General features: G+C 40.4%; 7 protein-coding genes across 8 annotated transcripts; 2 read left to right on the top strand and 5 right to left on the bottom strand.

The window, feature by feature from the left end:
* Positions 1 to 10,669: 10,669 nt before the first annotated feature.
* Positions 10,670 to 48,585, bottom strand: LOC121180906 (thrombospondin type-1 domain-containing protein 4-like). The gene is made up of 18 exons (XM_041036601.1): positions 48,394 to 48,585; positions 47,598 to 47,652; positions 47,273 to 47,342; positions 45,706 to 46,022; positions 43,879 to 44,308; positions 43,042 to 43,144; positions 41,474 to 41,610; positions 19,482 to 19,686; positions 17,282 to 17,457; positions 16,989 to 17,085; positions 16,513 to 16,710; positions 16,103 to 16,232; positions 15,495 to 15,699; positions 14,970 to 15,143; positions 14,024 to 14,197; positions 13,669 to 13,848; positions 12,589 to 12,733; positions 10,670 to 12,360 (listed from the first exon to the last, which is right to left on the bottom strand). The coding sequence occupies exons 2-18, from the start codon at positions 47,624 to 47,626 to the stop codon at positions 12,218 to 12,220; spliced, it is 2,913 nt and encodes a 970-aa protein (XP_040892535.1). The 5' UTR covers positions 47,627 to 47,652; positions 48,394 to 48,585; the 3' UTR covers positions 10,670 to 12,217.
* Positions 48,586 to 53,834: 5,249 nt separating this feature from the next.
* On the bottom strand, positions 53,835 to 88,537 carry LOC121182110 (leucine-rich repeat-containing protein 49). The gene is made up of 19 exons (XM_041038447.1): positions 88,511 to 88,537; positions 88,231 to 88,314; positions 87,984 to 88,049; positions 87,814 to 87,883; positions 87,407 to 87,646; positions 87,164 to 87,266; positions 86,518 to 86,721; positions 85,607 to 85,673; positions 81,369 to 81,512; positions 76,924 to 76,985; positions 74,217 to 74,364; positions 71,826 to 71,909; positions 68,111 to 68,286; positions 67,136 to 67,231; positions 61,090 to 61,324; positions 60,582 to 60,767; positions 59,562 to 59,671; positions 56,112 to 56,265; positions 53,835 to 54,660 (listed from the first exon to the last, which is right to left on the bottom strand). The coding sequence occupies exons 1-19, from the start codon at positions 88,535 to 88,537 to the stop codon at positions 54,445 to 54,447; spliced, it is 2,472 nt and encodes an 823-aa protein (XP_040894381.1). The 3' UTR covers positions 53,835 to 54,444.
* Positions 88,538 to 94,675: 6,138 nt separating this feature from the next.
* Positions 94,676 to 100,458, top strand: larp6a (La ribonucleoprotein 6, translational regulator a). The gene is made up of 3 exons (XM_041032300.1): positions 94,676 to 95,469; positions 97,305 to 97,503; positions 98,445 to 100,458. The coding sequence occupies exons 1-3, from the start codon at positions 94,691 to 94,693 to the stop codon at positions 99,528 to 99,530; spliced, it is 2,064 nt and encodes a 687-aa protein (XP_040888234.1). The 5' UTR covers positions 94,676 to 94,690; the 3' UTR covers positions 99,531 to 100,458.
* Positions 100,459 to 104,174: 3,716 nt separating this feature from the next.
* tm2d3 (TM2 domain containing 3) lies at positions 104,175 to 107,857 on the bottom strand. The gene is made up of 6 exons (XM_041032407.1): positions 107,729 to 107,857; positions 107,017 to 107,121; positions 106,340 to 106,500; positions 105,934 to 106,108; positions 105,498 to 105,573; positions 104,175 to 105,374 (listed from the first exon to the last, which is right to left on the bottom strand). The coding sequence occupies exons 1-6, from the start codon at positions 107,832 to 107,834 to the stop codon at positions 105,209 to 105,211; spliced, it is 789 nt and encodes a 262-aa protein (XP_040888341.1). The 5' UTR covers positions 107,835 to 107,857; the 3' UTR covers positions 104,175 to 105,208.
* Positions 107,858 to 108,816: 959 nt separating this feature from the next.
* On the bottom strand, positions 108,817 to 120,790 carry tars3 (threonyl-tRNA synthetase 3). The gene is made up of 19 exons (XM_041036185.1): positions 119,251 to 120,790; positions 118,837 to 118,923; positions 118,514 to 118,701; positions 118,211 to 118,334; positions 117,984 to 118,108; positions 117,494 to 117,611; positions 117,128 to 117,192; positions 116,942 to 117,020; positions 116,707 to 116,853; positions 114,591 to 114,689; positions 112,710 to 112,876; positions 112,423 to 112,585; positions 112,124 to 112,261; positions 111,574 to 111,651; positions 111,379 to 111,479; positions 110,658 to 110,762; positions 110,322 to 110,394; positions 110,082 to 110,196; positions 108,817 to 109,160 (listed from the first exon to the last, which is right to left on the bottom strand). The coding sequence occupies exons 1-19, from the start codon at positions 119,569 to 119,571 to the stop codon at positions 109,012 to 109,014; spliced, it is 2,442 nt and encodes an 813-aa protein (XP_040892119.1). The 5' UTR covers positions 119,572 to 120,790; the 3' UTR covers positions 108,817 to 109,011.
* ulk3 (unc-51 like kinase 3) lies at positions 120,168 to 133,991 on the top strand. Of its 2 annotated transcripts, XM_041036198.1 has the most exons (17): positions 120,168 to 120,259; positions 120,770 to 120,899; positions 121,103 to 121,243; positions 121,524 to 121,644; positions 122,061 to 122,156; positions 122,359 to 122,502; positions 123,171 to 123,253; positions 124,537 to 124,692; positions 124,917 to 125,022; positions 125,165 to 125,205; positions 125,395 to 125,497; positions 125,768 to 125,832; positions 126,240 to 126,318; positions 128,085 to 128,125; positions 130,920 to 130,967; positions 131,209 to 131,272; positions 132,808 to 133,991. In XM_041036198.1, exons 2-17 carry the CDS (start codon positions 120,795 to 120,797, stop codon positions 132,822 to 132,824), a joined length of 1,410 nt encoding a protein of 469 aa, XP_040892132.1. In that variant the 5' UTR covers positions 120,168 to 120,259; positions 120,770 to 120,794; the 3' UTR covers positions 132,825 to 133,991. The 2 variants fall into 2 exon arrangements, with proteins under 2 accessions (XP_040892132.1, XP_040892141.1); XM_041036207.1 differs by lacking the exon at positions 120,168 to 120,259 and having other exon boundaries at positions 120,759 to 120,899.
* Positions 133,992 to 139,137: 5,146 nt separating this feature from the next.
* On the bottom strand, positions 139,138 to 141,026 carry LOC121181507 (growth arrest-specific protein 1). The gene has a single exon (XM_041037424.1). It carries the CDS (start codon positions 140,338 to 140,340, stop codon positions 139,588 to 139,590), a length of 753 nt encoding a protein of 250 aa, XP_040893358.1. The 5' UTR covers positions 140,341 to 141,026; the 3' UTR covers positions 139,138 to 139,587.
* Positions 141,027 to 144,179: the final 3,153 nt, after the last annotated feature.

Raw genomic sequence — 144,179 nt, 5'->3', positions numbered from 1 at the left:
TACTATACTATGACGTTTTTTATGACATTTTGAGGTCAAAAAAATTTTTGACTTTTTTTGGCCGAAAAAAACGCCTTACTATACTATGACGTTTTTGATGACATTTTGAGGTCAAAAAAATTTTTTTGGCCGAAAAAAACGCCATACTATACTATGACGTCTTTTATGACTTTTTGAGGTCAAAAATTTTTTTTGACTTTTTTTGGCCGAAAAAAACGCCTTACTGTACTATGACGTTTTTTAGGACAGTTTGAGGTCAAAAAAAATTTTGACTATTTTTGTCCGATTTTGACGCCTTACTATACTATGACGTTTTTTATGACATTTTGAGGTCAAAAAAATTTTTGACTTTTTTTGGCCGATTTTGACGCCTTACTATACTATGACGTTTTTTATGACATTTTGAGATCAAAACAATTTTTGACTTTTTTTGGCCGAAAAACACGCCATACTATACTATGACGTTTTTTATGACATTTTGAGGTCAAAAAAATTTTGACTTTTTTTGGCCGATTTTGACGCCTTACTATACTATGACGTTTTTTTATGACTTTTTGAGGTCAAAAAAATTTTTGACTTTTTTTGGCCGAAAAAAACGCTATACTATACTATGACGTTTTTTATGACATTTTGAGGTAAAGAAAAATTTAGAGTCTTTTTGTTCGATTTTGACGCCTTACTATACTATGACGTTTTTTATGACAGTTTGAGATCACAAATTTATTTGACTTTTTTTGGCCGAAAAAAACGCCTTACTATACTATGACATTTTTTATGACATTTTGAGGTCAAAAAATTTTTTGACTTTTTTTGGCCGAAAAAAACGCCATACTATACTATGACGTTTTTTATGACATTTTGAGGTCAAAATTTTTTTATACGTTTTTTGGCCGAAAAAAACGCCTTACTATACTATGACGTTTTTTATGACATTTTGAGGTCAAAAAAAATTTTGACTTTTTTTGGCCGAAAAAAACGCCTTACTATACTATGACGTTTTTTATGACATTTTGAGGTCAAAAAAAAGTTTGACTTTTTTTGGCCGAAAAAAACGCCTTACTATACTATGACGTTTTTTATGACTTTTTGAGGTCAAAATTTTTTTTGACTTTTTCTGGCCGAAAAAAACGCCTGACGTTTTTTGTGACATTTTGAGGTCAAAATTTTTTTATACTTTTTTTGGCCGAAAAAAACGCCATACTATACTATGACATTTTTTATGACTTTTTGAGGTCAAAAAAAATTTTGACTCTTTTTGTCCGATTTTGACGCCTTACTATACTATGACGTTTTTTTATGACATTTTGAGATCAAAAAAATTTTTGACTTTTTTTGGCCGAAAAAAACGCCATACTATACTATGACGTTTTTTATGACATTTTGAGGTCAAAATTTTTTTATACTTTTTTTGGCCGAAAAAAACGCCATACTATACTATGACGTTTTTTATGACTTTTTGAGGTCAAAATTTTTTTATACTTTTTTTGGCCGAAAAAAACGCCTTACTATACTATGACGTTTTTTATGACTTTTTGAGGTCAAAATTTTTTTTGACTTTTTTTGGCCGAAAAAAACGCCTTACTATACTAGGACGTTTTTTATGACATTTTGAGGTAAAAAAAAATCTGGACTTTTTTATTACATTTTGACGCCTTACTATACTATGACGTTTTTTATGACATTTTGAGGTCAAAAAAAATGTTGACTTTTTTTGGCCGAAAAAAACGCCTTACTATACTATGACGTTTTTTATGACATTTTGAGGTCAAAAAAAATTTTGCCTTTTTTTGGCCGAAAAAAACGCCTTACTATACTATGACGTTTTTTATGACATTTTGAGGTCAAAAAAAATTTTGCCTTTTTTTGGCCGAAAAAAACGCCTTACTATACTATGACGTTTTTTATGACACTTTGAGGTCAAAAAAAATTTGGACTTTTTTTGGCCGAAAAAAACGCCTTACTATACTATGACGTTTTTTATGACATTTTGAGGTAAAAAAAATTTGGACTTTTTTTGGCCGATTTTGAGGCCTTACTATACTATGACGTTTTTTATGACATTTTGAGGTCAAAAAAAATTTTGACTTTTTTTGGCCGAAAAAAACGCCTTACTATACTATGACGTTTTTTATGACATTTTGAGGTCAAAAAAAATTTTGACTTTTTTTGGCCGAAAAAAACGCCTTACTATACTATGACGTTTTTTATGACATTTTGAGGTCAAAATTTTTTTTGACTTTTTTTGGCCGAAAAAAAACGCCTTACTATACTATGACGTTTTTTATGACTTTTTGAGGTCAAAATTTTTTTTGACTTTTTTTGCCCGAAAAAAACGCCTTACTATACTATGACGTTTTTTATGACTTTTTGAGGTCAAAATTTTTTTTGACTTTTTTTGGCCGAAAAAAACGCCTTACTATACTATGACGTTTTTTATGACATTTTGAGGTCAAAAAAATGTTTGACTTTTTTTGGCCGATTTTGACGCCCTATTATACTATGACGTTTTTTATGACTTTTTGAGGTCAAAAAAAATTTTGACTTTTTTTGGCCGATTTTGACGCCTTACTATACAATCACGTTTTTTATGACATTTTGAGGTCAAAAAAAATTTTGACTTTTTTTGGCCGATTTTGACGCCCTATTATACTATGACGTTTTTTATGACATTTTGAGGTCAAAAAAAATTTTGACTTTTTCTGGCCGAAAAAAACGCCTTACTATACTATGACGTTTTTTATGAATTTTTGAGGTAAAAATTTTTTTTTGACTTTTTTTGGCCGAATAAAACGCCATACTATACTATGACGTTTTTTATGACATTTTGAGGTCAAAAAAAATATTGACTTATTTTGCCCGATTTTGACGCCTTACTATACTATGACGTTTTTTATGACATTTTGAGGTCAAAAAAATTTTTGACTTTTTTTGGCCGAAAAAAACGCCTTACTATACTATGACGTTTTTTATGACATTTTGAGGTCAAAAAAAATTTTGACTTTTTTTGGCCGAAAAAAACGCCTTACTATACTATGACGTTTTTTATGACATTTTGAGGTCAAAAAAAAGTTTGACTTTTTTTGGCCGAAAAAAACGCCTTACTATACTATGACGTTTTTTATGACTTTTTGAGGTCAAAATTTTTTTTGACTTTTTTTGCCCGAAAAAAACGTCTTACTATTCTATGACGTTTTTTATGACTTTTTGAGGTCAAAAAAATTTTTGACTTTTTTTGGCCGAAAAAACGCCTTACTATACTATGACGTTTTTTATGACATTTTGAGGTCAAAAAAAATTTTGCCTTTTTTTGGCCGAAAAAAACGCCATACTATACTATGACGTTTTTTATGACATTTTGAGGTAAAAAAAAATTTTGACTTTTTTTGGCCGATTTTGACGCCTTACTATACTATGACGTTTTTTATGACATTTTGAGGTCAAAAAAATTTTTGACTTTTTTTGGCTGAAAAAAACGCCTAACTATACTATGACGTTTTTTATGACATTTTGAGGTCAAAAAAATTTTTGACTTTTTTTGGCCGATTTTGATGCCTTACTATACTATGACGTTTTTTATGACATTTTGAGGTCAAAAAAAATTTTGACTTTTTTTGGCCGAAAAAAACGCCTTACTATACTATGACGTTTTTTATGACTTTTTGAGGTCAAAATTTTTTTTGACTTTTTTTGGCCGAAAAATACGCCTTACTATACTATGACGTTTTTTATGACTTTTTGAGGTCAAAAAAATTTTTGACTTTTTTTGGCCGAAAAAACGCCTTACTATACTATGACGTTTTTTATGACATTTTGAGGTCAAAAAAATTTTTGACTTTTTTTGGCCAAAAAAAACGCCATACTATACTATGACGTTTTTTATGACTTTTTGAGGTCAAAAAAAATTTTGACTCTTTTTGTCCGATTTTGACGCCTTACTATACTATGACGTTTTTTTATGACATTTTGAGATCAAAAAAATTTTTGACTTTTTTTGGCCGAAAAAAACGCCATACTATACTATGACGTTTTTTATGACATTTTGAGGTCAAAATTTTTTTATACTTTTTTTGGCCGAAAAAAACGCCATACTATACTATGACGTTTTTTATGACTTTTTGAGGTCAAAATTTTTTTATACTTTTTTTGGCCGAAAAAAACGCCTTACTATACTATGACGTTTTTTATGACTTTTTGAGGTCAAAAAAATTTTTGACTTTTTTTGGCCAAAAAAAACGCCATACTATACTATGACGTTTTTTATGACTTTTTGAGGTCAAAATTTTTTTTGACTTTTTTTGGCCGAAAAAAACGCCTTACTATACTAGGACGTTTTTTATGACATTTTGAGGTAAAAAAAAATCTGGACTTTTTTATTACATTTTGACGCCTTACTATACTAGGACGTTTTTTATGACATTTTGAGGTAAAAAAAAATGTTGACTTTTTTTGGCCGAAAAAAACGCCTTACTATACTATGACGTTTTTTATGACATTTTGAGGTCAAAAAAAATTTTGCCTTTTTTTGGCCGAAAAAAACGCCTTACTATACTATGACTTTTTTATGACATTTTGAGGTCAAAAAAAATTTTGCCTTTTTTTGGCCGAAAAAAACGCCTTACTATACTATGACGTTTTTTATGACACTTTGAGGTAAAAAAAAATTTGGACTTTTTTTGGCCGAAAAAAACGCCTTACTATACTATGACGTTTTTTATGACATTTTGAGGTCAAAAAAATTTTGACTTTTTTTGGCCGATTTTGATGCCTTACTATACTATGACGTTTTTTATGACATTTTGAGGTCAAAAAAAATTTTGACTTTTTTTGGCCGAAAAAAACGCCTTACTATATACTATGACGTTTTTTATGACATTTTGAGGTCAAAAAAAATTTTGACTTTTTTTGGCCGAAAAAAACGCCTTACTATACTATGACGTTTTTTATGACATTTTGAGGTCAAAAAAAAGTTTGACTTTTTTTGGCCGAAAAAAACGCCTTACTATACTATGACGTTTTTTATGACTTTTTGAGGTCAAAATTTTTTTTGACTTTTTTTGCCCGAAAAAAACGCCTTACTATACTATGACGTTTTTTATGACTTTTTGAGGTCAAAAAAATTTTTGACTTTTTTTGGCCGAAAAAACGCCTTACTATACTACGACGTTTTTTATGACATTTTGAGGTCAAAAAGTTTTTTGACTTTTTTTGGCCGATTTTGACGCCCTATTATACTATGATGTTTTTTATGACATTTTGAGGTCAAAAAAAATTTTGACTTTTTTTGGCCGAAAAAAACGCCTTACTATACTATGACGTTTTTTATGACATTTTGAGGTCAAAAAAAATTTTGACTTTTTTTGGCCAAAAAAAACGCCTTACTATACTATGACGTTTTTTATGACATTTTGAGGTCCAAAAAATTTTTGACTTTTTTTGGCCGATTTTGACGCCCTATTATACTATGACGTTTTTTATGACATTTTGAGGTCAAAAAAAATTTTGCCTTTTTTTGGCCTAAAAAAACGCCTTACTATACTATGACGTTTTTTATGACATTTTGATGTCAAAAAAAATTTTGACTTTTTTTGGCCGAAAAAACGCCTTACTATACTATGACGTTTTTTATGACATTTTGAGGTCAAAAAAAATTTGGACTTTTTTTGGCCGAAAAAAACGCCTTACTATACTATGACGTTTTTTATGACATTTTGAGGTCAAAAAAATGTTTGACTTTTTTTGGCCGATTTTGATGCCTTACTATACTATGACGTTTTTTATGACATTTTGAGGTCAAAAAAAATTTTGACTTTTTTTGGCCGATTTTGATGCCTTACTATACTATGACGTTTTTATGACATTTTGAGGTCAAAAAAAATTTTGCCTTTTTTTGGCCGAAAAAAACGCCTTACTATACTATGACGTTTTTTATGACATTTTGAGGTCAAAAAAATTTTTGCCTTTTTTTGGCCTAAAAAAACGCCTTACTATACTATGACGTTTTTTATGACATTTTGATGTCAAAAAAAATTTTGACTTTTTTTAGCCGAAAAAAACGCCTTACTATACTATGACGTATTTTATGACATTTTGAGGTCAAAAAAATTTTTGACTTTTTTTGGCCGAAAAAAACGCCTTACTATACTATGACGTTTTTTATGACTTTTTGAGGTAAAAATTTTTTTTGACTTTTTTTGGCCGAAAAAAACGCCTTACTATACTAGGACGTTTTTTATGACATTTTGAGGTAAAAAAAAATCTGGACTTTTTTATGACATTTTGACGCCTTACTATACTATGACGTTTTTTATGACATTTTGAGGTCAAAAAATTTTTTGACTTTTTTTGGCCTAAAAAAACGCCTTACTATACTATGACGTTTTTTATGACATTTTGAGGTCAAAAAAAATTTTGACTTTTTTTAGCCGAAAAAAACGCCTTACTATACTATGACGTATTTTATGACATTTTGAGGTCAAAAAAATTTTTGACTTTTTTTGGCCGAAAAAAACGCCTTACTATACTATGACGTTTTTTATGACTTTTTGAGGTCAAAAAAAATTTGGACTTTTTTTGGCCGAAAAGAACGCCTTACTATACTATGACGTTTTTTATGACATTTTGAGGTCAAAAAATTTTTTGACTTTTTTTGGCCGATTTTGATGCCTTACTATACTATGACGTTTTTTATGACATTTTGAGGTCAAAAAAAATTTTGACTTTTTTTGGCTGAAAAAAACGCCTTACTATACTATGACGTTTTTTATGACATTTTGAGGTCAAAAAAAATTTTGACTTTTTTTGGCTGAAAAAAACGCCTTACTATACTATGACGTTTTTTATGACATTTTGAGGTCAAGAAAAATTTTGACTTTTTTTGGCCGAAAAAAACGCCTTACTATACTATGACGTTTTTTATGACATTTTGAGATAAAAAAAAATTGTTGACTTTTTTTGGCCGAAAAAAACGCCTTACTATACTATGACGTTTTTTATGACATTTTGAGGTCAAAAAATTTTTTGACTTTTTTTAGCCGAAAAAAACGCCTTACTATACTATGACGTATTTTATGACATTTTGAGGTCAAAAAAATTTTTGACTTTTTTTGGCCGAAAAAAACGCCTTACTATACTATGACGTTTTTTATGACTTTTTGAGGTCAAAAAAAATTTGGACTTTTTTTGGCCGAAAAGAACGCCTTACTATACTATGACGTTTTTTATGACATTTTGAGGTCAAAAAATTTTTTGACTTTTTTTGGCCGATTTTGATGCCTTACTATACTATGACGTTTTTTATGACATTTTGAGGTCAAAAAAAATTTTGACTTTTTTTGGCTGAAAAAAACGCCTTACTATACTATGACGTTTTTTATGACATTTTGAGGTCAAAAAAAATTTTGACTTTTTTTGGCTGAAAAAAACGCCTTACTATACTATGACGTTTTTTATGACATTTTGAGGTCAAGAAAAATTTTGACTTTTTTTGGCCGAAAAAAACGCCTTACTATACTATGACGTTTTTTATGACATTTTGAGATAAAAAAAAATTGTTGACTTTTTTTGGCCGAAAAAAACGCCTTACTATACTATGACGTTTTTTATGACATTTTGAGGTCAAAAAATTTTTTGACTTTTTTTGGCCAAAAAAAACGCCATATTATACTATGACGTTTTTTATGACTTTTTGAGGTCAAAATTTTTTTTGACTTTTTTTGGCCGAAAAAAACGCCTTACTATACTAGGACGTTTTTTATGACATTTTGAGGTCAAAAAAAATTTGGACTTTTTTTGGCCGAAAAAAACGCCTTACTATACTATGACGTTTTTTATGACATTTTGAGGTCAAAAAAAATTTGGACTTTTTTTGGCCGAAAAAAACGCCTTACTATACTATGACGTTTTTTATGACATTTTGAGGTCAAAAAAAATTTTGACTTTTTTTGGCCGAAAAAAACGCCTTACTATACTATGACGTTTTTTATGACATTTTGAGGTCAAAAAAATTTTTGACTTTTTTTGGCCGAAAAAAAACGCCTTACTATACTATGACGTTTTTTATGACTTTTTGAGGTCAAAAAAATTTTTGACTTTTTTTGGCCGATTTTGACGCCCTATTATACTATGATGTTTTTTATGACATTTTGAGGTCAAAAAAAATTTTGACTTTTTTTGGCCGATTTTGACGCCTTACTATACTATGACGTTTTTTATGACATTTTGAGGTCAAAAAAATTTTTGACTTTTTTTGGCCGATTTTGACGCCTTACTATACTATGACGTTTTTTATGACTTTTTGAGGTAAAAAATTTTTTTTGACTTTTTTTGGCCGAAAAAAACGCCTTACTATACTATGACGTTTTTTATGACATTTTGAGGTCCAAAAAATTTTTGACTTTTTTTGGCCGATTTTGACGCCCTATTATACTATGACGTTTTTTATGACATTTTGAGGTCAAAAAAAATTTTGACTTTTTCTGGCCGAAAAAAACGCCTTACTATACTATGACGTTTTTTATGACTTTTTGAGGTCAAAAGATTTTTTGACTTTTTTTGGCCGATTTTGACGCCTTACTATACTATGACGTTTTTTATGACTTTTTGAGGTCAAAAAAATTTTTTTGACTTTTTTTGGCCGAAAAAAACGCCTTACTATACTATGACGTTTTTTATGACATTTTGAGGTCAAAAAATTTTTTGACTTTTTTTGGCCGATTTTGACGCCTTATTATACTATGACGATTTTTATGACATTTTGAGGTAAAAAAAAATGTTGACTTTTTTTGGCCGATTTTGACGTCTTACTATACTATGATGTTTTTTATGACATTTTGAGATCAAAAAAATTTTTGACTTTTTTTGGCCGAAAAAAACGCCTTACTATACTATGACGTTTTTTATGACAGTTTGAGGTCAAAAAATTTTTTGACTTTTTTTGGCCAAAAAAAACGCCTTACTATACTATGACGTTTTTTTATGACTTTTTGAGGTCAAAATTTTTTTTGACTTTTTTTGGCCGAAAAAAACGCCTTACTATACTATGACGTTTTTTAGGACAGTTTGAGGTCAAAAAATTTTTTGACTTTTTTTGGCCGAAAAAAAAAAACGCCTTACTATACTATGACGTTTTTTTATGACTTTTTGAGGTCAAAAAAATTTTTGACTTTTTTTGGCCGAAAAAAAACGCCTTACTATACTATGACGTTTTTTATGACATTTTGAGGTCAAAAAATTTTTTGCCTTTTTTTGGCCGAAAAAAACGCCTTACTATACTATGACGTTTTTTATGACATTTTGAGATCAAAAATTTTTTTGACTTTTTTTGGCCGAAAAAAACGCCTTACTATACTATGACGTTTTTTATGACATTTTGAGGTCAAAAAATTTTTTTGAGGTCTTTTATAAGACCTCAAAATATGACAACCAAACTACTGTACTTTCTGAGCTGAAAACACTGCATATCCAGTTCAACAAAGGAGAAAACTTTAAACTCAGTTACTCACACTGCAGGGGATGCCTATTTTGTGGATCTCAGTTTTACTTTCACAGTCATTAATCATAATTTTGTTTGCCAATAAGCAAGGTTCTGTGAATGGACTAGGATGTCAGAAAATAGTTGTTTGATGAAAGGGACAGTGGAGAGAAAATTATGCTTTTTCTTCCCAAACCAGCTCCATGGGGTTTAAGTCTGGAGACTGTGCTGGTCTTCACCACGTGAAGCCACCGTCTAGTTCGTCTAGTTTTCTTCTAATGTTGTGGGTCATTTTCTTGCTGCAGGGGGAAACCCTGACAAACTAATCCTTCTTTCTTTGTTACTTGCCTTTTATTACTATTCTGATGGAAATATAAAGTCCTGGTGTCTATATCTTATCTAAAGATCCTCTGTGCTTTCAGCATCTCACTTCTTGTTTAGGTCTTCCTCTGCAGCAGGCTGGGTAAGACTGGAGCTGGAGGTCCTGCACCACACAACAGGATTTCATGTGATGCCTACAAACTGGTGAAATCCTCAAATTTCAGTTCGACAGATTATCTGCAAGGACTCTCGAACTGGTGTGTTTAAGATTCTCATCTAACTAAACAAGAAACTTAAACTGAACAAGGGAATAACTGAATAAAATAAGGAAAAAGGTTTCCAGGCATGTAGTCTAATACTTTCTCAAATGTTGAAACTTCGATGTGGGCTTTGCTTGATTGCAGTTGATTTCACTAAATGCTAGCCTACATGTCTTGTGTCTCACAGGTTTCACCAGAAGGGTGTAACATGCTCAGAGGTTCATGATTTTGAGCTGTTGCACCCATTGAGAAACATCACAGTCAGATTTGCAATGTTCTTACTTTGCCACCATCAGGTGGTAATGTTAGGAACAGCACTGTGGTACACAAGTGCAAGCCACTAAAGCAACATGTTGAAGGTGCTATTCTCACTTCAAATACAATCGTTTTGTTGTAGTACCACCTTTGTCCTCCAGATGGATGACTTAAATCAAATACGTCACTTCTGCATCTTCTGGGGTGTAAAACTGAAAGCACTTTGGAATCACAAGGAAAATCTGCTGTAAAGTGTACAAATAATTAGTAAATTTCTTTATTTCAAAAAATCTCAAGAACACTACATGAGAATCAACTGCTGAACACTGCTGAAATCTAAAATAAGGCAAATACAGACGTTTTAGTTGTTGCAGTCATGTTGAATACTGAAAGCTTCTGGTATTTTAGTCCCACTCTTGATTGTTTTTAGGAAAATCAAGAGTCATGCCATCATGCTAGTACATTCAGAATGGTAGTTTCCCTTAGAGACTGAATTAATTGCATACTTGAGTCAAGAACTTAAACATTGATACATATACAGTACTTATGGATCAGAGGTAAGTTTATAGTGCTTGGATGGAACTGATAACAGCTATAATACAACAAAAGTAGAACATTTGAGAGGCACTGTTTGTAAGGTTTGTATAGAACTCAAGAACAGGCGATTTGGCAGAAAAGGATTGTTCATAAACAAGAATTTACTATTAATGTAAACCTCCCATTTTCTGTACTGGGTCAACAGTTGTAAAATACCTCCATCATTTATCTTTGTATGTATCTGTATATGTATACACACACACAGTTTTCACCTCTCCAAAATTACATTAGGGTTTTTGACCATCTGCTTCTACCATCCAATGGGCTGTGGAATGTCTACATTCAGTTCAGAGGCTGTGATTGGTGGACAGAGCCAACGAAGGTTTTATCCCCGCAGCTAAAAAGGGGCCACCGGTGGCTGATAAACCAGTGTCCTCCCTGGGGAACCATGTAAATAAATAAAGAGGGCTTTTCTATCTCTTCAGTTGCTGGGAGAACTGTCTGAGAACCCCTAAAAAAGATCTTTATCATTCACTTTGTCATACATACATATATACAAACATATTACAAAGGCTGCATTTACACCTCATGGCTGTGCAGGAAGAAAAAAGTGATCTGTGGATTGCTTAGGCAATCAGAAAGCCCACAAGGCCATGAAGAATTTAAATTCTGGTATTTTCCTTGTAAATTCATTCTGTGTGAAGTATACACCATCAGCACCACAGGAAGTTTGATGCACAGTATTTGTTTCTTAGGAAAAAGGTGTTAATCTGTCTCTGTCTTCAGTTTAATGAGGTTACATATCTTTGGTCAACAAAGTTGCCGTTAAATAGTTGATTATAGGTGAGACAGGACCAACTTCATATGACATCATGCCATAAATCTGAGCATTGCAGAGTAAAGAGCCGTATTAGAGCATATACAGTCAATACATAGTCCACGTTAAACAGTTTACAGGTGCGCTGCTCTTTATAGGTAATCCGCTTCAAGAGCCATTTTTGAAAAAAGACAGCTGCAAACTGCTTTCCATGAAACAAAAAAGAATTATTAGATAGTTGTGGTTAAAATCCATAAAGTGTTTTGTAGGTTCCTCATGTTGAAACTGATCTCTCTCACCCCACCAGGGCTCTGTTTATCCAGTGATTGGATTTCTGTCCTCCACTATTCTTAGGTATGCCTTTCTCCCAACAGCTGTCTCCAAATGAGCCAGCAGAAATGTTCCTTCTTTAGTTTCCATCCTTGGCAAACAAAACAAATGTCCATTTTAGGCAAGGGTCCAGCCAGTCTTCACCCCTGGCTGGCATAGGACCAGAGTGCCTGTAGCGGGTACTGAGTCTAGCCCGACACGGAGCTGAGGGACCCCTGGCAGAAAGTGCTAGCTGCGGCCCCGATTAACCGACTGTCTGTGGGCCACTCGTGAGCACGAAGCGCAGCACGTCGTCTTGTAGTAATCGTACACACAGAGGCGAGCCTGGACCACCACGTTACAGTTGAAGTACTTGTCCCTACAGTTCTCATCTATAACAAAAACAAGTCTTAAATTCATGTTCTCAATTTCAAGCATACGCTCTATGATGCTTATTAAAACAAGAGAACACAAGAGCCTGGGTGAAGTGTTGCAGGAGGTTCCCAGGTGTCAAATTTCTGTTCATAATGACCTTTGTGTTCCTAATAATGCTAAAATCAGTAGGAAAACATCCATCTAGGTCAGCAATATTCCAGACAACATGTTAGGAGATAACTGACCTATGTGGGGTATGCAGGGCTCTGGGTTGCAGACTTCCCTCTCTGCTGGTTTCAGCAGCTCATCACAGTCCTCGCTGGACAGCATGTCATCAGACAGGCAGCGCACCTCCCGCAATCGGAAACCTCCCTCACATGTTTTTGAACACTGGAAGGACAAGAGTAAGTGACAGCAGCCAGTTCCATGTTAATAAAACTCCACCTTAAAGTTGGTTCACTTATGACACTGCTGCTATTTTGCAAACATTATTACTGTTGATAACCAACCCTTTAAAGGCCATGAAACCTACTCAGTCAGCTTCTTCCTGAGTGATGGGATCCTACTTAAGTAAAGTTTTTTTTCTGCCAGAGTTAGAAAAGTTTCAGTTATTTCACATGACAGACTTAATTTTTTTTTTGTGTTCTTTTCACTGGTTTTTCACTGGTTTGATGTGGGTGGGGCTGACTTGTAAAAAGGGGATGTCAGGTACTTAAAGGCATCAATCAGGTTGTAGAAACATTTGAATCAACATCTAATGATAGGTGGTGTGTTGCTTGGTCACTGTCAATCAAATCTGGTCAGGGAGATATAGAGAAATACTTATGATTTAAAACTAATCATTGGGCAGGTTTAAATTCTATCATTCTTACATGGTAATAGAAGTACAAAGCAAAATGAAGGATCAATATTTATCATTTCCTGAGTGTGATAAAGATGAAAACAACTTTAATGGTGTAGTACACAACAAATACAACCACAGCCCAAAATGACATCATCAAGGGGACCTCGAAAATGAGCAAAGTGCTCTTTGCTACATGCTGTTCTGACTAATTAAAGGCCAAATTTATTAATGAGCTTACGAGTAATGATTCTGTGCATACCATATTTATTCAAAACCACTTCCTGTGTCTGTAAGATCAGCAAACACACCATTCAAGAAAACATCTACTAACTACGAAAGTTGACTAATATCTTCAACAGGACCGACGTAAATTATCAGCCTTGTTGGCCAATAATCATCTATTAAGAGCTGTGGGGAGTAAGGAGCCTTGTTTAAGGGCGTCTCAATATTAAGAGGAGAGAGGGTTTCATGTCTTACTCACAGCACTCCAGTCAGTGTGGTACCACTTTGCTCCACAGGCCTTAAGGTTGCAGCTCTGCTGGCCGAGGGGCCGCTCCAGGGAGGAGCACTCGTACGGTGGCATGACAGTGAATCCTTCATCTGACTTCATCAGACACACCACTGACCTCTGCTGGCTGCCTGGGCCACACTCCGCAGAGCACTGGGTCACATACAACAATAGCATAACCATATGGTTTTAATTAAACATTGCAAAGAGACAGGAACAGGAACAAAATCCTGTCATGTCAATTTAAAGTCACTGTAATATCCCATATATTTAGCTACTCCAGACAACTCCCCCTTAAGCCCACCCTGACCTCTTATCATCCTCATACCTGGCTCCAGGGACCTGTGAACCACTCTATACGATTCTCACATGGGCCGTTGTTGCAGACCTGGGAATCCGCGGGCCGTTCGCTGCCACACCCCTCCAGAGGAAGGCTACTGATCTGGTTGGTCAGACAGAGGACTCCCCTGGTCCGTACACCCATCCCACATTCAGCAGAGCACTGTGGAGTGAACACTCATTTTACTGTTCATGTCACCAATCAGCAACTGAGCTTTTATTTATATGTACAAAATACTATAATAATGGGCCATAACCAGATTTAAATAGAATGAATGTAAAGAAGCTGAACATGTATGAAGTTGGTATGAGTTTAACTTACAGCGCAAATACTTTGAGGGCAAAATATAAGAATCACTTTTCAAAGATTGACATTTGCCCACTAAACAATCCATATATCGACTGGCTTTATGGTTCATTTGCTTCAAATCTGAAGAGGATTTTTGGTGAAATCAGAGTCCTTCATCTCCCTTTTTGAGTCCCAATCTTAAATAATTCCTATTCCTCTTCCTATTACTATTGGAATTAAAAGTCTCTTCATAAGAGCTATGAGAAGATTTTTAATTCCATGACAAGGGCATCAGAGTGATTATCACAGGTCTGATTCTTGAACATCTACAACTTGCTTAAGGCAATTTAGTCAGTGAAGGGTACGCTACTATTACTGTCTTTGTAAGACACTGTAGATGGGAATAACAATCAAAAAGGAGTGTCAGCAGCAGAAAAGGAGAATCATTTGTTACCATTATCAGACTGGACAAATGAAGCTTTGTCCGAGCTTTTCCAGCTGTCAAAATCTTTACTAAAAGACCTTTATAGCATCTGGCTGTCAAGAACAGCCGCTTAACTCATGAAGACAGAGCTATACAATGACTACCACTGTTATTAGAACTAAATGAAAGTTACTATGTCTCCTGTTGACTTCTAACACCTACCCTGTTGCCCCACTCAGAGTAAAACCAGCTCTTGGCACAGGCTCCCATGTCACAGTTCTCTACATCAACAGGCCGCAGATTCATGTTGCACTCCTCATCAGGAACAAAGTCACCCACGTTGCTGACACAGCGTACCTCTCGTGACCTCTGACCCAGCCCACATGGCACAGAGCACTATGGAGACACAGGCCACATGGTTAATACTGTACTGTGGAGGAAAGCACTGCTACAAAGACTGAACTGCTCCTTTAAGTTTTTTTCAGGAGTGTGATCTTTGGCTTCGTTTAGTGCACCAGTGTATGTCTACAAGTACTAGACTATATTTGTATTTTCCTTCATTAATTTTAAATACATGCTGATACAGTGTCAAAGTAAAGAGAGACAAAAAGATTCACCACAAAAAAGGATATATGCACTTCAATATACACTTCTGACTGTTTGTTAAAGCTGTTTGCTGTATGCTAACTGCAGAAACAATTCAGACAGGTGTTGTTAGGCACATTGTGACTGACAGCTGTCACTCACAGCGGTCCACTCGGAGCGGATCTGCCACTCGCTGCAGATCTTCAGCTGGCAGGTACTGGCCGTTTCGGGCCGCTCCAGGTGTCGGCAGCGGCTCGTGTGGACATTGAGGGTGCGGTTGGCGTAAACCTGGCGACACAGGACCTGCCGGTGCTGCATGCCCAGGCCGCAGGTCTTGCTGCATTCAGACCACTCTCCAATATCCCAGCTGCTCAGGAGGAAATCACAAGAGTTTGGTGTGAGGTCTGCTGTATTATTTTTATTGATCATATTGTGATTTGTTCATTTGGAGATGTGCTCTGACTCTATGAGCATGACATATTGAGAGGCTGTCAAAGATTTGGTTCCATCTGTAAAGCTTTTATTGGCACATTAAAAAAAAAACAAGCATTTTTAATACACTATTCTTCACCACCGCTCAGTGATGGCTTAGACGTCTGGATACCAATTTACCAAATTTATCAAACTTTGGGTTCAGTTTTCAAAAACATCTAATCATTACTGCATAACAGCAGTGTGTATACTATTAGGTCAACTTGAGAAAGTCTTTTAAATTTAGCAGTATGCAGAAATGTGCACAAGTATGACATCAGAACAGTGCGGTCTCTCACAATGCTGGACAGGGCTGCAGGTTGCAGGCCTCTTCCTGCGGACTCGGCCTGCTGCTGCTGTCACAGAGAGCATCCGAAACCTGGATGTGGTTCATCCGGTGGACACAATGAAAGACGGAATATCTGAATCCTAAAAAGTACACAAAGCAGATATTTAATTTAATCTCTGAATCCTACATCTGAAATATCACCAAATATTCTGTAACAGGAGTTGGCTTTCTCTGTTTGTTTTACTACAGTTTATTTAGTACTGCTCTATGTAACTACAAGTAACGACATTTATTTTTGGAAATGCCAGACTTGGCTTCATATTATTCAAGATTAGGGAATTCTCATTGAAATTGTCTCTCTGGATGCCTGCAACTAAAAAACTAAAACATAAATACATAACGCAAACTGTGTTTTCCTACCTTTACCACAGGAGGCGCTGCACTCTGTAGCACCAGACAGTTTCCAGTTGTACTCTCTCTCACGTCTGGGTGGCTGTACGGCGGGTACCTGGTTGTCGGGGAGACGAGAAGGGTACCTCCCTCCACCTGCTGGATTGAAGTTTTCCTGGTGAGTGTTGCTGTGATGTTCGTATCCACCCTGGCCATTCACAGTGTTCCCTAAAACACAGACACATGAATTTAGATGTAGTCACTGTTGTGACTGGATGGATGGATAAAGTAAAAATGAGACATATGAGGATGAATAAATGCTTGATTGGTTGGGTAATTGCATGAACAGATATGCGTAGAGCTGCAGCTGATGCTCATCTGTTTTATCATTAATTCATTTCATGATGTTTTTTTTTTATTCATCACTTTGTCTTTAAAATGTATTGCGCAATCAGACAAAGCTATGGTAACAAACAGTTAGGAGGTAGAAAGCTGGTCTCATTTACCTTCTGGTCTGTGGTTTGGTTGCTGAGGACCAACTGGTTTCTCAGAGGGGAGAATGTACTCATAATGAACACCAGGGTTTGGCTGCTGGAAGATCATCTAAGGGAAAGTAGATGAGACTCAGTCAAAAATCCTAAAATAATACTCTTTACCTTCAAATATTTGCCCTTCCAAAATGTGATATCTTCTCTGAAAGTCTTTTTTTTTCCTGGCCAAAGGTGTGTGTTTCAGTATGAATGAAAGAGGAGATTTACTAAAATAAGTATCTTGAGGTCCAAACTGGTTTGTTACTCACATAAACCTCCAGGATCTCATTGGTGGGCCCTTCAGCGAGGAAGGACTCCCCAGCTGTGCTACTGATTTCGTTGGGTCGGCGGTAGGTGAACATGGTCCCCCCTCCTTCGTACTTCCCTGGTCGGTCAATAGCCCAGTTTCCATTAATGATGGATCGCCCCGATCGGCTTCGGAGAGCTGGAAGAGACACACAGAACAACCACACAATCACCACTGACAGCCCAGAGCTCAAACGAAAAGGAAAATACTGCCACAGCCTCTTCCACATAATTATTGTTTAATGTAAAACCATTTAGACATAATGAGAAGTGTAGTAAAAGAAAAAAAAAAAAGGTCTGACACCGACTTTCTCCACCCAAAAAAGTAATTATAGCTAACTCAATAAATGCTCTCACGTGCACTTTCAAAGCAGCGTCTTTTATAAACGTGACAATCTGTTTGTGCTGGCAAATCTTTCATGCAAATCCTGAAACAGAATCTCCCAAAATGTTTTCCACTGATTTCATGGATTAAGTACAAGAGGACATTAGAAAAGCATTAGAAGTGTAACAGTAGACAGGCTTGTAAAAGCGTGTTTGGACAACTAAAAGCACTATTAGAGATGCACAGTGTAGAACAGAGGCCTATTGAGGGAAAATCATGGACTTGGTGAGGATACAGAAGGTGGCTCCTGCTAGATTCCTGCCCTTGTCTCATACTGTAATCTTGTTTGCATTTTGCATTTTAAAACCTACCAATTAATTTCGGAAAAAATGTTGCAACCTGGAATTTTGTTCCCTGATCGCCAGTCCAAAAACAGCATTTTAAAATGATGCCTGTTTATTTTATCCCCAAAGATGTTACAGTCTTTCACTGTGTCTTACACCATGAGAGTGAATGGAGCCTTTGTCCATGCATGTTGTTTTTTTTTTTTTTTTTTTTTTTTTGCTTACTACAGAAGTGTCGTCCAAAACCATGCTAAGCGCACAATATGTGTGTGTGTGTAAATGTGTGAGGCAGAGTGACTGAATGTTGCAGAGGCTGCATATAAACTTAGGGAAAGAAAGCAGAGTGTGCTTGGCATCCAAATAGTTGGGATTTGAAAGGTAGCCACTGAATCCATCCTCCCAATTTTTTTCTCTTTTTTTTTTTTTTTTTTTAAACAGAGGGGTAAAATTCCTCACCTTAATTAAAAAGAATGGTGAGGCTTGAGGGGTAAGATCCTCTAATGAAAGCATGTTTACGCACTTTCCTCAAGGGAAGTGGCCATGGGGGGAAAATCAAGCCCGTTCCCCGCTTCCTCCAAACCTACTGCTGAGCTAGGGCTTGGTTCTCATTAAACAATGTCTAACATTCCAATAGTCACTTGTGAAAATAACTCACTACTGTGTCCCACTGTTGCACCTCTATAAAGACACCAATTATCTGCGTAGTGTTTCACTCAGAGGCTCCACTGAAAGGCCACTGAAAGGATTTCTCCATGCAGCAGTCAAATAAAATAAAAAATCTTTCACTTGTCATTTACTTATTTCTTTCATGGCTCTTCATGAACTAATTTTTTCATTGGAGTCATATATTTAATCTGTAATTACATATTACATGTACGTTACATACGCATATAGTGGATGAAGGTTTCCATTTCCTCTACATGTGTTTTGAACTGGAATGGGAAGCAGAGCTCTGCAACTGTAAACCTGGCCCTGACAGAACACATATACTGTAATGTACTAATAATGTACTGATACATGCACTGATATTTGGTGTCTAGAATCAGACTTCATCATTCCCCAGAAGAAAACATGAAGCTCAGCACACACGATGATGACTCTCTCCGTAAGGGAGCATGGACTCGGAGCCTGCAGGTGGATGCTGAGCTGAAGGTGGGTCTTTCTGGTGAGCGATGTAGCAGCAGGCATGGTAGCAAAAGAGCGAGCAGAGCACTGACATGTTCAGTACACCCACATAATGAAAAGAGTGCACTGGATATGTGTTGCAGTGAGAAAAGTACGCTGTGTAAATGTAGCAAAAGTTATTGGTCTGGTTTTGGTCTGTTGCTGTGTTTGTTCTTGCAGGTTTCAGTTCTAGTCAAAGGGTAAAGCTGTTTTTTGTTCTGTTCATAGATTACTGTAGTAACGTTCACCCAGATGTGAAAAAGTAGCTAGAATAAAAAGCAAACCAGTTTTGAGCAAGAAGAATCAACATGAGGAGTGTTTTTTTCCCACCTAGATAGTTCCGGCTCTTCACCATCTCTGTGACGTTGATCTTGGTGGCTCCCTCTGGGATCTCCACTATCTTGTGATAGCCAATCTTGGACAAACTGTGTTTGAAGACTCCAGAGACCAGCCTGCAGGTTGTGTTGTCACCTCCACATACGCCGCACTTGTCCATCACCTTTCCTGATCCGAGATACTCATCGCAGCCTAGACCCTGTGACACAGAGAAGAAAAGGGTTTAAAATGAGGGAGCGTGGAGTGACGAGCATTGCAGAATGAAACAGAGGTAGCTGAAGTACCCAGGTATGTACTTCAACAGTTCAATAAAGTAGTTCTTTACTGGATGTCTGCAAGTACATGAACTGTCCTTGGTCAAATAAAAGAGCTAATCGGGTATAAAAGATTATAATTACAAAGCTAAGATACATTGAACCTGCTAAATAAACTCTATAAACTCACATCATTAACTACAGTAAGATAACTAATTAGGGATCTTGTTACTAAAAGGCATCATCTTGGTGTGAATGTCTGAATTTTCTTCTGAAATCTCTAGGGTGTGAGTTTTCTGTGTTCCCTTGGTGGTAATACATTACAGGAAACCTGGGCACAGTAAAAATAGAACAGTTAACATCAGCAGTCCATAAATTCACTCAAACCAGCAGTAAAAGTAACTCGCCGTGCAAACAGGTGGTGAAGCTGCCAAAACTGGTCCCGGTGAGCTACCACACACTCAAACACACTGGACTATGGCTCTCGAAGTACCAGGGTCTGTCCCAAACAGACCACAATCACCACTAAGGACACCAGCAGAGTGGACATCATGTAGGGGAAAGATATAATAAGACAAAGCCTTTCTATGATTGGACAGCAGCCAACCTCCAGGCCTTCTAAACAGTTTGCAGCCCTCCTGGGTTCCATGTGGATCCCCTGATTGCAGTTGACATATTATTCTTGCTCTGTCATGTAACAAAAACATATTTCCCTCACAGCTACTGCATGCACGGGGTCCTAACACTCATAAAAAAATGTTAAAAATGGCACCTATCTCAACAACGCAGACCAATGTGTGGCTTGCAAGACAAAATGACTTGTACATAACAATAATAAATTTACAGCCAGTGTCTAATAAAAAAAAAAAAAACTGTGGTCATCTCCACGAGTTTAGCTGTACTAGACCAGCTGTAAATCAGCTGCAGACCAGCAGAAAATCAGGCAAACAGCGAGAAGAGGATAAGGAGGTGGACAAAGGTATGGGGGATAAAAAGAGGTATAAAGGGGAGATGGAAGGAGAAATGGTAGCCAAGGCTGGACTAAGGCAATTGGGGTGAACTCAAGAGGAGAGCCTGGTTCTCTCCTGCCCGTTGCAGCTCACTCTGTTCTGGGCCAAAACACCACCTGGGCCAAAACAAACATGAAGTGCCTCCTTCCACACAGGAAATAAGTGATGAGAGAAAAGAACAGCAAACTAAGAGAGCTGAGAAAAATAAAATAAAACTGCCACTGTGGTCAGCACTTCTGTGGTCAGTGTGGAATTATGCTGCAGTGCAGCATGGGGCTGAATAAACCCAGGATAAAAATCACTAAACACAACACAATAACATCCAGGGAAGCACTGCTGGGTTTCATGATCTCACTTTACAGATCAGCGAATATCAAGCAGCTCAAAATGCTACAGCCCAGTGATAAAGGAATGCATAATGCATGGTAAAACACAATGGAGGACATTTTAACTAGCTACAATAAGTCCACCGTGGAAAACAAATAAAAACGCAGTCAAGGAGGGCTGTCAGTGACACGGCTACCAAAGAATAGCTCCTTTTTCACCATAAATGCCTTCAAACTAAAACAACATGATCATAGCAGCTACGCAGCATTTGCCTGAAAAAGGGAAAAATGTTCCTCTCATAAAACAGAGGCTGACATGGTTAGGAGGTTATCTGGATGGGAATACGTCTGAATCAAAACACATTCATCAAGGAGTGGAGAAGTAGTAGTGCAATTTACAGGCCCAAAATCTGAATTGTCAATTTAATATCATAGGGGTTTGAGGATTTTATAACATACAAGGTTTTCTGATATGGGAAGAGACAAAATGTTTTACCCCTCCAGCACAGGAGGCATTAGAAAGCTAAGGGACTCCTTGATATCTAGAGATCCAGACAGCTGCATCATCAAAATCACTGAACTGTCAAGACAAACTTCTCAGCTTTGTGGTAGCATGGGGCACAAAACACTAACGTCCTAATCTGTCCCTGCATAATTCCTCAGATTGTCACATCTGCCCTCCAGGCTGTCTCTGACAAATGTGACCTTAACTGTGAACCCATCAACATGAGGTGTCGCTGGTGTCAGGACAGATGAGTGAGACCACGGTTTGGCGAGAGCCTCGCTAGCTCTTCACAGCAGAAACAGAAATCTCAGTGTGGCTGATGAATGAGGAGGCGGCTTTGGAGTCTTGGTGTAGTTTCTCTACTCTGAGACCACATCAAGGCTTTTTTCACCTTCTCTCTGTGGGTGGCTTGTGCCATCTGTTGAGGGAAATTGCCCTGTTTCCAGTTGAACTTTAACAGGATTTTTAAAATGTCGCTAAAACCCACCTTCATCTGGAAATGGTTACATGCGTCAGGACGGTGGAGTCAACTCCCAGTCAACTCTCCATCACTGAAAACAACATCATCTTAAAGTAAATCCTGATGGTATTTTCCCACAAGATGCAACTGGGTTAAACTCATCATACTGCAGAGTTTTTGTAACAAACTGAACTCACACACAGTTTTTGCCAAAGGCACTTGTCACTGGAGATTTCTTCTACTCCCAGAAAACACAACGAGACATTTAGAATTAGACACAGACATCCTCAGAGGTAAGTTTTAGTCTCTTTCTTATTGAAATACAAGCTTACCACCACCTACCTACAGAAACATGATGGCAGCACTATCCCTCCTTTTGCAGCTTTAATGTTTGAATACTGAAAATAAACTTGGGCAGAGACCCTAAACCTTGGAGTCTGAACCAAGTGTTGAGTCACACTGCTCAGCGTCAAGGTTAGTAGCTGCCAAGTGAACTGTGAACTGTAAACAGTGGAGCTAAATGTTAATTATAACACACAAAATGAGTGTTATAATTAAACTTAAAAAACTTAGGGATGGGGCTTACACTTGCCTTTTGCTTAACCTCTTAAACCCTGGGTTAATATGATGAATATTAGCAAACAGTAGCCTATTTAGACATCCAGTAGGCATTAGTACAACATGAGTTGTCATTTGAAGTCTTGTTTCAGACACATGTAAACTCAATGCTCACTCTCAGTACTCACCTATAGACTCAGGTGACTCAGCGAACTAGTTAGTGCACCTTTAATGGGGGTAAACTGACAAGCATCAACAAATGTGTTGGTGGTATTTATGGGCAACATGCAATTTAAGCCTTTAAGTTCTTAAAAAAATCACAAACAGCTGTGAATACATGTGGTAACTTACACCTCAAACATGTTTTAGCTACTAGATTCTTATATAGGCCACATACTTATTCTGGTTTTCATGCTGTAGCCCAGATATAAGTGATGATCTGCACAGGTCCCTTGATCTGTCAGTTACAGTGTAACTGTAGAAATTATTCCCAGTTTGCTGTTTCAGTTGTGTTTCTCAACACATGTGTGGAGGCGTCTCTTCTTTCTCTGAAATAAAGATTTAGAGGCAGTGAATAAATGTCTAAACCCATATCAGAGAGTGTGGGAGAGAAAGTGGCAGATATCAGCCATTTGTATCAATCCCCATGGTAAACATGCACAATGTCAAGACACACAGTCGCACAGGCACTAAATCTCTCCTTGACAGCTCTGGCATAATGTTACAGTTGCCTTGCAATAATAGTGCTTTTATCCATGTGGGAGGCCTGGTTTGTGGCTCCACAGTAGGAATGCAAATATGAATAAAAAGTTAATGCTCAGAATGATATCATGCTTAAATTAAGAGCAGCGTTCGATGTAATATGCAGGCTTTTACCTCCTCTCTACTGTAGTAAATTAAGTTTGAGATGTGGTGAACACAGGCTTCACTTGCGTGCTGGACCTTCTCAAAGAAGAAGAGTGCTTGAATGTGTTTCTGTACCTTAAATGAACCCTGTTACTTTTGCAGCGGTTCAGCCTTTTGTGAGGTTTTGTTACACAATGCTGTATGTGTCTTTGCCGGGTGAAGTGGGATATCATCAGCCGCCACAGCTCTTTGTCACACAGGCCTTGGAGCCTCAGTCAAGATACTTGAAGCAGTTTATTCTGTCACCGAGATAAAACTTTTATTTAGAAATTATATGTCCTTCCTAATAAACAAGTTTTTTTTTCCCTGCTCAAATTACTTGGCAGTGATCTGATGTCTTTCTGAAACAAGGCTGCTGCACAGACCGTCTGTTAGACCTGAGTTATGGATATAAAATGGGTCTAAAAATTACAAAGAATGTGAGAAGGTTTGGAAAGTGAAGGCACCAGTTTCTGAGTCCAGCATGTGTATGCTGTCAGTCAGTCTTTAAGGGGCTGAGACAGAATAATCTGCAGCTTACAGACACATCAAGCTCAAGGCTGACAGCTTGACTAACACCAGCAGATGCTTATGGCTGGACCACCGAGCTACATCCAAATGTGGGCAGCTGTTTTGGGCCATACAAACAAACTACACCCACTAGAACAGAAGCTGATACATGACCCCATGATATTTTGATTTTTGAGTTCAATATGTATCTCTCTGTCAACCTTTTCATCTGTCTCGGAAATGTATCCGAAATGTCTACGTGATGAATTTAATTCATCTTTAGGGTCCATCATAACTCAAACTGGTCTGGTTATACAGTAAATATGTAAAACACACATTTCAGACATTAGTATCTTAAAGCCTCAACATATTAAAACACTAAATGATTTTTTGGTTTAATAGTTATCGTCCCAAAACAATAACTGACAATAAATAAGGTGTCTTATATCCAAATCACATTGTAAATCATCAGAAGTAAGGCAGAATCTAATCATACAATGTCATGTTTTTCCATAGGAGCTTTGACAGATAGAGTTCAATGCAAATATAAAGTTATGTGACCGCTGCCCTCTTTCTCATATCCACAGCAACATGACCAGTCCCACAGTACTGTAGGTTAGGGAACTAATGTTGGTACCAAGGCCAGACTCCATATCGAAAAATATTAACATCAACAAGATGTAAGCGGTGAGTGTAAAGCACTGAAGCATCACCTGGGTATTTACCTAGTGCAGTTTGTGTCACAGCAGCTTTTCATAGCGGTTTTAGTTAAAAGTGACCCAGGCCTGACAGTTTTACCCAGAACAACTAACGTGGCTACATGCTGCTGGTCCAAATGCTGCAAAAGAACAACGAAACGAGGAGTTTAATAAAAGGATGTTTTCTTAGTCTGGAGATGGTGCAGTGGTTAAGCCCCCCTTTCCCCCCACCCACAAGTCTGAATCCACATGAATCCACACTGGCTAAGACTCAAATCCCACCAGAACCTTCTAACCTGAGTCTTGGTGGTTTCCCGCTCAGCTTTCATACTGACCACAAAAAGCAAAACAAAAAAACAATACTGCGAGACACAGACTGCTGTCTCCTTCAAAGCATGTTTTCACTAACTTAAAATGTACCATAGCAATTACACTGCTGTAAACAAAATGAACAAATAAGTTCCATTACAATACTGAAGGTTTTTATCTCATTCATGTCACCAAAAGCTGTTCTTCCTGCCAGCTCCTCACAGTAAAACTCTGGGAATAAAAGCACTGATCTGCACTCCTGCTGTAAAAATGCATCCCAGGATGGAAGCAGTGCAGTGTGTTAAAACATATTAATGAGCGTCGGGTTAAAAGGGGCTGTGTGGTGAACGCTTCTGGGATTTCTACAGCTCTTCACGCGTCGAAAGTTTGTAATGTTCTTTGGCAAACGGCCAATGAAGTTATCATGACTAGGTCAGCTGTGACACACCAGCTCATCTGGAAAAGCAATGTAGCTCTAACTTGGCTTCCAGGTTGAGAATACAGAGGCAACATCATCCCACAGACAAAGAATTTATAGTGGAAGTGACCTCAAGACACGATGCTGCGTCTGGAAATGGCATTACTGGGATCTTACATCTCAGAGACAGATAAATAAATAAATAATCAATTGAGATTATGATTAAATAAGGATTCAAAACTAGGTTTAGATTAAGATCAAACATGGTATGATAATAGATCCCCTGTCTTTCATATGACATGCACATTGTGGTTACCATGGATACCAGCATCTGCCTCCCACATGCTGGGATGCCGTGTGTCTTTAACTGGTTTTAATGAGCAGGGGCAGGCGACATTGCTTTTACTTCAGTCAGCACTTCAAAGACATCTGCATCTATGGAAGCAACTGCCAGCGCGTTCACATCTGACATTCTCACTAATAAACTGACTGAACCACCGACTAACCCTGATTTACTGTCTTTACTGTCTAAAATAAATACTGTACATACAAAATGTTAAGAAATGACACTGGATGTGGTTCAGGGCACATCTGTTATTTGTACTGATATTATGAAGATTATGCCAATATAAAAGGAATAAATGTATCATAAGAAAAAATATCTAGATTTCTTAGCTTTAATGGGACAATATACACATAAAGGCAGTGACCATTCACTAAACTCCTACCCTGAACAGAAATTGTCCCGGGACAGACCTGGGACATGCAGCTTCTGGTCTTTTACCACATCATATACCAAGTGCATATTTAAGACTCCCTCTACAAGATTCTCCTTTTAAAAAAAAATCTGAAATCCTTCAAAAGTCAACCAGAGACTGCATTTTCTGCCAACTCATCATTGTCATTTCAGCTGGGAAGAACAGTGGTTGCTGGTTACAAAGGAGAGACCTGCATTAGTCTACCTCTGTCTGAAATCAAGCACCAACTGAGCAGAACAGTTAATTACAGTTAATTAAGTACTAAATTTGTAGTATATGCTATTATATTCATTTTTTTCTACATAATTTCACCACTGAAATATGATAATAACTAATGTTGTCTGTGATGCTTTCATCAAAGACTGTAAATATGTCACTACATTTCAAACTTGATTCAGAATTTTGGCTAAAAGAAAAAAAAAACATATCAAGTTTACCATCATAACATGACACCGTGTTCAGTGGACATTTTAACAACAGAATGATGCAGGTACAGCTTGTTAGAAGAATCAAACTCTGACTCTGGACCGATTATGCATGAACATAACATGTCACATGGAAAATGTGACTTTGCAGAAGTTGCAGATTCATTCAATTTCTTCCTTTCCCTCAGATTTCACTTCTGGCTCTGGTATAATGGGAACACTAACTAGAAGACTAACTGTGGTTCACAACCACAAATAGAAACACAAGTTCTGGTGTTTTGGACAGTAATCACTCAGCTTTCCACTCTCCACAACATAGCATTTCTTTAAATCAAAAGCAACATGTGTCAAACCAAAATGGGAACTCAGACAAGCTGGGATTATTTACTGCATCTAGAAAGAGATGAGCTGAGGACAAAACAAGTGGCAGCTGTGGTTATGACAAATTTAAAAATTGTGTTATATTGTTGTTTGTGCCTTTTTTATTTCCTTCAAATGTATTTTAGTATTGTGCAAATAATTTTGCAGGACTAGAAGTCACAGACTTGAAATCAGGTTGTCATATCAACGGGATATTCTGCAAACTGCAAGAATGAGACTTTGTAGGCAAGTGCCGAAGACAGATGTAGGCATGAGTGGCAAGACCTTTGATCCCAACAGTAAAAAGAGGCCTCATCCATACCACAAACTGCCCTCACAGCTCGGGGCGAAGGGCACAGCGTCTTCGTTAAAGGCTCCCATGCTTGTAAAACACTCAGAAATAGCACTGAGCATCGTGAATCTACAGCCATAAAAACGCATAAGGTTTCACCTGACATCAGTGCTCTGATTTGGATGAACTCTTTTAGGAACAGAATGACAGAACAGTCTCTGCTGGGGATCAACACCAAGAGATATGGACTGATGTAATTATAAAAAGAGGAATTTCAACATTTCATGTACTTAACATAAGCAGCAGATTATCAAAGTGAATAATTACACTGTTAGTTTGTCAGGACTTGCACTGACTATGGTTCTGACAAAAACACATGCCAGTGATACACATGTAGGTATAAAACAAATTGCTGCTTTAACCCCAGTCTTCTGTTTGAGGTCCTGGAGATCACAGGTTGCTTTTTCAGCTTGATGCTTCATGAGTGCTTTTAATTTTATAAGAATACACTACAGCAAATTACGCATTACTTCTGCTTGGGGTGTCAGAGTCTCCAGCTGTAAAACATGACAAAATACTGTTTATTTTTCTATGTCCTACATCTGCAAATATTGTTGACTGAACTTTTTAAGCAGCACTGCCCCTCCTAAATCTCAAGTATGTTTTATCATAGTTTTAAAATAGTTTGTTTAAAAGAGGTCTAACAGTAAGTAGCATTGACCTGAATGTAATTCTATCAAGTATTCATGATGACCTCTGTAAATGGTAAACAAACTACAGTTATTCAGATTAGATTTCACTTATTTTGTGCTTTTTTTTACCTTAGCACTTCAAAATTTTGCTTCTCATCCAACCATTCACACACACACTCACACACTGATGGCAACAGAGCTGCCATGCAAGGCGCTGGCCAGCAAATTGGGAGCAACTTCAGGGTCAGTGTCTTGTCCAAGGGCACTTTGACATGTGGACAGGAGAAGGCAGGGATCAACACGCCAAACCAGAGATTAGTGGACAGCCCGCTCTAACACCTGAGCCACATATCCCTGACAGTTGACTTCTGTCAAAGATGCAACCACTCTCATTTAGTCTGCTTTTTTCTAACATCCAAAATATCACAAGAGAAACTCAACCCACATTTTGTACATTGACAGATTCCAACATTTACATAAAACTGATAGCCATGTAGTTTAAAGCCATATAAAACTGTCACAGACTTCCTCATCAAGGTCTTGGCACTTCACAAGTTTGTATTAAAAACCTCAGGCACCTCACACCGGCCTCATTAATCATCAGCAAACAGGTGAGCTAAAACTAACCGAGCTGAGCCACAGGCAGTGACAGGCTAATTCAGGCTTGCAGTCTATCCCTAATAGAGTTCCAAGTACATCTTTATAGTCCCAGGACAGGCCTGACTCACCGAGTCTTCCACTAGGAGGGAAATCTAATCCCACAAGCAGCCCGTGAATGTGCTGTGGAAAAATAAACAGCTCAGAGAGCAAGCAGAGCCACAGTGAAAACAGCCATACTGTAAATACTTCCACTCAGTAGATGGCCCACAGGATTATGGAGCTGCACTGACAGTTCAGTGACACTGTCCAGTGCTGCTTAAAGGCACTAGAAACTGGTTAGAAATGAGTACCAGGCTTATTAGCATCCACATTGGATTTAGACATCTTAATCAGAGCCAGGTTAATCATCACATCCAATAAAGCACAGGAAATCTCCTGGTGACAAGCAGCAGCATGTCAAGCATGTCCCAAAACCTCACTGCAAAGACAGAATCCAAAACAAATTTACACTGAGCGATGCATCGTGCAATGCAACTCTTACAGCCAGAATTTTAGCATCTATGGGAATCCCCTCTCTCTCCCAGGTTCCTCCAGGGGCCAGCAGAGGTGAAGCGGGTCCTACCTGTGACCGTGGCTTCCCCTGCACACGCATGTGGAGGCAGACGAGAAGCAGAAGAGCCAGTCCTGACAGCATTCTCTCATGTGGCCACAGAAATGTTCAAGTCCAGTGGCTGCTCCTGTCAGCCTCTTCCTCGCCACGCTTTGAGAATGCCAAAAAAACCCTCTCACTACAGAGCTGATCTCTACGAGCTCCCCTTGTAAATTGAGCTGGGGGAGGTGCAGCTGGGGGAGGTAGGGGGAACTGGAGCTTTTTTAGAGGAGGGAGAGTGAGAGGTAAAAAATGAATAGGAGGGAGAGAGAGACGGGAGGGAAAGGAGGCAGAGAGGAGAGTGTGGCAGCTACTGCTGACAGTAAATTGGAAGTCGGAGAGGAAGTTTTGGGGAATATTTTCAATGCGACAGAAAAAGAAGGCAAGGAAGGAAATTCTTGCGGGGCTGAAATGATTGTGTAAGCAAAACCACTATGGTCAAAACTGTGTGCAAATAAGTGGCAGGTGGGCATGCCATCTTTAAGGGATGCCAACAAATAGGAATTACATAATTGCACACCGAAGCAGGCAATCGCCTTCATGCTCATTCCTAATACTACAACCACACAAACCAGAAAAATGGGGAAATGGTGAGGTTCCAAGGTCACATAGTATCACATGAAAAACATATTTCTGTTTTTTTCTGCTCACTCTTAAGATACAGCAGCAACAACACAAAAACAATAAGATCCCTTTGCCCTCAAATACTTAATTATAAGCCACGTTGCAACGCTGGAAGCACAACTGCTGCAGCCAAAAACACCCGACTCATCATATGGTTTTCCTATTGCCCAACCATTGTTTCCACGACATTAAACCCTAATTCACCAGGACATACTGAAGTAAGGAGTACACTCTTCATCCTCGTATCTGACAGTTGGTTTTCTCATAAAATTATATAGACAGACCAAGTGCATCGGGGACGTTGTGGCTGGACCTGTGTCTGCACAAAGAGACTCCTGCAAGCTGCAGAAGTGAAGCGAATGAGATAATTGAAAACTTTTCTGTTTTGTTTTCTGCTGCACAGCCTACTATGTACACTGAAAGGCTGTGTCTCAGATGGGCTGAGCACCAGGGCACACATGGTGGGAGCACGAGGAGCGGAGAGGGAGGGAGACAAACGAATGAATGGACAAGATGACGTGATACAAAAATAATAAGAAGAAACAAAAACTGCTGAAAATCGTCATGGTGAGATTTTGACTTCTTGCAACTAATGAAGATCTTCCTTGACATTTACAAACTTTTTATGCCAAGTTTATATGTTGCAAATAAGCTTTCAGACCAGTAGAGAGCAAAAGGCCATCATATTTATGCAGCGCTCACAGAGAGGAGCATCCACTAGTGCCACACAAAACAGTAACATTAATACAGATGGGTCTACTGTTTTCCCCAGCATAATCACAAATTTATCCTGTTTGAAACTGACAACAATCGCACAAAATAATAGACCTGCTTTTTTGTCAAAGTACCACAAGGTTTATTTTCTTCTACCTATTTTATACAGAAAAGTTTAACTCACATTTTTGTAAGATTTTATAATCCTAGTACACTTGACATTTTTCATAATATTACAAATACAGCCATGGCTCATCTACATAAGTTTTGTGTTGTGTTTTGTGTTCGGTGATATCATAGAATCAGAGTTAATTAGCCATTAGCTGCAGATGAGTTGTTGTCATTTAAGTTCTAATTAAAATTGCAGCATTTGTGATTTGGAAATTACACTCTTTAAAATTAGAAATTGTTAAGTCATAAATGTTAGAGAATGACAGTTACAGGTAGGGAATAGGAAGATGTCAAAAAATACAGCATACCAATACAGTCCTTTAAGAAGATGCAGAGATGAATGATGGACAAATAGACAGAAACATGTAGCCTACTGTATAGTGAATCATTGGACCACAGGATTCCCTTGACTTTGACACAACTGCAAAGGTGCAATGTTTTAAAAAGCAGCTCACTGTAAAATTGACAGCTACTATGAAGCTTGGGGCTTCTGATTAATATGTGCTCACTCATGTCACAACCTGCCACCTTTTCCAATACTTTGCAACAGCAAGCAGAGACATTGAGTGCAAGGAAGAGTAGCAAGAAATAAATATCTCTACACATGCAGCTGGACTGGCTTATACTGGAACAGCATCAGCTGAGACGCACGCACACACACACATATACAGAAACACCATGAAGTCTCACATACAGTATACCCAGTAAGCAGCTAAGTGACAACAATGACTCCAGTAAACACAGCACAGCTGCAGACATGTAGGCGGGGAATGGCCCTTTTCAGCAACCCATCCGTCATGCTGAACCTTCAGACATGGTCTCCTGCTCTCCTGATCTGCCTCTGATCTGGTCAGATCTCATTATGGAGGCATAGCGCCCAGAGGTCGGGCAGGGCCAGACTGACTCTCCAGTACACCCCGGGGTCTTTGTTTCCTTCAACATGTGGGTCAGCCCTGAAGCAACCTTGGCTCCAGGCGCCTGATCCTTACAGTCTCCAACCTACACACGCCAGAGTCATGCTCTACAGCAGGTGGGCTCAACAGTGCTGTACACTGTCAGGGTCCGGCAGACACACACTCGTACAATAGCTGTATTCAGCTCCTTTTCTTAATTCTCTGTCATGTATCCAGCCTTTCTTGGAGTTTGGTGAACATTTAAATCCAAAGCTCATTAGCAGAACTATGACTGCAAACATTTTAGCAGGTGTGGCCTCAGCGGGAAACACTCTACCTGGCAGCTGTAAAGCCTCTGTCATTAATCTACCTTACATCATGCTCCATACATTCTCACACTGAGGGATGAGAAAAGAAAATGTAGGAAACAATACTTTCACACCGCGGAAGCCATATTCAAAGGCTCTAACAAATATCAAATTCAACATCTCCACTCATTTTTATCCACTTCCCCGAAACAGTCTAATCCGTTTACTTGATCAGTAGAAGCTGAGAAAAGGCAGAAAGTAGGAAGAGGAAACACATGATTTTTGTGCATCTGGGATATATATTAGTCAGCAAGGCCAGGCATGTAGGTCCCATGATTGCTCCCTTTGAGCAATGTATTTGACTGAAGAAGGCAGGAGTGGAGGGAGGAGAGTTGATGAATAAAGCAGGTTGAGGGGGGATTTGGGCTGGGAGGGGCAAGGTGTGTCTGAGGGAGGCTGCTGTTTCTATTTGTTTCATTCAAAAAACACAGCTGACAGAGTCTGCAGATATAAAGAAGTTCTCTGTACATGGTAGGCCTCCTACCAGGTGCCATCCTGAGCCAGCAGCACAGGTCCAGCATGTGGGGTTTCATTTCAACAAAACACTAGCAGCTGATGATGGTGACATTCTCATGTCTGTCTGTGGTGTTTAGATCAACATTATGGCCATCAATGGTACATAGTCTCTCTTATTGTAGCTTCACACATGTACTGTCAAACGCAACTTTAGCAGTTTAGCCTAAGTGGCAGCTTGCTCTATTCCAACTATGTATGGGTAATACATAGTTGGAATGCAAGATGTTCTGGTTATGATCCAAGAAATTGTGTTTGTGTTTGCTCCGAAAGCTTGTACAAAAATAGGTGCAACTGCTCCCCAAGTATCGTTTTAGAGTTAGTTTAGTTTTTCCCATAATTTCCTAGGAATACCTGAGACCCGCCACTTGTTCAACAGGTACTCTGGTTAGTATTGCACTTCCATAAACTTGGGGAACTTGCCAGAGAGAGATTAAGAAAACGTGGCACAAATTGAAGCAGCAGAGGCACAGTCGTCTTTACTTTTAGATCCCAGAAAGGATTAAGCTCAAAAAAGCTTGATCCTACACTTCCCATAGACCTGCCCAGTAAATACCGACACCATTCAAATGCCACACCCCATGTTTGTAACGAAAGCTTTCTGTTTTAAATTTGTAGAATTTTTTTTAAAAAGGTATCATAATCACATCATCTGAATTATTTTATCAGACTTTTAAAATCTCCATCCAGAGCCACAGAGGAGATACAGTTGTTTTCACAGGTTGTGAACCACATACACTGAAGAAGTTTGACTTCCAGTGATGTATTTATTATGTTGCTCACAGTGTGAAGGCACACATAGACTATGACTTGTGTCCCTTAGACCTCATACAGCTGATAATAGATCCTACAAGCCTGGAGAGGACATGATTCCAAAATATATGCTGTTGTCTTTGACAGTGTCAATGTCTTAAAATATGTTTTCAGCCTATTAGGCCTGAACAGAGACAACTTTATTTTTTCTTTGAGCGAGACTTGATTGCAGACACAGACTGTGGCCAGTAAAGGCTCCAAGCCCCATTAGTTACTCAACAGACTTGACCTCAACAAGAGCCTTTTGTGAAGCACAACACTGTGACTGAGTTACAAGACAAGGAACAAATAAACAAGATAAGTTCTGTGTTAACTCATTTGTTTCTGTGTTTAATGTCTTTATAGACCTGCTGGACGCCTTTTGTTAATGAAGCTGTTAGATACCATCAGATAAGAGTCTGATTTACAATGGGGTTTGACCCTGAGCAGCAGAAAACCAACAGCACACGGTGCTGTTCGAGCACACATGCTAACACGTCCTGATATAGAAATGCATATTTATAAATAGGAATTTATAATTAAGTGTGCACACCAACACAGATATGTTATCGCATACATATTCTCAAACACCCATAAATGCAACATCCACCCACACATCCACTCACTCACACCTTCATTTTTTATCTTATTCTCAAATGAATGACCCTAAATTCCTGGCGCCCAGCGAACGCTGACCACACATTGAGAGCTCCAGATCTCTGACATTCCAAACAAACCGATGAGACATAAAAAGTGCTCAACTGTCTCTTCAATTGACAGCCACCCAGGTAGAAGCCAATCACTGTCAACGGCCGTCTGTCTGAGGAAGATCTGTGTAACTGCTGAGAGCTAAAAATACAACCTTGTATCTGTATAGTACACCCTCGTAAATCTGTCTCGAAAGACCGGACGCTGGGACTCGCTGCTCTCCACCCTCGAAACACACCCCACTGCAGAGCTCAGTCTGCTGTTTGTCCCTCAGCCACTATCATCAGTCCATCTTATCAGCCATGTCTCCATTTATCTATCACCAGTCCACCTGCTTCGTCTCGCACAAAAGCACACATAATGAACACATCATGATGATCATGGGTCAGTTAATGATATCATGACTCAGCACAATATGAGTGAAATGCATGTGATCATGGCATGGCAGGACTAAAGTGTGCCACACTGTGACAATGCAAATTGCATCATAGAATATCAGTTCAGTGGATATCATAGAACAAAATACCAACAATTACAAATATATATTTAAAGTAATCTTCCACACCACAGTAAACTTAGCAGATTTCCCATTTTTTTGCTTCCTTACACTTTGGTGTAGACCTCCTTCATCTGTGTATACTACTCTAGTGAAGGTATTTTTGGTGTTCATCTGAATCAAGACCAAGAGGAAAAGTGCATGGATCTGATTGTGCAAATACTTTCTTTATTTCTGCTGACATCAATATTTGAGGGTACTGGCCCAGTTGTTGTTGTGCTGAGCTGCCAGAATATGATCAGGAAATGGAAGTTCAGCACAGAACTGAGCACCAGCTTGTCTTCTGCTCTTCCTGTGGACCTATATTTCTGTGTGGTACCATACCAACATAATCCAGACAATGTGTCAAAAAAGCTGCCCACATACAAAACATTTATTTATACTCCTTTTACATTTTGCGTTTGTGACAAAACATTTCTAAGAGTGAAAAAAGGCAGCGCTGAGGAAAAAATACAACCATTATTTAGAGGAAATTAACAGACCAAATGTAAAATGCAGAGTATGAACAGAGAAACCACCAGTGTCTTTGAAAAATATCAAATGGGATGAATGGGACATCAAATGCAGACACTATGCTTTCTCACATCTTGGAAGGGGCCTCACTTACAGGGTTAAACACTCCCCTGTCTCCTGAAGAAAGACTTTATGAGCTGTAGCGGAGCCCAGCAGTAGCGTAACAGTGCAGAAGAAGCGTCTAACCCCCGAACCCAGAGTGCTTAAGCCTACCAGAGCTACACCAGTCACACAGAGCCAGTAAGGGCCGACGTGGGCCAGTGAGAACCAGTAGGGGGGACAGCAGGCCCCATCAAGATCCGGAAAGTTTAGGCCAACCTGAGACATCAATCTGTCATCTCCTTCACATCTTAACTTCTCAGCCACAATTTGTCTTAACTGTCCTGCAACTGGAATTCTCATATTCAAGTCCTCATGACAGCAACAAGTGCCCTAACAAGTGTCATTAAGCAGGATACTGTATCGCTACTAGCTCCAGGGTTGCAGCTCTATAGCTGAACCTGATTTTTGACTCTATGTGGAGGGAAATTAGAAGAAACAGAATCTCGGTGTCAGGGATAAACTGAATATTGAAGGCCTATATTTTAGTTCATTTATGTTTTGGTTTCTTTACATTACAGATAAAGAGGGATGCCTGGCATTAAAGTGTTTCAAAAACTGACTCCAGTGAGTAAATTATGTATTAATTAAATATATTAATCTTTGCAGAAAAAAACTTCTGTTTAACAATCTGTTTAACAATTTAATAAGTTTATAGACATGATAGTGGCTCTGTGAGGCTGTATGTTGGCACAGCAGTGCTATGAGATAAATGCTAATATTAACATGGTCACAATGATACAATGATGTTAACACTGACCAAATAAATAAAAGTGAAAGAATAAGGAAATGTGGCAGATTGGATAACAATCTTTACTGCATTTTTTTCCTTTGATGTGTGGAGTTGTTGAATTGATTTTCCAGGGACTGATGTGCTATGTTCTCCTTCACAGTTTTTAACCTTTTTAAACAAAACAAGTAGACAAGTTTGCTAGGCTACCAAAAATTATGATACGCCTTCAGCTATCTCAGTCGGTCATGTGACCCTCACACAAGCGTCTCCCCAAGACTCATGACGCTTGGCTAAAGAAGTCATACATTTAGAAGAGCTACACATCTTTGCTGTGTAAGTTAAAATCATTACATTACTTTACTGCAAAGACAGTTAATTTGTGCTGTTCAGCAAATACACATCATATTTGTTACTGTAAGTCCAATAGCTGAAGACAGGCCCTGCTGACATGAATCCATAACCATCTGCAGTGGGTAATGGTGGGGAACACCCTGTGAGCCTGCAGCTGGGGCTTGTCGTGACGGAGATGGGATTGAGGTATCTCCACCACTCTGTGCCAGGCAGGCTGTATATCAGAGCACTCATCCCCCTTTTAACAAGTCTGCCTGTCCACCACAGCGGGGAATGCATAAAACAGATGCAGCTGTCAGAGGAGAGAAGTGAAGAGTGGCCGAGGCTGTTGTTTGATGAGTTTGGGCCTGAGCCACGCTAAGGGTGCTGGGAAACATGCCAGTCAGAGAGGAAGACTGTGGCTGGGACCTCGACACTGCACTTGGTCAGATGTAGCCTCATCTATCTGTCATCTTTATTAGGAGACAACAATACGTCAAAACCCATGCTGAAATCTCTCAGGTCAACGCTGCAGTGATTATCAGTAACCATTAATGCTAACTGGACCTGAATCTTAAAAAAATGGCAGGCTCATTCAAAATTTGGCTCAAATATCATCCTCATACATCAACAAGATTTAAACTTCAGCTTTCATAACTGGATTTCCTGTTATTTCATCATTGTCTCCAGTGTGGAGCAAGAGTGCTGAGCAGTAGGAAGTAGTGCAAACCAAGTCTTGGGTCTATTATAGTCCAGGCAAGATAGATTTTTACCCTCAGCTGGGCCCACTACCACCGCCAGCAGAGAAGTGTGTGGTCAGTGATCGCCCTTTAAAAATACACACACCCTTCTCAAATGCACTTCCTTGGTATAAAGGGAGAGAAGTTGAAGCTGAATGGAATTCCCACCATAAAGGGATCTTTCTTTCGCCGTTCATCTGAAATGAGTGACCACATTCAGAGGAGTTTCAGTGCCTCAGAGCTGGCTTTTTCAATGTGCTCAAGTGCACATGTGAATCATAAAAAATGTTCAGTGTTTCTGCTTCACACAGACAAAAAAAACTGATCAAAGGATATCAAATGTATATGATATAGGCCTGTGATTTTACTAAAATGACGTAGTGCTTTCCTTCTTAGTTTATATGCAACACATCGGTATGACTTAATGCAATAAAAAATAACTAAAAATAACTGCAAATTACATTATATAAGATAAGATTTTCAGTTTAAGGAAAAGCTTATGTCATATTATAGTTTTCTACAGTACATTTTATATTATGTGTGTCAGATGGGTGGGGGTTGCCACAGTGAACAAAATGATTGGTGCAAGTGGTATTGAAGGGGAAGTGAAAGTCTATTTAAGCTTTTAGTTTCTTACCTGAACATTAAGCTATGTGCAGAAACAGAGAACAGGAAACTAAATGAATTTCTAACATGGCTTTGAATGTACTACAGTGATTCTGTCCAATACTGAAATCATCCCTGCAGACCCCTGAGAAAAATACTTTTTTTTTTCCTTTTTCTTCAGTGCAGTGTAACTCACTAGTTCTGAAGCATCTCCTTGGAGCCATCTGCACACACAAAGAAAGCTGAGTGTTTTTAACAGTGAGCGACTGCTTGGCGTGCCCACGCTCTCCTACATTTGGGATGTAGACTGCCTGTGAGTGAGCACAAGCACTAAAATGGAATGACAAAACATTGCCAGGGCACTGAAATGTGTGTGGGAAACCTGAACACCAACACAGAAAAAACAACTGTACTATTCAACTGTTAGGGGCATGTTACACATGTTAATGGACTGACATGTTGTGATGGATGTCAGTCTAGGCTACACACCACTAAAACTGTTTGCTCTGTTCAAACTACTAGCAGCCACATCACCAAACACTCATTGCATCCCATGTCAGAGTGTTCAGGACAGGCCCTAAGGTGCCTCTAAGGTAGAATATGGGTGAAATCACACAAGTTTGCCCTACAAGACAAAAGCTAAAGCACTGCAAACTACAGGATATGAACCTTGAAAGACGATGATTTGCCTCATTAGTTTCGGTGGTAAAACTTGATAGACATGAGTCTCTCGAACAAGCCAATCTGTGGGTGCCACTGTGTCAGATTCAGAAATATGAGATGGAAGCCTGCAGAGCCACTGGTAGCCAAAGGTCAAATGGACAGAGCTAGGTTGTTATTCATGCCACATAAAATGTGTCAGGGAGAGGTATCGGGGACCACACAAACTGTGGGCTGTGTGGTAGGAGACAGTATTACCTGTAATCCTGTGATCAGCAGCCATGCATCACCACAGCAAGCACGACCTCTACGGTTTGGTTGGTAAGGAAAGTTAAAATAGCAGTTTAATTGAGTCACATTTCCCTCTAACACAAAAGCACACTCCAAATGTTTTGATTTCATTTTTCATTATTATGATTAAGTGTCTAAAAATCTGTTCATTTGCCACAACCTGCAGTAGAGAACCGCAATGGGACCAATACGAAAGCCAGAACTAAAATTACCACCAGGCCCCACTGTAAAGTAAAATAGCTCACAAAGGAAACACTGAAGAGTTGTGAGCTGCTATGTTATGAGAGTGTAATGTCAGTTCAAACTCATGACTTTGTCTCTTTCTCCTTCTATTACACACGCTACACCATAAAAATGAACAAACGTAATGTAGAGCACAGCAAAATGTAGAAGTACGTGATGTGCAAATGTGCACATTAATAATATTTATGACATTAAAAAATACATGCTGCATTTGGATTTATGGCCGCACATTCACACACACACTCACACACTCATACAAACATACATATTTTAGAGAGCTCCTCAGTTCGTGGAATCCACAGCACTAGCTGAAAATAAAGGCAATAATCTCTAATTCTGCAGTATAAAACAGTACCTAAGATACCTGTAACACTATATGGCATGTGGCAGTCAAAATTTAACTCTAAAAATGTATTCTATATATTGGAGTACATCATCAGTGCCTTAGGGGCAGTGCACCAGTTTGTACAGTAGCTATGTGTGAGATACCTACTGTGCCATCTGGCGTAGCAGTGTTTCAGTTCAAATGGACTTTAACAGACAATTTATTGCATTTCAAGTTTTTACCTAACTGGTTTTATTGGTCTTGAATATAGCCAACAGAAGAGTTTGAGGAAAAAGAACAAATACATAATAAATGTGACAGACTGACAGAATGAAAAGTGAACTTCTAAAACGCAGAGCAGTAGAAGGTGATGTTGTTACAGTATAACAACCACACAATCCCACTTATATATAAACCAAAACATAAAATCAATCTTGGTTTGTCCTTTTAGTTTGACAGGTCAGAAAAGGAATAAACAGTCTGGTTTCCACTACAGCTGGGAGCTGTATCATAGAGAAACGACTGAAAACCACACTTTTATGAACTGAATGTGTGAAACTCGTTGTAAAATACAATCTGGCATATACCTGTAAGAGACCCAGTAGCTGAGTAAATTTGTAGTACTCCAGCATCATCTACTGACCACAGCAGCTGGCAGGCTCCTGGGCAGAGCTGGGAGTCACCAGGGCCACATCAAAACTTTTTCCACACAGACCCTGACTGCTACAGCAGCCCCAAAAACTAAAGACTAAAGGTAGGCCGCTGACCAACACCTTGAATGTCTTGAGAATATGTAACAGCATTGTATCCACGAGAAATGATACTTCTCTTTAGCTTTTCTAAACTTTGATCCATCACTTATTACAGTATTTTGACAAGTTATGAGGTATCATGTTAGGTCAAGCAGAGAGCACCAAACCAGCTGACCATAAGCTGATCCAAACAGGCACCAATGATGACTGACACTTCAAACAATCTGTTTGAGCTGCCAACTCACTGCTGATGAATAGCTGTGCTGCTTGCTCCCTCTACCAGCCCTCTGTTACAGTCTTCTATATATATATATATATAAATCTATCAATATACTTGGTATGACATCTCTTGCTATGGCCGTTATGTATATTCCATATGTCATAGCATGTTTCTGCTGTGTCCTTTAAACCTTGGAGGAGAGAGCAGAGCCTGTAGCGCCAGCTACAAAAGGTTATCAATTTCCATAATCATGTTTAACTCCAATGATGAGAGCGGTTCTGATTTAAATTAAATTATCCAGATGTTTTTACATTATCTCTTGGCTTGTAGATTGGGTGAACTCCAGTTCAAATGGTTGGACCAGCTGAGAAAATCTCAGTGGGGAAAGAGATGGGAAAAAAATTTCCCTTTCCTGAAAAACTGCTGATGACTTTGAATCCTAAAATAATCAGCCAGCAGAGTCTAAGGCCGGAAAATATATTATTAACTTTTTGTGTAACCGCTTGATTTAGACTCATAAATCACAATTTAGTTTCCACTATTAATAATAATTCAGCCCAACCCATGTGAAGGATCAACGTGTCAAGTGTGTTAACAGTGGAATTGTGATCAAGGCCAAAATAAGAGATCAGAGGGTTTTCTAACTTGATTAAATCTTAATGTGGCAAAGATTGTCGTTGGCTTATAGTGCCTGGGAAATACATGGGTTTCACTCAGTAAGGTCAGCATGACCAACTGGAAATGACCTCTTTCTTCAACATATTTTTCTGAGTTAAATCCTGATCAAAAGAATGTTAAAGTGAATCCAGCACGCTGAATACATAGCCAGCCATAAGCAGGCCCACACAGCGACTTATGTCTCTCCAACTCTGTGCTCACAGGTGTGTTTTAATGGTGTGTATTAAATATGGGGTCAGAAGTAGAAATATGTCCTACATTGAGATCCCAGATCTCCTGCTTTGGCCCAAGGGGGGTAGAGACTTCCTCCTGACCTTCACTTCACTCCTCCACATCACTTAGGAAAAGCTCAGTCTTATGCTGTGCTGCCCCCTGCTGCTGACAACGATCAGTACGTCAGACCTGCTGCCTGACATGAACAAAATACAGTCACCCTGGAGATGAACTGACCAATTCTTGTACAGCTTTTATAATGAAGTAACTGATGTGTCAGTTCAACGTGTACTGAGTCTGGGGTGGGATTGAAAAAGAAAATGCCTTGTGACTGAAAGGTTTAAAGGACTGAAATGTCCTTGGCACCCAGCAGCTTCAATGAAGCAGCGTAGTGGCCAAGAGTGAAAAAGTGCAACTGAGCGAATAAAGTTCTAACTGGAAACACATACAATTACATGAGCATGAAGTATGACAATAAAGAAAATAAAACCCTTTTCTGGATAATTTTCTTTATGAAATTTTTAAAAATGCCTACCGTACACTTTCCCGCCACACAGAGAGAGGTGTCGTTCGGACCACATGGCGTCCCATCAATCACCCTGTCTGACTGCTGCACGTAGAACCTGAACCCTATGGCCCGGCAGTTGAGTTCACAGTGCTGATCCCCAGGAACTAAGGGGAGATTTGTGAGATGGTTACATGCATTCAGAAACATTTTGACAACACATTAGTTTCACAGCATGTAGAGAGCATAGAAAGCTGAAAGCACAGAAGGACTATAGAACTGCATAAAAGACAATCAAAGACATTTGATGGACAGCACATAATGCATCTTTACATGCAGTGTTTAACTGACTCCATCCATTTATCTTGTGTCTCAATACATTACTTGACAAATTACACATTAAAACCCAGTATTTAGTTGCTATGTAAAATATGAAATAGCTGGCCCTTACATTTTTATTTCAAGAGTTTAGAGGTCACATTATGCAGGATGCAGACAGACAATAAGTTACCATGGAGCTAATACAACTTGCTTGAGACTTACCCTCAAACTACATTTTGTCAGATTCAAACTATAAATTTAATTTCAGTCAGTCTAAATACTAAAACAACATTGGAAAGTAACACTATGTTTTGTTGCTTTGTGACTTGACTAAAACTGCAGTGAAAGGCAACATAGTAACAGATTAGGTACAAGTGTTCAAATGCCCTAAATGGAGTTTTTGAAATTCTGAATACAATTTCATAATGTCCCATTAGCAAAGCCATAAATGGAACAACAAATGTTAGATGACACACACAATAACTAACACCTGTTTGAAACCAGCTCCTTGATTTCAACTATTGATTAAGATTCCCTGTTTTATTTGATGACATAAAAACAGCAGTGACAGGATCCTGATCCCTGGTCTCTCCATTTTGTTCTGGTGCTTTATCAATTAGATATGCTATAGGCCCAAATGCCAGGTATTTCTTAGACAAATGTGTTTGTCTGTGAGTTTGTTTAAACATTGTTCAGGCCGGGTATTAAATGATCCAGACTCATACATTTACCTTGGGTTATTTAATCTTTACATCTGGATTACACATCAGTCAAAGCTGCAGCACAAAGACAAGATCTCAAAACACACATCTGTCTGACAGGGTATTAATTTGGAGACTGTTATTTCCATTAATGTTCTCAGAGAAATGACATTTCAGGGAGGTGTTTTGACTGTTGCCTGGATACTTCAGGTGAGTGAGGTCAGAGAGTTTGTATGAATGAACAATCATCTGTGAGGCTACAGACAGGTGACATACTGCAGGCCTTACATCACAGCACACCTTAGTTCATACAGGTCACAGGTCAGACAGCTGAAAATGTAACAGACTGTGAAAATGTGATTAATGTCATAAGGATATGTTCTGTTTTGTTCTTCTAACTCATGCTTTGAGGTTTTTTTTAGAAACCACATGGCTGTAGACTTTGCCTTGTTAATTTTACAGCACTTTAATGTAATTACATAATCCAGTCTCTGCAAAAGCGAAACCAGTATTACATACATGTGCACAAACTGTACATAGATACATACAGTGCACAAATATGTTCATACAACCTACCCTCATTGAAAGGCTCCCACTCGTACAGTCTGCCCATGAAAGGCTGGTTGTTGTAAGAAGAACACTGAACCGCCTTGATATGTCTGCTGGATGGAGGACAGGCCTGAGGGTGGACCAGACACACATACACATACATTTAGTTTCCACGCAGATACAGAGTGCAACAGGTAAATCCTTTTTGTAACTGCAGCAAGTTCACATTTCTCATTGTTATGCTCCACAGCCACTGATTGACTGCTGGAATCAACCTTCTCTGTTTTAACTTTAACCCTCCACTTGTAGCTCATCCTTTCTTGCCAAAAGTAGTTAGATTCCAGTGTTTATGAAGGCTCACCAGTGAAACCCAATCTCCCTTGTGTCTCTTTGTATCTCTTCATATCTCCTTTGTCTAAACAAACCCTCGATCTGTTTTACTTTGCTTGAATATCTGTGTCATCGCACACCAGAGATAATACACAGAACCAGACACTGTTTAAGTTCATTTTAATGCACAGGATGGATTCTGTACCCGGGAATCAAATAAGCAAAGCTTATCCACGCACTGTATTAAATAGCTTTAAATTCTAACAAACATTTCAATCCAAAATAAAACAGAAAATCTTAAATACTTTCCAGTTCCAGCAGTTGTATAATGAAGGGACACGTCATTTTGTGCAAACACTGTGGCTCACTAATGTGTCTGGTAATGGTTCTTATTCACATCCTGTGTAGTTCTTATTGAATTGGGGCCCAGTTCCATGTCTGATGGTACATCCCAGTGCTGAGACGGCAGGAGCTCAAACTAAGCTGAGTGTTCAAACTGATTTGAAGAGGTGATGATAAGAAAATGTTGCGTACATTACTGTTGCAGACCCTGTAGTTAGCGTGCTCCCCTGTACAGAAGGAAGTTGGTAAAGGGTTATAAGGTCTCTCCAGGTGCTGCTGGGGCCCAGGGGTCTGACTGCCTGATTGTAGTTCCTGCTCCACCCCCTGCATGACTGAACCAGGCTGGTAGAGGGGGGCCCAGACCTGCTTATTTCTGGGCTGCTTTGCCCTGGGCTGCATGTAGGGTCTGCTGTATTGATGGAGGTTGTTAGAGGGGTCCAGGTTGTTTGTCCTGTGACCACCGTGGCCTCTAACGGTGGGGTGGAGGGCATCAGAAGCCACAGAGCGTCTTTGTCTCTGAGGGCGACTTGTCCCAGAGCCCTGGCCTGTGTCTGTCTGCAGCGGAGCAACATAAGGAGCTCTCCCATAGCCATACCTCCCTGGGATGATGTGACTGGCCCTGCTGAAGAAACAAATATAAGGAGATCCAACATTAAACCAGTGACAGTGTACTCATTATCATCAAAATTACAACCAGCCACAGACTGTACAACAGAGGCCACTCAGTACATTTGGATCAGTTTCTTCTTCTGTTAAACATGTTTTAGATAATTGTCCTTTTTGAATGAGGAAAACGTCAAAGAGCTTCATCTGAACGAGAACTTTTGAGAAGCACCAGGATCCCAGTAGAATTCTGGGAGCTTTTGTCATTATTTGGCTCCTTGGATTCCAACTCAAACAACCCCCCATTACTCAGCTGTCAGCTCTGTTTGTTTAAAGGCAAGCACAACAGGAAGGAGGTCACAGAGCTGCCAAGCACAAGCCAAGCTTTGACTCCATCCATAAAAGACTAGCTTTCCACTGGAGGGCAGTCAGATGGCCCACAGTGATGGCTCCAAAGAGTCACTTTTAGATCAGACTGCTCAGCATGCAGCACAGCCGTACAGGCTCTTTAAGGACTTGCAGATCTAAACAAAGACAAGAGCTGCAATACTGAAAAATACACAATGTTCTTTTCTGAACATCTCAATACTGAAATTAATTACAATAGATTTTTTTTACATTTATTTATTTTAATATTTAAAAATGTAACTCTGAAATTAAAGAGGAGTGTTTTTTTCCCAGATAATACTTAGAAATTAGTTTATACATATTTGCAAGACATCTTGTGTAGGAAGCTACAGATGGGCCATAAATTAAATGAGAAACCAACGTGGTGTGGAGGTCAGGGGCTGGGCCACCACAAGCTGCCAGAACAGCTTAGGCCAAGATCAGACTCCAGAATATTTTTGCCGTTCGAGATGGTGAATGTGTCTGATTAGTCATAAATTCTTGTTGTGACTTGGTCCGGAGACATGGCAGACTACACACTGGACTTTAACTAATCATAGTTTGCCATCTGTTATGACTTGTGTGATGAACACAGGTGAGCTGGTAAAGTGCAAGCGATCAACTTCACTGTACCACCTGAGATCCACAACAACAGCTGTATATGTATGTAATCAAGGTTTTATGAATGAAGGTGAACCTTCAACCATTCACCATCACTCCGCAGTCGGTCAGAGTGATACTTGTGCTCCTGTAAAGAGGGTGATAGCCAAATGGTTCCAGATTCACTGAAATGAAATAAAACATCAGTCTTCTTTCACTTTCACATGTCTTTCACTTGTACTCATGAAACGATTCCGTGAACCCTTGTGTCCTGTATGGAAGCACCTACTATTCATCTGCATCTGAATAAAGTCAAAAAAAAATTACAGCTTTGGGAAGTTTGGAAATTCAAGTTGTAAGTACAGCGATTTTAACTCTTGTTTGTTTTGTAGCCGCAACCAAACCCATCATCATGAGTGATACCAGTACCTTCGTCCACCTGGCCGAGTCTCTTTCCTCAGCTCACTGCGACTGCTGCCGTTGGAAGGTCTGCCTGTGTTGCGGTGCAGAGGAACTGTTGGCTGCAGGGCTGAGATGACATGGCCTGGTTGCCGGGGATGACCTCCAGCTCTTCTCGAGGGGTACTGGGATGGAGTGTAGACAGGCAGGCAGGGCCTGCTCTGCTCTTGTACCCCTCTTCCACAGCTCCGGGAGCAGGTTGACCAGGACCCCCAGGCACCCCAGGAGCCCTGAATTTCTCTATGCTCTGCTCTGAACTCCTGTTGGGGCTCTGCCCTCTGAGGAACCTGTATGGAGACAAAACAACCACAATTACTGACACCACAAGTGCAAAGAAAAAAGATAGTGCCAAGGATTGATGGAAAGTCCTCATCTACAAGACTTTAATCTCCCCAGATCGTGGCCTTGTATAAAAGCTCAAGTCAGTGAACTCATCTCATCAACATGACTATCCTGCACCTCCGCCTCCCACCACTGTTCATGAAACAGACCTCTGTTCATGGCTATAAAGCCCTGATTTGGCTGATTACTGGGTGTCCGTTAGTGGCCTATCCCCCACTGGCTACCTACATTTCTCACTGTTGACTCTATCCCTCTGTGCAACTCTGCCAGGGACGTATTAGCAGCGATCACTGCACTCTCTGTTTGAGGAACCTGCCAGCAGGAGTCCTGTGCCAAGCCTGCTTTATCCATGGAGCCGCGTGGAAATCCTGCTCTTTAAGGAGCACTTTGTCTCTATTCACAGCAACCTCTCTGGGCAAACACATGGCCATAGTAAAAGCTCAGCTGCCTTTGACTTTTAGCGGATGGAAAGAGAATACAGAAGCAGAAGGGAGAGTTGGCAGGAAGCTCTTCTGCTGTCAATCAGCCTGTGCAGCTATTCAGAGAGACCTCAGACCTCCCTCCACCTCCCCTACCCTGCTTCAGCCTTTGCAACTCAACACCCCTGTCATCTCCAGTGTCAGCCATAGGTCACACAGCTGGACTCCCAATGGAAACACATGGAGCCGACTCACACCGACCCCTACAGACTGACTAGACAGTTGATCTGTCAGTCAGCTTCATACACTTGGCGCACCCACTAGTTGGATCCATGTAGTTCCTGTGGCTCCAGAGTTCAAGAGGTGGTTTGCTGACATCAGCCCTCTCTGTTTCGCTGCAATCCTCAGAACCTTTCCCCCTCTTTCATTACAACTTAACAGATTAGCACTCTGGTCAGGTTCCCCCGGCAATATTCTCACTGTTTACACACACTGAGGAAAAAAAGAGGGTGGAATGTAAGTCTATAACTTGAGATGGCATTTGGTTATGCTAACAAGACACGATCATGCATGCCATCTGTGGAGACGAGCGTTCCACTCTCCTGTGCCAACCATGCGATTAGACTGGTAGATAAAAAAAAAAGGAAAAGTTCCTGGAAATAGTTGATGGACGTCTAATATCATGAGAGAGTGGGTGTCAAACAGATCACACATGTCTTAACAGAGATTTTTTTTTTCTTTTTAGTACCACCACCTGCTACACAACTGCTGCTCACCTTCCTGTGGTCTGTTGTGTGTTGGCAGTCCAGGGGGTCTGACCAAAGCAACAGCAGCAGCACAGAAACTCTACAGATAAAATACACAAGTGATTACAGGTAACAGTAGCAGTTTTATTGAAATTAAATTATAGGTTTTGAAATAAGAATATTCTGATGCTATTAAAATGTTGTTGTTGTTGTTGAATTGGTACATTTATAGTTAAAGATTGAGAGTCGGTTACACAGAAAAATAGGAAAGTAGACACTGATCTGCATTTAAACAGAAATAACTGCACAAACTATTAAACAAATCTGTAATCCACAATAATCACAATGGTATTACCTGACAATCCAGGCACAGGCTCTCTGCATAGCTCCTGGATTCTTAGATATGGACACTTAAGTGTAAAGAGAGAAGTTGCATTAGCATACACCTGAGTGGTACTGACATTTTCAAGACAGCTGTTGTCTGTGTGGCCACAGTCCAGAGGCACTAGAGGATGAAAACCCACCTGAACTCTGTCTAATCTCTGTCCATCTACACAATACTGTAGACTGCACTCACCATTTTAGTCTCTTTGGAGGACAAATAGTGAACAGTGTTTAAAATGTAAAGTACATTACAGTACAGTGCATTACAAAAAAATGTATTTCGATTCGCCACTAAATCATCCTGACAGTCTCTCAAGATTCTTGTGTGTGATGGCTCAGGGAAAAAAAGGACTTCTAACCACTTGACCATGTGAGTTGACCTCTCCGACCTCTGGCTCCTAATGAGGGACCCCCCCCCCTCCCCACACACACACACACACACCCGGTGAAAAACTGCCTCCCCCTTAACAGCAGGTCTGAGGTCTGCTTAGGGAAGGACTTTCACCCCTCACCCCAGACAATATAACTCAGCCCTGCTTTGCACCTTGTCTAAATTAAGTTCATTGAACCAGACAGGAAGGTCGGAAAGTGAAGCTGCAGACCTTTCAGTGTCCAAGGCAGGAGAAAAACAATACACACATTACAATACACACACTCCCTAACACTCTCCATACATTTCACACTCACTAACTTAATATATGAATCTATTGTTGTTATCAGTTATTATTATCACTGCAGAAGAAATAAAGAAAGAACACCCGACCTACCTGTATGTTACTGATGCGGTGAAGTATCTGCTACTTCACTGTACTTTCTAACCAGTGTATCCTACAGCGCTCACTGATCCATTTCCATGCGCAGGTATCCTCATGGTCGAAACATGAATCCTAGTGGAAATGCAGGGTTTTCCTCCACAGACTTGGTGCTAATCCATGTAAGTCAGTAAATCCGCGGTCAGAGTTGTGAGTTAAATGTTGGCGCAGTAGAAACTCCGGATCCTGGTCATCGTGGTGTTTCCAGCGATTCTGCTTTTACGCACAAAGACACAGAATGACAGAAAGCTGGAAACCGACACGGCTGATAGAAAACAACCTCTGCTGCGCCCCCTGTCGCAACTAGTACTGCGTGAGTGTGTGTGCCATGTAAATATGTAGGTGTGTGACCCCCCCCCCCACCCACTCACTCACTCCGTCAGTGCCGCGCTGGGGGTTTCTTGTGTGTGGAAGAGACACGGTGAGAGCGCGACAGTTTTTCAAATGCTCATTCCCGGTCTCTCTCTCAAACCCCTCTATCACAGTCAGATTTCCAAAGCGGAGCCACAGACAGGTAGGTCTAAATGATCTCACTTATCAGCTGCAGCGAAGCCAAAGCTGAAAGCTCCACCAGCAGCTTTGATGATGAACACTTAATGAACATATAAATGACTTTTGAGCACTTTAACAACCTTGAAATTCAGTTCAGTCAGTAAATTAAATTCGGTGTGGTCCTGTTTACCGCTTTGGTTGCTCTGTAATGGCCTATCACAAGACAACAAGAAGGTAATCTTATTTCTCTGTTTCTGTGTTTAGCAGACTGTTCGTGTTACTTTTTATTCTCTGGGACTTGAATGAATATGTTTCAGCTAGAAGAAATAACCTAAAATCAGCAGTAATCACACAAATTACCCTAATACTGTATTAGTACTGCAGCAGGATTAAAGGGTCAGATGATCCAAATAAATATACTGTAGATACATTGGCAAAAAAATGAGTAAACTCTTTGGAATTATCTGTATTTATGTATAAATGTGTCTTAAAATATGGTCAGAGCTTCATCTAATAATGAGCAATTATAATTATTAACACAAATGATTGCATTGTTCTTGTCCATATTCATTCCATCATTCAAACATGCAAACCTGCAGTCCAATCAGTGAAATAAGGTTAGAGGCATTTGTTATAAAAAAAAAAAAAAAAAAAAAGCCAACATCCTAAGAATATGGCTGAGCTGAAGCAGCTCTTTAAGAGTGAATAGTCCTAAATTCCTCCTGAATATTGTGCAGGTCTGATCTGCAGCTACCAGAGGTGCTTGTTTGAGGCTATTGCCACCAAAGGAGTTTCAACCAGTTATTAAATCCAGTTATTAAATTTTTCCACCAGCAGCGTGTTTAATGGGTGTGTTCAATAAAGACACAAAATCAGATCAGATCACATTTCATGAATTATTATCATTGTCTTCTCTACAAAAACCCAGAATGTGAAAGAGCAACATTTATATAGGTTTTTATAGTGGTTGATAATCTACAACTGGGCTTTTTGACTGCAGTCACTCTAAGTGAATTTCCAGGAGGCAGAGTTCATTAAGGGGCTGCATGTCACCCACACTCAGCCATGACTTAGTGTTCAAAACAACAAAACAAAACAAAACAAAACAAAACAAAACAAAACAAAACAGGATAAACTAAAAGCCTTAAGCTTTATGAAAAATGGGACATGGTTTGTATAAAAGCCTCTTAATTTATGAAGGTGGCCCCAATGACCTGCACACTTCTGTATATACAGCCTACACTAGTGCAATGTAGTTATATTTTGCTTCAGGGTGAAAACACTGAGATTTGTTCTTTACAGTATTTATAAACTGGAAGACTTGATGTATTGTTCTCTTTGTTTTCTTTGGCAAAACAAAACAGAGCTATGCATGGTTTAGTTTACACCATACTGTCTGACATACAGTATATAGCTCATTATCGCCATTGTCTATAAACATGCTGGCTTGACAGTGGTTTCATTATGTAGCCAATGTGAGCTGTCAATATTCTGAAATCTGTCAGTGTATCAACATGTCTATAAATGGAGGTCTGTACCTATAAATCAATCTACTAATCCATACTGCAAAAGCAGTTATATATCTCTGTGTGTATCTGCTCAGGAATGTGCCTTTAACCCCAATGTTTTCAAACCCTACACAGGCAAACAAGCCTCCAATTAAAGCATCATTAATAAGACCACTCCAGACAAGATTTGGAGAGAGGAGTCACTGTTGCCTGACACTGGACAAAAATGTGCATTGACTTGCCACTGGACGTAATCTACACTGGAAAAAATGTCCATCTAAAAGTCCCTTCAGCAGGACAAAATATTTTACTGTTGTTGTGGTACGTTTACTTTGGCATCTGTAAAAAAAAAACAAAAAACATAAGAATGGTTAACCCATTCTTATGGTTTTTAACATTGTTTGCAGACTTATTTGATTTAAAAACGCGTCACTGCTGTCTAAGGTACAATCATTCACAATCATTTCTATATTTGGTTTATTTATTAACAAGGACAGCATGTCACATCAATGTATTCTAATTTTATTTTATCTTAAAAAAAAAAGATTTTAAACAAAGTGAAACTCCAGTGTCAGACTGAGTTTTTTTTGCAGTGCATGACTCACAAGAAACAATGCACTTGGGTCATTCCAGGAGAAACTAATAGTTGGTCCTGTGAGGTGGAACGAATTGGCAGCCAAATCTCCAGACTACACAGAAAAGGGTCCAGTACGTCAACACTGCAGCTTCCAAACCGGTGCTTAGGTATATTGCTTGTCATTCACCCAAACACAAATTGTGAAGATAATATTACACGGCCATAATCTCTTGGTAAGTCTATATTAGTGCAATAACACAGCTCTCTTGCTATTACCCTACAAAATTACTGGAATAACATTACTCTGTTGCTTATAGCTCTAGCTGAATGATAAAAATTCATTATGAGCTTCCTTAAAATTATAGTTCCTTCACAGGTTTTCCAAACATACTACACTATGTTGCTTTTCAAATTTGCCTTTAAAAAATGTTTCTGTAGAATGTTGTACTTATGTAACTGCCTTGTAAAAAGTATATATTTAAATTAAAAATAAAATAAAATAAAATAAAATTGATGATAAATATTGAAAGCTACCTTTCTCTCCAACATACATAAGGAACCACACATTTTAATAGGTCAGTTTGTCTGGTGTTTAAGTCCCTGCATTCCTGCCAGATGATGTGCTGAATGGGGTCTTGTAACCAAGAGGTTGCCAGTTCAGTTGCTTTAACAGCTAACAGACACTATCCCTCCCTCCTCACTTACAAAGTGTTAGTTGGTTTTAAATGATTAATTTTTCAGTAACAACATGAATCCTGTGTCCTGATTGTGTAGAATATAAAAACAAGTAGGAAGTAGAAAGTGAAAAGATAAGTAAACTTTAATATGCCAGCATCTAAAATGGCTTGATTTTAGAAGAGATAACAGGACTGGAGGAGCCAGCTGGAGACTGACACTGCTGCTCTGGTTTCAGCAATAGCTCAGAAACAAAAAAATATTACTAGATAAAAACTTCTGTCAACTTCTGTAAACTGCCAAAAGTGCACTTTACAGAAGCTGTCAACCAGTGATGCATGCCTTACATAAATAGCCCAGCATATTTTTGTTTTTTAAATATGCTACCTGCCAAAACAGTGCATTGTTAGCATTAAAATATAATGTATACACTATAGTATTAGCATTAGAGAACATTAGTGGGACATGGTGTTCACTACAACCCACAAAAATTTTGGGTGGACCAAACTGTCAGTTTTTACTGTGCTTTGAAAGCGAGACCAGTCATTCAAATCAGAAGTGTTTTTCTCCCTTTGTATGGGCATCAAACCATTATGGCAATCTCCATATCTGATTTTACAGTCTCTTGTATGAAAAGCTGACAGCCCTAAATACATAAGTCCCATCTCTGGCAGCACAAAACTGTGCAATCATCGGCAGGATTGGTGGGACTTCATGTACTTACAGTCATCAAAGTCTTGATGTTTATCAAGAATGCCAGTGTACGGCTCTATGAAGAGGAAAAACAAATACTGTCTTTATAAGGACTTCATGTTAAAGTGTTTAGTCGTGTCAACTGTGTGGGCTTCAGGAAGTACTACACTGTCTGGACTTCTAAACTGCTTTCCTACTCTCTGTCTCTGCGTCTGCAAGCTGTCACTAGTCATGGAGTTCACTCAGTCCTTCGGGACTAGACTTCTCTCACAACGTTGACAGCCATGAACAACAAAATGTGTCAGCACAAAGAAATGTTGTTTATCAGAGTTGCTCAAAATAAACTAGCTGAAGGTTTTTGATAGCAGACATCTGCACTGAGTGGTTTCTTGTCAAAGCAGAATGCAAAGCATTCAGCATACTTCAGGGGAAAGGTGCCCGAAAAAGCAACATATTATGGACAGCATGTTTATGTATTTGTCTTTGTCTAATTCAGATTAACCAGTGCAATGAAGAGATAATGTATTTTTTCTATTTAGCAGAAGAAAAAAACTGATTTGGTGGTGGGAGGATGTGGAAAATCTGGGCCAACACATTTTCAGAGGATTAAACAGTAAATCCTAAAGTCAACCATTCATGTTGCTTTTCAAAAAAAAAAATATATCTTTACTGTATATATGTGGACAAAGTACTGAAAATACTGAACTAAAGATGCCTTTCACATGACCATCCAAAAGTCTGGTGTAGATTAAACTGTTTCAAGACAGTGTACCACCAGGATTATTAAAAAAATGCTTTGAGAGCTGTTGGTCACAAATCCCATTGCAAACAAGACTATAACTCAGAACTGAGAAGGGATAAACTCATTTAACATGCAACCTTACATTGTTGACTTCTTCAAATCAAATAGCCTTGTGCAAGGCATTGATCTCCAGTGAAGTGGATGACATTGGACAGCAGTACCTGTCAACTCCTTTGCATGTGTGAGCGGAACACTTTAACACTTCATCCCCCTGCAGTTACTCCTCCAGGTTGATGCTGTGTTCTCCGCGTGACCTGTCTGATTAAAGAAGGGTTAAAAAAAATTCTTTGCAGGATGTGAGTGGAGCAGGAACAGGTGGTGAGGAACCGGTGCAGCCTGTATGCCTTCAGGGACATTCCAGTCTGTGCTCACACCACCCAGAGGACCCATCATGGTTTCTGGACCTCCCAGCACACATACACAACTACCTCTGCCACATGAGAGACCAGCGGTCGGTGAGGTGTCGGTAATGCAGCCCTTCAAACTGTCTAAGAAAGGCAAGTCTAGGTCTTTGGACCTAGAACAAAACCACTAATCTGAACTGATCAGATGCTTCATTTTTTCACTCATGTAAAAACAGTTCTAGGAAAAACTACCATCCATCTAAACTACAACCATGTAAACCATGTACACAACCTGAGTGTTAATACAGAATCTTTAATACTAAGTACAATACAGAAAATCAGTGGTAAACAAAGAAAAGTCCTTGTCCTTGTTTGTGCCCATACTTTTATGTCAGGCAGGATAATGTGAGAATCGATGCATGAAACAAGATTTAAGACACAGAAGAATCATTCTAGTCTCGAGAAAAGAGACACCGGTCATTTTCAGCTGATGACAGTGATGGTGAAGAGGGGTCATTCAGAAGGCTTTTAAAGTGCAGAGGATGCCCTGTTGGGACTACAATGCACTGTGAGTCTCTAAGTCCTTTTAACTTTCTTCAAGTATGTTGCAGCTCCAAGCACTGAAGAATCAGATATTGTGTTTTCAGTGAAAATCTACATTCAATCAAGACGCCTTTGTCATGATCATTTCTTTAGACATCTTTAAAACAGTCTACATCCACCTTAAGGAAATGTTTCCACACACTGGGAAATACACCCTTAAGTTTCCAAAGATCTTAATAACTGATAAAGTCTCTAACTGATGATGTGTTATAGATGGTGTTTGAGACTGAGTGCTGGAGGCCCCCCAGGAAAACCAAGCCAATATGTGCTTGTGTGTGTGTGTGTGGTCTAAGAGTGAACCTTTGGTCCCCTTCACTTGGTCTCAGAGAGCTTTGCAAGGCTGGCTTGGCGGAAGGCTGCTCGGTCCCTCATTTCCAACACACAGTCTCTCACCATCTCTGCAAACATGGAGGGCCAGAGCTTGTGAAGAGCCTCGCCCTTCAGATTGGTGTCTGATGCCCTTTGGACCAGCTCCTGGAGGTACTGCTCTATCATGGCCGCACGCTCTGACGACTCCACAGTGCCCTCCTGTGAAGAAAACATAGGAATATCATTCATGTTTGGTTTTACTGTTATAATTACATTAGGATGAAGAGCAGTGGTAGGAAAATAGAAAGAATACGGACAGAGTAAAGCTTGCTCACTAAACTTTCTGGCAACATTTTTAACCAGTGTGGATGTAGATCATTTCATCTACGCTTTATGGAGAAGGTGCTGAAGAATGCACTCATTTGATGTATCATAATTTAGAGGTAGTTATCACAGTGCACAGTATTAAACATGTTTAATATAGTTGCTGAGCTGGATATGGATTCTTAAGAAGCTCAAAAAAGGTCCGTCAGAGCTGTTAAAAAGAAAATGAAGTTTTGAAGGAGTTTTTAAGCACACAATCCAAGTAATATCCAAAACGTTTATTTCCAGCAACCAAACGATGCTTTCAAGCTCAGATGATGTCCATTTTAGACTTTAGATTTTTCATATAAAGTTAAGTCTAAGTTCAGACTCCAGATGACTAAACCTTGTCAGTAGTCCTTGCAGTTGCCAGCACCTCCAGGCCTTAAGTAAATTCTGTTTGCAAAGTTTTTTTTTTCCCTCTTTTTCATAAATAAGCTTAACTTGCCATCTTCATGGCAATTATAGAATAGTGTAGAATGATTAGTCTCCTGGTTAAATGGCCATGGCCTCCAAATATTGTATAATAGAAAGAAAAGAGATGGTTTATGTCATGGAGAAGATCACCACAAAGCTGCAATTGAAAACAAGTCTTTATGAAAAAATGAATATTAGAACTATTGTATATGTTCAGGCACTGACATAAATTCATTGCTTGTTCTGGTTTTTATTACAGAATCAGTTGTCACCTGACGGCTTTCCATAAGGAGCCATGGTAGCTAAAATGCTGTGATACACTGCTTTGAATTCTTGGTATGTTTTTTTTAAAATATAGAATTAAGCCTCTCAGCTGCTGAGTCAGCCTTTATCCCCAATCCCTTGTATTTACTGTTGTGGAACTGAAGAGTGAGTAAAGATTTAGGCAATAGGAGTAAGCAGGAGTGTAGGTCATGCCAGTTGTATTCGGTTGGAGAAAGTGGTTCTCGGATCCCAGAAATCACTGTTGATGTGAGGTTTAGATGCAATTATTGGGTCAGGAACCTCAGGTAATGTTCACATCAAACATGAGGGGGGGTGTGATCTCAGTGACTTTGACTGTGGCATGACTGCTAGTGCCAGACGGGCTGGTTTAAGCATTTCTGAAAGTGCTGATCTCCTGAGGTTTTTATGCACAACAGTCTCTAGAGTTTACTCAGAATAGAATTTTCTTTATGTTTTTAAGACATATAGGTTGAGGTATTTTAGGAGTTGACTCAACAAGGCCTTGTTGTCTATTAGTAGACCAGCAGGTTGGTGTGGTAATCAAACTAGTAATTTCAGTCTGTTTCAAGAGTTGTTGCTATGTATTAAAAACCACTGTGACTGACCTCAGGGCTATCTGCACTGCAGTCTTTGCTTGGGTAATTGAACAGCGCTCTGCTCAGACCTTCACCCAGGAGCTTCCCGTTGTCTCGCAGTTCCTCCGGACTCAGCCCTGCCCGCCGGCCACGCCCCTCCAAAAGGAATTGCAGCTGACGCTTCCTTCAAGGTGAAGAGAGAGAAGATGCCAAGGGAGAAATGGGGAGAAATGGTAGCAAGGCAGCAAGTGAGAGACACCAAGATAATAAAGATGTGTTCTTGTGTCCATCAAACAGCACTCTCTCACCTCCATACTATGCAACACATTTTTTGAGAAATAAAAAAATCCATCACATCTGATAGGAGATAAAACACAGGATCGCTCAGTTCCTTGAAGCACACCATAATTCATGAAATGACTGCAATCAAACAGTCACTAAATATACTGTTAATGATTTTACCTTTGAATAGGTTTCCACGAATGTTAGTGTTTAAATAGTTGCCTCAGACTGGTTTCACTCTTATCACTCAGCAGCAGGATGTGTACACTTATAAAAGCAGTAGAGAACTTTAAAAGTGATGTAAACTACATCAAGTGTTGCTGTCTGGCAGAATGAAATCTCATGTGATACACTACTGCACCAACATGTTCCACAGGCCAGTGCCAGGATGCTGAAATAATCTTTCTCGAGGAGGCTGCAGGCAAACATTCCTTATAGGATAAGACAGTTTCTAAACTGTGTGTGAACGTGTGTGCATGTGTGTGCGTGTTAGTCACACATTATGCTGACTAACAAGGTGAAACACGCATAAGGAAGGTTGACTTGAGTGTGTGTGTTGTGTATATACAATTTATGTTTGTGCAAGTATGTTACTGTCAGGGAGAATCTGGAAAAATGAGTGTTGTGTATCTATCAAACAAATTCTCTTTATCAAATGTAATTGAGTGTAAATATTCCTCGAGAGAACAGCAGTTATGATCAGTTTGTTATAAAGTCAAACTCGGTTAAATGATTCTTGTGCAAACAACGTGCAACATCTGCTGAAAACCTTGTAACGTTACTTGTAAAATCCGTTCTTACCCTTTGGGATTGAGCCAAAAGTTAACGTGACACTTTCGTTGCTGACTGAGCTTTACAGAGGTGGAGCCAATAAAATCAGACGGATGACAAATCAAAGGAAAAACCAATGTCGAGTGTGTTAGTAAGGTGTTGGCCTCAATTTGCCTTGGACTGATTCTACATGTTTCTGAACTCCACTGGAGGGATGAATACCATTCTTTTAAAAGATATTCCCTCATTTGGTGTTTTGAAGATGGAGATGTACAGCGTTCTCTAATACATCAGTCCTAAATATCCAATTTGTGTTCAACTGGCTTGAGATCTGGTGATTTGAAAGTCACAGCATATGATTCCCATCTTTTTCATCCGCATCAAACCATTCAGTGACCTCCTTGTGCCGTATGGATGGAGGTTCTGTCGTCCTGTGTCCCCACACACTTCTCAGGTATTTCCTTTATTTTGTCACCATCTGTATTTAAAGGTTCTGTGAAATATAGTTAGATTCTGTAAGATACATGGTTTTTAGGCAACAAGGGGATTAAGCATTATAGCAGTTGCACTGAGTTCCACATCTAAACATTTTCCCCCATGATGTCCTCCCTGCAGTCAGACCCCTAGTGATGAAATTTGTTAAGTAGAAGAAGTGAGCTCTAATCAGTTTCCTCAAAGGATAAAATACTAACAACCACTTCGTAAAAAATAAATAAATAAATAAAAAATGCTTTAGGCTTTGTTTCTTTTTCTGGCAACTTCTTCACAGTGCAGCATTGTAACTGAACAGTGAATAAAAGAATAAGATTAGCAAACTAAAGCATCCAACCAGTGCAATTTTATGTTGTGATGTGTTCTAGGATATGTCTGACGTATTAAGACATCAAACAATACCAAATGATACTTTTTTTTTAAAGAAACCTGTATCCACAACAGTCTGTAATAAATTACTACAGCTAAGGTTTACATGCAACATAAATAGTATGATATCTGGGACCAACAGAATTTGTTTGATTCATTTTATCCTTTTATCCTTGGAGAGCTACATGTGTGGGATTTACAACACCAGGGCAATTCAGTTAGTGTTTCAACAAATTTTGTGTAATGAGGTTATGAATGCCACAAAGAAATGGTTAAAGGTTAAATTGATTTTTGACAAGTATGCACATTTACATAAGCACATGCTTTCATTGCAAGAATACGTACCATAATGTAAAATGCAAGGCACCTTAAAGCAGTACGATCCCAGTGGGAATAAATCCTCAAACCCTGGGAACTTACCCTACACACTGACCTGACTGATGTCTCTACAGTGTTTTGTGCCATAGCCACAATCCACTGAGCAACACAAGAGCATACAGTGAAAAAAGAAAACTTGGAAAAAGTTTTTGCTATCATATGTGCAAATGAACTGAAATCAGAAGACTCTGTTTACAGTACAGATAAAAGAGTCTACAGCTGGAAGGGTTTGAGAAGTAAGGTGTGAAATCTAACAGCATTTACTGTAACAAATGGATATAATTGAGTTTAGGGGTAGTGATTCTGCATGTAGATAACTGTGATTAAGATTTCAGAACTGATATGAAAATAATCTTCAGGCTTGGGCTGTTGTGTATTATCTATCCATAACAAGGTGTGTAGGAATCAGGGTGATATGCAGCCAAGAGCCAGTAGTCCTAAAGTTTACTAGTTCATTTTCAACATAATTCTGAAAGCGTAACTGAGGACACTGAGGCAGCTAAAATTCATTAAGAGGCTCACACACTGCTGAGTCTCCTTTTTCAGCACTACTGAAATAGACACACCTGCACGATATTGTGCATCCAATGGAAAGTATTTAGGGAGCCACATGTAATATAGTTCTCTTAACCAGTAAGATGATTTAGCCTAGCAATTTTCCAGTCTTTAGGCAAACTTGTGACGAATACTAAAATGTATACAGCTTTACAATTTTGTATTTTTTTAAAAGGTTTTCTTGTGCGTGACAAATTCAGCAGACATATGCTTTGCAAGGATGTTTTTCACTGACCCAGACTGACAGACCTCAAGAGCTTTTGGCTGGGGAGCGTGAGGAATGTTTCTGTGGAGGTGCCAAGTACCCACCCTTACCCTGAGACACATAGTCTAATTCTCCTGGCTCCTCTGTGCCAGGCTCTGTCTCACACATATGCACGCACACACACACACACGCACACACACACACACACACACAAATGTATACATGCAAAACGCTACGCACAGGCATGCACATACATGTTACACTATCCTACACACTCACAAGCTGCAACTCACACACATACACATTTTCGAATCCACACATTCTTGACATATTTAAAGCAAACATACGCAGTCCAGGGCACAGCACACCTGTCATTAAATTATAGTTAATGTTATGTTGTGGTTCAGTTTCTCAGATCAAGTTCTCACCTGGACTCCTCCAGCAGCAGCAGGAGCCGGCAACGTGGAGTTTCGGTGGCTGCTATATGACCCAATGTTCCAAACACGCGCTCTGCAGCGATCACATCATTCATGGTCACCTGAGGTAGATACACAAACTTAGACTTACAAACAAAGCATAATATACCTGATGGATTGGCTTCTTCATGCATATCTGCAAGCTGAAAACACAAAACTAAGAGTTACAGCTTTGTCAAAACGCTGTACTCTGTACCATATTTTATCTACATTTAATAGATGGTAATTGAGATAAGACATAAAACTGACGACAGATAAAATGAAATCAAGTTAAGAAATATATAAACAAGAAACAACTGCAGTTATAAACTAATTTCATCATTTAGCAAAACAAGTCTAAAAAGAATTGGAAGTAGTAACAGTAAGAGTATAGTTTGAAATTCTGAGAAAAACACTTATTCACTTTCTGACTTACATTAGACAGTCACGCCCACTCTCATATCTATCTGTGAAGCTACAGTGAGCTGTCATTTAGGCTGCCTGAGCATAAAAAAGTTAGCCTGACTCCATCTTAAACTAACAAAATCCACCTAGCAGCACTGTTAAAGCTTAGCAATTAACACATTATATCTTATTTGTTTAATCCAAACAAAAAGAGAAGTGTGAAAATGACGATTTGACATTTTACAGGCAGGTTTGTGCTGGACTCTTTCTTGGCTGGGATAACTTGAGATGCAGCCGGTAGAAACTCCAGGAAATTACTGCTCAGAGCCAAGAAATAGTCCAGCACATAACACCCTGTAATTTACGGATTAAACAAATGAGAAATAGCATGGTAATTAGTCATCTTAAGAGGTACTGGTAGGAAAATTATATTACCCTTGGACAGAACCAGGCTAGGTGTTTCCCGTCTTTATGCTAAGCTAAGCCTACCTACTGCTAGATGCAGCCTTGTGTTTAGTGGTGTTAATCTTGTTATTTAACTCTGAAACTCTAAACTCTAAAAACTCTAAAAAATGATCTGGTCCTCACCTCCTGGCCATTGATCCTCTGCAGGTTCAAGTGGTGGAGGCGGTAGATGACAAAGGAGCGCCATAGAGCCAGGCTAACCACGGGGTTGCCCTCCGGGTGGATGGTCAGCTGGTCCAGACGCCTCACCTGAGCCAGGGCTGCCAGCTGCGGCAGACGGCTGATGTTTGTTTCCAAGAAGATCAGATGCTATAGAAAAAGTAGCAAGTCAGTTTCTTTTTTTCTCTGTGCAGAAGCAACAAGAATACTAACATCTTGCATGATTAGCCGTGCTTCTTTGTGTGCATTGATGCATGTCATGCCCAGGAGCAGGTAAACTTGCGAAGCTATACGTAAAGTAGAAGAAATAGATTCAGTTTATAAGGCATTATAACTGTAATCAACTGTAACAACTGTAGATAAAATTAAATATACATATAATGTTCATATAATTTTTTTTCTTCTACTGGAATTAATGTCAACATCATACCATGGCCAGCCAGGCTATATGCTATCTGGCTGGTGCACTCACCGATAGATTGGGGAACTTGACCCTTATTCGCGGCAGTGTTGGTACAATGGCGTCAAAGTTGATATAGCGGAAGGTTATTACAGTGACAGCACCAGCAGTCTGAACTCCCCAACCCCTCTCCAGGGCCTCCAGGGCTCCGAGTCCAAATAAACGCAGGGTGTCTCCATCCAGCTCCGCCAGGTGACTGTCAGACAGGGACAAGCTCTGAACACTGCCGCTCCCTGCCTCCACAAGCCTGCAATGCATACACACAACCACACACACAAACTGTCTTGATATGCTGAACGCACAGAATTTGCTGCCTTAAGAAAAAAAAGGATACCTTTGAGCCAAAAATGCATTGCTTACATTTGTTTGAAAAAGCAGGCATTGTGTTAAGAGAAGGAAAAAAAAACAACATCAGCACAGAGCACTCAGTGGTCTATTTGTGTTGCCTAATTGCTTTCTATTCTCCCACACGACAGTTGAAGTGCCCTTCCCTGATAAGAGAGTCGTGAGAGTGGGGAATCTGGGTGAGTCTCAAGGAGACATAATCTCCCTGCTGGAGCCCATGTGCTCAGCCTTCTGGGTCTACTGACACTCAGGGGACTTTTCAGCATAGCAGGGCATCAAATGGCTACTGGCTGCACTCTACTCAAGACTGATCATTTTGGGTTCAGTCTGCCAACAAACTAATCACCCCTATTCATATTTCACACCCTCCCAATCTCGCCACAACAGAAAGCTATAGTGGGTAGAAGACTAATCCTTTGATTGCAGAACTCTAATCCAAGATTCTTGTTGAGACCAATTTATAAAGCATGTGTTTGAGTTGTGAGGTGAGAGGCAGAATCAGTCAGGGTCAGGAACAGAAAGAGAAAAAAAAAGCAAGATGATAAAGGACAGCAGACATACTGTGGACAGAGAGGTACATACTGTACACAGGGAGACAAAATGAGCTGCATTGTAACTGAAGCTCGTTTGAAAAGGCCACCTTTGTTGCAGGTACAGTAAGACTGATCCCCCAGAGGTGTACAGGAGAGAAGGAACAGTTTCCTCCCCCAACTGAGCAGCAAAAAGGGGAACAAAGACTTGGAGAATTAGACAAACAATTCAACTGGATTATTAAAGCTGTCTTTAAAATGAGAAGTAGGCTACAGTAGACTGCAGCCTCTGAAAAATAAATAAGAATGTATAAGTAAAGGAGATAACACAGACAGACAAGATGAGAGAGGAGAGTGTGTGTGTGTACTGTAGTGGGCAAAAGCCAATGTCTCCTTTCAGGTTGTAGTATGCCTCCAAGTTTAGTCAGTTTTAATTAGTTCAGTTAGTTTTAAATAACCTTTAGGAAAACTAAACAAAACAAGCCACAAATTACACTTGCCAGTAAACACAACAACCAGATTAATCACGTGATATAGCCTGAGTGTCTCCAAATAAATCAGTGACTGAAAGGGAATGTCTCACTCAATCATCGTATTTATATCCAGACATATTATCCTTACATGTTACTGAAGGTGAGCCATTGTACATGCACCACGTTTGAAAGCCTTTCTTAATCAAATGCCAAGGGATGGTCACAGGAGACTGTGGGGGAACCCATGGATATATTAAGAGAGCTGGATACACTGTGGTAGAGTTATCCTTTCTGTCAGTTTTTCCCAATGGCCAACCAATGAACTCTAACTAAAAAATCCCCTGAAAGTATAGAAAGCTGTTTTCCACAAAGACTATGATTATAAACCATTCATCTGTAAAACTGTGGACAGGACACCTTTAACGACACACAAGAGCATCGACAGATATCAAAAGGCTGTGGATACAAAAACAAGTATGAGTACTTAAATGCTAGATGAGAAGATGAGTGTACACCTCCAGATAATGAATATTTAAAGTATTAAAGGCAAAGCTGGTAGTCAAGAAATTTTAAAGTTGCAAAGTATAAATGTGTCCTGGACAGAAACATGGGACTTGGCTAGCACTAGATGGGGCGGCGCCATACACTGAAAGGCAATTTAATCATCAGGATATGCCACGCCTCCAAGATGTGGGATTGCCAAAGGCAGTAAATCAGAAGGAGTTGGAGAGTGGTCCCGGAGATGGAGCGTAACATGTAGATAAGTTACGTAAAGAATGGGAGTAACTTCTGTTTGCCTGGAGGTGTGCCATCAACACACTCTGCACTGTGTCACATATTGTTCCCCCGTAATCATAGCTGAAAGGCTGCCAGGTGGCCCCGAATCCCCTTCTGACATGAACCTAGCAACAAATGCTGAGAGACGAAGTGAGCAAGGCTCGGAAAACTGAATCTGTCACAATGACATGGATCCTGCTCCAGCATATTAGTCTCAGAATCTAATTCAATTATGGCTATCTCATTTAATCCTACAGGAGTTTTAAAAAGGATATCTGTCGTCTCTCAGAAGACATGGCTTGTAACATGCATATGTCTCCAATAGTCTAAATGCTGTGTGGTAGTGACACTTATGAAACATTACTCTCTGAGCTGTCATGACAGAACAGCATTTCATCATTTCACTCTGTTAAAAAGTGAAAACAAATGTTTTAACTGCAGTGCAAATGTAATATATAATAATAATAATCTTTATTTGAAGGGTATTTTTCAAAACTCAGGTTCCAAAGCTCAGTGTGAAATAACATGGTGGCAAAATAAACCAAAGTCATAAGATAAAAGATAAAAGATGGAATCAGTTCAGTAACGTAAGCCTACTGAATACTAAGACAAATAAAATAACGTAAAAACTCAAATAAAGTCGGGATAAGCTCTCAGTTAAAAGTATGTTTCCTCGGGCAGATTGTTACCAGAGCCCTGGGGCCCTGATAACTCATTGAGGTAAGCGCCTGCAAAATCACCTGTTCACGATCTCAGCACAACTCTTCATTAAATAAAATATATGAATAGTGCAAAGGCCTTTCCATCTTCCCACATGGTTACGACTGCACTGCTGGATTGCTGAGTTATAACTCTTCCACTCAGGGGAAATGAGGTCAAATAAATCTTAAATCTTCCACAAAGGAATAAACTTGGGCCTGCATCATAGTCAAACTTTGGCAGTGACACAAACTATTGTCCTATAAGTTATTGTAGCGATGACACTTTTGCTGTCACGCTAAATGTGGTGTCAAAACTCATTTCAACATCATTTTAATTTGTCACCAAACTGGGGCTCCTAATAGTGGGCAGAGATGACATCATGTGTTTTCCTTAATTCACAGCCTCCCAATTTCTTCTATCTACCTCTCTGGATATTGGCACAGAGGAACAGAAAATCTTAAAGTGCCGTTAGCACAGTTGAATTGCTCATATTATACAGTATATTTAATGTCAAGGTTTTTAGTCTTGGTGTAGTTGTGAAAAGTTAGCTAAAGTTCGGCTCTGATGAGGCCTATGAAATAATGAGGAGCATGACCTGAAATAACTACATTTCAGAGAGTTTGTTGATCTTCTGGTCACTCTGAAAACTCCTTTAAACACACTGTCCCTGTTCTTCATCATATTTAACTATGTTCTGAGGCAGTGTAGTTGGGCCATTGGCCACAAAGTTGTCAGCTTTTCTACAACTATTCTATAATCCTTTGTGACACACAAAAGACTTTGTTAACCCAAATACTGGTTTGAACAGTATGTGGAAATTTTTATGCAGTATGTGCAACTTTTCCTTTGCGTGCATCTCTTTGTCTTTCCACGTTTCTGAGCACTGGTGACTTTTTAAAGGCATCAGCTCCCAATCAATCAGAATCAGCAATGCAAATATTGTACATTTAGCAACTGTAGAGATTTAGAATTTCTGTTGAGTAATCCTGAGTGGAAGGTATAATTACTTCAGCAGCAGATTTAATCATAAGAAAGGTCAAATGCAATTGGTATCTGCAGTTTTGCCTTTTGTCTCTGGATGTTTTTCAAATTTTCAAAAAATTCATAAACACATTTTATACTTCAAACTTCCATTATTTCATACTTGTCAAGTCTTCCAACAAAACAACAAAACACCAAGGATTATTCAAATTTCCTGATTTTTAAAAGCTTGAGAATAACCATAAACAGTGTTCTGACTTTTCTAAATGTGTTTTACTCTTAAGTTTTTTCTATGCATTTAAGAAATAGGGGGCTGTCCCCAGTTCACTACTCAAAGAGAAACACAGGCATACGTTCACACAAGTGCCATAAGCTTGCCCTGTTTCACTGGCTCCCACCGAGCAGATCCAGATGTGTGGAGGGGCCGGGCTCAGCCCCCGACCCAGCTGAGAGACCAAGAATCTGTTGAGATTCTAAAGTAGCAGGATTATGGATGACCTGTAGCACACTGTACTCTGTCTAATACTCTGTGCAAAACAATAAACCTCCTCCTGCTGTTTCCTGGGAATTCACACCCCCAGTGACCTGATACATTATGTCACACAACAGAGAGCCAAGAGCGTTGATACAAAGGCTTCAAAAACAGACACAAGTTCATCCATCATCTGTCCCTTCACACTCTACACGGGGGAGGATGGTGTAATTTTCTTCAGAATGTAGCACTTCAACAGCTATTTGAGGTAATCTGGGCTACACTGTGTAGGCATTATTATCCTTCTATAAACCCACACAACTACTGAGCAAATCAACCTTTAAATTTTCCACCTACTGAACATATTCACAGGTATTTTGAGGATTTTACCCTTTGATCTTTGTTTCAATTTACTGGTGGATCGGAGTTTGTAAAGGCCCTTTTTTTTTTATTTTGTCATATGTTACAATCTAAAGTCTCCCAACTAATAAGAGTGTGGTATTCTGGATTGCGTGAGTCCTCTTCGTTACCATAACCTGTTAAGCCAGTGAGTGAAGTTATAATAGACATTATAAAGGAAAGCCCATGCCGTAGATGGATTGCGCTTCAGGGCCATTTTCATATCCTGGTGCAGGAAGGAAAAGCCGGCTTTGAAACATGTAATAATAGTCCTTGACACAGCCCCCACTTTCATCTCAGCCCTCCCCCTCATAACTCATCCAGACCTGGATCATATTCTCCGTAGAAGAGAATTATATCAGAGCCCTACGCTGACATTAGACTCAGTACACTGCTGACTTTGAGCACTGTTGATTTAGAGTACTTCCAACATTATGTTAGAAACAGTAGGAGACAACTGCCTTCAGACGTCTCAGGGCAGCCGAGACCCATGTAAAGAAAGGGGTCACTGTGTTGCTCAAGAATATTTCAAGATGAGTTTGATGCAACAGCTGCTGCAGGAATCAAATCTATAAATGAGATGAGCTCTCTACGTGTCCTATCCAGGTCATTCTGCCAACTGATAAAGAAAAAAGAGCAGCTGCTAGACACACTGCATAATCCACAAAAAAAAAAACAAGGACAAGAAGGTCAGGTAAGGAGGAGCAGCCACACAACAGCCTGGACGAATGTTCTTTCAAGCTGGTGGAGGAGTTTACTGAATGAGAAATACAGTACAGTGGACATCAGTAAACTCAGCAACAAGCTGGCTCAACTCAAACCAACTGTTCTGTTTTTAAGACATGTCAGAATGATAGAGGGGCAGGTAGCACAGCTCATGTGTCAGGGACAGCACTGTAAAACTATCAAAACAGTTTTGCAGTTTTCAGTGTTGGCTACTCAGCACAACCCAGCAACTTTCTGCCATGACGAACAGACAGCTTTCTTCACCAGGTCTGTACGGAATTTCATCCTACTGATACAAGAGGTGTCACAATGGCAGATATCTCCAAACCTTGTCAAATAAAAACACAAGGGAAAGAGGACAGATTTGTTTTTTCGTAGTTTGTGCGAACTGATCCTTCACTCAATTCTACACTGCATCTATCCAGATATAGTGTAAAAACAAACAAAAATCCCTCATCAACAGATCAAATCATACATCTGCACAGATGTAGTGTGCAACTTCCAGGAGAACTGCATCATCAGTCTGTGTCTCATAAAGACGACTTTACTCATCTTTTGACTGAAGACTGAGGACTGGGTGGGTGAGCATTTTGGACCTTGCCTAAGATGTGTATAGATGAGTGAGTGTATGCACACACTCATTTTTGTCTTACTTGGGGTCTCGTGGGCTGTTTGGACGGCTGTTGGTACGGAGTCTGCTCTCCGTTCCCCCTGATGGTCGCTCTGGTCCTGACCCTGGGCTCACGCGTCTGAGAAAAATAAACAGAGACAGACAGAGCAAACCATTCTTTTCAGGTCCACCTCAGATGAAGGGAAAAAGAAGCCGGTAAAGACCTGAATCATACACATAATTAGACATTTCTAATTATAAACACAGAGGATTAGAAATAACTGCATCACAAACTCCATAACATTTTATTATCAACTTACCAGAATGCACACATTTGTCTCACCGCATATATGTTTCTCCATTTCTCTCTCACTTACTCACTCTCTCACTTCAATCAGCTGTCAGTCAAACTAATATGCTACTTTATTCTGATGTCTGAAAAAGGTTGTTGGTTTAAATCTTAACTGCTTTTGTTAATTTTCTGATTTATCCCTCACTGGCTATTGTGCATTTATTCAGAGAGCATTGCAATAATTGTAAAGATTTTTGCAAATATAAAAATTTTAAAGGTCCTCAAATGAACGTGCCAATGTGAAATGTTTGAATGTGAATGAATGTGAGACCTGTTCCTCTTCAACTGCCCAACATCTGATCAGATTTCTCTTCCAACAGTCAGGATATCAAATAAAACCTCCTGTAATCTGAACACAAGATACATTCTTTTCTCATGTTCTCAGATTCCCATCTCAGCTGCATCAAACCAAGTCTAAATAATTAGACTTTTGTTGTGTTGACTTGCTGTACACACACACAGTATGCATGGTAGATTGTAAAATGTCAGATAATACTACAAATTTTTTACTGATTCCTCCACAGTTTTATTCCTCCCTGGAAAAAATCTCAAACAACATCATGGGTCAAAAACCCTCTTGGCCATACTAGCCAGTGACCCTTTTAAGCTCAAGAAACATCACTTAAGTGACTTAATTTTCCGCTGACGTGGTGATGTGGTGTGTACCTCGGCTCATCTGGAGATGGCTCCTGTGTGAGTCCATTGGTCTGGGCGGGGCTATGGGCTGGGCTGTTCTCTGGACTGACTTCCTCTTTTGCGCCATTTGTTGGTGGCAGCTCCAGGCAGGCCCTGACACCCTCCCACTGCTGCGCTGCATTACGGATCGCCAGACGCCGCTTCTCCTTGGTGAACACAACACACACACACACAAACAGAGGAACAGAGACACTTTCAGGTGAAAATTCTCCTGAGCAGAACACAAGACCTTCTTATAGCAACGACCTTCTTATAGCATCAGATAATGGACTCGTCTCTATACTTGTCCTGCTAGATCTTAGTGCTGCATTTGACACCATTGATCATAATATCCTATTGGATAGATTGGAACATGTTATTGGGATTAAAGGAACAGCACTAGGCTGGTTTAAATCATATCTATCAGATAGATACCAGTTTGTCCATGTTAATGATGATCCCTCCATATATACCAGAGTAAGTCATGGAGTTCCACAGGGTTCTGTGCTTGGACCGATACTGTTCACCTTATACATGCTTCCCCTAGGCAATATTATCAGGAAGCATGGAATAAATTTCCATTGCTATGCGGATGATACCCAGCTATATTTATCTATGAAACCAGACGAAACAGATCAGTTAACCATACTTCAGGCATGTCTTAAAGACATAAAGGCCTGGATGACCTGTAACTTTCTTCTTCTGAATTCAGACAAAACTGAGGTTATTTTGTTTGGTCCCAAACACCTCAGAAACAGTTTATCTAATCATATAGTTACTCTGGATGGCATTAATTTAGCCTCCAGTACGACTGTGAGGAACCTTGGAGTTATTTTTGATCAGGATCTGTCCTTTAACTCACATATAAAACAAGTCTCTAGGACCGCCTTCTTTCACCTGCGCAATATCAGTAAGATTAGGAACATTCTGTCGCAGAGTGATGCTGAAAAATTAGTCCATGCTTTTGTTACTTCTAGGCTGGACTACTGTAATTCCCTATTATCAGGATGTCCAGTTAACTATCTAAAAAGCATCCAGCTGATCCAAAATGCTGCAGCGAGAGTACTGACTGGAATTAGCAAGAGAGATCACATTACTCCTGTACTAACTTCTCTTCATTGGCTTCCTGTAAAATCCAGAATTGATTTTAAAATCCTTCTCCTTACATATAAGGCCCTCAATGGCCAGGCTCCTTCATATCTCAAAGAGCTGATAGTACCATATCATCCTAACAGATTGCTTCGTTCCCAGAATGCAGGTTTGCTTATGGTTCCCAAAATCTCTAAAAGTAGAATGGGAGGCCGAGCCTTTAGCTATCAGGCCCCTCTCCTATGGAACCAACTGCCAGTTTGGGTTCGGGAAGCAGACACCCTCTCTAATTTTAAAACGAAGCTTAAAACCTTCTTGTTTGATAAAGCTTATAATTAGTTGTAGTTACAGTCCTAGTTATTTATTAAACTTATAGTTAGTCACAATTATCTCTATAGACACTGTTACAGTTAAGGATATAGCCCTTAGTAGGGCTGGCTCAGGCAACTGAATCATCCCCTAGTTATGCTGCTATAGGCCTAGGCTGCTGGGGGACATCCCATGATTTACTGCGCACTTCTTCTTCTTTCTCTTTCTCTCCTCAGACCCACTCTCAAATTTATTAGCCTTTATTACATGTCATTAACTCTGTGTCCTCTCTGTCCCGTAGTCCTGTGTTTGTTTCTCTCTGGTCTCTCTTTCTCTGTACCTTACTGCAGGTACCTCTGGCTCCGGAGCTGCATGTCCTATGGTCCTGGCTCCACCCACCTGCTGCTGTTTATTGTTTACAATGATCTATTTCTAACATGTTTAATGTTCCGTTCTGCTACAGATAAATATTTGATTAATATTCTTTGCAAACTGTAATGTAAATAATTACCAGTCATGACAGCTTTTTGCCTCCGTGCTCTGTTTCATAATTCTAATCTGCTGAGCACACATTATCCAATAACTGTTCACTAACTGTAATGTAAATACTGACCCACATTGTCTGTATTATGCTGCATGTCTTTCTCCCCCTCTCCTCCATTCCTAGCTGTCCTATCTTCCTCCTTTTCCTCCTTTCACCCAGCCCGGCCATCGGCAGGAGGGTCCCCCATCTGAGCCAGGTTCTGCTCAAGGTTTCTTCCTGTTAAAAGGGAGTTTTTCCTTGCCACTGTCGCCTTAAGTGCTTGCTCTGGGGTCAGGCTCTGGGTCTCTGTAAAGCGCTTTGAGACAATTTTGATTGTGGAAGGCGCTATATAAATAAAATTGAATTGAATTGAATTGAATTGAAAGAGAGGACATATACAAAGCTAATGGAACCAGTCTATTTTGACTTGGTCACAGGTAAACTTATTCCTCCTGCATTGCTTGTCTCAAGGATATAATGTTGAAGAGAGTATGTATACTACTCTCTAATTTTACTATGGTATATATCACACCTCATTAGTTAGACATGAAATTGTACATGCATGTGTTGGTCAAATTTATTTGCTTGTGTTACCACAGCATTTTGATTTAACTGTGGTTTGCTGTTATGACGGGAAAAATGACACCCAGCCTGCAAGAGAGAAGATTTCTGCTCCTCTGCTGTGTTTCAGTAGATCTTTGCTGGATAATCTGTAGTTTCAATATTCTCAGTTATGGTATGTGCCACTCCCCGATGCAGGGGTGAGTCAGTATCAATTCAGAGTGAGTCCTTCGCCCTCATGAACCCTTTGCGGCAGAATTCAATATAACATTTTCTCAACACCACAGAGTGGCAGGAGTTAGGTTACTGAGAGACAATGCACTCTGCACAGAGACCATCTCTCAGCAAAAGACACCACTGCGGCGCAGACACAGCAGGGGCACATCAATATGTGCTTTTGCACACACACACACACACACATGCCAGTGAAGATCTAAGACCATTTAAAGATATAAAGCGTAATTCACAGACCTTTTTACAGATTCAGTACCACTGTGGACAGTGTACTCCTCCCCACACATTAACAATGTTCCCAAAGGGCTTTGTGTCATGTAGAACTGATCTGGATCCATTTGAAAAATTAGAAGTTCACGTCAGAATCTGAAACGTGTGATTGATGGCCCGCTAGAACAAAGCCTCACCAATCCAAAAACACATAAGTTATAAACCACATAAGAAGAATTAAAAAAAAAAAGCTGGGGTAAACAATTCCTAAACATGACCTAAATGTTTTAAAGCTTTCTCATCAAATATGTCTTGATGGGCAAGCTAAACAAAAAGAAAAAAATAGATGTAGATCATTGTAAAAAGTACCATTAACGGGCCAAAAAGCTTGGTTATTGTCCTAATATACACTTAACCTTACCTTAACCTAGATACTATAATATTATATTATAATCACCTAATGCTTTGGATTTAAACTTTACTGCATATAACATTCTGCTGATGGGTAAGCATTGTTAATCACATCTTATCAGGAACATGGTGCGTTTAAAATGCTAAAATCTTTGATGTTATCAAAGCTCTGTCTAGTACTTTGAACCTTTGCAACCAATTATCTTCTTCCTACCAAGAATAACTAATCAAACAACACAGAGATTGTGAAAAAAGACTCTTCATTAATCTAGTGTTTGACAAGTAGGCCGCCACTGCATATTTGTTGGATATTTAAACTCCAAACCTGGCAGACAAAGACAACAAGGAGAGATCAAATCAGAGTGGTACCTTATGAATGGTCTGCTTGTGACTCTCCCTCTTCTTCTCCTCCTCTTTTCGAGCTTGTACACCAGCCATGTGCCGATCCTCGTCCTGAAAAAGACAGCTAGTGCAATCAGAGTGTCGCTCCATTCATGAGTTCTGAATTATTCAGGAGACAGGGGAACCACAAAAGACACCGTCAGAAAGACTGTTCTCTACATCAGAACTGGACCACTGTGGCGGCTGGGAGAAATTCTCACACCAGCCAGCTGCATCACAGGATTATCTGTCTGATTTTCAGTCTCGGATCAACTGAGCCCAGCTGTTGGGGAAAGCCAAAACTCCCAGAATGCAATGCTGCCAACACAATCTGAGTGTGCCAGCTGAGAGCTGGGGGATATTCAGCTGTCTGTGACGAGCTAGCATAGACGATGCTTCAGCCTGATCAATAGAGGCAAAATGCTAGCCTGACTACAGTAAAGGCACTGATGTCAGCTAGTGGAGAGAGATAAGGGGCTGGATCATATGTCAGTGCTTTAAACTTCTTTTGTGAGAAGTACAGTTTCTAAAGGGAAGAATGACCAAAGAGTACTATTCTTTGAGATTTATCAATATCTTATTGATTACAGTGAGTGCTATTTTTGAGCAATAACACTGTCTTCTTTTAGGTAGCTGTCACAAAGTTTTTCTGTTAAGATTTCAGTCAACTACAATATTTACAGTTGAATAATAAAATTAAAACATGTTAAACATGTTTAATTTATGTCCTATAAAACTCAAATATGTATACTATGAATACTATAAAAGTATTATATTTACCAACAAATGATAGTTGTCTTTGATAAAGAAGCTCTGTTTGGAATATTAAATGTATTTGCACATAAATCAGAGTGGGATTATGTGTTTTAGCAGTCAATAAAATATAATTACTATAAGCCAGCTGATAATAACTCTCAGTCAGAGACAGCTCCAGTCTACTGTACGTGTGTTCTTTTAACTTGCTTTATTTGGTTGTTGAAATAATCCAGACACTTCTGGCACATATATCCACACAGGAGACAAAGGAACAGCATTCACTAATTTACCCCAAAGCTGAACAGTACTACTGTATCTGTACTGTAATATTGTAATTTGCTGTATTAACTCCAATTTCATTCATAAATAATAGCCCATCTCCCAACAGTCAGGCTTAGATCTTATCTCAGATAAAATGATCTCACTTCTACTGACAGTATAATGCACTGGGGGCAAGTTTTTCCAAATCAGTTGGAAGGGGAAAATCAAGATCTTCAGTGACTACTACGAAGTTTCCCCCGCAGCAATTTCATGACACAGTTTAAGGAGATGGAAACTCCAGTGGTGGGCTGACATTTCTGTCTTCGAATCAAAACTTTGCGTCTCCCAAAAGTAAACTTTCTGGAAATAAAACAACAGCCCTGTTTTTGGGATTGACAGCTACAGACAGTAGTCTGTTGGGGGGATTTAATGGGCCATCGGGTCATAAAACTGGCTAAACTTATTGAGGACCACGTGTACCTCAAAATTCAAGTAAAAACATGAAAATGGTTGAAATTTGAGTTATGAGTTTTTTTTCACCATATCAGGAGTATGTTCTGAGGGCAAGGTGTGTGGTACTTTCAGATTCCTTTACAGTACAAGCTCAGACCTGGGTGCTCCCTGCTTGACAGCCTTTAAAAGCATGCTGATATTTCACTGTAGCACTTGGCTGGCACAGTGACTTCATGTGTATGCTTGAGAATACTCATTGTTTTGTTAGGTCCGACATTCATTATGTGTACTGTAAATGCTTAACTGATAGTCACAGTTTAGTCGCTGTTGCATTTTTGCCTTTAATATACAACCAAGAACATGGTGAATGCTGCCTGGAGATGCCCCACTGACAGTGAATGGGAGACTACCTGTGTGGGTTAACTAATGTTTGTTTTAATCTGTGAAATCATAGCAAAGTTTGTGTCAACACAGAGTCACTCTTCTGGATCATCATGCCTTCAGGAACATATGCTCAGACAGTGACCTGCACGTTTAGACCATTAGTTGAATGTGAACATCTGATCAAACAATATACAGCGCCAGCCAACTGTCAACATTCTTACATGTGATAAAACTTCCTTTGAGTCTTTGCTTCTATCAGTGTTTCTACATCTATATTTCTTTGATAATGGCAAAGGAGCATGAAAAAAACATTGTCATGTCACAGGATGGCCTCCCATTGTGGTAGTGTGATTCACTGCACTTTAAATACAATAAAATCACAAGGGAAATATATCTGAAAAGACAATAAACTAAAAAAAAAAACAAACAAACAAAAAAACCTATAACAGCTACAATTAGCACTATTTGACCAGTGGCCAGTTTTTCACTTGTAAACACACACACAGTAAATCAGTTCAGTCTTACTGTGATGCGCTTCATGTCCAGCTGTCTCAGATGAAGCACACAGCGCAGGACGGCCTGCTTGTACCATGTCTCCAGGGCTACAGGATTCCCATCCAGGGTGAGCTCAGAAAGGGAGCGTGATTCTCCAAGACAGGCTAGCTGATCAAGACTAGAAACAAAGAAAGAACATTTTGGGTATGAGTTAAAGCTGCACATATTTTTTTCAGTACAAAGACAATGGAAACACTGAATGCTTTACAGTAATACAGATAGATGATGACCTAAATAAATATTGGGAAGCTTGAGTCATCCACAGGGTAAGTCAAAGATGACAACTTCCCTCATTTATGTTTATCTTCTTGAACCTTTAATCTAGGCTTATATTGACAGAATGGAACCAAGCTAAAACAAGATATGATGAACTGATAATTTCACAGGCACATTGGCAGCCTGACATTACTCAGGGGGCAATAAAGAGAGAAAAATATGCTACACTGTTGATTTCACCCTTTGGCAAAAGGAGACATGAAAAAGCACAGTCATGCTATGTCAGGCAGTGGAGATTCTATCATTGCTAATTTGTGATAATAACCTTGATGAGTCATTTGTCTGGAACTACTTATGGACCTACACCACCGCACTGTGCCTGATCCTAGCCAGAGGTTTCTTTGGATGCGCAAGAGGCCTGAATAATAACCTTTGATGAACTATTAAAGCAAGTACAACCATTAGGGAGCACTGTTGAAGCTCTAACAAATGGAAAGCGAAATTTCACAATTCAAATATCAACTGGGGTAGTCAAGAAATGGCACTAATTTGAAAAATTTGAACAAATCAGAGCTTTTTCTTCTTCTTATCTTAGAATGACATTGGCTACAGCCAAACCTCTGCTGGGCAGTGAAATATAGTGTGTAAATGCTGTAGGTTTGAGACTATTATCAGTCTAATATATGCAGCGACCAGTAACATGGATCAGTTTATTTGTTATAAATTCCCATGTACAATATGTTCATATAATAATTTTATTTTATTACATTCTAGCAAAAATGATTAGGGTACATTTCAGAGTGATTATGAGAGACTACTTGAGAGATCCCAATGGTGCTTAACTGCATCTCATACATTTTGCATAATTGTTGCATTTATAATCACAGTTGCCACTGCCCTCGTGGGTATTGTTACTACGATAACACTGCTCAATAATAGTCGTAGTAATGAAAAGTCTCTATGCATCTGTCCCAGGATGCTATAAGAGGTACAATAAGAAGTGAAAATCCAAAATATATGTTGTCTGTGCAGAACAGGGTGTGGTTGAAAACTGTGTGGCTTCCAAGTTCATTAAGAGTATCACTACAATCCCTGCACCTTTTATTTACTGGCTTCTTATTATTAGTTCTACTTTGCTTGTATTTCACAAGCGTTAAGACATGTCCTGACATGTCCAGACATGTCCTGGACTAAAAACTTTTTTCAATAGAGATCCCCATTGAATTTTTCTTTTAGTATAGGACTAGCCTAAATCAATTTCTGGGAAACTGGCTGAATGTGTGTAAATTCAGTCAGGCAGATCAAGTAAAAAATGCAATATCATGGTACGTGAAATAACATATAAATAACATTCATGAAGGTTTTTTAACTCCAGTATCCTTTACTGAGCAAACTGACTGCACCGAGTGGACGCGCGTGATCTGTCCCTCTACCTAGCAACAGAGCACAACTGTTCTCCTATCAGCATTGAACACTTTCAAAAGGTACACGCACCAGGTTTCTATTCTGCTGTTAAGACCATCTATTCACAAGAGTAGCTTTAATTAAAACACTTTTACCAAAAGTAGAACACTAAAGAGAAGTACAATTCTACATGTACGTATTATGAAAATCAGTTAAATTAAAGTGGTACTTGGAATATGTTGTCACTCCGTAAAGTCCTGAGGAGTTTAAAAATACCAGGGGATTATTTGTTGCCTATTTCTTTGTCATGACTCTCTCTGTAACAGCGTGTCATAAATTGAATCATACAGGCACTAGAACAGCAGGGCTGGCTTGAAACGTCAGGTCAGATCTATCACAGCACAAGGTGACTATGGTCAAGGAGGCTAATGAACACTGTCCCACCCTGAATCCTACATACAGGCCCCTCCTCCAGGCAAACACAAAGCAATTTTAAAGCAGCTTTATTCAGTGACACAGCTATTCTGCTTTAACAAGTTAACTCTATGACATCTCGATTGCTGGGCTCAGAGACAGACAAGCAAAGAAAAAAAGGGCTGCAGATATTGACAAAGTGCATAAAACAAGTTGATGATTGCACTAAGCAACAAAACACACCTCTTATTCATCCTAAACACCCTTACCTAGCAATGCTGCTCCTGAATTCACTCAACCCTCTAATCTGTCATTGATTCTCTGTGGAAGTGAGCTACCTTCTCTCAGCCTTCTTCTCTGTTGTCTGCATAACTTTAAAGAACCACCACACCCATTTCTTAGGTAACAGCATGCTAACAATAAAGAAGACATCCAGGTTGTTGTTTTGTAGGTTATAGAAACTGCCTACTACAGCAACCAAGTGTGTGTGTGTGTGTGTGGCTGTGTATGTTTGTGTGTGTTCTGCCTGCAGCTTGTGGGCCAGGCCCTGCCAAGAGCCAAGGGAGGGGACGTGGCACTGTCCAGCCACTATCCCTGTCCCTACCCTGTGGGCAGGAGGGAGTTAAGCGGTGCGAGCTCTTACCTGGTGATGTTGTTGCAGCTGAGAAAGAGGCGCTGCAAGCAGGGCAGGCGGTCCACCTCAGTCTAGAAAGAGAAAGAGAAAACGGGAGAGGGAAGAGAGAGAGATGGAGGGATGTGAAGAGGATAAGGTGGTAGGGGAGAGGGCACTGCATCGTCTCTGTCGTCAGAGCTCTGTATCCCTCTCCATTCCCTCAGTCACCTTGCAGCTCTCAGCTCCAGCATACAACATCCCCATCCACCCTGCGCATGCACACACACACACACACACATACAGCACGCTGCCTTGTCTGCACATGGAGAGGAGGGGCAGGAGAGAGAGAGTGTGAGAGAGATAGCATGAGGAGGAAAGGGGGAGGGGAGGGAGAGCAGAGTGTGTGCTGCGCTAATGCAGAGATCCCCTGCTGCAAGAGGCTGACTCGAAAGGCTCACTGGAACACATATACATCCAGACACACACACACAGAGCAGCTAGCTACTGTACCTTGTCATGCAAGAACAATAGCCAGGATGAAACGGAAACTGACTGGGATGGGGGTTGTTTCTTCGTCAGACAGGCACAGCATCAAAATCAATGCAGAATTTAGTGAGGGGGTGGGGTGAAGAGCAGCAGCTGGCCAGCTGAAGAGGACACACATGGATGTAGGCAATGTCACAACCCCAACGACTTCAGATTGCTAATCAGGTGGCAGTGTGGGGGAAATCATAGTGTCAAGGTCTGTTCTGTGTGTGTGTCTGTGTGTATGGTCAATGCTGCACATGCTGGAAGCAAAAAGGACACGCCCAGCAGCAGTCTGAATGAGCTGCGTCAGCATCCGCCCATATTGCAGCCACCGCTTCACAGCCTCGTTCGGTACTGTTGCCAGTCTCCGTTCAAATTAGATGTTAGCCTAGCATTTAGGCTATGCTATCTCAACCGCCGTCCACACAATCACATAAATACAGTGCACAGTTACTCATCATTGTTTTATCAATTCCAACTGTGAACCAATGGCTCTGTCCAGAAAAATTTTACCAGTGAAATATATATATATAGATCAGTTTCATTCAATGTCTTGCAACAAGCTAGAATACAATGAGTTATATGTCACTCTACACTGTATATTTCAGTCTCACTACAACCAGTGTGTTCAAACCTGACTAGTTTGACACTCTGGGAACTATGTGAGCCGATTTTCCTTCTGAGAGTAGTGAATTGGAAGCTACTGGCCATAGCCAGTTAGTTTAGCTTAGCACAAAGAGCAGAAAAGGCTAGGGAAACAGCTAATGTGGTTTCATACAAAGCTAACAAAATCAATACAGCACGTAAAGTTCATTAATACACACATAATAGCTGAGAGTTTTGAATGAACGCAGTCACTCAAATAACCACTAACAAAGGAAACATGTCTCATCTACATTAGCAACAAGCTTTGGTGAGAACTGGCGAACGTCTAACATTCAAAGAGTGCTCTCACAAGGACATCTTGAATATACTGAATAAAGATATTATTTGCATTAAAGCTAGGACTGTGTGTAGTTTTTTTTTCTTATATTGGATGAGTAATGCTGTTCTGTGTACATCAGCAATAAGGGGCTGCGTTCTTTCCTCAGTTTGAAAAACTGCAAGTCACGGCATCCAGCTAATACTGACCCTCCACCACACTCTCAGAGTTTCTGTCTCTGCCAGTCCCTGTACGGATGCTGGTGAAGCAGCAGCCACTGCACGCTGTCTGAGGCTAAATATAGCAGCCCTGTCTCAGACAGGATGATGTCATCAATGAGCTGATGTGCTGCATAACAATTGTCCACCAATGTGGTCCCTTTTTTAAAAACCTGATTGATCAGAACCAATCAGCAGACAGGATCTGATGTGAGCTTGGGTACAGCTTTGTTGCTGTGTGTGTGTGTGTGTGTGTGTGTGTGTGTGTGTGTGCGTGTGTGTGTGTCTGTTTGCCTGCAGAGGTGTATTTGTGTATCTGTGTGTCCGTGCCTTCACCTCTTTATCACAGCTCCACCCTCTTCTCACTGACAGCTTGCGTGTCTTTATTCTTCACACTTATACTGAGCTCTGACACAGGCTTTACCCCAGAAACACAGGTCTACCTCTCATCACCATTGTCTCTGTTGCATGCAACAACACACATCCCAAAAGGACATGAAAGCTGCTAAAATAAACAAACAGGTACATACGGATGTCGAAGGGGTTTCAAAGATTGTAAGCTGTTGGGTTTTGTGGCTGCTCTTTCAATAGCACAGTCTTGAGATGTGAGCTAAGCTGCAACACATCTGGCCTCCGGTACTGTGCACTAGAATTGCAGATGCTGTGGTGTTAAGTGCACATTGTTGTGTTGGTCTTATACAACACCTCACAGAGACTAGTTGTTAGTAAAAATGTTTTGCCAGTAATGTGAGTTTCTCTTTCCATGGTCCTTTGTCCTTAAAGGTCTTATTTTGGCAACTTGGGCATTATGCTGTTACTGCATAGTGACACAGTGTTTGAAGTCCCAGATGTAATTCAATTACTTCCCAAAGAACTTTGAAGCAGCATGTTCGTTCATCCACAGAGACCCTCTCACACACGTATAAAAAGTAGAACAGATCTAACACACGCACACAGACACACTGTATTAACCTACAGCAGAACTACCAAACAGCACTGCACAGTTTTTTTTTTTACATTTTCCATTATGATGTTGCTTGATTCGATACTGGCCCACGAGAAAAGAAGCCCATCAGAAAAAAAAACACTCCTGCTTATCCATTGAGCCAGTCTCCATCTGGGTGATGCCGTTTTACTTTATTTGTTTGATCACTGCTCATGTGAACTAATCCACTCTTCCAAACAAATCAGTGTTCCTGCTGCCCAAATCATAAAATACATCAGTGCCTGCCACAGGACTTCTCAATGAGAAGACCTACCTGAGAGAAAGTGTAAACAAAAAACGTTCTCAGAAATGGATACAGTATGAATCACCACGGTGTAATCAGTTATTGTGTTTTAAGCATTAGAGTGTCACAAAACTGTCATTTCTGTGAAAATGTAAACTAAGTAAAAATCGGTTACAACTATGAAATAAGCATGGATTACAGCATTTAGAGAGAATGCAAAACAGCTGACGCACAACTTACAGCAGTGTGTGATGAAATAGGTTAAATGAAACAGGTTCATACACTGTATTTAGATGCATTATGTAATGACCCAAAAACTGATCATTACATGATGCATTGCAAACACCAGGTTAAGAAGTGTCTAGATGTGTTGAAAACTACGGTATGCATATGTAATGTATAATGCTTATATAGTGGATAATTGGGCCCAATATTTAACCAAGTCTAAAACTTGTTTTTAAAGTCAGTGACAACATTTCGTTCTGGTGCCATTTCTCATCTGTCTTCCCTTGTATAAAAGGGAAAAACCTGGACACCTGGAGGATGGTTATTTACTTTGTGCTTGATATAAGCACTTGGCAACAAATGCCAGTAATGACAGAGACTGGAGAATCTGCTGAGGGGTAGCATTTTTACTCTCATGTATCAAATAAAACATTACATCCGATAATTAGGACTGGAAGTGTTTTTTGATGAGAGCTTGCAGGCAGAGAACAGGGTGAGTGATGGGAAGCGGTTTCATACAATACAATGTTGGTTTCAGTTCGTATTTTCTACCCCAAAAACAGGGTAGGGCTTAGGGGATTTGCATACAAATTAGGGGGCCTGTTTTGGCATGCAGTGTTCTGTTTATCAGATTAAAACTATAGAAACCAGAGGGAGTGAATTTCCGTGTTTAGAATATCCAGTTTCTTTTTATCTGCGCCAGAAAGTCGGTGGGAGGTTGTGGGTAATGAGGTACGTCTCCCTAGGTAACGCCAATGGGATACATTTCACCATAGACTTTCTTACAAAGATTCTATTGATGTAATTTCTGTGTTTGTTATTTTGTGACAGTCAAAACTACATCTACATGTGATCCCATAACAGAGGAAACAGTAACCATCCAAAGGAATGGCATGAAGATGAAAGATGAAACACACCACCAGCACCAGCACCAGAACATTTTCCTAAATAACAGTTGTCAGGGTGTGTGTGTGTGTTCGTTTGTTCATCAAAATGCAAATAAATGCTGTAAATGTATTACTGGCAGCTGTAGGAACATAACCAACACAGGAGATATTGAACACCTAAGAGGAGAACTGGCTCAACTCTTAAAAACCACAGGGCAGCTGTAGTGTTTACAGTCTGGTACCAGGTAATATAAGGTAATGTTTCCAACTCCTGCTTGCACTTTCAGATGGAAGAAAATAGAAGCCCCACAAAGGGAAAGGGCAGAAACTTCAGCCTTAGTTGAAAATGAGATTATGCTCACTGAACTGTTGCTGCCTTTTTTTCTCTGTATGACTGTGTAGTATAGCAAGCATGCAGTGAATAAAATGCTTTAAGCTGTCTGTAATTGGAAAAGAGGCCCCTCACCACAAAAGAGATGCAGTTGTATCTGAGGTTCAGTTCAGTCAAACAATTCAGGCTCTGCAGATTTTCTATTCTGGAGATGCTGTTTCCTGCCAGGTTCAACACTCGCAGCTCGCTCAGGTGAGACATGTTTTCTATCCTGCTGATCTGCAGGAAAGGAGTGAGACAAAGACAGAGCAGTACAGAGAATTACATCAAACAGCAATCTAGATAATCATATTCTACACAAGAAGGCAGGACAAGCAGAGCATAATACACTTGAGTTGTATACATTCATTGCTCACTCTCACCTTCAAGTCATGTATTTAAAGGTAATCAGAAGAAATCTGTTTAGAATTCTTTAGCCTGCACACAGCTGAATGTAGTGGGGTGAAAGAAATCCAAAAAGCAGTGTTCTCCATTTTCTTTGCAACGCCTGAGGCTAATCCTTCTGCTAATTGACGCTAAAACAGAGATGACGGTTCTATTCCTCTCATGTACCGCAGCTGAACCATTTCATTATCAGCAACTATCTGTATATATACTGAATACTGATATTCAGCAAGTTACATCAAGCCATGACTCCTGTTTGACTTCTCAAATTTTAATAACTAGTAGGTAAGGGTCAGTCAGTGGTGAAATCTTACCCTCCTTTCACCCCTTCTCTCTCTCTCTCTCTCTCTCTCTCTCTCTCTCTCTCTCTCTCTCTCTCTCTCTCTCTCTCTCTCTCTCTCTCTCTCTGGGAGAGATTACCTAGGGGTCTCTGTCATAATGCACACTGTCATAGTGCACAATGTTAGGATCAGGTCAAAAAGGCATCAGGGGTCGAAGGATTTGTTCAAAATACAATCCTCAAGGATTGCTGCAATGCAAATGTTAAGTAGGTCAAATTGAAATTTCTTTAATTTTTTTTAAAGAATAAAATAATGAAATCAAGTTGAAATTAGAAATAAAGATAAAAAGCAACATGGGTTTTGGGTACACAGACATACATTTGTGTATTATCAGTAAAGATGTTCATGTCTCCTCCCCGCCTGGTGAATGCACATCTTTCAAACGTGACACCCCTAGTTGTTTGAAATGTGTGTCCTTCACCCCCTCATCCATTAATGTCCTAAATAATAAACAAACAACAAGGTTTCTTGAATTTTGAATCTTGAAATTTGTTGTTTCTGCAGTGCTAGCTCTGATTTAAACAGACTTTTTGGCACTGTCTACTAGGATATGTGCATTTCTCAAAGGAAAAATATGAAGAGTTTCTCCAACTCTGTGTAGTTGTGTGTTGTGTGATACCTCAACACACAAATTATTATTATTTTAAACACTCTTTAGTTAAAGCTGTGGATACCAGCTTTAACTAAAGAGGTGTCTGTCCAAAGTCTATTGACAATGTGTGTGCATATGCAGCTGGCAGCATTGTTAAAAGAACATGATAATAAACCTTGTGCTTTAAGTTCACTCCAAAGACCAAAGAACAGTCCAATGTGGTGTTGGATACAATAGAGTGAGATCATCACCCTGCATTCAAAAGCTTTACAATAGTTGTGTTATGGTCTCACTGGAGTGAATACCCTCAGTCAACACACAATCATGGCACACTAACAGGACAACAGTATCTCAAATGTAAGCGATGCTTTGACTGGTTCAGTCAAAGTGGATGGATGGAAAACAGCTGCATGCCCAGTGAACCTTCCCTCAGTATATAAAGACAAACAAGAAAAACTCACTGCCCTCACAGAAGAAAACACTCTCAAAGTTTACATTATCTCAGGCCCAGACTAGAGCATCACTGACCTACACAGGGCAGGTATTTGTAAATCAAACTTCTGTCAACACACAGCCACAGAATCTCTACACAAACTGAATCAGATTTTGGATAACCTCGTTTGTCCAGTGGTATACGTCAGGCATCCAGACTATGGAAAGGTGGTTCAAAAGTTTGACCTGTGCTACAGTAGTAAGGTTTCATTTTTAACAAACACTTGAAATATTCAAGTAGGAATTATATATGGATATGACAGTGTAAAGGATTTCTGGTGTGTGTATGATATTTGTTAAACGTTCAGAGAAAATTCTTAAACTGGTTATCCAACAACGTCAGGTCACACTGTAACCCACCACTTGGTCACTGACACCGAGTGTGAGTTGGATGCACACTCCCAAAGAGAGTATCTCCTTTTGAATAGTTCTTGCAAATTGGAAATGAAATAGCATCCTGCTTCAGAAATAATGGGTGAAAAGATTGGGTGAAAAAGGATTGGGAATGATGTGAACCTTCCTACTACAGGATGGGAGCAAGAAAGGATGACAGTGATGTACAACTTGTGTCTAAAGCATGCACACAAAAGGAAAGAGGACAAGCAGCTGGTGTTCTGTGTCCAACAGTGACTGAACCTAACCCTAACCCTAACAACATGACTGGGTGGAATAACCATGACTTCAACATTATTTTCATTAATTCCTCCATCATTTCCCTCGCTGGATTCATTCCCTTTATCATCTTGTATTATCATTGTGCAATGATTCACATTATATTTGGGTGGTCAGGTCTCCGGTGAGTTTGGAAAACGTTGAACAAAGGTGACTGAATAGTTATTTAAGAGCACAAAACAGGAGGTTTTGAGGTCAGTGATTGAAACGCAACCTGTCCTGGTCGGAATAATAGCTTTGTCATCTGCTCCTCAATAGGCACCTGCCAACAAATGGCTATGAATGCAATGTGCTTTCATTACCAGCAAGTACAAAGGCAGTACAAAGGATTATATTTATTATTTCATCCTAACGTTGCTCCTTTAATTGTTACATTATCAGAATTGTTTAAGTTATCTGTACAGATGAAGTTGTAGGGATGTAACTAACCACAGCCAATGGACAAAGCTTAAGGCAACAAAGCATCCTCTGTCAGGAAAAATAATATAACACTGTAACAGTCATTGAATAGTAATAGGGACGCCTGCTCACATAAAGAGCAGCCAACATTAGAGAGGGAGGGAGTCTTACCAGGGCTCTGGAGTAGCTCTCTGAGGAAGGGCGTAGGCGGCATGCTGGCAAAACACTAATTTGACCAAGGGAAGCCTTTCTATTCTATCTTCCTTTTCCAAGAGCTGCTAAAATCCTCATCTGACATCAGTGTGACTTACATCATTTGATTTCTCTGGTTTTTAATGTCAGCGAGCCAGGCTCTACTGCGGAGGCTGAGCAAGCAGCCCCCAATAATAGATTCAGACTCAAATTAATTGCAGAACAGTATAATCTGCTGCAGCTCAAAACCACTGCCAATGCTGAAAACATACACTCTGTTAGCAGTTTATTAGGTACACCTGGATAAAACTAAAGCAGTCTAATACAGAAGTCTCGCAGTAAATCCTTTCTTCATGAAGGTCATAATGTTCAGTTTTTATTGAAATTGTTTAAGAGAGTTGCTGTTTGGCTGTATTGCATTACACAGAGAGGTGTCTGTTACTTTGACTACCTTTATTGATATAAATGAAATGGACAAAATAATATTTAAAAAAGCTCTCCATAGGTTGAGTTTATTGCAGGACTGTTGTATTAGACTGCATTAGTTTTAGCTAGACGGGCCTAATAAACTGGCAACTGAGTGTAGAAAAACTTGTGCCTGTTGAATAAATTATGCTGGGGTCACTGAGGAAATGGATGTAGGAGTAGACCCTAGACAAGAGCTTTTGGGTTCTGATGGTTTACAGTCCTTTGTTCGCTAACAGTGCTGTGAACTAAATCAAATGCTGAAAACCCTAAAAACTCAGTTAGGTAAAAGGATGATCATGAAACCAATCATTTTTCTGGCTTAAATAACACATTGCGATATCAAAAGGAGAAGTATTCCTAGACATGACCTATTTCTTCCTAATAGTGTTTAGGACACGCACAAAAAAGAGCTGCACGATGTAAAGTATTATTTCACAGTAACAAGTGAACAATTTGTAATGACTGCTCTGAATAGGCATCATTTTATAGGTCAGTGAACTAAGATAAGGGGTTCAGAATGAGCATAGCTACATGAATTCTCATGCCTGCTTGTTCTCTTGCTGTCACGTCCATATCACTCGAGCATTTAGAGAGATGCATCTCACATCACAAAACCAGTAGTTATCAACAGTGTGGAGGAGGCAGAAGAGACAATCCACTTCTACAGAACTTTGCTGCTGAATACCGTGAACTCCAGTTACAGTATGGGCGACTAAACGCACAAGACTGAACACAAACATGCTATAAGTGGGAGTATGGTAAAGGAACGCTACCTGATTGTCATGCAAATCCAGGATATTGAGTTTGGACAGGTTTCCCAGGCAGCATATCTTCTGGATTCTGAGAAGTGTTAGGAAGAAGTGATATAAAATGGAAAATATTACACAAAATGTACATGAAGTACAATTTGTCACAAAGTATGTCATCAATCAGTAACACATTTTAGCCTTCTTGACTGTTCCCGGGGCAGCCACCTGGTGAGGCTGGTCTTTTGAAGGGACACCAGGCAGAGGACAGTCGACAAGCAACCAACAAGCATATTAATTAAAAGGTTACATTCCCTGAGGAAACAGAACATACAGTAGTGTACAGTGCCTTATTGTTCCAGACTGTCCATTTGGATTTGGATCAAATTACAGTTCAGGATGAAAGCCTGTAATCTCTTGAAAAATGCTAATGGATATGAAGAGTATTCTTTTCAAAACTACGCCCCGGCCCTGGAAGTAGGTCTGAAAACACAAATGCCAGAGTACAACTGTAAGATCTTAATGTCACTGTGGTTTATGACTTTAATCTTTGTCCTGCTGACCTTTTCAAACAAAACTGACTAACACTGAAATAAATGGTTTTTGAAATAAACTGGGCACCGGCTCGACTCATCTCTGAGGTTTGTAGCAGCAGCAACGATATGAAATGTTTAAAACACTAAATGCAAACAACAGGATGTCCTGAAAACAAGAAACATTTACACCACAAGAGAATGTAGCTTGGCCAACTTGCTAATTTTAAGAAATGTTGCATTTCAGATTTTCAATTATACAAGCATTTAATGTTACTAGACCACCCACTCTACCCTACCACAAATATGAACTGAACTGTACTACCTACATGTAACACAGACGAATCAAACATATCCGACGTATTCCTATATTTGTGTGCTTATGACTAATATGATACAACTAACCTGTTCTTCCCCAGCATAAGGATCCTAAGAGAGCTTAAAGTTTCAATGCCAGTCATTTCAGAGATGTGATTGTCATTCAAGTTCAGGAAAACAAGCTTTTGCAGATGTGACAAATGCTGGATCCTCGTGATTAGATTGTGCTGGAGGCTGAGAAGCTGCAGTTCTTCCATAATGTCCAGCTGGGGGCATTCTTCCAGACAGCGCCTGGAAAAGAACATTTAGCACAATGTAGGCATCATATGGATGAATACTTCATTTTTTATATTTGTACCTCCAAATCATGCAATTATGTGATGCATATTGCTGATTTTATATTTCACGGTACACATTAACTGACTTATTTCTGTTCTGTTGCCAGTGAAGAAATTCTTTGACAGGAAAGACAAATTGGAGACAAGGGGCGAGTATTTTAAGTGACTTTGCTGCACCCTGGTGGCAATCTGAAGCATTTGCCATTTTAGTTGAAAGTTATGATTTCCACAGCAAATCATCTTATGGGCCAAAAAGAGATCATAAAACTATCAAAACTTAATGAGATAATGATAATATTCCAGGCTACAGCCACCTTCAGCTAAACCAAGATGTTCTACACTACAACAAATAAAGATTCATATGTGTTAGAAAATAAATACCAGGCCAGAGGTACCTGTCCAAATCAATTCGTTGAAAATTGGATGTAAAACTGTCACAAGGCAACCGAGTGAAGGGAAACCCAGGAACAGTGTTGGAATTATATCCTCCAGAACCACCTGACATAGACATTACACACTGAATTGCTAATGCACATAATGTCATAGTGCTATGTATTTGAAGAAAACAAACTGTAAAATCAGCAATAAAGCAGTTTACCAATTCCAATATACATGTTAAGTGATATTGCCGTATTTACCTGGTGGTTTGGGAAGGTTTAAGACCTTACGGTAGTAAGCGACCCCTGCACTGTGGGTTGGTCTCTTAGATTTGTCTCTTGATTCTTGTGCAGCATGTGAAACTGCAGCCAAACCACTCTGACCACCACCTGTTAGTGTTACTAGATTGTGTGCAGGGCAATCTGTAGAGTCACTGGCAAATGATGGCTCCGGAGGTGTCCTAACAAATCTTCTCTGGCTGCATGTATGCATTTTGTTTTCTACAGAGAAAATATTGCAGTGAAACAAAAAGTGCAAACAGTCCATAATATTATTTACATATCTTAGCCATTCATATACAATATAATGCTGAATCACAGAAAAACCTCTGAGGCAGTTAGTGGGTGGGTGAGTCAGCGTGCAAATGCATGGACTGGGTCAAACTTACCTGTGTTAGAATGATTCGTTGTTTGGGCAGAATTCACGTTTGTTTCTTTTACAACATCTTGAGAGTCAGACTGTAAAATTAAAGATGATAAACAGTGAAGCACACACTGGAAACTGGAAACAATTAAACACATGGGTTTGATGGTCAGTGTATTCTTTGTCATGACTCACCATCGTCTGGGCTCTCTCTGGTACTGGTGATTTGACGGTTGTAAGGTGCAGCTTGCAGCTGTTGATCTGCAGAAATATTTTACTAACTGATCAACTGTGTCGCATTAAATAAGACAATCTGTTCAAACATGTACATCTAGGCTAACTTCAACTAACGACAGCTAGCTTGAGCCGTAACTTTTTGTTGTTATCCGACGTAGCAAAATACTGTCATACAATGATAAAGTCTATAGAAAGTGATATTTACCATTGGGGTGAGAAACATCCATCTATCATTGACACTGGTGTTATGTTTATGAGAACGCATGGTTCTTCCCACAGTCCACTCCGGCTCCGTTTAGCTAATGTTTGCTAAAGCAAATAGTTAAGACCAAACTTGGATCCTGAAAAAAAAAAGACTCTCTTTCAGTTTCGGTACCAACTTCGCGAATATTCAAAAGAAATACGTGAACTAATTTGCAACTGTATTACTAGAGCGTGAATTTGTTACTCCTACACCGATGTTCATCTAACTCTGTGCTACAAACTTTCTCGGAGACAAGCGCCATTACCATGGTAACGACGGCGTTGCTGGGTTTCACTCACTTCCTGTGTCACTGAAAAGCAATCCGTCGGAAAACAGGTCCTGAAATTGTTCCATTAGTTAAAGTTGGGCTTTTTCAACTTTGCAAATGAAATGGTTATCTGTTATTATTTCCTAATAATTATTGCCAAGCTATGTGTCTAAATATACTGTTAAAGGCCTGTATTATTTGTAGTATTATATTGTGTTTACATCATGTACATTCCAAAATAAATTTATCTTCAGTCTAATTACCATGAAATAATTGAGAGTAGTCAAAATCTCTCATAGTCATTCAACTACATTGAGATATGGTGATTGCAAAGACTATAGCAGATGATTCACATCATTTTCAAACCATTCAGTGACCCCTTGTTCCCTATACATGGAGGCACTGTCGTCCTGAAAGAGACCACTTCAATTATGATAGAAATGTTCCATCACAGGATAAAGGGTCATTAGATAAGCACTGTCAACCACAATTTCCATGCCTATTTACTGATGTCTTTCCATAGGTCTAAATGCAGATGTCACACATGTCAGTGTGCCTATTAAAACAGTAGCCAGTTGAACAATCATTGTGACTGAAGCTTCAGCCATCCATGCCTGAACACTGAACTCTCTTTCAAAGTTACTAGGATCTTTTTCTTTGCCATTTTCAAACAAAATCAGAATCAGCTGGGCCTGCTCAGCATTTTTGTACATGCCACTGAGCAAGACTGGATGTTAATAGCTTAATTGCACCACAGAGTGCACCTGTGTGGAAGCACCTGATTCATTATGTTTCTCTACTCATTCATTCAGGTTCTTCCTTTAATATGACCCCCACCTGTACATAATGTACACAGAATGTGCAGAACAGGGATCAATAAGGGCCCACAAGTCATACAAACACCAGTACTCCCTTTGAGTTAAGCTGACCGTGTTTATAAAGCCTTAAGTCTTGCTGCCATTTTACATCACGCTGGAGATCACTCTGGATTAAACAGATCAAGTGCAAATTATACATAATAGCAGAGTCTTGTTTCCATAATCATTCTAAACATAATTAAAAGAAAAACATTTCAAAAAGAAAGTAATTACTTGTACCTGCACCTGTCGACTGTTTTTTTGGACTTGTTCTGTGTTCCTGTTTTGTATTCCAGATAAAACTGATGCAAACTGAGGAAAGAGATTGCTATGATAATGACCACAAGTACACTGATAACAGACCTTTCTCACAGTGGACATTTTGTCATTACAGGAAAAGGCACAGGTGCACTATAGCTCTGTTCTGGCTAGGTGTGTCAGTAAGTTGTGGCAATGAGTCACTTGCATTTCCCAGACTGGAATTGTTTTATGCTGATTCATCCCTGCCATTAGCTTCCTGTTTAGTATATTCCCAAAATGTACCTTGCCTGAGCTTATTGGTGAATTTAAATGTTGGTTAATCCCAAGATTGTTGTTATAGATGTTAGTGTGGTCATCTTAGGTTACACACTACGTGTATTGTAATGAATGTGAAAAAGTAATGATCTTACATTAAAAGAAATAGACCTTTCTCAGACAGATCTTTAAGCTGATTATTGCTTGTACCTGTCTAACAAGTCAAAATGCCTACTGTGAGGACGTACCCTTCTAAAGTAACCAGGAAGTTAAAAAAGAATTTGTCATGTGGAACTTATTAGAATTTATGAATTCTTTGTCATGTCATGAAAATACACCATTGTGGAGTCTGCCTTTATCCACAGGTTTGGTGCTTTGGCTTTGCACTATTTACAGTTGAGCCCAGGTGACATTTAATCTCAGTCAGTAACACCGCAGAACGCCAAATGTGATCAAATAGATTGTGTTGTGTATTTTCAGCCTTTTTACTCCGGCAGTAATAAGCAGTTGCTCAGAGAACACAAGTCCGGATTCATCAAAGGGACATCCCACACACTGCCTGTCACAATCTATTCATGAAGCACAGGCTGACACATGTTATGGGAGGCGATCATCAACAGTTTGTGTGACAGGCCACATTGAAAAAGCACAATGTAAATTTGAGCTGTGTGTAGATCTATAGATCCATGTAGCTTTGCTTCATACGGCTTAGATGCTCCCCAGGAGAAACACAGACACAGAACCAATAAAAGGTGTCATTCCAGGATTTGTCACATTTCGTCTGTATCTCCTATGTCCTTACCCTAGTCTGTGGTGTCTATTTCTTCATCATTTTACCCAACTTATAATATTCTCGCCATTTAGAAAGACCATTTGTCTGAGTCTGATATACAGACAAAAATAATGTATGCTGTTAATTATCAAAAGAACATAGACATTAGGTGTTTTCATCAATGAAAATGCAAAAATAAATATGGTGTAACTGTACCAACAGTGCTGATTTGTCACAGCCTGTCCCTGCTATGACTGGCAAAGGGCATAAAACGTAGAAATAGAGAGATTATCTGTAAACATTTTACCACGTTAAAGAAATATGAAAGTGGAATTACGATCATAGGTGATATACATACTATAAATCTGTTGCTTTCTGCCATCTGGTACAGAGTGTGTGCATGTGTGAGAGAGAGAGCGCACTCTGTTTTTTCCTGTCAGTCAGTCCATTTATCAAGCCTTTTTGTTTTTGTTTATCCACAGGAGCTGAAAAGATTTGAAGGAAAAATAGATTATTTGACAACTATGGGTTAATGACTTCAAGCTTCAACTCATTACCCATGCAACACTCTGTGGGAAAGAGTGATTTGTGCTGGGAGAAACCAGGAGGCTTGCAGCACTGGCTCATGTGTAACATCCATTTGTGTAATAGTCACACGAAGGCTCAGGTAATAATTTGATTGTAGCATTCATACATACAGACAGTGTGGTCCACAGTAACCCAATTCCCCTGGAACCTGAGTGTGCATGATTTGTTTAATAGCCAGATTAGAGACCAAAAGGACATATGATATGCTTACAGTAAACAGGTAATCAAGAGCACAAAATATAAGAGAGAAATGTACTTTACGTTATAACATTAATGTAAGATCTCTCTTTCATTGAAAATTATGCTAATTACAAATTCACATTCCCCGGGCAACAGCACCGGTATTTGCTGTGTTGGCTGCAAGAGATGGGGGTTGCAAACATTTTCTCATAGGATTACAACCAACCATCCCCCATTTCTGCAGTATTCCTTAAACCTGGACGTAAGAGACAGACAGGAATGGGAAAGCAGATTGATTGCCAAAGCCTGTTTCATCTGCCATGTCACAAAGTACCATTATCAGCTTTGCAAAGACAAAGAGAAGAGGTGTTCTGAGGAGGATATTGAGTCACCTTCAGCATTCAAAAATTCTTTTAACTTTGTTAAAACTGATGAAGAAATTTCACACTGTGGGCCGAATGTGAGCAAATTTCCCCACTGTTAGCAGACAATCACAGTACCTCCTGTTACAACAACAATTACTGCAAGTGGTTAAGCAGGTTTTAACAATTGTTCTCTATTTTGCATCCAGACGTACTACTTCAAAGAGAGCCGTTCATCTAAAAGGCTTCATTGGTCCTTTTGAGTGGTGACAGGTGAGTCCCTTGCACTTAAACCTCTGACCACATAATTACTGTTGTCATGTTAAACTACTGAGACACAGAAAACCATGAAAGCCATGCTAGCAGCTCCTTGCTTTGAGTTAAATGCTACCATGCTCACAACTGTCAATGCTAACATGCTAATGCAAATTTCATGGCAAACCATCCAGCAATTTGACCCAAACCCACAAATGTCAACCTCATTGTGGTGCAAGAAGAAAAGTCAGTGGACCACCAAAGTCATTACAAAATGCATCTTCTGGAAACCACAAATGTCTGTACAAAATTCATGGCAATCCATCCAGTAGTTGTTGAGATATTTCGGTCTGGACCAAAGTTGTGAATCGAACAGCTGAAAAACCAACTGACTGATTGATCTCAGAACTGAGGCTATAATTTATTTACTTTTTATGCTACCAGTAGATGTGTATCTTTTAATTCAACATGACTGTATTGGTTGCTTTATATGCAGACTCTCAGACTCAGGGACTCACGTCATAGAATCACATGAGAGACATCAAAGTCTCATGCAAAGTCAAGTTTATAGCATCTTTAATGTGATGTTAAGACTCACATTTGCAGTCCGAGCCCTGCCGTTACCTTAAGAGAAAAGAAGTTCTTAAAAAGCACACTCGTGGTTGTGGTTGTGGTGGGGTCCTCTGAAGAAATATCCTTAGGAAAGGCAATTCAAAGAGAGATTCTCCTTGGAGGGTTGGTGGTGCAATAGAAGCCAGAGGTGGGAAAATGCTAATTATGAAAAATGAACAAACTGTGCTGAGGTGCGAATTAGAAAATGCCCAGAAAAAGATTTCAGGATGGCAGTATAAAGGATGATTTATGTACATGGAGTTTCCAGCTTTAGATACGCCTAGTTAAATTTAATCCAATTTAATAAAACACCCCTGTAATAAAAGCCATCTTCATGAGGCTCATCTTATTTACAAGCATGTGTCAGAGAGGTGTTGATTATAGGGGAGTTTGTGGTGCTGGTGAACTGTATTGTATTAGACTGAGAGTGGCTTTTTGTCATGCACAGTGTGAACAGAGAAAATAAATGGTTGAAAGAGGACTGAAGGAGACTATTTATGTGAAAGTAGCACAACAAAAGAGGAAGTGGCTTAGAACAGCGCTTACAGGTGCTTGTACTACCACCCTGTTGTCGCTTTCTGGACACTTTCACATCCATATTCAACTTAATTTTATTGGTTGAGAAATTTTCTATGGTATAGTTAAATTTAATTAACTTAGACAGGCTAAAGCTTGAAATATGTTTCTAGAGAATGTTTATGTACACAGGAAACAGCTGAAATTACCCTGCCTGCTCCCACTTAAGCTGATAAAAGAAGTCTGCAATAAGAAACTAAATGCATTCATGCAGTATTTGTTTGCCAGTCTCCTTATCGTTATCCCTCTCCTCCCTCTTTCTCTCACTCATTGTCTCCCTCTCTCTCCCCCCATGTTGCATTGTACACAAACTGGAGCACTGTATGGCATGTGGTGCAGAGAATGAGTCAGACTGCCCACCAGCTGTGAGCCTAGCTTGCCAGTGGGGAGGAGTAAAGATATTTCATGCAGGGCTGGCAACAGCCGACAACACTGGTGTGGGTGATTTACAGGGTTATTAGGATGGAGGCCAGCAACAATCTACGAAAACGGACTTGATGTATGGCCCACAGAGAAGTATTCAGACCACTGTAATTATACTACCCCCACATGAACACCTACATATGTTCTGGTGCTACAAATCAGCATCAATGAAACCATTTTCTGGAAGTGAACTCTGGACCCCCATACACTGCCCCAATATAATGTTTCTAGGATTTTTAGGGGGGGAGCTTTACTGACCTGAGGAGGTGCTTAGATATTACAGATTAAACTTGTTTTAAGGCTGATCTTAATATATATTTTTGAAGTAAGTATTCTAAAATTCGTTTTTATGCCAAAAATAAAGAAAAAGAAATAAAAGTTGTGTTTATCCACCAGACTTTAATTCCTGGCAGTGTGGAAAAGAAAAAAAAAAACACTGCCAAGATGCTTTGGAAGATAGACCCTCAAGTGGTAAAATTAAGTTTACAGAAAATATAACTGTGAAATTATATGTCAAAAAAATAGAACATAAAAGAAAACAGTCTGATGAAAATGTAGGGCACTAGGGAAGTCACTGGAGGAATATGGACTCATGACCTAGGTATTTCAGTAATCTTGGACATAGTCCTGGCCAAGGCTTGTGTATCAAATCTCCAAACAGAAATCATCTGGACGCATATGCATGATTGCTGCTTAAGCTGTGGCTTTGCTAAACTACTAATGGTTTGCAGCCCCTGACTTGCCTTCCACGACATCTACCATTCATTTATGTGTGTTCCCCTTCCTCAAGGCACACGCACCGCTTCCCTCCTGCGTGCCACCAGAAGCTGAAAGCCATTTATCCAATTAGCGGCGTTAGAGAAGGGGTCGTCCTTGGCACGGCAATTTCCCAATTAGAGCGGAACACGTGAATTCACTCCTCTACTTAGAGACATGTAAACGGGGCATTCGTGTCCTCACAGAATAAAAGACAACACTCTGAGTGTGTGTGCAAAAAAAGAGAAACTGAGCGATGCACGCCTTAGTGAACGCCTTCATGCGCTGTCTCTCCTTCCTCTTGCCTCCCTCTTGGCTTTGTGTCAGCTTTTGCTTGTGGGTTGGGAATGAGTGTGAAGAGACGCTGCCGCGGCCCAATCCCAGAGCTCGTTTCAAAAGCAGAAAGCCTCTTACATATGAGGAAGTAGCAGCAGTAGCAGCAGCAGCAGCAGCAGTAGAAGCACAAGGAGGCTCCAGCCCGTCGGTCTCACCAGGTCCAGGCTGCGTCTCGCTGGCTGCTACAAGCCCCGCTGCTCCTCAGGGCCCTCCACCGGGTCGGATCTGGATCGGGGGTCTCTGGCGAGCCGTGGAGCGCGTCTTCGGAGCCCCCTGGGTCCTTCTCCGCCATCACTGGTGCCCGAAGAAGCGTCGAGCAGCTTTACGCACCCCGTATCCTGTCTGTACCTTCGAGTCGAGCAAGATTAAAACCTTCCAGGGAGGCGCTGCTGCTGCTGCTACAACCGAGGAAGGGAAGGGAGCGGGTGGAAGCACCTTGACTTATTCGAGGAACATGAGCGGGTCTGTGAGGATCTCCAATCCGAACCCGGCGGAGTGCGTCTCAGATGCGTCAGTGGAGCAGGGCATCGATGAGGTAATCACCGTGGACCAGCACTCGCAGGAGATGGGGACGGTGACGATAACAGTGGCCATTCAAGCGGCGGAGGACGAGGAACCTGAAGAAGTGTCATCCAGTATTATTGACTTCCTCGGAGGCAGCTGCAGCGAGGACGAAATCGGAAGATATGACAAATCCAGGTTTGAGTTACTCGCTACTTTAAGTTACTAGTTTTAATAGACAGAGATGTTTTGGTAACAACAAGGTAAGGATAGGTTAGTAACCTATAACAAACAAAAACTGTTTGGCTGGTACTGAAAGACTTACACTTCTGTAAGTTTGTCAAATTTGTTTTGTTCCATAAACGTGCAGTGAAGTACATCCCCCAAATACCTGGATACAGAGTAGGTAAAGAAATGGTTTCCTTTCTATGTCAAGGTTACTGGAACCCTACCAGTCTATTTCTGCACTGGATTTTATACCTTATCGGCCCGTAACTTCAGCTGGTGAACTGCCAGCACTTGAGCAGCGTGGGTGCAGTTGGATTGTTTAGTCTGACTGAAAGAATGCCAGTTGTGTAGAAAGCTGGTGTACAAATAGAACTGTAATCCAGGCAGGTGTATTACAGTGACAACAAAAGGCAGTAGACAGCATCACAATGTGCGAGGAGGACAATGGCAGCTCACAATTGCCAGCGTAAATCCTCACAGGCACACTTGAGGGATATTATTATTTCCTGGGTGGGACAGCGGGGAAGTGTCTAACCACCTGTAGGCAGCACCAGTGCTGTAAAACCAGACACCTGAGACAGATAAAAGATGGCACCTTCACTTTAATCTAATTCCCCTGCGTCATGACCTGCTATTTTTAGCCTCTGGCCTATAAGTTCCCTACTCGGACTACGTGTGCAAAGAGTGAGTCAGTGATAGAAAGGCCAAAGGAGAAAATAAATCACTCTTTCCATACCAAACATTTCAGTTTGGTTGTAGGTCACACCTTAATGGCTCTATGACATAGAGAGCTTTTGTTACACCTGTGCTCGTTTTTCATACAGGATATATTTTAAGATCACTACACGTCTGATAGGATGCCTGGTACCCATAAAGGAAAGCTCAGACTGTCAGTTGTCTCTGCATGTGGCTGTTTCACCTGATATTCCTGCAGCATTCCTATCGAGACCCTAAGTGTACTAGTGAATAGTGACCAGAAAGTGAACTTCATCACGGGCTATTTAGAAATTTTCCAGCATCTCTAACGTCTCTGCTGCGGTTTTCTTTAATTCACACGTGTAGATTCTCTTGTGTATGTGGTGACGGTGACAGTGTTCTCTTAATGATGGTGGTGGTCTAACTGAAGTCCTGGTGGAAGCTGTGGACTCGTGCCAGCTGTGCGGTCAGCCGGCTGGAAAGCTGTTGACTGAGGGTGTGCGAGGGAGGAGGCTGGAGGAGGTGATGAGTCATCCACAAAATTTCATTCAGACTCTCACTCTAATCCGCAGGGCTACCTTACTGCGCTGCTTCATGGCTTCAGCCAGGTGTCTGACTGAGATCAAACTGTGCCTCACAGACCTCAGCTATGCAGTGTTGGTACCAGTTTTTGTAAATGGTGCGAAGTTGATGTGCTGAGCCACCATATTCTGTGTGGGAGGCAGAGCCTGTGACTCTGCGCCCTTCAGATGGAGAGGTCTTGGCAGTTTCAGGATTGGTGGGGACACTGTGGGTCGAGGTCTGGCACTGAGGCATGGTGACTGTGGCTGAAGACACAGCTTGTCAAGTGCTGCAAGGAAAATGTGAAAGGAGCGAGGCAAAACGGTCCATCTCTTTTCACTCCAGCATGATGCAGAGAGAAATGGCAGGTTGTGGATGTACTCCTGCCAGCAACCTGTAAGCCTCTGGCTTATTGTATTAATGGAAGTGAAATGTGTAACAGTTGTAATGTTGGCAGTTTAGGATATGAAACATTCTGATGTTTCAATGATGCGCAGAAAAAAAAAAGACTGCACTGACCATGCTGCATGTTGTCTTCCCACACACAGCGGGGCCGGGACCAGTGGAGGCGAGCTGGAGGAGGAGAGCTGGCAGCCCCCAGATTCAGAGCTCATCCAGAAGCTGGTGGCTCAGATCGAGTATTACCTGTCCGATGAGAACCTGGAGCACGATGCCTTCCTGCTCAAACATGTCAGACGTAACAAACTCGGGTTTGTCAGCGTCAAGTTGCTCACGTCATTCAAAAAGGTAACCGTGGCTGCAAAGTATAATCTGCAAGCACAATAGGAAATAATCAGAATGCCCTGTCTTGATAATGATGGAAACTGCACTCAAAGCCTTTGCTGTTATGGGCTAAAGAATTGGGTACACGCTACATGCTTAATTGTCCTCTGGTGGCTCTCTTTGGCCTTTTAATCTCATATGTTGATGTCCCTGAGTTGATCGTCACCCGTGTATGGTGTCCAACCACAGTCAGTATACATTATAATTTGAACAGTGACCAAAATGGGGAAAATGTGAAGTTGAAGCAAGGCTATGGAAAATGCAGTTTTAAAATGGGAACCTGGATAAAGCTTTCCATTTTTAATTCCCCATTACATAGGCTCCCTGAGAATTGAATAGCAATGACTGGCTGCCTCTAGTGTCAACATGACTAGTTGTTGGGGATGCAATGATATTCTCACGTTGGTTCACAACAGCTGGTGCTACTTTCATCTCATGCATGCAGATTCGTCAGCTGTGTGTGTGTGTGTGTGTGTGTGTGTTTTTTCGTTTTTTGTCTGTTTATGTGACAAGTGATCTGAGTCCCCCCACACACTCATTTTTAATATAAACAAGAATCCAAACGTGAACTTGACAACACTGAGGTGACACATTTTAAACGTGAGCAAATTGTACAGTGATGAACTGAGTAACACAGCGTAGCCAGGATGTTCGGGTCTGTTGAATTGGATGTAATGCCAGTTATCGATTAAGGAAGTATGACTGAAAGGAAGGTACAACTGATTGATTATGCTGACAGTTTTAAGTTACTGTTCAATTTTTTTTTTTTTTACTTTAACTGAAATTTAAAAACTTAAAAGAAGAAGCTGTTGCAGGGATCAAATGTGCAGCCTAGTGCTTCTGTGATGGCACTTCTAAACCACTTAGTATCTCACCCATGTAACACAAGCATTGTCTCTTTTCAGGTGAAACACTTGACTCGTGACTGGAGAACAACTGCATATGCTCTGAGACACTCAAAGATACTTGAGCTGAACGACGAGGGGCGTAAGGTGCGGCGTAAATCTGCAGTGCCAGTCTTTGCCAGTGAGTCGCTGCCTAGCCGCATGTTGCTGTTAAGTGATTTGCAGAGGTGGCCAGAGCTGGCTGCTCTCACTAAGGATAATGGAGGGAGCGAAGGAGGAGCTACACAGCAGGAGCAGCTGATGAAGCTGTTGCTGAAAGCTTTCGGAACATATGGCGCCATCGCCTCTGTCAGAGTCCTGAAGCCTGGGAAGGACCTGCCGGCTGACCTGAAGAGGCTGAGCGGTCGCTACACTCAGCTAGGCACTGAGGAATGTGCCATTGTGGAGTTTGAGGAGGTTGAGGCTGCTGTTAAAGCCAATGAAGCTGTGGGGAGAGAGGATGGAGGGGCCAGTTTGCTAGGGCTGAAAGTGGTCCTGATTGGCACCAAGCCGCCCAAGAAGAAGGTACCCAAAGAACGACCACGTGAGGAGACAGGGATGCGCAAAAGTCGCTCGCTCAACAGCAGAGTACGAGAGCTTCAGTACCACGGGGAGGACTCTGCCTGCAGTTCCTCAGAGACTGAGAGCAACCCTACATCCCCTAGACTGGCCCGAAAGTCCCAATCCTGCAACAAGCTCAGCCCCACCAGCTTCCAGAACAATCACCTGAGTCCTGGTATGTCCCCACGTAACAGCCCCTGGTCTAGCCCCCGTGGCAGCCCCTGTCCTCAGCGCAAATCTCCTCATTCCCACAAGTCTCCCTTAGCCAGTGAGGGCAGACTGAGCCCTGAGCCCGGGCGCCGCTGGGCAGACTACTCCTCAGACAGTAGCCTCACCCCTTCAGGGAGTCCATGGGTTCAGCGGCGCAAGCAGGTGGCGTCTCAGGAGAGCAGCCCGGTCGGCAGCCCGATGCTGGGTAGAAAGATCCAGAATGCAGACGGCCTACCGCCAGGCGTCATGAGGCTGCCAAGGGGTCCCGATGGAACCCGCGGCTTTCACTGTGTCACTGTTGGTGAGAGGGGAAAGACTGCCGCTACTCAGACTTGATACGTGGAGCGACCTTATGCATTCCTTATCCCCGAGAAACAAAATGATACAAAGGAATTTTGAGCTGTACTTGGCCGTGTCGCTCAGCACCCACCCCACATTTGAGACTGTGTAGATATATTTTTGTTTAGTGCATCAGTTTTCAGTCTTTGTTATATTTTTATACGACATTTTGAGTTACCGTGGTAACATTAGTGATTTACTAATGGAATTTCGAGCTAATGTAAATTGATATTGCTTTGAGGGAAAACTTTACAGACACCATCTCACCTCCATTGCTGTCTAAACTTCTACATGGGGGCGGGTCGGAGAAGGAATTCCACCTGTTTTGTCTTTTTTCTTTCTTTTTTTTTAATTGAAAAGTGTCCTGTCTTGTGTTTAAAAGCTCACAACATTGTCTGTGGATGGTGTATACATGTAAGTGGTGTAAGTGACATAGGCACATGGACTTGATAGAGATATCACCATATGCCTTTTCTGTATTTGTCTACTGTGAGTTCCATTTTTACATGCTATTTAAACTGAGGCCATAATCGCTCAACTGCCATAAAGGTTTGGACAGTTAAACTTAGACATGATTTTTTTTTTTTTTCTAGTTTTTATTTAACCTTTTTTAATTTCAGTATTTCTGGCATGCTTTGGCACTTAGTTGGGAAGGGTCTCTTCTAGCCCTGTAAATGTTCATTTGTTTGACAGGTAGCAACTTTATTTATTTTTTTAGCTTTATTTTTTGGGGGGAGGGCATATCTGTTTCCATCAGTCTAAACTCACAGTGAGGTTTAAGGGATGTTCAGGTCAGGCAGAATAGATGTTCTTATGTTCTTGCCTTTGCATCTGAGCTTTGGTATTTGTACAGTTCAATTCCTATTGTACAAATAAATCACTAAAATTGCAATTGGATTGACTTTTTTTTTTGTTTGTGACACAATTTGAGGCAGTCATGATGGTCTGAAACATCCATGATTTTTTTTTTTTTTTTTTTTTTTTTTTCCACTTTGTAAGCAAGATTAAGTGAGATATTGTTGCCTCGCCAAGACTGTAGAAGTGATTTCAGACTTGGAAAGCAGAATTGGCAGTCTGGTGTGTTTTAAAATGGATTGCACAGATGGGAGGATGATAAGAGTTGATGGATTATAAGCTATATCAACCCTGTATGAGAAACAGGAAATTTATAAAATGGTAGAATGGACCTGTTGCACAACTAATTTATTCAAGTTGCTTGTGTCATTGTATGTGCAACTCTAAGAAATTGCATTCATTTTCTCATGTTGAATGTGGTGGATGTAATTAGCCTTTTTTTTTTTTACACAAATCATCGGGGAAAACATGTCATGAATATCCAGACTGACTTCAAATATATAATGCACAACATAAACTGGTTGCATAAGTATTATTATGTATACTTGATTGCTTCAAGTCAAGACCGAACACCTTAGACAGCAATCATAGCACATCTGAACATCCCCATTCATCCATTGTCCAAGCTCTGTCAAGTTGCATAAAGACTGTGAGTGAACAACTATTGTTGAGTCTCACCACAGATTCTTCAGTGGATTGAGGTCTGGATTCTGAATTGGCCAGTGGACAGTATCATTGTTGTTTTGAAGACATTCCTGTCTAGCTTTGGCTTTATGTTCGGGGCTGTTGCCTTGCTTTAAAAATAAATAATCTCCCACAGTTCTCTTGCAGACAGCAGCAGATTGGTCAGTATTTTTGCTGCGTTTAAGTTAACCTGTCCTTTCACAAGCCTTCAAGGACCTGCTGCAGAAAAGCATCCCCACAGCATGATGCTCCCACCACGAGACTTTCATGCTGCTGGGAATAGTGTTTCTGCTTGTGAGTGTCAGAGTTACGTCAAACACTGAGCTTAAGAGGATGAACAAAAGAGTCTCCCATATGCCTTCTGGCAAACACTCGCCAAGCAAGATCTGAGCCTATTACAGCACTTGTACAGTTGTTGTCCATCTCAGCTGTGGACCCCTGGGGCTCCTTCACTCTCCACAGGCTGCTCACTAATTCTCTTTTCACACAGACATTTAGTTTTTTAGGACAGCCTGTGAGGGACATTCAGTCAGGGGATTTTCTTCCTATTATCTTCCACAGATTGGTACGTTTCAATAGCTTTGTTGCAAAATTGTCTGGAATTTTCCTTTTTTGACAGTAAAATGACTATCACCTGTAGAACATGTTACTTACAGGTGTATGTAACTTGGAGTCCTTGAGTACACGCAGGCGAGGTCCATTCAAGTGGATCAAATGTGCCTGTTACAGACAACTGGCTACAGCAGTGATTATTTATGTGTCACAGTAAATGGGGTGGACTCTTATGCAATCAATAATTTTGTCTTTTATATTTGTTCTCAGTTTAGATCACATTGTAGTGCTTTGTTTTCACTTTGTAATTAAACGGTCCTCTGTGCTGATTGGTGTCAAAACAAATTTATCACACCATTGTGATTCAGTGACAACAAAATGAGAAAGTCCAAGGGTGGCGAATACTTTTTATAGGCAATGTAATTTGTGCCATGTCCTCAGGTGGTATCAAATGCTCCTTAGCAACCGTCCAAGTGCGAGAGAAAGGAGCACACTTTTGGATGTTCATAGAGCCGTTCGATTTTTTGAATTAATGTGGTCATGGCATTCTGTTTTCTCATCTTTTTTTGTTAGAGATGCTGTCTCCTGTAGGAGTGAGCATAATGAGAGGACACAAGCTGTTAGGCAGTGCTGGACACAGAGGGTCAGAACTGATGCTCCAAAATTCAGAGCTGCGATGGGACTAAGTGGGATTACATAAGAGAGCGATGAATAAACTTTTGTTCTCCTCTTTGCATGATTAGCAATTCAAAACCAGGAAGTCGTGATGCTGTCTGTCTTTGACAGACAATATTTTGGCTCACTTCCCAACAGTGTGAATAAGGACTATCTGGGATAAGTATGACAAAATTATTCTCATAAGATTGAAGTTCTATATAATTACCATTAGTTGCAGCAAATGGGAATATCATAAAGACAGATAATAGCAATACCACACTGGTCATTATTTGTAATTGGGCAGTAACCCATTGATGTTTGAATGAAAAGTTATTTAGTGCAGTAATTTAGTTATTTACTCCAGACTGGATTTTTCCCAGACATAATTAGAAAGATGTGGTGATCAGATTACATCTGTTCAAGAGAAAAACTGCTCGGCTTTCATCCTGTTATTTATCACAGCCAGGCAGCTAGACGGTAAATGCATTTGCCATGAAATCATCTACTCATTTTCTCAAACAGCATATATACGTATATCAATAGAGCCATTTTGTAAACTTTACACCTTTATACCTACAGACAAGTAATACGCAACAAGATCACAATGTAAGTGAACATGTTCATGCCTGCACATAACCACACAACATGAGTCAGACAAAGGGGAGGTCATGCTGGGACAGTCAGTGACAACAATCATGGGGAGTATCTTGTGGATGCAAGATTACCAAGCAAGTTAAATTACAGGTTTCCAAACACTGAAAAAAATGTGTGTCTTCCTGCAGAATATACTGTAGGTAAGCATTTCAAGTCTTCTCCTCAACTCCAAGTATACTGTATGACAAACACTTGCATCAGTCTGTGGGAGGGAGCTGAAGTGGCTGTGAGAAGGCGGTGTCAAATTTGAGGAACTAGAATTAGGGCGGAGTACATTTACAACGGCATCAGAAAAGCAGCCAATTGGAAAGGTCGACACAAAAACTAAGAACTTACTAGAAAGGAAATGATTTTTTTTTTCTCCCTGTGATTTCGCTCTCTCTTTTTTTAACTCCCACATTATGTAACATGAGCACAGAGACTCAGCATCTACACAAATTGTGGAATTAAATAATTCTGTTGTAAAGGCTTGGCACGACTGATTTACTGAAATAACTGTCAAACTGAAAGACATGTCTAACTGCCGTGTGCAGTGTGATTGCTGCCCTGTCTGCTGCTGGCCTAGCTCAAAGGCCCCAAAATAGTACTAGTATAGGATGTGAGTGTTCCTCAGCCACTACGCTACCCTCCTGACCTCGTCCTTCTGTCACATGCCTGAGAGTAACATAGGCTTCTGGCACCACTCACTGTGTTTAATGTGAGAAAAAGCACAGACATCTGTGAAAATGACCTCAGCTAATAATAGAACTCTGAATTCCTATCAGAGGCTGCCGGGAGAATAGCATTCAAGCAGAACGCGCAAGCTCATGGACCCTAGAAACAAAGCACCTGTCCTGCTCAAGTTTACTACACTGAGATGATGAGCCTCTGAGCCCTTTTTAAGGTGTTGATAGAAAATCAGACAGAAAAGAAATGAGAAGGGTTTTTTTCAGGATGCCTCTTCAACTGATGGCTTGTTCAGCCATTCTTATGCCTTCAAAATCTTTCACCCTACAACCTGACCAACTTGTGCACTGGAGCAGTATGGCCCCATTAAACTCTACCATAAACCAAGGGGTAATTTATAACATTTAGCCATGGTTCTCATCGACTTACTGGCAATCTGTGCTGAAAGAACAATTATATAAACGCATATTTCACAATTTTATTTACATAACTTAAAAAATGTCATTTATTGTCTTCCAACAAATTACAAGAACCTGATGCTGAATAATTTTTCATGAGGTTAGAGGTGAACCAATTTGTGCCACACAGTCACAAGCAAAGATTTTTACAGTGCTGGTAAGAGAGAGAACTTTTTTTTTTTTTTCTTTCTGCAGTGTGAAGTATGATCATGAGCTTGAGGAAAAATACCGGTTGAATGCACAGGGTATCGCCACAATCAACACAAGAAACCACAAGTAACTGCAGTTTGCTAGTGCAACACATCTGAAGTGTTTCAGTATTAATTATGTACAAACATATGCAGTTTGAGATTGTTATCTGTGCATTTCCCAAAAACCAGACTACGTGTTGCTGTAGGTGATGAAAGTAATTATAGGACTTCTGAAAGGCCAGGGTTTTATCTATCCAGCCCTTAGTGGAGCTTTCTCACTTAATTGTGGTCTGAACTGCTGACTCAGTAGAGGATAAACATAGCACATGCAAAATAACTGTCAAAATCATCCACAGGAGCAACTTTCTCTTGTCAGTAAAAACACATGAATGTATTCCCTTCTGCAAATTCCTGCTTTCTTTCAGGACATAAATATTACACTTTAGCTCGTCTACTGTGCCTGGTGTGACCATAAAAAGCTCTATAACCATGGTTACCATATGACCCCCCCCCCATTTCCCATTGATGCATTCACCTTGCAATAAGGGAGGAGCAACAAGCAGCTCCAAGGTGACAGGATGTCTGTGAAAGAACGGCTCCACAGGAAACCAAAGCCTATCTACACATCAGAATGACAGCGCCTAACCACCAGTTAAGTTGAACCAACCAGATAGAGATAATTACCAGCTCCTCATCCCCCTGTACAGCTCCATCTGGAGAATCTCAACAGGAGACGGACGCAGAATGATCGGGATTGATCTGATGGTTGTGTGGGTAGAGTCATCGTTGGTGTGATGAGGAAAACACTTCCTGCCTGTTAGCAGATGGGATGAGGACGTGTTGCACAGCGAGCTCGGGGAGGCAAACGTGCTAAGAACACAGCATCTCAGATCTTCAATCTGCGAGAGTGAAGCGGAAGAGGGCACAAACCATCCAGCCATGTCCCCAGAGCTTTGCTTCAGATGTAAAGAGATCCGTCAGCAGGTCCCACATAACCAACACCAATCAGAAGAACATCAATCAAAGTCCAAATACCCAGACCTCCAAAGCTGAACAGTTTGCCCAGACCCTCTCTCCACTGGCCCAGATAAAACCGATCTGCACCAAAACCACCAAGTGTGACGCTACAGAAAGAAAAAAACAGATTAAAACTAAGTCACAATTGCAATTAGAGTGCACATGCTTACTCAAAAAAGCATTTTAAAATAATTTTTCTATCATGTTATCTCTAATGGTGGCAGGTGTACCTGAGTGCTAATGCTGTTGACCATTTGTATCCTCCTGTCCAGTCACAAAATAAGCGTTTCAGAAAACGTCTTTTACCTACAGAGGAAAAAGACATTTGGTGGAAACAGTAAGGCGGCCTTCCCAAAAGAAATCCAAAAACACAAGAACATTTCAGAAAGACAAATTAGCATGACTGAAGACACACTTCCCTTTTCAAAATAGTGAAAAGTCCTGAGGATGAGAAAACAACTGTTTTTCTGCCATATTCTTATTCACACATGTTCACCATTTCCCTTTTTTTGTTCTAGGAAAATGGGTCATTTTGTAAACGTTCATAGGTTGAGAACATCTCCCTTCCTTAAATAACTACGACTACCATGCCTTTGACTGTGATACAGTTACCCCCACTGAAGGCAAAGAAAGCTAGCAGGCTTTACAGCAAAACCCTCATCATACCTAAACAATGTACATGGTCTAACACGTCACAGGTGGCGTTGTAGCGCTTGCGTGGGCAGGACACTGTCATACAGTTGGTGGAGTTTGAGCAGCGGTACTGGGACGGATCCAGCTGCCAGCAGAACTGACAGATGATGGAGAGAGAGAAGTTGGTTTGCTGTTGTCCTGACTGTCCCTGTAAATAAAACAAACATCATGTCATCCCTACACAGCTATAACACAGACATGAGACAACGTCCAGTTTCAAAACAGACACAAATGCCACACAGACAAATGACCTTGTGTGTCTCATTTCCCTTTTTTAAATTAATACGCTAGACAAGCTACAGACTTCTAAGTATAAATCTTCCACCCTTACTCCACCTTCATGCAGCATGAATCTATCATGAAATGAAATGCTACTCACTATACAATGAACCCCTTTTTTGGGTTTACACATGAAGTCTGCTGGTTTCCCGTACGTGCAGTTGTATTGGTAATTGCAGTGAATGCAGTCAGCTGGCAGGCGACTACACAAACCCCCACTAGGACACTTGGAGGTGTAGTTCTCTTCATCTGCTGGAGACTCTGCAAAAGCGTAAACATAAAGTTACAGGAATTTTCCAAATTCTGGCTAAAATGATCAGTGTAATGTAACAAAGCTTTGATGCAAGCTAATTTGAAGGCTTAATCTGGGATCATTAATGGGTGTGTCAACAGACTTGTGACTGTGTCCCTCTAAATCTCTTGTCGAACTGAGAAAGGCTGTGGGAGGTAAATGACTAACGCAAAAACAAAAAGGCCATCAAGAGCCTTTGAGTAAGGCCATTTACTCCTGATTGCTCTGTTAAGGCTGCCTGCTAGCCAGCAAATGAAAACTGTCGTTGCCTTGCTGGAAAGTCATTAACTCTTGGAAGCCTAGAAAACATAAGAGTAATATTTTCTTTGTTGTACTAGAGGAGAGAAAAAGAAAATATTTATAATTCATATTTAAGATTCATTATTTTTAAGTTTGAAACATAACATATAAACATGAGGTGGATCAAGTCTCTCAGGACTATGCTTTGTTTCTCTGTTGTCTTTTGCCCTGCCGTATTTATTTACCTGAGGATGCAGCAGGGACCACTGGGCTGGTGATGGCAGGTCCATGCTGGGCATCTCTCGTGTAGGGGGGGGGGTCATGGCCAACATGAGGAGAGCTCAGGTACCCTGACAGGAAATCAGACAACAAAGAAGTCCAACGATTTGAGTCCAACTTAGTCTTCTGCCATAGCCATTATCATAAACCTACAAAATAGCATACACAGTGTGCTGATTTTGGAAATAGGTACTGGTCCCTAACGTGTCTCCAATAGCGTGTTAAAAGACAGACACGCCAATAGCATACCGTTGAAGAAATGTAAACATCTAGAAAATGTGTTAGTTATTAAGCGCAATATTTATTTCAATATAATATCTAAGGTGCTGTGTCACTACCTTTGACTGGCTAGTGACAATTTTCGCCCCGTTTAGCAGCGACAGTTAACTGTTAGCTGCTATTCTGCAGATGAAATGCCATGTGGCGTAAACTAATCAAAATGCCTGTTGTATACAACAAACAGCTGTAAAAATCACAACTAACTACTCCATCCCATGTTTTCATTGCTAACTGCTAGCAATGAAAACTGCACTAGTGTTTGTGTTAGCTCGCTAGCTAGCTTAGTAGGAGGAAGCTAACGTTAAGGTGCTATAACGACAAATAGCCTAAGTTAAATGTAAGCTAGCTATATACGGGAGCCACGTTGGTATAAATCTGTGGCCGTACCCATAAACATACCGTTTACACATTGTAAGGCCAGGTCCATAAACAACAGCGTAATTATTCCGTGGGTTTTTAAGCACCGTCCTCGGTCCGGTCTCCATATCTGACAGATAGTGGCCATTGTTGCTACAGAGCAAGCCGAAGCTGCATTCAGGTCCTGTAGGAAAAACCGTTTCTCAGCGATCCTCCCCTTGTTTGTCTCTGGCTGTTCATCATCTAACTAAAACCATAAAGATGCAATGGGGGAAGTATTAAGCTGCCATTACTGGATCATAATGTGTTTGTTAGACTCATTGTCAGCCGTTCTCATACGTCTTAGATTAGGTCTTAACCGTTTTCACAGCTTGGTGGTCCAGCAAATTAAATACTGTAATAATAATAAACCCTGAGACCTATACATCATAAGCAGTTTAAATTGTTTAATTTCTTGGTCAAAATGCCACATTAAATTAGATGTTTGTAGCTAAGGATTCTTTAGGAGATACTAACACCTGTCATAAGCATTAGAGCACTCATGTGGAAAGACGATGCATCAGAGAATAAATTTCACTGCCTGACACTGTGTTATGTTCCTGATCTGTCATTACATGCTGTATGAGGACGAGGCCCTGTATTGCCTAATAGATAAAGATCATAAAAGGGCATGTTACTTGGCTACCTGTGACCACTACTTGAACTCAGTCATACAGACTCCTTCTCGTCCACTTACTTCTTACTGAACAGATTTAGTACTTTGTGCTTATTTCAGTGCATCCCACTATAATGAAGCTTTCATGTTGTTCCTCACTTGTAAGTCGCTTTGGATAAAAGCAATATAAAAGTGAGTAAATGTAAATGTAAGGGAAAGACAATCACTACCACTGTTGAAGGTTGAATTGCCAACTATAAATCTATGCACCTCACTGAAAACCACTGTCTGAAAGCATCTGCTCAGTTTCAAGTTTTTCCCTTTAGAATGAGCAATCTCATCAAATATCAAGGACAATTTCTTGGAGGTCTGCATGTCTCTACAAAGTAATCCTTCTGCTCTTTGTCATGACATCTAATTGTTGTAAGAAAAAAACTATTCTTTTGTGAAAGCAAAAGAACAAAACACTCACATTTGGTAGATTTATTTCTAGGGTTCCCCACGGAGACAGACCTTTGAGAAAACAGATCAAATTCACATAACTTTGTGTACTACACTTTCCCAGTGCCACCTTTATGTGTGCCTTCATTTCTCCCTTTACTGCTTATGTGGCTGTAGTTCTAAGAGTGAGGTATTCAAATACGAGAGTCTGCTTTGTTCTTTGTCTTTTTCAGAACTCCTCCTCTGCGTTTCGACAGCGGGATTGTTTGAGCAGGGTCAGGCGAGCCAGCACCTCGGGCACCGACAGTTCTCCGTGGACTTTATTGTCCCTCGTGCGCACATTGACGCTGTTAGTCATCTTCTCCTTCTCTCCGACCACTGCCAAGACACAAGAGGACACAACAGCTCGATATGGGCCAAGTCACACCACATACATACACACACACACACAGCTACCCTAACACATTCTTTGCTTTGTGCCACTGAATTCAACAACTGTGGGTGGTTAGCCAGCTTGGAGGTCCATTTGCTTTATATTCAACCAATTAAGAATGTTAATTTTGACTCACCAAGATTATAATGGTGAGTCTACTGACAGCCTCACAGTTGAAGAACAAAGTCTTCAACTCTTACTACAAATCACACATACCATTGTATTTGGACATCTACAGATGCTAACAGCCTTTTTTTGGTAAGTTATTATTATTTCTGATGGTGTAGAGAGACAGGAAATGTGGAGAGGGAGAAAGAAGGGCAAGGCTTTGTAGGGCCTCTGGCTGGGAATCGAACCATGGACATTTGATTATATGGTTTGAGCTTTAACCATTAGAATTAGGCCACCAAATAGCTTGCAGATGGATTTTTAAATGTGTGTAAAATATGCATAATCTTTGAAAAAAAGATAAAAAAAAAAAACCCCATATGAAATAATTAAATCAAAATCCCTCATTTTCACTGATTCTGTTAAAACAGCTTTTGTATGGTGTGTTTCTTTAAATTCACAGCCACTCAAACCATATATAGTATTCTTCCTGTACCTCGTAGGCACCTCGTAAAAATGGACCACTTAAAGTGAGTGGATTGCTCCATCAGCATTACAAAGGAGAAGGATTTTAACAATTTTACATTAACAATAGAATAATGCTGTTGTTAAAAATAACCTGTGAATGCTGTGGGAACAACCACTTAAGTGTACTTTTGAGGTGAATGCAGGGAACACAGAGAGCAGGAAACAGGTGGTGAAAATGCTCTTCAATCAGTGGTCAGTCTGTGCTTCTGTAGGTCAGTACATTTCCTCACCAAGAATGAAGTTATACTGAGCCAACTGTGCATTTCGGATTTTCTTGTTTAGTAGACAGCCAGAGTCCAGGTCAGCATCTGCCATGAAACCGGCTTCTGTAAACTGCTTACACACCTGACAGGTAGAAATATCAGACATTAATATACATCTCATGAGCATTTTACGGTTCTTAATACCACAGGTAATTACTGCTTGCATTCATATAATCATATTTAAATGTGGTCAAGCTGAAGGCATACCATCTTGGCGTAATCCTCACAGGACGGGTTGACAGGCACTAACATCACCTGACGTGGAGACAGCCACAGTGGCCTGGCGGAGCGAGAGATGGGCTAAAATGAAACAATCTTCACACTTGTGTAAAGATAATAACATAACTGACACACAACACAAAATACGGACAAAATAATGACAAGGACTATCTAATTTTTCTTTGAAACATCTCTGAATATATAACACAGATCAAAGCAGTGGGCCATTTCAGGCTTAATTACTTTTAAAAAAAACTGTTTTAAATGTCATAACATTTTTTAATTTAAGCTCTTAAAAGCTTGAGCAGCCAGAAAACACCTCACCATTTCCCAGCATAGTTCTCAGTGAGAATGGCAATCATCCTCTCCACTGAGCCCAAGATGGCACGATGGATGATGACTGGTCGGGCTTTGTCGTCTCCATCCTTCCTGTAAGACATTGCATCATAAAGAATATTAAGGATTCCTGTGAAATGTATCAGTATGTCTGTAAACTCTTTTAGGCCTTTCATAAATATCATTGTATACTTGGTTTACTTATTTGTAAAGAATCATTTCCATGTCTTTCAAATGATAAAACAATTGTAAAATGTTTCTCCATTAACACTACATGTGTTCTAACTGTATCTACCTACTGGCTTTAAATCTCGGTGTCTGCAACTTATCAATCAATATCACTTCTTTTGATCCTTTTGCTGATGCAAACAGACACACCCTACCTTTTCTGTATGTAGCACTAGGCTGTTTGGACTAATGCACAAACCGTACAAAGTACTGCCTGCTGTCTGTTGCTGTATATGATGCACACTATTTACCCATGCTGTGTTTACAAATTGGAAGTTCCTGGTGAGATGATAAATGAACCCATCACCTGCTCACTGAGTTCAAATTTGCGAACAACTCTTCACCTCTCCTAGTGTACAACTCTGTGGAACACAGTGCGCAAGCTGAGATATCTTATTTGGAAGGGGATTAACATATAATCCTTGGTGCAGTAACGCACACAGACTCAGCAGTGTGCCAATATTTTGATTAGGTGACTCACCCCACAAAGGTCAGGTTGAAGCGGATAGGCAGCTGGAAGTCCAGCTGAATGGTTGCACACTGGTGGTAACGTCCAATTGCATCTTTGATCTTAATGTCAATCTGCAACGGCACAGAAAGAATTACAGCGCTTTCCAGGCCTCCGGGAATTAAATTGATTTTGCCTTTGGCAGGAAATATCGAGAAATGGTCTGACCTTGGGTCCATAAAAAGCACCGTCTCCAGGGTTGAGTTTCCATGGCTCCCCAAATTCATTCAGGCTGTTCTCCAGTTGCTGTCAAACATGAGGCACAGGTTAACATATAAATTTACATCTAAAGCAATTATTATGAAGCAAGCCAAGTCATACTAAATTACACAGTTAAGTATAGGACACACAGTTCAGTCTGCACTTATAAACATTTACATCTGAAGTGGTGCCCTTACGCAACTCATAACTGGTCAAAACTAAAGCAGAACTCAAGTCAAACAAATGAGCAAAGTGACAACACACCACCTACAGAAATTCAAAAGAACTTCACCATGACTCACAGACCTGATACTACTGTATGATCACACGGCAGGAAACCAACTCTTTCATCCACAGTGCCAAGTCATTTGTTTACCAAAAACTAAGGCGTGGCAAAGTCCAATTTATACTTAGATGACAAAGTCAGATATTTAGCTGCATCTATTTTAGAAATCAGCTGGTAACTGGAGCTCATTTTCCACCATAGATCTCAATGAAGATGCATGACACAGTTTACCTTCTCTGCCTGGTTCCACACAGCAATATCACCCAGATACTTTTCGGGGCGGGTGGAAAGGTGAAGCTGGAAGGAGAAGCCAAACACATCGTAAACAGCGCGGAGGAAGTCCAGACAGCCCTTCATCTCTGACTCGATCTGTAGCAAAAAAAAAAAAAAAAAAAGAAATTGCCTCACACTTGTTTTATATTTCATTGTATTTTAGACTTGTACTTTTTTTTTTGTATGTTTTTAGTATGTTTTTCACATGTTCACAAAGACCTAGAAATTGCAGAAATCCCCAGAAAAATGCTGGTCACCTGATCCATCGTGCAGAAAATGTGAGCGTCATCCTGCTGGAAGCGCCGGACTCTGGTCAGCCCAGTTAATGTTCCTGACAGCTCGTTTCTGTGGAGGACCCCGAAATCTGCCAGCCTCAGAGGAAGCTCCCTCCACGAGCGAGGCCTGTGGCTGAACATCAGACTGAAGGATAACCACAGAGAAGGAAATCAAATGAATGTGACGTGTAAGATACTGTATATACTGTTAGATTTACAGCATTTGAGAAACACTTTAAATATTTCCTCTCTGTGTGCTCTAAATTTACCAGTGCCCGGGGCAGTTCATTGGCTTGAGAGCAAATATGTCATCTTCCACAGGGAAGGAGAACATGTTTTCACTGTAGTGTTGCCAGTGGCCAGATGTCTCCCACAGTTTGCTGTTATAGATGTTGGGGGAGGCTACTTCCTGAAAGCCTCTTCTCCAGTACTCATCCTAGAAAAACAGCAAAACCACATAAACAAGCTGAACATGCCAGTTGGACTGCACAGGTATTTTGAGCTGAGCTAAATCATGACTTCTGGCACAAAATCTGGAGCTACTGCGAAGGAAATCAGAACCTGTGGGTTTTATTTATCCATTTGTTGTCCTAAAGCAAAACATTTAAAGTCCAGTTGAGCTGTTTAGCAGCCAACAGTAGAAGACTGGTGTAAATGGAAAGTTTTCAACTGTGAATATGTGGAACTGTGAAAATGAAAAAGGAAGGTGCTGAGAAAGATCACGTATGCTCTGTCAGCTTTTCCTGAATAAATATGATTTAGCAGAAGAAGAAAAGAGGAGAAGATACAAACTTTGAATGTCACATGCTGAATGGCTGCAGTTACTGCAACAGTGACTACCATCGGAGCCATCAGGAGACAGCCTCCAAAATCTATAAATGTATGAGGTTCTCACCATTAAACATTTTAGTGATATGTTATAGAGGCAAAGACATAGCATGCTGGACTTTTTTTTTTTCTTTTCACAGCAGCAACAGACTGACGTGATAATGATCTTGCACCATCTCTGTGCAATGTATGTGAGGTCTTCTTGGCTTTGTCCGGTGTGTTGGTGTACGCTGTGAAAGTCATCAAGATGTCAACACTTCACTGCAAATACGTCACACAGACAAGTTCCTGTACAGTCACTGGACCCGGCAACGTACTTCAAATTACTCTGAAATTTAAAGTTTGCTCAACTTTGGAGAAGAATGCGGTCTGCTCATGACTGAGAACTTCTAAACTAATAACTAAATGTGGAAATTCTGTGACTTCCCAAACACTAGATCGTCTTTAACCTAAAAACCAGCAGAAAACTTCTGAATTATCATTCCATGAGGGCAATAGGAAACACGACACATCACCTTTTATGAGGACTGGTGTGCTGCTGACAAGCTCATTAGGACCACAATCTGAAAATCTTGACATTTTTGGTTCTGACACTTCTGACTTCATAATGTTCAGTATGTCATGTATTTGGTATTTGACTGAAAAAAAAAATACCTCTGGAAAAGCTCAGCCAATGATTCTGACTATGTGAAGCAGTCAGAGCTGGGCCAAGCTTTTCTGGGACTCAGAGCAGAATTTAAACTGATTGAGCTGAACTAAACTATTCAGGTCACTGTTAGACTTGCAGCTTATCTTTGAGCTCCTTGGTGATTGCATGTTTTGCAAAAGTCAAGGGGTTAGCGGCCTGCATGTCAATGAGTCAGCAATCACTACAAGTACACTGAAAATGTTAAGCATGGCCTTAGGACGTCCCTGGAGTATTTCTTTTTTTTTTCTTCAACTATAAATGCCCCTTCATATATCTTTTTAGCTGTGTTTTCTCATTTTGGCTATTATATTAATAATTTTAGTCACAGTTAAGATATTACAAATACTATTACAAAAAAAAAGTGCAGCAGTCAGGACTGGGTTTTTCTGTGGCTCTGTGCAGGATTTAAACTGACTGAGCTGGACTAAACTATTCAGGTCACTGTTACACTCACAGCTCATCTTTGAGCTCCTTGGTGATTGCATGTTTTGGAAAAGTTGATGGCTCTAAAGTAAGGAGGTGGTTACTATGTGAAGGCTTCTGAAGCTTACATTTGCAGTCAAAACTGATTTCTCTTTCTTAAATAAAATTAAATATACTGGAAATAAAAGGACTCTTGGCCACCCGGTCCTACCCTGATGAACTCTGTGAGCGTGTTGTAGACGTAGGCCCCGCGTGGCATGAAGAAACAACTGCCAGGGCTGAGATCGTGGAAGAAGAACAGCTCCTGATCCTGTGAAGCAGACAAAGAAGATGTTTTAATGACTTCACATATCTTCATTGTCCGCAGGTAGAACAAGCAAGAAACTCCTCCATGCACAGCAGGGAGTTATCCAATCATCACACAGCTGACCACCTGTCAGCGACTGACCTCTGAAAAAAGGCCAATGGACTCAAAGTGCAATAAAAAGGTGACAGGCTTGGTGTGCACTGCTAGCTGGAAAGCAAGATGAAGCACTGCTTCATATCCAGACTGTGAAGACAGCTCTAGTTCATTTCCTGCTTAAAAGAAACTAAAATACAATCGTCCATGGCACCAGCAGGTCCACTGATCTATGTTTCTGTGACAACCTTGAATGGTGAACAGTGCTAATACAAGTTGTCTCCTTGTGCACAAGCCCGAATTACAGCAAAAATACATATTAAAAAAATTCAGCTTTGTGTCTGAAACGTCTTGTGACATCAGCCCACGTTTGATGTCAACGTCAATCATGGGCTGTTTGAAAATGCAAGTAGACTGAAAGGATTAGAGGTTTGGCATCTGAGGGGAGATTATTATAGATGGCACAAAACAGCAAGGCTTATTGCAAAAAGTCTCGATTGAGCCGAACAAACCAAACCCGGATTAATCTGTCTCATAAAGCCACCTCTGAGCTAATGAGATCAGACAAAGTAAACTATGATGATGATCAGTTGAATTATGTTATTTGGTTTGTACAAGTGACACAACGGCCTCTCCATGTGTGGAAACACTGCTAAAGACGTTCAGGCTAGCTGCCTCCCCTTTGAAATGAGTGCAGCTTATGTCAAAATATGATAAATGTGACACCATTTGACACATGTTCGCAGTGCAGCAGTAAAGAGGAACGAACCTTCAGGGAGGAACACAGTGTTTCTGACAGACAGATTGTAACACCGGTTAAGACTGAGAAGAAGCCAAGTCTTATAACTAACCAGAAAGGGACCAGGCTAGTGTGGGGGAGGGGACAAGGTTTCCATGGTAACTTAGGTCTGACTTGTTTAAACCTCACATATGAAACAGAATTTCTTGAAAATGAGCCTAAATGATTAATTTCACTGCTAATTTTTCTCTGTGAAACACGCATCCGGCAATCATTTTTCTATTCACAGACCAGAGCTTTTATTGCCTCTGTACACATGTCTAAAGAAGTGATGTGTAATATGTTCAATCAATTGTATTAAACTGACACAGCCAGAGCACTGTTGGTGCATCCGATGGGTAATACAATTAGACTGCACCTGAAGGTTTTCAAAATGTTGTGCACTGTTCAGAATGAAAAAACGCTCGGGTTGAGATCATGCCACGGAGCACCATCTTTAAAACCACATGCCGCTTTTGTCACCTCCCTGGCTTCGACAGCAATATCTTGACTCTCGTGTTTAATATGGAACTGTGTTGTAATCAGTGCTGATTGAGGTGCTGCCGTCTGTGTCTCCCATGCTGGGGAACCAGCTGGGGCCCTCAGATGACTCACAGTGGTCTTGAAAGTGCAAATACAAAGAAACACAGTGCCCTCAGCTGGTGTAAAGCAGCAACAAGTGATTTAGAGGAAAACAACATGGGTTTCATGTTCAAATGTACAACAAATAGGTGACAATGTAAAATGATCTGAAGCTGGTGAGTGTGGTCCATCTGAGATTATGGTGTGTTTAGTTTTCTCATTTTTGAAAACAGACTTCTGTCTAGTGGATTACATTAAGGAGATAATTTTACTTTACTCAACCCTTTTGGGGAAAAAAAATGTTTCTATGTTGTTGCATGGATCTTTGCAGTTCATGTCTAGAGACTGTGTTCTTGCTCCAGGTTCGTTTCAGGGTTTCACCACATCAATAAAACCACAAACCTAGACTCTCATGAGAAAAAGCTCCTGCAGAAACCCCAATGGAGATGTGTCAGTCATTACATTATGCAATTATAAATCAAAATTCACTTTGTACTGGTTTCAATTTCTGGTTTTAGGCCTGGGCCAGCTGGGTGGGCTTGAACATCACTGCCTATAGTGACTCACTTTGCCAATCTTGCGATGGTCTCTATTCTTGGCCTCCTCCTGAAAACGTTCCCACTCCTTCAGCATCTTTGAGTCTGGGAAGGAAATCCCATAGATCCTCTGCAGTGTTTCCATGTCGGAGCGTCCCTCCCAGTAGGTGGAGGAGTTCTGATGACAGAAGTAGAAAAGAGTTTAATATCAACATTTCTGCACAAGTTGGCACAAAATTACACCCCGTGTGTATTATTCCACATACCTTGTAGACTTTCATGGCCTTGATCTTGCCTGTGTGTCTGACATGGGGACCTCTGCACAGGTCAATCAAGGGCCCACATCTAAGATTCATAAGTTACACAACAATTAACTTTACAAAGCACAAAAAACATCTTAAATTAAAAAGACCCAGTTACTACTTTTTCTTTTCACTTATAAACAAACTAACCTGTAGACTGTAGTAGTGGGGGTGGTGACTTTCTCATTCAGAATGCGGCACTTGAATTTGTTGTACTGAAAGACACCTTGGGTAAGTTAGCAGTTATCCTGAGCAGAAGGAATATTTGCCACACACAACATTATTTGTCTTGATTTAAAGATTTCACTATGCTTTTTGCCAAATTCCATGCTTGCAAACAATGGTAATAAGAGGTAATGAGACTAGATCGCTCTATACAGACAATGTCAGTTTATGGCTGGAGAATATTTTTCACAGTAAATGACCATAGCACCTTATGAATTAACAGTTTTTAACAATTTCAAAAGACTCAGAGAATCCTGGGCTGGGAGCGGACATGAGTGCTCCCTTTCTCACCTTAAACATCTTGAGCAGTGTCTCCTTGCTGATCTCAAGCCTCTCAAAGGGCTGTTTTTCCTTCACCACAGCCTTACACAAACTCTCCAGGTCCCCAAACTCAGTGCTGGACACTCCCCTGGAAACAGCAAACATGTTCCACTCATTACAAGTGCTCATGGTTCTAGTCTGACAAGTATCATGACCTTTCTGTAATAACTTAATCGCATTTGACATTATAATCCTGTGCTAGACAGTTTTAAAAGAACAGTCTCTTTTCTGTTGTGAGTACTCTTTTTAACCCAACAAAGCAAAGCAATCAATAACTGATTCATAAAGCAGTGAAATACATAATTAATACTAGAGTGTATAAACCTGAACTCATTCATAGAATCTGCTGATTTTACTACAATCCATGTCTGGCAGTTATAAGCTATTCTGGAAAGATTCACATAGATAAGGAAACCTGACCAGAGCAGAGAACACATTGACAGTGAAAATACTTGCTCACTTCTGTTCGTCCAGGAACATGTCATAGTAGAAGCCATTCTCTATCGGGGGTCCATAACATAAACAACCTCCATAAAAACGCTCCATCGCCTCCCCCAGGATGTGAGCACTGGAGTGCCAGTAAACCTAGGACACAAGATGAAAATGTATATATTATCTGTTCAAAAAAGTAGTTTAGTCAAGTTAAAAAAAATGTTATTAATTATTTTAAATGTTCTATGTACTCACGGCCTGAGCATCCTCATTGTCAAAGCACAAGATCTCAAGAGAGCAGTCCTGCTCAAGAGGTCTGTCCAGGTCCCAAAGCTCCCCATTCACCCGAGAAATCACAGCATTGTCAGCCAGGCCTTGGCTAAAAGATCAAGTGCAAGATAGTTGCCTCAGCAATTCTGTGTCCAAATTTCACAGAGCAATTTCTGTCATTACATGGCAACACTGGGGCCAACTAATTTTCTCAGTAAATAATTTATTACAGCCTTTATTTGATGATACAACCATAGAAGATGACGGCCAGCTGCTTTAAGCACCAACCTGATATCACGAGCAAGCTGGTACGGTGTGGTGACCCACGCCTTGGCTGCCACCTTCCCCCCATCTGGTAGCTCCACAGTAATGGGTTTGCCGTCTACAGCTCTCTTAGCCAGCAGGGCATCACTCTCCCTCTTCAGCTCCTCATAGAGACTGAGGCGCTCTGCAATGTATGCAGGCCAGGGCTTCAGCTACAGAGAAAAATAAAGAAAAACAATCAAGTCAAGAAACTGATTGTGAGGAACTGAAATGTGACAACTCATGTGCCTGTTGGTACAGTGGGTGAACAGGGGACTAGGATAACTTCAAGGTCCTGTAACAATCACCTCTTTCACGCCTCCGTTCCCTTGGCCCTTGTCCTGCTTCTTCTCTTTTTTGTTCCTGTCACCTGGTTTGGTATCCGGGGTTGCCACCTGTTAACAAAGAGTATTTAGACTTAGCAAACAGAGTATCTTATAATAAGCTCTTATCACCATTTCCCTCTGAGTCACATTATAATCCTATTATTATTTTGTCAGTGAACGTGGTGAGTATTCAAAGTGTGCACACAGGCACACTGACACTGAGTGTGGGAGCTATTTCTGGAAATGTGGTAGTATAGTTTGTCACTTGGCTTCACTGAACAGAGGCCCGCTACTCATATTGGTGAAGCACTACTATTACTACTCATTCCCTCCTCATATCACAAATGGAAGCCATTTGAACTCGGTGATGTTTACTGTTCCAGTCTTTATTACTACCTTGTTATCAGCTCGGTTGTTTGTCTGCTGCTCTTTGCTGGTGTTTTTCTCCGGAGCTTTGCCACTCTTAGCTCCTTCTCGCCTCTTGCCCTGCGCCTCCTCCAGCTCCAGCTCCGCCTGCAGACCCCGTCGGAGGTGCAGCAGCCGGTACCTGAGCTTCTCGTTCTCGGTCCGCAGGCTCTCTAGCTCCGGAGAGACGACCACAACATCGGTGGCATTCAGACCACGGCTTAGCCCATCCCGAAGAGTGGAAATTTCCCTGTAGAGGACCTGAATTTGCTCCTCCTGGGCGGCCAAACGTGCAGCCAAGCACTCGGCCATCTTTAAATGACCACCATAGCCACAATGACAGCTAACTTCCGGTGAGGGTGTGTTGAAAATAAAAGCCTAGTTTGACCCAGAAATTAAGTAAATAAATGAAAAAAATAAAAAAATAAAAAAAATAAAATAAAATAAACAATAATAATAATAAATATAATAATTAATGCGAAGAAATATGAATGAGTCACCAGATTTCAGCGCTTATTTATAATACTGTGATGTCCTTTAACACATTTCTATATTTCTTATTTCTCATTTCTTAATGTCAGAATCAGACCAACGCAAATCACAAATAAAATTTCTGTGGACAAGTGGAGAAATATATTTCTACACACACTACTCGAAAATGACTCATGATTGATCATAATTTTATATACTTTAACGATGAGATCATAACATTTGAGGTCTGTGTTTGGGGTCTTTAGGATTTATTTATTTGGTTCGAGTGTATTCTGTAGAATAGTGGTAAACATTTGGCAGATATCGCACCATGTTTCATCCAGATGCTGCTAAAGAACCATTCCTCCCATGATTTGCAGTAACGGAGTACCAACGCTAGGGGGAAGTATCATATTTTCTGATACATTTTGACATCAGCTGATCACCGCAGTGCAACGTGCGGCCAGTCCTGTGTGTTTATGTAAACATTCACTTTTCATTCATGTACAGTGGATTGGTTAGCGTACAGGTAAGTGTCAGCTAGTTCCATGTATATTTAAAAATACTTTAAAAGAAAGCGGAAAGGTCTAACTACTTCAGTTTTATTCTTAACTAACGGTTGACAAACACTAGCCTACAGTTAACGCTGCAGTAGTAAACATAGTAGTTACCTGTACATTGACAGCAAGTATTGCATTAGCTGGATCGAACTCAGGAAGCTAGCTCGGAAATCGCGTACACCAGACTCAGTTCAATAAACCGTCAGTTTACTGTTCACTTAGGACAAATGCATATCACAATGCGGTTTAAGACCTTTCACGAGTCGGTCTGAAATTTGGCACGTATCCGGGACACACCAAGCGACTGTAAATACTGAGCTTTTCCCGTAAACTTTTTTTTTTTAATTTGTGCCACTTCTTTTTACAATATTAGAAGCTGTACTTTGAACCGCTGTATTGTTAGGTTAGCATCACTACTCTTACCTCAGAAGATCAGGCCTTTTATGTGGTATCCATAGCATATTGATCTTACATTGCAGCCCAGACCAACCTACGGTTGTCAGCATGGCCTCAGGCTCAAGCTTTGCTCCTCCAAAACTGGCAGACTTCATCCTCACAGAGCGGCTGGGCAGTGGTACCTATGCTACAGTCTATAAAGCTTACAGAAAGGTGAGTTAGGTCCAAAGAGAAACATTCATGTTCAAGGTTTGACTCAGCATTGTGGTTCTCTGTATTTACCTGACAATGCTTACCACACTTCATTAACTATGAAGCAGTCTCTGCTTGCAGGTACGTCTGTTATAAGCTCAGTCTAATTTTGTGGTTTAAAGTGAAAGTGAAAGTTGGTCTAGTCTCTGGCTGTGATGTTGCAGGGGCAGAGTCGAGAGGTGGTGGCAGTGAAGGTGATTGGGAAGAAGACTCTAAACAAGGCATCTACAGAAAACTTGCTCACAGAGATTGAAATCCTCAAAACTGTGCGCCACCCGCATATTGTTCAGCTCAAAGACTTTCAGGTGAGCACATTTACATCTTTGATTTGTTGTAGCTTATGCAAGGGATATATTGTGGATAAAAAAAAATATGTTTTCAGTTTGAAAGATGGTACTATTTTTACCAGCGTAACATCTGTCCATGCAAACTATGTCTTGATCTATGGACTCCTTGTAGAGATGGTCATGAATTTTGCTTTCAAAAAAGGATATAATAATGACAAATCATGATGCAGCAGTAGAAACGACTTAATTCTTCCTTTTAATCTTTCTCTTGTGTGTCTTAATTCTTCTGTTTCACTAGTGGGATTCTGAAAACATTTATCTGATTTTGGAGTGGTGCTCAGGTGGAGATCTCTCCCGCTTCATCCGCAGTCGCAGGATTTTACCTGAGAGGGTGGCCCGGCGCTTCCTGCAGCAGATAGGTGAGTAATTGCCAGATCTTTTTTGCCAAAAAAATCCTTCTCTTTACTTTGACATTGATGATTTAAATAAAAAAAATATTTTAGGAGGGAATTGAAAGTTCAGCTCCAGGGCTTGTTCCCAGTTTTTTAAGAAATCACAATGTCAGCACCGATTACACTGGTTACATAACAACTTATTTGCATAGCATGTGACTTTTTTCCTTTTTATTTAAGGAATTGTTCTCTTTCTGAAGTGTGTGCCTGTAAATTATTTGGAAAAAAATAATATGAAACATGAAGTGTCAGATAGGCTGAGTTTGGCAGGTTTTTTTAGTTCCAGTCAGAACTTTGATCATTTGATTCACGCAAACGAAAGATGAGTTTACTGTCGCTATGTTTCTCTCATTGTGTATTTGTATGTGTGTCTGTATAAACAGCCTGTGCCCTCCAGTTTCTCCATGAACGAAACATCTCACACCTGGACTTGAAACCTCAGAATATTCTGCTCAGCGGCTCCAACCTCAAACTAGCAGGTGATCACACAGCAGAAAAAGTGAATCACTCTCATGCTATTTGTGCTGTTATGTTTGCAGACCAAGAGAGTATATATGTTTTGTTTTGGTTTTGTTCTTTTTTGTACATGCCACCTTTGTGCATATTGTATTCTAAATGTATATAAATGTACAGTTCACTCCTCACGGTGAACATGTTGTTTACATTCTGGTTTGCTCTCAGATTTTGGTTTTGCCCAGTACATGTCACCATGGGATGAGCAGAGCGTCCTGAGAGGCTCTCCTCTTTACATGGCTCCTGAGATGGTGTGCCGACGTCAGTACGACTCCAGGGTGGATCTCTGGTCAGTTGGAGTCATTCTCTATGGTGAGCACTGAAATACCCTTAACATGAATTACACACTACTTCACTGGATAACCAGGCTGTTTAAAACAGAACTGTTTCCTCCTTATTTTCCTGAATACACATATATAGCATTACAATTAACAACATTTTTTAATGGACAGTATCTGGTATATTTGTCCTTTGTGACATATAGCACAAATACTAATTTAATAAGAATTTCCAATATGCCCCTCTTTTTCAACAGTAAAAGGCTAATCAGTTGCCTGGCCCTACAGGCTTTAATGAGCACACTCAGTAGGTTCCAAACACAATTGTACCATAAATCATAAAATGGCAGCCTGGTTTGCCCTACTTTTCAGTGTTACAGTAACTGTGCTATCATCATGCAATAGCACACTACAGTGATTGTACTGGAGTTACTGTCACTGTCAGTCACATAAGCCATATATGAGTAACACAGAACGTAAACTTAGCTTTAGTATGTTAACAAGAAAACTACACATGGTACTCTTTAAGGTAAATAAAGCCAGATAATTAATACTTAAATATAAGAATTTGAAGCATGCATACCCGTTACCTAAAACTAACTTTATTAACAGTAGGTGCCTTCATTTTTATTGATAAATACTTGTAATCACTGCCAATTATCTGTTGGAAAAGTCTGCTCACCGCTGTTTGTGTGCATCCAGAGGCACTGTTCGGGCGAGCACCATTCGCGTCAAGGTCTTATGCTGAATTGGTGGAGAAGATCCGGAGTAACCAACCTATTGAGGTAAGGGTTGAGTGATAAATGAGTTCCTCGTTAGTGAATGTGTTGGACTGAGACATCAGCTATCCTGCTAAAAAAACAGGATTGCGTCACTTGTACTGGGGCCCTACATGCTAAATTGTGCAAAATTGTTCGGTGTATGTACATGTGACAAATGACAAGTGTAGTCTCCAGTAAAAGTGGTGTAAACCTGTGAAAGACCAGAATGAGTTATGTTAGGGGAAAACGACTAGATGTCAAAATGCTACTGAATCTGAAACCAGAGCATGAACTCCAGTAAGTATTTTTCATTTGCCTTAACATTGTACTACTGCAGTATGTTGGGGTTTAACTGTTTTTTTTTTTTTTTTTAATTAACATAGATTCAGTCTAACTATACACACATCATTAGATCAGCAGGAAATTAAAGCACTGAATTAAAACCAAAATCCAAGAATCAAAAACATAACATTTCTTATTAAATGTACTTTATGTCCTTACTTTATGTTGTTCCCTGTAGAAAGCAATGCATTTGCACTGACATGCCCATCCAACAGTATAACCAAAACAAATTTCCTCAAACTGTTCGAGCCTTCTCTCTGTGAATGGGTACTGTAAGACCACTAGATGTCATACTTTCACAGTATAGCCTTGTCTTAAGGAGGGCTGGCGGTGGAGGCACTCAGCTGAAACAAGGACTTGATGCTCCTCTGTATTAACATTCATCTAACATTTAAAGGAACAGCCTGTGATACAAATGAAAAAAATGCCCTCTCATATTTCCAACACACACATAAAACAGGTCATATAAAAGAACCAGTTAAGACTTGTTGAGAAACAAATTTTAAATCTATAAATCCGCTGCTTTAATGATATATGGTTTAAAATTCTAACATGATGTTCAAATACATGTAACAGTAGTTTCTAATCTCTTGATTTTATTATGCTAAAATGAATCACTAGCTGCTAGCTATTTGTGCCTCTGTCCCGAATTGTCCGTTGATTAGGCAGACCATGGTTTGATTACCATTGTGACAATAAAGGAAAACTGTACTTTTAATGACAAAGTGCCTACAAAACACTTGAATTCTTGTGCCAAACATTAGGCTCGGACTTTGGGTTTCATTAGCATATGGTCAATTAATGAATGAATCCTCAGAGATTCACATAGAGAGTTTTAAGGTCATCTTTTGACAGAGGGTAGTGATGTGAGACTAGAAGGTCTTTGGCAACAATCTGCTGTCCTCTTCCTTTGGATTGTCCTGTGAATTGAGTGCAACATAATAAGGTCATGTTTTGTGCATGAGCTCCCTCCCGGGGCCAGGGTATCCAAGGACTGCAGGGACCTTCTGTTGCGGTTGCTGGAGCGAAATCCAGATGCCCGGATCACCTTTGCAGAGTTCTTCACTCACCCTTTTGTGGATTTGGAGCACATGCCAAGTGCAGAGAGCCTAGTTAAAGCGGTAAGAGAATAAGAGGAAAGGCAAGTACGCTCTGGCATGTGTGTGTATACTCTAGATGACCGTGAATAATGAGCGTGTGACTGACCGAGCACATGCACACATGTGTTTGGAGGTTTGCATTCAGGCCTACTCCACGTGCCTTCACGTATGACTCTGCATGCATAAGCAATGGAGAGTTGTGGCCATTTGCGTTCAGTGATGCCAGTTCCTATTTTCTGTTTCAGAAAGAGCTGGTCCTGCAGGCCGTTCAGAAGGACCAGGAGGGGGAGAGGTCCGCTGCTCTCTCTCTGTACTGCAGTGCCCTAGAGCACTTTGTCCCCGCTATTCACTGTAAGAGCAACAACCACTCTCATATCCTGTCTGTGGCTCAAGCCCTTCAACAATGCACTGCCTTTGTTCCAATGCAATAAACTGGCAAAGTAAACTCACCAAACGTAAAACCAAACCATCTCTTTTTTTCCACCCTCTCCAGATGAGACAGACCGACAACGTAAAGATACACTCAGACAGAAGGTAGGCCTGAAAACACGCCACCCATTCACATTTGGATTACTTTCTATTTTCAATTGGTCATTTTTTTTAAACTCCAGTGGCTTTCACTTGGAATTAATTTTCCTCTATGAATACCATATGGTGTGGATGGAGAGCTTCTGGCATGGTTGACATGATTAAGTTGAGTCAATGTAAGAGGACTTCCCGCAGGTCAGCCAGTATGTGTCCAGAGCCGAGGAGCTGAAAGCCCTGGTGGCCTCAGACAACAGACTGCACTTTGAGGAGGCCCAAACCTCCAGGGATGTCCTCCGAGGTAACGCACACACGGCTCAGTGCAGAAGCAGAGTCACTACATGCAGGCATTAGCTTTGTCTGGTCAGGTGCTGTATGAGATGACAGCTTGAGAAATGAAATGATTCCTTTAAGTACAAACCTAAAATGTCTCAAGTCCACAATACTGGAATCTTAAGATACTGCATTCGACATGCAATTACCATGTGTAGCATATTTTTTGGTAGAATGCATTGATGGTATGTTTAGGCTGATTACACAGTTGGACTCAAAGTTGTTTTTTCTGTTTCAGAAATGTCTCGAGACCAACCACGAATACTGGCTGCTTTGGAGTTGGCCTCTATCGCCATTGCTAAGGTTAGAAGGGGTTACTGCTGGATGATACACCACAGCTATAGAGATATACACAAAGGCAGGGTGAAGCTCAGATAATATAATAGAAAAAAATCAAACTGACAGGGTACAAACCAGTCCTCCTTTCACATATTTCTTTCCAAACCACATCTCTTGCGATGACTTGGGAACCAAAAACATCTATGTTGTGGTTTCGCTTGCCTGGTATTGTGTTAGTTGAGCTGTCACGTGCCTCTGCTGTTTTCTGGACAAAAATTCTAGGAGTGAACAATAATTAATAAACAAATTTTGCGATGCTAACAGACTGGGGATATCAGTATTGAGTTGACTTGTTCAAGTACCAGGATGGTTCATGTATGTCTGTGGTCTGATTTAAAGCATTGTGTTGCCTCATTTTCATTCCCTAATAGGAAGAGAATGGATTGGATGATCACGAGGCTCTGGATGTGTACCAACAGTGCTTAGGAGAACTTCTGTTGGTGCTAGCAGGTAGATAAACTCTCTTTCTTTCTGTAGCAGATGGCTTTACACAGATATCCTGTCCTTTGCTGCAGTTGTCTATTGTGCCACTCCATTGTAGCCTAGGATTTAAGTGCCTTATTCAAGGACACCTTGGCAGTAGTTAGTGACTGAGTAAGAAATTAAAATCATAATGTAACAAGAGAGATTCTGAGGAAAAGTCATTTTAAAGACAGATGGGCAGAAGAGCACATACAGTGATTTCAAGAGTGGGCACAATGAGCTGACGAGGTCAGAAATTCATATAGAGTTTGGGTACAGCCAGAGACTGAGACAGGTCAAGAAAAAAGAAAATGATACTTAAGGGAAAGGCTTGAAAATAGACAAAAAAAGAGGCACTAAAGATGTAGTGATACATTAAGAAACTTAACTAGAAAAGAAAACAGAAAGAGAGACAAACAGAGAGAGACTGTGAACCTGACTTGGAGAGAGATGGGGATAAAAAAGACTTTGTAAGTCTCAGAGATATGGAAAATAACTTGTAGAAAGTGATTTAGAAAGGGTGAAAGACAAACTGACAAAGTGAAGCAACAGTCTTGGAGAGAGAGACAGGGACACTTAGAAAGACAGACAAACAGACAGAGGAACTACAGAAGAGACTGCAGTGGCCTGGTGTCCATTAGCCCGGGCTCATGAGCTCATCTGGAAGATCGGCCTAATGGAAGAGGTGGGATAGAGCAATCCACATGTGGCTTTGAGCCGGGATGAGACTCAGTGCCAGCGCCCTGTGTGTGGTATAAGAGTTCTGCCATCTGCTTCCCATTCAGGCAGCACACTTCATTTCTTTGTGTTATTACACACTGGAAACAAATAAAAACTATTATGTTACTAATGGATGAAAACTCTAATCATTCAGTTCAGTTCAGTCCCATCTAAGGTTCATCCAGTAGGTGCTGATAGTTTGGCTAGTGTCATGTTAATTTCCTGCCAGTTGGGTTCTTTTTTTTTTTTTTCTTAACAAAGAATTGCAGATATTTAATATTTTGCTCTTTGTTCTTCGTTAATTTTTCATCTTGGCTAAACATTAAAACCTCTTTCAGACATACATTGATAGGGAAAACTGTGGACTGCATGAGTCCCTTAGCTGCACCAGGAAGCTTTGCATGCATGTGATGGTAATGGACTAGCTCGATTGGCAGGGATTTAGCAGGGCCCCATATTTAGGCTGGTAGACGTGTTTGTCTCCACTTATGTTGTGTTGCTCAAGAGATAGTTCATAAAAAACAGATTAAATTTATAAATATATCATTATATAAGTATCTTAATTAGACGTGTTGAGGAGAACCTCTGTTTTGTCAGTGGAACAATAATATATGATCTACTATGATTCCATGCCATCGCAACCAGCCTCTCTCTTTGCTGTCAGAGAGCCTCACTGTGTGGCACAAAAGATACCACCAGGGGGATTGTGGGAAGAAAACATTGGTTCTTTGTTTAGCTAGGAGCTCTTTGTTGTGCAGCTTCCCCAACATGCCTTTGCCATCAGAGAGCCCTCCTCCTCCTCCCTCCCCCTCTCTTCCACCCTCTGTCACTCTCCCCTCCAGGATGACTGACTGTGAAAACACTGGCCTGCATTAGAACCATTTCTACCCTTGAGCCCCTGGTCTGCACGCTAGCTATATCCAGTCTAGTAGTTGACCCCCTCTTGAACAAACAAGGTGATTAGGTAGTCGACTCTCTCCTCCCTTCCTCTCCTCATTATTCTTGTCTTATTTCTTTCCCTCTTGGTGAGCCAGCTGAGCCCCAGGGCCGCAGGAGAGAGCTACTTCACAGTGAGGTGAGTAGGCAAAGAAGGACTTCTGGTTGAGCGCTCACGGTAGGAACAACTTATCCGTCACCTCCACCTCCTGGGCTGATCACCTACATCTGAGGGCACAATAGTCATTCCATCACCTGACCCATGAGCCTTCTTCCTATGGTCACGTGTGCTTGTTTTTTGTGGTAAAGGCCAAATAATGTCATTTATCATCTGTAGTACTATTTCATACTCATAGATCACTGTCCACTTTATAATTGGATACTAAAAGTGGCTGTAAGTCATGGCTCACATGACCACTTGTATGTGAAAAGAGTCGCAAACAGAGGATTTTAGCCCAGCTTTGTTTGTCCCTTCAGCTCTGCAAAGCTTTATAGCATCGTTCAGCTCATTTTTTTGCAGCTTAACTGTTTTTACTATTCCAAATAGCAGAGAGACAAAGTTAGCAACTAACTAGTGAACATAGCAGAGCTCAAACTAAAAAGCCTGTTATTTCCCTCAGGAGCTGGGGAAAACTTTGGACTTTTGGACTTAAGCTCCATCAGGTAGCCAGAAATAAGATTTCAAATAAATGCTAATGTTGCTCCATAACTTCTGCATATGTGAAAAAGCTGTTTGCAGGTTTTGCCACATTAGCATAAAAGGTATTAATACTATACTGGTGTGTCAGCGTTTTGTTTGCAGCTTGTTATTACAAATCCATTATTGCAGGTTTTAACTACGCCAATGGGAGGCTGAACTCTGATCATCACGGTTATTAACAACCATCTTGGTTGAGTTAAAGTTTATATTGAAGTCATCAGATGTACGTAACTTAATGCAATAAGAGTTACGAAAAGCATTTTGGGTTTATACAGCAAAATAACTTACATATATGTGTTCCAATCAACGAATTAAATTAATAATAGTAATAATCGGCTTAAACATACAAGTCCCTCCGTTTACCTTCTCTCGTTTTGTTGCACTAATAAGACCTTCCCTGTAGACTACATCCTTACTTTTGGGCACCAACCTGAACTTACTTGACTAAACTCTAAATTTTGATGGTCCAGTAAATTTGCTGGCTGTAACTTTCAGGAATCAAGACAGTGAATCGATATTCTTTGACAAACACATGTCTGCCTGCTATTAGCCCTTTTGTTTTTGTGCATTGTTTAGCCAGCAACTAAGTCTACAACAGACAACGGCATTTCACCAAGAAACCCCAAAAGGGCATGGGGGTTTGAGTGGGCCTCATAGACCTCCCTATTTGAAGTTTTATGGGTGCTTGTCTTAAGTAAATTCAGATGCGGCTGTAATAATCTAACACAGCATTGGGTGTGGGGGGGGGGGGGGGGGGGGGTTGGATCAAAAGCATGTGTGTATGTGAGAACCCAAAAGAACCAACACATGCTGCCATGACTGGCCTCCATGTGCGTTCATATCTACTGTAGAGCACACTTTAGCTTTTCAAAGCTGTAATTCAGTATCTTGGCTTCTCATATGTGAGCCACAGCTTTGATCTAACCAGTGTGTGTTGATATAGAGTCGTTTTGCCTGAACATACATGAGGTCCTGAGTTTCAGTATGTATACCATGGTACTCTGCTAGTTATCAATGTCTGTCCTGCTCGCCCATGCAGATCTCCTCCACATTTAATGTACTTGGTGATTAAAGAAATTGTGATTAAAGCGCTTTGGCTACATAAGGTTGGGGTCAGGGCTGGATACAGAAAACCTGTGGCCACAATGATTATTTACCACAACAGATTGGTGTTATAAAGGGACATTATGGAAGCCATCAGTTTAGGACTCCCATCATTATGACCCTCAGAAGTTACTGCAGTAATACGCAAGAAGGCTTACTTTATACTGTGACATGGTGATGATACAGCTAGGTACGAGGTTCAGCCAAGAACTTTCGTCATCACCAGGGGACTGATTACCACAGTAAAGAGCACCCTCAAACATATGATGACAGCAGTTACTACTTGCACATGTGAAGCACATGAAATGTTTTCAACGAATGAGAGAAGAAGCAAGCAGCAGATCAGCAGAGCTGATCAGTTTCGGATTTGGACATGGAGTTTATGTCCACAACCGTCGTAAAGTTATCGTGTTTCCTGCTGAAAAAGACGCGGCAGTTTACAATAAACAAGTGCAGCCTACAAAATACATCTGGTCAGTTTTTAGAAGAGCCAGAATCACTAGAGGCCTTGAAAACATATGTATGTACATATGTATATATACTGTATATATACAGTAAGGTGCACTTTAAAACATCACCACTTCTCTTGGGTACACACACACACACACAGTACTGTGCAATGGTTCCTAGCACTGTCACACAGTGCCATCAGGGAAGCATCTGATCAGTCCCAAATTCATTCTGCAGCATGACAACGACACCAAACATACAGCAAGAGTATGCAGCAGATGGTGTGACCCCTACAGAGCCCTGGTCTCAACATCATTGAGTCAGCAAATTTCAGTCCCTCTAATAGAGATATTTCACTAATCAGAAACAGTTTGAAAACCTGCCAGCTTTGTGGTGGCATCAGAGGAAAAGTCAGGCGATCACCAAAGCTGGTAGGATTCATCACCCAGGAACCATGAATATCTGCACATAATGTCATGGCATTCAGTCCAGTAGTAGTTGGGATATTTCCACCAAAATGGTGGCCCAGCCAAACAACACTGCCATCACTAGAGACACGCTGCAAGCTTAGCTAAAAAGCATAGGTCGAAAATGTATTGTAAATGAAAGCATGAGAAAACACTTACGTTGAAAGTGCAAATTGTAATTGAAGCTATTGGAATTTTATGTCTCCAACCAGATTAAGAGCCTTATGACCAGAGCTGAATACCTCAAAAAGCATATCAAGGTAAGCATGTGCCCCTCCCTGGTATTAAACTGAAGGATTAGAGATGCATATTCAGACTCTTAATGCATGTCTGAAAACAGACAAATCGTGGTGCCTAAAATGTTGGTGATGACGACGTTCAATATTGGAGGTAGTTACATCATCTTAAAACCATTTAGTCCTCACATCTGTGTTTATCTGTCCATGTTTTGTTGTTTGCTTGTTAGTTTTAGGTGATTACTTGCATATGTTTATTTTTCAGATGCAGGAGACTCAGAGAGACGTGTCTCTGGACCGAGAACCTCTTGCAGACTCTGTCAGAACCTGTGAGTTTCCCTGCTGTGTTGTGTAAACTAGTCCTCTGGCCTGGAGAGTGTGTTCTTTTTTTTTTTTGAGAACCTTTCAGGCATACTGATAAGTGACTATATGGAGGTTTGGTATGGGAAGTATAGTGGGGGTTAAGTGAGGAATGGCCGTCTAAAGTAGTAATGAAATGTCCTTTCAGTGAAGATTTTTCCACTAGTAAAATCGGAGCCATTCTCTTGCTGTGCCGGCCTCCCTACAGGACTGTCTGGCTCTTTGATTTCATTTCAGTGCAGCCCTGGGCCGCTCTGTCCTCTGCCCTCTTGTAAAGCCTACCTTGTGAAAGTGAGACTTGGTGCAAGCAAAAAGTGACCTGCTAACACACAAACACCAAAAAACAACAACAGCACACATGTGCACCTCATTCCTTTCACATATCACTTGTAAACTCATCTTTTATATAAGTTCAGCACATATCAGCCCTAACTAAATTTACTTGAACTTCCTCATCTGTACATTATACATAAACTGCTGAACTGTATTAAAAGCAATGTATTATTAATATAAGTTACATTTGAATATTCTTGAACTTCCCTTGCTGTAACCTATATACACATAGCCTTATTTCCAGTATTTTTTGGACTCGGCTCCTAGATGGATAGTGGATACCTAAAGCTTAGACAATATCCTGCTCTCAGCAAGAAATTCCTGGGGAATTATGAATTTAAAAAAAAAAATGGGGAAGGGGGAAGGGCACCAGTGACTCCAGAGGCCTCTCAAGTTTCATGGAGAGCGTGGCTTCTTATTCTGCTGCTGTTATTTTAATAAAACCACGGCACAGTCAGCCATACTAGCTGGCACTGATCCAACAGCAGCTGTACTAGAGAGGGTTGTAGCAACGCCCAAGTCTGTCTGGTGACCTTAGACTACACCAAAACAAGCAGCAAAGTTTTGAAAACCATCACACTGTAACCCTCAGACCATTTACATTTCAGATGTAAATCTCCAGGCAGTGTTTCAGGGGCCCAGTTAAACTGTCTCCAAAGCACTAAACCCTCTCAGACGTGAATCGACATCACCTGCCTGATCAATGTATGGTTGGCAAAGTGTGATACATGCACTTTACATAAAGATTAATAAAATGTGTTCTGTAAATTATATAAATGCTGTAAGTACATTTTCAATAAAATGAGGGCCCCTCAGAAGTGAATAGGTTTACAACAAGTAGATGTCCAAGAAGATATGGAAAAAAATAATCATATAAACAATAAAGCTAGACATTGTGATAAATTGCTGGTGTTAACAAAGTTGAGAATGCTGAGTCCAACAATTGGACTATTTGAAATGAACTGGACATATAATTTGTCCAAAACAAATTAATAAAGTATCCTGCTGTGTAATTGTGAAGGTGGCAACAGACAAACACATCAGAGAATCACTGATGTGGTTACAGATCCTTTGGAGTCACTCTGTCTTTGTTCTTTTAAATATTGTATGAAATATGTCATAATCTTGAAAAAGTGAAACCTAACACACCTCATTCATTCTCCCTCCTCAGCCTGCTGTTTGCAGTAAGCTTGACGCTGACCCTGGGAACCAGCTGGGACAGCTCACAGAGCATCAGGCTGCCTGTCAGAGATGGACACAGAGCTTTCACCTGATTTGGCTTCTGCTGGGGCCAAATCAAACCTGCATCACACCTCACCCTAAACCACCTCAGGACACCGTCTGGGTGGGATATTACTGTTGCCAGCCAAATGTGGTCAAAGTTTTTCTACTAGATGATGTGGCCAGTAGAAAACTTGTATTTATTCTTACAGAGGAAAAAAAACTGTTTGGCTGGTGAAATACTGAAAATAGCTTTTGAATTCTGGATTTGCACACTGGTGAATATGAAAGTTAGTTCCCTGTTCTTTACACTGTGTTGGTGCGCTGCTTAGCCTCAAATCCCTCCTCCTGACACACCATTGATATGTAAATGCTGGACAGCTTGTATGACAATGCCACACTGTCATGGTAAATGAGTTAAACTGGGACTGTAGTATTTATACTTTAGGGCAGAACATTCAGACGTGTTTGCAGCACTCCTAAAAACTGTGAAAACCTGAAAATACAATCAAACATGAACTGTGATTTTAAATATCACAAATTTGTAGTGTAGTATTAAGTATATTCTATGGAGGCCTCTGCAAACATGCACATACTCCCTCACCCCCCTCTTCCCCACTGCCTTTAATGTGGGTCAACCACAGACTCACCATGCTCTCTCCGCTGATGGAGCCCTCTCCACCACTATGAGGGGAAAACTGGAGAGGTGCGGCCTCTGCCTTATTTACACTAGACTTGCATTTTCTTAGGTTTGGCAATGGACCGGTATTTGAGGGATACAGTGAGTTGTGGCGCTCAAGCAGAGTTTTATAACTTGGCCTCTGTGAAACGGTAGAAAGCTTAACAGTCGTGGCAGGCTGATAATCCACGCTGTTGTAGGTCTTCACGGACTGTTTTGCTGTCAGACGAGTAAAGTTCTTGAATACTCCAAAAGGGAGCTTTACTTTGAGTACAATTTTAAAGCAGCTGAAGAAAATACCTGAAACAGGAGTCAAATGAGAAAAGTATAAATATGTTTCCTGGCAAGATTTCCACACTGCTGTGTTGTCTTATTTTTTATTTGAATGTTTATACAGCTGTGATTTTATAATGTATTTATTAAATGAGGAATTTGGTGGAAAATAAAGAGCAAACTCTGAAGTCTCTGTAGTCTGAAACTCCTTGAGACGTTTGGTCAACAGCACAAGGCAAACGCTTGTCTTTCAGAACCTATAGAAAGATTTATGTGCCGTCGTGGGAGCAGCACTGCTGTTCCCTCGCTATCATCATCATCTGGAAGGCCGCTCTGCAGAAACAGCTGGCCCAGGTCCACGAGGGGAGGAGAGAGGAAGGCAGGCCGGGGAAAGTAAGGACATTTTATAATTATACGATTCATATAGAAGTCTGGAAAACTATGGAAACTGAATTTGAAAATTTCCAGATCTCCAAAACTATGGGAATTACTCAACAAATTCATTTCAAGTGTATAATCTTCATTGCCCATAGCTCTTCTGCCCTATATGATAGAACCAGCAGTTTTACTGTACAGCAGCAGTTGCACCTCTTTCTATTGATTGCTCATAATTAGCCAATTCTGTCAATTTAAGTTAACCATTTTAGAATGGCAAAGATGGATAGCACCACCAAATATAAATCGGCTGCTCAGATTTAAAGTCAACTCAAAAGATGATACAATCTTGTGAAAATCATCAGGGATTATTAGAAAAACATGTCAAGTTCTCCTAGAAGCAGTGAAATACAGACTTCGGCTGTAGTTGCCTTAGGTTTAACAAGTGGTTTTTAAATTTGACCAGGACTCAGGGCAGTGTTTGTTTTCTGCCCTACCATCTGGTTAATCACATTCACCTGGCATACCAGGTGTAAATCACTCCCAGACTGTACGGTTAGAACAGAGACCAGCATGGCCCCGAGTCCTGGAACAACAGGATGGGGAACCACTGAGTGCTGCATTTGTGGCTGTGCTGTGGAGGGGGCTCTAATTGGCTAATGGTGCCCGTGGTGTTGGGCAGCATGAACATGAGCATGTTGCTGCCAGGAAAACTTTGGATGCAATTTTGACCCCTTTCGTTGCTTGTTACTGGGAGTACTGCCAATTTATATTACCCCCCAACCCCCTCCCAAAATAAAGTTCATGGAGTATCTTCTCAGTAAGGCAGAGGTGGATTCTGCAATAGAAAACCTAACCCACCCCAGTCTCCTCCTCTGAACCACAGCCTTCGGCACTGTGGCTTTAATCATCCTCCATTTTGTTGCAGATCCAACAACACTTTCTGTTGCCCTTTCCTGTTCCAGACTCTCCCTCTCTTTCTCTGTTGGTGCTGTTAATGGGACAGCGGTCGGGTCAAATTGGCATCGACGTCACTCATGAAGAGGAGTTTCTGTGCTCCAGACCTGAAGGAACTGGGTGCCCTTGACTCCAGCACCCCCTGCCCTGAAAACAGAGAGCGGGTCAGCCATTCACTGCAGCTCGATGACTATCATGAATGGAACATTGTACCTATGAGAGACAAGAGCCTCCTAAATCCTCGGGTCACTCCCACTTTGGAGCGGTGAAGAGAGAGTGGGAGTTGGTGGGGGTTGTTTTAGAGAAATGTTGAATAAAGATAATTTAGAAAATGGGCTCCAGCACAGTGCTGCCTCTGTATCCCCCTGTTCCCTCCACACACTTAACTCCCCAAGGCTGCTCTGCTCATGTTTGTTTTGATTTTGCTCCCAGAATCAGGGCAGGGGGGGGCAACGGGGGGTTTGAAGGGGGAAGAGTGGTCGTATTGGATGAGTTTACCGTGCATGGCGATGGTTAAGACAGATTGGACTGAGGACAATCTAACTAAACTAGAGGGAGTCAGGCTATACTGTTGCTGGAGGCCACTTTGTTTCTCTATCTCCAAGTTTTTATGACACAATAGACAGTTGGAAGAGCTTGAGGATTCCTGTGGTTAAAGGAAAATCAGGAGAAGCTGTGCAGAAGATCTCCCTGAGCTTGGAGATCTTGTTACCTGTTAACTCGAGCTAAAAAACTTGTAATTGCTAATCAGATGTAAATGCATTTTGTCACGCGAGGCTGGGGACACACAGACAAATACAGGTCACAGAAACGTCCTTTTATCAAAGATTAGTGGCAACATTTTTCTCTCTGTTAGTTTTTTTACTCTTGCCACTGCACTTTTGTACCTCTTGGATATCACTCAAGTTACATTTGCAAAACAGGTTGTACTTCACACCTAGCAGCAATGCTATGTGACTTTTTTACAATTTGTTAATGACTTGTAAACCAAAGTAAGTGTGGAACAAGCCCCAAATGACTTCTGGTCATTAACCGAGTCTGTGAATTCACTAAAGGCAAACTGAAGGGTACACAGTAAACTCCTTCTGATACCAGCTCAGGCCGATGAATTGACAGGTTTCCATGGCTGCCCCTCTACTCTGAAATTATGGTGGTGGTGGTTTGATTACAACTTTAACCCAGAGCTTAGAGAACTGGGCTTGGTACTGAGGTTGTTAGTTTGATTCCCTGGACTGGGAGTAGGAAAGTATGAAAGGGAACAGAGCTTCCTCCTCTACTTAACATCTGGTGTAGTGCCCTTGAGCAAAGCACTGAACCCCCACCCCCCAATTGCTCCCCAGGGCTGCAGCTGTGGCTGCCTACTGCCCCGGGTGTGTGTGTGTGTCTGTTCACTGCTTACAGATGGGTTAAATGAAGAGGTCAGCTTCCTGTGTATGTAAACATACTTGGCCAGGAAAGGACTCTTCTTCTTCTTCCTCTTCTACAATCTAAGTAGAATCCTGATTTGCTGACTCTGTAGACACTTAAAATTCCTCACCAGGTTTAAGTTCCGCGTTATTTCATACCAACTCGCAGAGGAAATCAGATCTTGCTAAATTTAGCCTCAGAGCTGAAAACTCCACTTTCTAAAATATTTTCAGTGTATATTTTCCCAGGAAGGAACATTTGAATTTCCTTTAAACTTTTTAATGGGAAAGTGCTGTAAAGATGTTATATTACTCCATCATTTAATATTTTTGTTGAAATTTTGGAATTGCAAAATGAGGAGGTGTCACACAGAGATAGAAAACCTCTCTGAAAATTACAAATTCTTTGTTTGAGAAAAGAATTATTAAACTGATTACTGTAAAACATTCAGCAACAACTATTTACATGAATACAGGTTGCAGATTATCGTTAGGGTTTCTTGGCTGTTCAGTAGAAATTTCAACCCCAAAAAATAATTGATTGGTGAAGCTGAGAGAATCACACAAATGATGACATTTAGCTCAGTGGGAACAACTTCAAAAGTTCAAAAAACTAAAATAGTAGTAGTATTTGGGCTATAAGATCTGCAAAGTCCGTGACATGAACTGAGAAAGGTTCTGAATTCTGAGTGAGTTGGCATGTAATGACCCTTACACTGATCTAACCACTTAAATATTAGAGAGTGAGACACAGCCACATGCAGTGCTGACTGTGGAGTCAGGCATTTTCAAACAATAACCTCTCTTTTTTTGGCTTTCAGTTATTACCATACACAGGAGACTAAACATGACATCATCTAAATATGTTATGATGTAAACCTAATGCATAATGTGAAGAAATATCACCGCATTCAGTTGAAAGCCAGTAAATAAAAAGTAAACTTCTGTTGCAGACAAATAATTGTGTTTTAAGTGAATAACTGCCTGGTAAAGTGCAGGTGCATGCAGGTTTACAAACTTAACTTCCTATTCAACAATTTAGATTACAAAGATTTTCAGTTCAGACGCAATCAAGAAAAATCAAACTTAATCAGTCTTCAGAGGCTTGTTAGACACATCCATGATCACAGTTCTGATTTTCTTCACATCTCTGCCTTCAAATCACACATCACACAACTTTAGCTCATGAACATTTTATTATAAAACTCACCCTCGCACACGGAGCAGACACCGCTCCGTGGTGTTTACTGCAATGTTCCCTCAAGATGAGATGAAAAACTGGAAAATCTAAATCACGTCAGGCTTTGTGGACAAAATCTGAGCTACATTTTTTGTGTTTATTATGTATTAAATGCATTTTCAGTAAGTGACAGTGGCCACACACTGGCTTATTTTACTGCATATAAATGTAAAATATATACACATTCTTCATATTCTAGCTTCATAATTTAACATTTATCAACATTGTTCAAGACCAAAACCAAAAGATTAGTTTTGACACAACTTCAAGTGGCAGACACACAAACTGGCAGCTTCATTAGAAGTGATGGATACTAACAAATACACTTTCCCTTTTTTCTAAACAGCTTAATGTGGAACAGTAGAAGAGAGAAGTGAGACTGAAAGGATGCTGGTTTGAATCCCTGGACTATTACTGTGGACTTTCAAACACTGTGTAACATTAGCCCTGTTTGTTGCTCAGTAGCCACAGAGCATCTCCTTATCTAAATGTTTGCAGCAGTGAAAATACTGAGTTTTAAAAGAAAAAAAAGAAATCCCTCATAGTACTTTTTCTGAGGAGAGGAACCTCATGAGGAATTTGTGAACTGAACTAAATCTCGTTTTAATTAGTCTCACCTTTATCTGAATTTGTGCAAGTTATTTAGAAAGCACTTAGTGACAATCCTGCATGTTAAAATATCTCTAGACGTAGCCTAAACACACCTCTGGTTTTGTTAGCAACACTCAAACTCTGTGGGACAAAATAATCAACATACATTCAACCCGTGCTTGACCATTCACATCCGACCGCTTCTCCCACCTCTTGTCACGAGCAGTGCTGTGAACAAACTTCATGTCTGACATGTTGACCTACTCACACCAGCAGCAGACAGGTTTTCCTGGGTTGTTGCTTCAGTGTGAAAGCAGTAATAAAGACAGAGGTCTTTTAAAGGCGTGAAAGGGGGAAGGCGGTAGAGAGGGGGAAGGTGGTGTGGTGGTGGTTTTGGAGGGGGGGGGGGTCTCAGGAAAAGTTCAATAAAACAATCTCAAATGGGGGAGGGGCCCCAGACAGAGTGCAAGAGAGGCGCTTCAGTTAATTTAAGTACTTGATCCCACACCCTTGCCTGTCCTCTGACTGTTCCCACAAATATTTGAAGTGTGGTTGCTGCAACAATGCAGTGGCCCCTGAAATGGAGAGCAGAGCAAACAGAGACTGTATGGGTCCAATGTTTGTCTAAGGTCTTAATAAAGCCACACTCCAAGTACCATTGAAACCAAACCAAACAAACAGGAGGTTTTTTTTAAAGGCACACAAAATGGCAATGCCCTGCTAAAAAAAAGTCTGGTTTTGGTACATTTCCTCTCATCATCACCTGAAAGTTTTTTTTTTTTTGCCATTTTTGACAACAGGCTTTTTACCACTAAGCAAAAAGTGAACAGTTATCTCAGAGGACTACAAGGCCATCTATGGGAATGCTTGAATCACAAATCAAAAGAGCAGTTTTTCCTGAGTGAGATGTGCATGAAGATGAATTACTATGCAAATTGTACGGTTGTGGAAAGCCTACACAAATCACTACTGTGCGCTGTGTCTCCACACAGCCAATGGCATGGCAGGGAGTCCTGTGGCTGAGAAAAATAACTTTCCTTATCCAGCAAACCTGGGTTCGAATTCTGTGCCAGCAAGACATTACTGTGCTGTAGTGTCTTTGAGCAAGTCACTAAACCCCCACTGGAGATCTTGAGCAGTCATTTTCCCCAAGTGTCACACTATCATTTATAAAGCCAACAAATGTTTCGAGCAGGCCTGCCCATCATCTCAGTATAATATCCTTGCTAGAGGAAGAACCAGGAGTGTCAGGCAGCTGGAAAACCCCTGAGAAGCAGAGGAATGGTCAGTATACACCTCCTCTTTGTCACTTTTAGGGTCATAGTCCTCATCCTCATACATGTCGTCCACATCAGGCTGGTCTGAAATAACATTGTGGTCTCCTATGGAGCAAAGTTTGCTCATGTTCTCCTTGACCACTTCACAGAAAGGCCTCTCTACCCCATCGCAAACACAGCGGTTCAGCAGCATGCCATTTGGGATGAACAGCATCTGCTGAATGGTGGCTTTACACTTAGAGGAGCACTTCCTGCCATTGAACAGCTGCCCGCAGTATGACAAGTAGGCCGTGAGGGAGGTGTGGCAGCTGCTATCTTCCTCGCAGCGCTGCCGGGCCTCCATGCAGCCAATGCCCCCGGCATCGCTCGGGTACCTGCGGGGGAGGCACGGCTCTATGGCACGTTTGGCGCTCAGGCACTCCAGGTCCTGGGCGCAGTCGCAGGTCTCCAGGTCCGGCCCGCTGCGGGTGTGATTCAGTCTTATCAGCGCGTTGATGCAGTGGCTCGGACACTGCCTCCTCGTTCCTCTGATGTTTCCTTCACAGGCCGCTAAGTACTGACTGTACGCAAGTTCACATTCAGGTTCGTCGTGGCACCGAAGGAGAGCCTGCCAGCAGATTAGCTGGGCATCGATGGCCACCAGCACCCATGGGAGAAGTGCCAGGGCGCTGCACCAACATTTCATGCTTGGATGGAGTTGTAGTTCGGCGACATGCACTTTCTCCACCAGCACATTAGGATAAGGACAATTTACACACTGAACCTCACAGACTGAAGTTCATATAAATATTCCATACATGGGTTTTTGGGAATTAAACACTTTAATACCAGCACAGTCGGGAAGAAATACACTTGATCGTTTAGAAATCATCCACAAACTTGGACGGTAGTTGAGTTTGCCTCCTCCTGGTCAGCTTTGCAACAGTGGAAGTCAGGATCTGACACAGGGGAAATCACCACGCGTGGCTGCAAAGGAGAGAACCAGCGCAGAAACAATCATTCCGGGAAGCATGTCCGTTCAAAAGAGGGAAATCGTGCTCCAAACTGCGGTGTGTGTCTGCTCCATGCCATCGGTGCACGGACGAGGCGAAACACTGCAACGCGCCGCAGAGCTATCCAAAGTTAACGAGAGGTCCAACCACGGTAGTTGTCCACAACTCAGATTGTACACTTGAACTCATCTTTCTTGCCATTGTTAGTTTCGACTCCTCTTCTCAGTTCTGCCACTTTTAACATCCATCCACGCATTCCGATGTTTTTTTTTTCTTACTTGGAAGAGGTTTCTATCTGTCGCATTTTGTCCCGCTATGTGCGTCTTTGTCCCCCTTCTTGCTGTTACGCTTCACGGTCCGCCGAGCATTTCCCCCACAACACCCCTCCTTCTGTCGAAAAAAAAAGAAAGAAAAGTTTTCCTTCCCCCCTCCCTCTCTCTCTCTCTCTCTCGCTCCCTCTCTCCCTCTCTCTCATTTACAATCCTGGCCACCGATTGGTCGTCATTGAGGAGTCAGCCGTGGGACCCATCTCCAGGCCTACAGCAGCACAGCTCTGCGCCTAAATCCTCTCAGTATATGACGAGATAGGCTGGATGAAAATGTTTATAATTTTCCTTGCATGAAACCCAGGATCTGTGTGGTCCCCTCTTCTCTTGTAGCAAAACACAAGTGAAAGGAGGGGAGGCTGGAGGGGGTGGGCTTGCAAAACGCATTCCTTTGCAAGGAGCTCACATCTGCAACTTCACTGCTCCAATTTTCAGCGCGGAAAAACAAATCTGTTTCTTTTTAGCCATAAACTGAGCAAAGGGGGGAAGCCTCAGTGATAAATGCCTCGACGCTGAGGGGTTTCTCTTAAAGGTTCTCACTAATTGTCGCTCTTTCCCCCCTCTCCCTCTCCTGCCTCACATTCTGCAGAGTTTTTAAGCCCCGATTGATAGAGGAGAATGGGAGAGAATAGTATTTTCTGGCCCGTTTCACCCCAATTGTGTCAGATTGTCCATGCAGTGGCCCAGTGTCTTTCCAGGCTGAAGATTGTTCACGCACTGCGGCCTATCAATGGAGAGGGGTTTCAGCATCAATATATTTTACAGCTATCCCCTTTCACACCACACTTGAAAACTACCAATAGCTCAGGCTTGCCTGCTATTGAAATGGTAACTAACTTGATTTTTTTTTTTCAAAGAACGCCCCCCCCCCCAACACACGTACACACACACACACACACACACACACACATACACATACAGGCTGTGCCAGTTTTACACCACAAAACCAGATGGATGCCCAACCTGATATCTATTCTAGACTACAATATGAAAGCTGGCAGGATTTCTCTGTTTTAAAAATGCATCGTGTTGATAAAAACTACACACGTGTTTTTATTTAGGCCCTTTGTACTGTTTGTACAGCAGGTGGACAAAATAACAGAAACACATAAATGTATTACTGTATAATTTCATCCATCTTCTACATATTCACACACAGAAACTTACAAACATGCATACATATTTCTCTCCAGGTTGCTTTTAGATCACAGTGGTAGGTATGGACTATATGACTGATTCTGCCTCCACACTGTGGCCACAGAGTGAGAATATTTTGCCTCATTTGAAATGTTGTATTGTGTAAATCATCTACTTAATTCTGTAGTGCTGACTGTATTTTTGTCTCCACCTGGTGTTCAAGCGTCTGCACAGTCAAGCTCACTGATGGCTGACTAAACACGATGAGAGGCTGCTCTGCATAAAAATCACAACAACAAACAGAAAGGTAGTGCATTATCCTAAAAATCAGTTTATTGCAGTTAAAACTCCAACTCACTGAAATACTTTCAGAGGCAGAATGATAGAGATATTGTGAAACAAAGAACCAGCTAAAGAACGAGAAGATACTGCGTGTCATGGCAGCCATTTCCTGAAACAAAAAAAGAAAGAAATCAATCGCACAGGATGACAGCACAAAAATGACATTTATATATTGTTATTATTGTTATTACCATTATTTTTACTGAGTTATTGAATTATTATTTCAAGTCACACACACTCATACAAAGCAAACGGTTTGCTTTATGGCTTCTGCTCCACCCATTAATAAGGTCTTATCATTATACATGACAAATAACTTTATTACAAAAGGACTTATTGCAACGTCTCCTCTGCTTCATGTTATTAAAATGTTACGAATATACGGTTCATCTATCACATGACAATAACCACTGAAAATGTCTAAATGTTGCCCGAGTTTTCATTCAGCAGTAGTGTGGCACCTACAGCAAGGAAATTACCACTAATTTTAGAGAAAACAGGCAATATCTTTTTGCCCACATTTCCTCTAAAATAAAAGATGTAAGTAATTCATCTGTGAAATTAAAACTTTTATATCATCTTTTTTTTTATGGCAGTTGAACCATAACAGGAATCAAAATGGGGACAGATGTGAGATCAAAGCCGACATCACCCTCTGCACCACTGCTACATGAAATCAAACAAATGTAGTGTATATGAATATAACACGTCAACAATGTCCCCTCTTAATTCACCGGCGCCACCACTTACGTTTGGCTAGAAAAGAGCAGAGACAGAATACGGCAGTAAGCCCACAGTGACTGTGTAACACTACCACCAGCACTCTCAGCCACAGGACCAGGTTTTTACAAAGACACCACTTATCGTCACACACATCATCTAAACAACACGAAATCCACCAGCACAAAACAGCACCACTGAGACGCGGGGGTCAATGAGATGGAGGACAGGTCAGAGGTCATCTGACGGTCGACAACACTACAAGACCCAAGCAAGTCGATGAACACGGAGTAAGCGATGACCCACTATTGACATTATAGGCAAACAGGAGATACATTTACATCTTATAGAACATAAATGTTTGTATGTAGGCTCCGTAGTTGGATTTATACACACACACACTTTAGTTACACAGTTTGACATACAGTATTTATGCCATTTCCTTTATGTTGGTATGAGTGTTTTCACCAAAGGCTTTGGCATACAACTTCTAAAGCATTTACATTTCTCTCATCTGAGCAGCTTTTTTTTTACAACTGGATGCAGCACGAAAAAACAGATTTACACCCTACGTAGCTGATATTGATTCTAGGTTAAATTTGGGGACAGTTATTGAACACGCGTCACTGTATTTACTTACAGCTTACAAAGTGCAGCAAATCTATCCTGCCCTTAAGGCATCATAACGTGCCTGCCTACAAATTGTTTGTTGCTTTTGACGAAATAATAAAACAGATCTTGGAGCTCTAAAGAAGACAACCTTGTACAGACGTCCGAGGCACACTGAAGTCTGAAGTACCGAAAAAGATTTACAAAATAAAAGTCTGATATGTTAAGGAAAAGATTAAAACTAAGACTAAGACTAAGACTGGTGTAGCTCACAGGGAGCTTTTGTCAGGGCACCAGGGTGCCAGCATTAGTAAGCTACTCACATTTGTTGCACTAAATGAGTATTGCCCATTTTAAGATTTTGTGCTTTTGTACATGAAATATAAATACCCCCACAA

Source organism: Toxotes jaculatrix, chromosome 1, assembly GCF_017976425.1.
Source record: "Toxotes jaculatrix isolate fToxJac2 chromosome 1, fToxJac2.pri, whole genome shotgun sequence".
Classification (NCBI taxonomy): Eukaryota; Metazoa; Chordata; class Actinopteri; family Toxotidae; genus Toxotes; species Toxotes jaculatrix.
This window is presented reverse-complemented; position numbering and strand designations above follow the sequence as displayed.

Coding starts and splice junctions, on each gene's coding strand:
- tars3 (XM_041036185.1), bottom strand. CDS start 119,571: ATGGCCGAGTGCTTGGCTGCACGTTTGGCCGCCCAGGAGGAGCAAATT. Junction 118,702..118,836: donor GGAACGGAGGCGTGAAAGAG/GTGATTGTTACA, acceptor TTTTCTCTGTAG/CTGAAGCCCTGGCCTGCATA. Junction 111,652..112,123: donor TGTGGAACCAGGCAGAGAAG/GTAAACTGTGTC, acceptor CATGTTTGACAG/CAACTGGAGAACAGCCTGAA.
- ulk3 (XM_041036198.1), top strand. CDS start 120,795: ATGGCCTCAGGCTCAAGCTTTGCTCCTCCAAAACTGGCAGACTTCATC. Junction 125,023..125,164: donor CTTTGTCCCCGCTATTCACT/GTAAGAGCAACA, acceptor CACCCTCTCCAG/ATGAGACAGACCGACAACGT. Junction 125,206..125,394: donor AAGATACACTCAGACAGAAG/GTAGGCCTGAAA, acceptor GACTTCCCGCAG/GTCAGCCAGTATGTGTCCAG.
- LOC121182110 (XM_041038447.1), bottom strand. CDS start 88,537: ATGGTAATGGCGCTTGTCTCCGAGAAA. Junction 88,315..88,510: donor TGGCGCTTGTCTCCGAGAAA/GTTTGTAGCACA, acceptor AGCTAAACGGAG/CCGGAGTGGACTGTGGGAAG. Junction 54,661..56,111: donor GCAGTGCAGATAGCCCTGAG/GTCAGTCACAGT, acceptor TTTTCTTCACAG/GAGGGCACTGTGGAGTCGTC.
- LOC121181507 (XM_041037424.1), bottom strand. CDS start 140,340: ATGAAATGTTGGTGCAGCGCCCTGGCACTTCTCCCATGGGTGCTGGTG.
- larp6a (XM_041032300.1), top strand. CDS start 94,691: ATGCACGCCTTAGTGAACGCCTTCATGCGCTGTCTCTCCTTCCTCTTG. Junction 95,470..97,304: donor GGAAGATATGACAAATCCAG/GTTTGAGTTACT, acceptor TCCCACACACAG/CGGGGCCGGGACCAGTGGAG. Junction 97,504..98,444: donor TGCTCACGTCATTCAAAAAG/GTAACCGTGGCT, acceptor GTCTCTTTTCAG/GTGAAACACTTGACTCGTGA.
- LOC121180906 (XM_041036601.1), bottom strand. CDS start 47,626: ATGCAGAGAGCCTGTGCCTGGATTGTCAG. Junction 47,343..47,597: donor GCCTGTGCCTGGATTGTCAG/GTAATACCATTG, acceptor TTTTATCTGTAG/AGTTTCTGTGCTGCTGCTGT. Junction 16,233..16,512: donor CAGCGCCTCCTGTGGTAAAG/GTAGGAAAACAC, acceptor TGTACTTTTTAG/GATTCAGATATTCCGTCTTT.
- tm2d3 (XM_041032407.1), bottom strand. CDS start 107,834: ATGGCCACTATCTGTCAGATATGGAGACCGGACCGAGGACGGTGCTTA. Junction 107,122..107,728: donor GGCCTTACAATGTGTAAACG/GTATGTTTATGG, acceptor ATTTCCTGTCAG/GGTACCTGAGCTCTCCTCAT. Junction 105,375..105,497: donor TCAACAGCATTAGCACTCAG/GTACACCTGCCA, acceptor TTCTTTCTGTAG/CGTCACACTTGGTGGTTTTG.